Here is a 108,606-nt window from a genome sequence, read left to right as displayed (position 1 = left end):
CATAGGTCTGGACACAGAGAAGGTGACTGTGTTAAAGAAGATGATATCAGATGGGCGTGGTGGCTCACGCCTGTAATCCCAGCACTTTGGGAGGCCAATGTGGGTGGATTGCCTGAGCTCAGGAGTTCGAGATCATCAGGGCTACATGGTGAAACCCCGCCTCTACTAAAAATACAAAAAAAATTAACCAGGTGTGGTGGTGCACGCCTCTAGTCCCAGCTACTTGGGAGGCTGAGGCAGGAGAATTGCTTGAGCCCCAGAGGCGAAGGTTGCAGTGAGCCGAGATCATGCCACTGCACTCCAGCTTGGGCTACAGAGTGAGCCTCCATCTCAAAAAAGAAAAAAAAAAAAGATGATCTGTAAGCCCAGGTACTTAGGTACTTTGGCACTTAGGGAGAGAGGGCCCATTTCAAAACATACTTAGATGGGCAGGGAGCATTTATGCTCCAACTCAGCAGGTTACTGGGACTGGTGGGAGGAACATGGGGTAGGGCACAGTGGCAAGAGTACAGTATCTCGCCGGGAGTGGTGGCTCATGTCTGTAATCCCAGCACTTTGGGAGGCCGAGACGGGTGGATCACGAGGTCCGGAGATCGAGACCATCCTGGCTAACACGGTGAAACCCCGTCTCTACTAAAAATACAAAAAAATTAGCCAGGCGTAGTGGCAGGCACCTCTAGTCCCAGCTACTTGGGAGGCTGAGGCAGGAGAATGGCGTGAACCCAGGAGGCAGAGCTTGCTTGCAGTGAGCCGAGATGGCACCACTGCACTCCAGCCTGGGCGACAGAGAGAGACTCCATCTCAAAAAAAAAAAAAAGTATTTACTGCTTTTTTTTTTGAACAGGGTGTCACTCTATCACCCAGGCTGGGGTGCAGTGGCACAATCATAGCTCACTGTAATCTCAAACCCCTGGGTTCAAGTGATCCTCTCACCTCAGCCTCCCAAGTAACTAGGACTACAAGCATTGCCACCATGCCCAGCTAATTGTTTGTTTGTTTGTTTGTTTTTATAGAGAGCTGTAGTGATGGGGCCTCACTGTGTTGCCCAGGCTGGCCTCCCAAAGTCCTGGAATTACAGATGTGAGCTATCATGCCATGCCCTAGTATTTACGTTTTAAAAAGAGAAAGAGGGCCGGGCATGGTGGCTCATGCCTGTAATACTAACACTTTCGGAGGCTGAGCTGAGAGGAATGTTTCAGCCCAGGAGTTGGAGACCACCCTGGGCAACGTGATGAGACCCCATCTCTACATTTTAACAAATTTAAAAATTAGGCCTGAGGTTAGGAGTTCAAGAGCAGCCTGACCAACATGGAGAAACCCCGTCTCTACTAAAAATACAAAATTAGCTGGGCGTGGTAGTGCATGCCTGTAATCCCAGCTACTACGGAGGCTGAGGGAGGACAGTCGCTTGAACCTGGGAGGCGGAGCTTGCAGTGAGCCGAGATCGCGCCATTGCACTCAAGCCCTGGCAACAAAAGTGAAACTCTGTCTCAAAAAAAAAAAAAAAAATTAAAAATTATCTGGGCATAGTGACATACATCTATCATCCCAGCTACTCAGGAGGCTGAGGGAGGAGGATCCCTTGAGCCCAGGAGTTCAAGCTGCAATGAGCTATGTTTGCACCACTGCACTACAGCCTGGGTGACAGAGTGAGACCCTGTCTTTAAATAAAAAAGAGAGAGAGAGTAAAATAAGAATCTTAAGACAGATGCTTTAATGGTGGGATTTCATGCCCTTTGATACGTCAAAAGCCATCTGTTGGCATCACTCCAGGGAGAAGGTGGCACCCAGAATGCCCTCTAAATCTAACTAGAATTCCAGGAGCTTGAACTCAGACTTCTTCATGCTTTCCACTCCCATCACAAACCTCCATAAGAAAAAAAAAAGTCATTCACCTCCAGGTGAGCACCCAACCACTCATAACTTGGACCCTAGTTTAGTTTGGGTCACTTAAGTCTACATGTGGCACAACTAGAGTGTTCCAGGCAGCTGGCAGGTTGATGCCAGTCATTTCCTTCAGTCCCCAAGCCTCAGGCCCAGGAGAGAAGAGGGTGAGGCAGTGCGCTGCTTCTTGGGTTGTCCTGCCCCGAGTCCTCAAGAACTTCTGGACACTTGCCTGCTCCAAACCCCCAGCCACCAAACCCATTTGTATTCCTGGTGGCTGACAGTTCAGCCCCAGTAAGGGTGGCTGGGTGGAAAGAGAGGAGAAGCAAAGGGGAAAGGCGAGTAAGCCCAGTGAGGTCCCCACCACTCCCATCCTAGGGATGGGGCTCCAGGGTCTTTCCTGCTTCTCACTGCCCTCCATAACCATTAACACACCCCACCCCTGCAGGCACACCCAGGGCTCAGTGAGTCCTGAAGACAGAGGCAGGCATCATTTGGGCAAGAACTCACTCATACAACAGACACGCAGCTCCCCCACACAGCATGTGGGTCCACCATGAACAAGTGTCATTGACCAATGCCAAGAAAGAGGACTTTGGAGGCAGAAGACCTGGTCTCCAGGCCTGGCTCCTCCTCCATTCATTGAGGGCCCTTGGGTAGGTTACTTAACCCAAGTCTCAGTTCTCTCATCTACAAAACGGGTTGTCATGAAGGATGGTGCAGGGTCAGCACGAGACTCCCTTGAGATAATGAATGTGAAGCCTCTGTGAGATGGACAGCATGACGCAAATATTTCTTTTTTTTTTTTTTTTTTGAGACGGAGTCTCGCTCTGTCGCCCAGGCTGGAGTGCAGTGGCACGATCTCTGCTCACTGCAACCTCCGCCTCCCGGGTTCATGCCATTTTCCTGCCTCAGCCTCCCGAGTAGCTGGGACTACAGGCACCCGCCACCACGCCCGGCTAATTTTTTGTATTTTTAGTAGAGATGGGGTTTCATCGTGTTAGCCAAGATTGTCTCGATCTCCTGACCTCGTGATCCATCTGCCTCGGCCTCCCGAAGTGCTGGGATTACAGGCGTGAGCCACCATGCCCGGTGACACAAATATTTCTTAAGCTACATGTTCACTAGCTTGACATGTACCTGGGACCTACCATCCCCTGCCACAGACTCCCTACAGCTGACAGGCATCATGCCAAATGCTTTGAAGGCCCCCTTGCAGGGCACAGTACCAGGTGGCAGATCCACACACATTTACACATTGCATACTGTATAAATATAGGTTTTATTAATAATGGGTGAAATCCCACAAATACAACTGGCATCCCTGTGTGATAGGAAGAATCTGTGGCAGGGTGAGAGGAGGTAGACAGGGATGTGTACAGGAAAAAGGGGGAAAATGAGCCCTGGGGGAGGGGAAATCAGAAGCAGAATGAGCCTGGACCCACCAGGAAAGCCAGACATGCTCTGAGTGTGTCTGCCACCTGGTGCCCAGGGCAGGCTGTTCTGATGCCCAGGGGCCACCTGCTGATAGGAACAGTGGAGGGACATGGACAGAAGTTTGAATGAGCAGCAGTGGCTGGGGAAGGGGTAGGGGAGTGAAGATGCCAGCATGGAGCACAAAAGGAGGGCCGTGGGTGGCAGTGGCCAAGGCCAACTTATGCCCGTGCTTGTGCTTGTGTTGGTTCCTGAACTCCAGGGATCTAGTGCCCTGTGCCACCCCTGGCTTGGGAGGAGGGAAGACTTGGGGGTAGACACCTGCAGTTCCTGTAGACACCCTGGGCAGCACCAGCCTTATCCTTAGAGTCTCCAACATGGGATCCCCAGGAGGAGGTTGGCACTGTCCTCCCACCAGCACCCGCCACCACCAGCATGCCACCATCACTCTTCCTCTGTGCTGTAGGGGATGGCAAGTGTGTAGGGCTGAGACGGCCTGTTCGCATGTATGTGCCTGTCACTCCGGAGAGGGAGGGAGCATCACGAGACCGTGCATGCGTTAGGGGCAGCGACAAAGGAGGGTTGGGTCTTCCCCCACTCACCCCCCGCCCAGAATAAAGTGCATTCTCCAGTTCCAGTGGCAGGTGGGAGAGAAACACAGACATTATTGCACAGGTGCCACCAGGCCCTACCCCCACCAAAGGTGATGGGGAGGGGGATGGGGCATCCCACAGCCCCAGGCCTCTCCAATCCCCAGGATTGGGAGTGGTGACCTAGACAGAAAACCCAGCTTCTGTCCTGGCAGATTGTCCAAGTCAGCCAGGGTCTAGGGGTGGAGAGAAGAGGAGAAGGAGGAAGAGACTTCCAGAGTCCTTCCCTGTCCATTTCAACATCCATAATGGGACTTCCAGTGGACTCCACCAGGGCCCAGCCCTGGAACTCCAACCTTATAGCAGCCCAGTTTACAAACACTTGTGTGGTGGGGACCCCCAGAGGGGGCCACTTTGGTCAGTTGTAAGTGGGGCCCTAGAGAGCCTAGGGCTCCCAGGCAGACAGCAGAGGAGGGTGCCATGGGCAGGAAGGAGGCAGCAGCCTCCCAGTAGTCTTTGCATGCAGGTGTTGGAGAGAGTAGGGAGGAAGCTACAAACCGCATCAACTTGGAAGACTCCTGGGCATAGTGGGGAGGGCTGGAGCCCCCACTCCCACAGCCCAGGCTGGGAGCGCAGTCCGACAGCCAGCCTGTGGAGGAGCCAAGGGAGGAGAGGATAGCCCCGCCAGGAACCAGTGCCCAAGTCTATAAGGTTAAAACAGTCCCAAAGGGCTGGGACTGGGGGCTTCCTGCTGCAGGGGCTGGGGTGCAGGCTGGGGCAAGCCTCTATCTCTCTGACTTGACCCGGTAACGCAGCACAAGGTAGGCCAGCAGCCGCAGGGCTAGGAAGAAGATGCCCAAGACCAGGAAGTCCATGTAGAGCTTGGCATCCTCCACATCCAGCGCTCGGAGGACGCTCTGTGGCTCCCGGAACGGGCAGCGTTCCTCTAAACATGTCAGGTCTCCTCGCTCCATGCCATAGATCGTCAGGATCACACCTTCAAAGCCATACCTAGGCAGGCAGGGATATCAGATGGGATACAGCACACAGGGACCCTGCTCTCTGAGAAAACTACCAGAGCCCAGCTACAATGCTGTCATCCCTGGGGTGCAGCCAGGGTGCCCCTGCCCAAAGGATAATGGGGCAGGCAGCAGACTTGGCACAACCCAGGAAGCCCTGGGTATGGACTCCTCCAGGGAGGAGCAGAGGCCAACGAGGAGGGCAGGGGTACTGACCTGACATAGGAGAGATAGGAGCTCCATTGCAGGTAAGTGGGGATGGTCTTGAAGCTGACAAAGAAGCCGGAGAACAAGAGGACAGGGATGGCGGTAACTGGGCCCACAAAAGTGGCCACCTAGAGGGGAAGGGAGGAGGCCAGGCCATCATAGGGGCGACCAGGACAAACCCAGGTTTCCTAGAGCCCCACCCTAACCCTTGCACCAGGCCTGCTTCCTCCCACAAGACCTCATCCCGCCTTGGGAATTCCCAGCTGCCAGCCCTCCCACCTGCAGGGAGTTGGAAGCAGCTCCGATCAGCAGCCCCAAAGATTGGGCCACCAAGGCGGTGGCGGTGGCCAGGGCTGAGAAGAGCAGGAAGCGGCTGGTCTCAGCGGGCTGGCCCGTCATCCAGTACACAATGCTGCAGTACACCACCGGACACACCACCTGGGGAGTGGGCACGGGCTGGACAGTGGACTTCAAGCCAGGGGCACAGCAGCCAAGACCTCCACTCCACCCAAGGCTGGGCCTCTAGAATACCTATTCCCAGGGTGTCCATCCTGCCTCCACACTCTTGTTCAAGCTGTCCCCCAGATTGACACAAGTCCCCTTCCTCCCTGGCCATATGACCATCACTTATCTCGTCTCACGTCTTCCATTGGGTCCACCCTGACTGCTTCAGGCATGGTGACTTTTCCCTTCCCTGAGCGCCTAAAGTCCTTCCCACCTGGACCAGCTTATTCGTTATATTGTTAAGTAATTAACTCTCCATAGGAGAGCCATTTTGTTCCCCCCATGAGCTACCAACTCCTAGGGGGCAGGGTCTGAGCCTACTAAGTACAGTCATCCACTGCTCAAGGGCATCCAACCAAGAGCTAACCAGGCCAAAGGTCCAGCTTGTGCTCTTCTTATTAAGCCAAGCATCCTGTGATGGTGTCCACCCTGAGGAAGGGGCACCTTTTTCTAACTTGCACAGATGTGCCCTATGGATTACTGGTGGCCCTGATGCTTGGAACAGGGTGGTATTGGCGGTAACAACAACCAGCTAACATTTGCTGGGCACTTCGTATGTGCCAAGCACTATTCTAAGTACTTTATATACATTAACTCATTCAATTCTAACAATCCTGAGGTAGATACTATTGTCATTCCATTTTATAGATGGGTACACTTTAGCAAAGAGAGCGATTTGCCCAAGATCTTGCAGGTAGCAAGTGGCAGTAAGAGCCAGAGAATACACCATTTTCTACTGCCCCTAATAAGAGTTACAGAGTCATTTGTAGGGTTATTGCCCCCAGTAGCTGGGACTACAGGTGCACACCACCACGCCTGGCTAATTTTTGTATTTTAAGTAGAGATGGGATTTCGCCATGTTGCCCAGGCTGGTGTCAAACTCCTGAGCTCAAGTGATCCTCCAGCCTCGGCTTCCCAAAGTGCTGGGATTACTGGCGCAAGCCACTGCGCCTGGCCCTATAGGGTTATTTTCATCATTTTCTGTTTGTTGTCAGTTGTCCTCACTAAAACATAAGTTCCACGTGGTCAAGACTACATCAGTCTAGTTCAATGCTATATCCCTAGGGCCTGGTACAGAGCCTGGGCTATGACAGGTACTCACCATCTATTTGCTAAGTGAGTAGAAGGACAGCAAAGGAAGGAAAGTGACAAGTTTGAGGGAGGCAAGAAAACAAGGATAGAAGGAGCAAGACAAGATGGAGGCAGTGGGCAGGTGGGAGGAAGAGGCCCACCTGAAAGGGCACGTCAGCCATGGTCTTGGCCAGGTAATATGCTTTGAGGCTGTACCAGTAGTTGAGGTGCTCCCTCATGAAGACCGCCATCTCTAAGGGGACTGAGGACACAGGCTGCTTAGGCACACCTGGCCGACACCCTGGCCCCTGCCCCAAGCCCCAGCACCCACACCCTTGCCCCATGCCCAGGGCAGCTCAGCTCACAGGTGAGCACAGTTGGCATGAGGGCGGCGAACATGAGGAACAGCATGGAGAAGAAGAGGCAGCCGGTGTTGTTGAAGACCTTGCTGGCATCGTCGCCAATATGCAGGTAGAGGAGGCCGATGAGCACGCCAATAACCACGTGGGACATGAACCGTAGGTGGGTCAGGACCTTGGGAGGGGTCATCACCAGGAGAGGGATGTGTTACAGGCCAGGGCAAGCCACAGAGTAGACTTGGAGTAGGAACTCGGAGCTGCCTTCACAGGCACAGAGACCCCACAGGCACATTGCAGGGCTGTGAGGGAGGGTCCCCATTCCCAACTCAGCTGCTGGGATCCTACAGCCCAAAAGGTCAGGCCTGTGCCAGCCTCCTCTCCCCCAACCTGACGCCTCACCGTGTCCCTGAGGATGGACAGGAAGGTCCTCTTGAAGAGGATGCAGAACTGTGTGAGGGTGCTGGTGGCAAAGGTGTGGCTTTCAATGGGATCCACTTCCTGGGAAGAAGAAATTGGATCGGGATCAGGTGAGCCTACCCCATTCACCCACAGAACACCCAGCTCAGTGAATGAAAAACCTCAGAGCTCTTCCCCAGGGCAGGGGTCCTCCAGGTCTACAGAGAATCTTCTACCATTAAGTTGTGTACCTGAAAGCTAGGCTTAGGGGTATGAATCAGAGCGAGATTCAGACACAAAAAGGGGGCAAAAATTTGGGAGGGAGGAGATGGAAAGAAAGTAATGGACACCCGTGGTGGCTTATAATAGATTGGTTACTTTTTTAATCCATCAAAACACATGAACTCTAAGGGTATAATTCCTTTTTTGTTTTGTTTTGAGTTTTTTTGTTTTGTTTTGTTTTGTTTTGTTTTTGAGACGGAGTCTCACTCTGTCGCCCAGTCTGGAGTGCAGTGGCGCAATCTCAGCTCACTGCAAGCTCCGCCTCCCTGGTTCACGCCATTCTCCTGCCTCAGCCTCCCGAGTAGCTAGGACTACAGGCGCCTGCCACCACGCCCGGCTAATTTTTGTATTTTTAGTAAAGATGGGGTTTCACCGTGTTAGCCAGGATGGTCTCCATCTCCTGACCCACCCGTCTCAGCCTCCCAAAGTGCTGGGATTACAGGCGTGAGCCACTGTATCCGGCCAGGTATAATTCCTTTATGCCACCAATTTTACAGTAATGTTATTTAATAATGATGATAATGACAACAATAACAACAAAAACTAATCAATCTGGTTTTCAGGGGTTATAGTGTCTCAATTAAGGAAGAGAACTAGCACTGGGCAGATGCCTGCTGTACCAGCTACAGTGCTAAGAGCTTTATGTGATTATCTAATTAGTCCTCCCAGTCACCCTGTGAGGTGAGTATCATCATCTCTAAGTTAGAGAGAACAGTAAGCCACACTGGCCACTAAGCTGGGGACCATGTTGATCTTGCTTATCAGATGGGCACTATGCCAGGACCAAGGACAGCACACTGTAGCTGCCCAACAAGAACTTGCTGAATGAGTAAGTCAATGAGGAAACTGGAGCTCAAGGAGGTTAAATAATGTGCCTAAGGTCACAGTGCTGTTCCTAGTAGGTCGATTCCAAGTCCTAGGTTCTTCCTAGCACCCAATGGTTGCGATGCCTCCGGGGAACAGCCTCTTTGGCAGGGCCACTGTCCATGGTCCAGTCTCCCCTCCCCAACTATGCCTGCTCTGCCCTCTCCACCCCTACTCACCGGAGGACAAGGAGGGCATGGGGCAGGGACCTCGTTCTTCTCAGGGCTGCTCTTCTTCTCAGCCATGGCGCACAGCCCATTCTGCACAGCCCTGAACAACATGGGGTTCAGGTCTCCATACTCGCCAGAGGCCACCTCGATGACTGGGGACACAGAGTGGAGAGCTCAGTTTAGATTCATACTCACTTCCCAAGGGCAAGTCAGTCCCGCCTTGGGTGTGTGGGGAAGGCAGGCGACGGTGAGATCTCTACCCCTAGAAGGCCTGAATGCAAGACCAGAGCCCCCAGGTTCGGCCCACTGCTGTTTCCCAGCCCCTACCAACAGACCCCCACTCACTGAAGTCAGCCGGGTTGTGGTAGGTGGGGCAATGCAAGCCGAGTCCCTTTAGATAGGGGATCAGGTTGGTGACCACGCCTTTGAAGATGCACTGACCCTGGCTCAGGATGTAGAGCTGCAGCAGAAAGAGAAGGGTAAGGAAGGAACAGCGGGCCAGGCACCCCTACTGACCCCCTTCCATCCCTCCATCTCAGGCCAATCCTCCTTGAGGCCTGGAGACACTCACCTTGTCAAACATCTCAAAGAGCTTGGCACTGGGCTGGTGGATGGTGCAGATGATGGTACGGCCCCCCTGTGCCAGGGACTTCATGAGGGACACCACTTGGAAACAAGAGGCGCTATCCAGACCACTGTCCAGAGAGAGGCCACCAGGGGGCCACGTGAGGTGGGTGAGGCCAAAAGAAGGGAGTGTCTGGGGCGGGGCAGCTGCTGTGAAGGGGATGAAGCTGGCAGGAAGAGGGCACTCTGGCCGCATCTGTATCCTTTATGGTTCAGGCTCTTGGAGGGATACCCAGAAGCCAAGAGCACTGTTCAGTTTAATAAGCATATATTGAGGACCTGTTGTATGCCAGGCACTGGGATTACAATGATGCATAAATAAGACATAGACTCTGGTCTGGAAGGAGAGAGAGACAAGCACACAGATGATTTTGGGTAATGTGGAAAGTGCTGTAGCAACACTAGGTGAAAGAGGGGGCGGATTCAGCTCAGCTGTAGCAGGTGTTGGAGGGTAGTCAGAGAAGGTTCCTGAGCGAGCCCAGGAGTAAGAGCTAAGCAGGTGAAGGGGAGAGGGGAGGCACAGTGGTGAAGGGCATTCCAGCAGAAGACACAGCATGGGCAAAGCTTAGAGGCATGAAACATGTGGCTTGACCAGGGAATTACAAGCAACTCAGTAGTATTAGAGCATAAAGTACATGACATGAGGCTGGAGAAGTAGGTTCAGACCAGGCCCTTGTAAGTCACCTGACTTTATTTCGAGGACAAGTCAGAAAGGAAACACTGCATGTTTTAAGCAGGGGAGTGAGCACTGCAGACTTGTCTTTAGAAAGTTCACTCTGGCCGGGCACGGTGGCTCACGCCTGTAATCCCAACACTTTGGGAGGCCAAGGCGGGTGGATCACCTGAGGTCAGAAGTTCAAGACCAGCCTGACCAACATGGTGAAACCCCATCTCTACTAAAAATACAAAAACTAGCTGGGTGTGGTGGTACACGCCTGTAATTCCAGCTACTCAAGAGGCTGAGGCAGGAGAATCGCTTGAACCCGGGCGTCAGAGGTTGCAGTGAGCCGAGATTGTGCCACTGCACTCCAGCCTGGGTGACAGAGCGAGACTCCATCTTAAAAAAATAAAAGAAAGTTCACTGTAGCTGCAGTTTGGAGAAAGGATTGACTGGGAGACACTGGAGACAAGCAGATAAGAATCTGTTGCTGTCCTGAACTTAACATCAACATTAGAGATGGGGTAGGGCAAATCTGAGAGATATCAAAAGGAGGCAGAATCAACAGGACTTGGTGACTGATGGCTGAGGGTGACTGGAGAGGGAGGTGTCAATCAAGGAGGACACCTAGATCTCTGCCCAGGCGAAGGATGGGGCCGCTCACAGCAACAGAATTGGCAAGGGTGGAGATGAGGAAGAAGCCCTTATCTTGGCTCCAGGAGGCTGTGAACAGAGGCTCTGGATCATGGAGAAGATGCAGCCTCCAGCCCTGGCTCAGGGCCGAGAGGAGAGGGGTATCCTGGTGGGAAAGGGTGGAGAGAACTACCTGGTGGGCTCATCAAAGAACATGACAGGCGGGTTGTTGACCAGCTCCAGGGCGATGGCCAGACGCTTCCTCTGCCCGCCAGAGAGCAGGGCTGTCCTCGTGTGGGAGCACGACATCAGGCCCAGTGCCGTCAGGATCTCTGTCACCTGGCCCCACCCCACCCATGCCAGGTCAGCTTCGGAGTCTCTGCTTCCCCCAGGCACCACCCCAGCTTCAAAAAGCATCTCCCTTAAGTGCATTGTCTCGGTCTAGGCCACCACTCTCCCACCCCCAGCTCGGGGCCTTGAGCTCAGCAGCACCACAAAAGGGAGTGGTCCCACTGCCTCCCTTCCCCACTCACCAGCTCCTTCTTCACCTCCTGCTTCTCACTCAGCTTCAGGTTAGCAGAGACCTGGGGCCCAGAGAGTAAGCAAGAAAAGTATGTGTGGGAGGGAGCTCTGCCTTGAACCCTCCGCCAATGGTGAAGGTGGCGACAGCAGACAGAGGGGGTTGCTGGGAGGAGGGGTGACTATCCAGCCCTCACCATCATGGCTTCCAACACCGTGAGGTGCGGCAGCAGCATGTCATCTTGCATGATGTAGCAGGACATCTTGCGGAAGGTCCTCAGCTCCCGTGGCCTTCCATTAACCAGGATCTGCCCCTTCATTCCAGACTCCCTGCAGGGATGTGGGTTGAGGATGGGGGTCAATGCCCTTTCAGAATATCTTCTGTGTTCCCCAAGGGATACTTCTTCCTGAGTCCTGCCTCCATTCCACCCCAGTCTCTTCCTTACCTGTATCCTGCCAAGATGTTCATGAATGTAGACTTGCCAGCCCCTGAGGGGCCCATGATGCCAATCAGCTCCCGGCGGCAGAATTTACCTGAGAGGCACTTGAGAAGGGTCTTATAACCTGCAGTGAGGTAGGGAGGAATTTTTAGTTAGGCTGCAGTGAACAGAAGTACCCCCAAAATTCTTAGGAGCAGCCATGGCTATCAGTGAAATAGGTAGCCCCCTACTCAGTGTGATTGGGTTAGGATGGAGGAACAACCCTTATAGCCCCAGCAGGAACCCATCCCTCTCATCCCGTCCCCCTAGAAATGACCACCACTAATATCAAAGTACCAGAGGCAACAATCCTCTTCTGAAAGGCGTGGGAAAATCCACACATCTCATGGATGGGCGTGGAGAGGGGATCAAAGCTATAGAAGACCCTGGTCCTCTTCTGTAATCACAGTGGCCACTGTCTCGCCCCCTCCAGGAAAACTCCCACTACTACAGCCCAAGCTGGCTGCCTATCCCGTGTTTCCATAGCACCTCTCCTATGCCAGCATGTTTGTTACTTGATGTGCCTGTCACTTGACCAGCTCTCCCAGCCTCTTAGTCAGTGAGCTCCTTGGGGGCAGTTCTCACTCATCTTGGTAATCTCAGCAGACTGTCTGGCCTGTAGTAGATGTTCAGTAAGTGTCTGTTCCACGAGCGTGAGTTCTCAGAGCTTTTCCCTAATTCAGAAAAAGCCTTCTTCTTTGCGCTCTCTCTGCCTACCAGGCTTGTTTCTCTAGCCCCTACATGGCCCAGTAAAATCTCACCTTTCATTCATTCATTGGAAGGCAGCATATGCATTTAGAGCATGGTTTGGAGTCAGGTGGATCTGGGTTCAAATTCTGGCTCCACACTTACCAGCTGTGTGACCTCGGGCAAGTTGCTTAACCTCTCTGAGCTCCAGGTCCCTCATCTGTAAAATGAGGATGATAGTACCTATCTCATAGGGTTGTTGTAAAGATTATAATATATGTAAAACACATGACACAGTGCTTGGCACATAGAATGCATTAAAAAGTGACATTTTACTATTAATTCTACTTGATAAATGCTTATTGATATCTACTATATACCAAGCTCTGTACCAAACACTGGATAAAAATTGAGGAAGACAGTTTTTATATTCAAGAAGGTCATAGTCTAAGTAAGATAGAAAAACAAAAAAAATCTATGAAGAAAAATAAAATTAGGGTTATAACAGAAGTACAAAAAATGTGCTGTGAGAATGGAAAAAATGGAATTGACGTGAGTCGGGGGGAAAGAGGAAAATCAAGACTGGCCTCATGGAAGAGGTGGCGTTTGAGCTAAGCCTTGAAGGATGAGCAGGATTCTAAAAGGCAAAGGGAAAGCAGAGGCCTTCTAGGCTTTGAGAGCAAAAGCTCTGTGATATAAAAGTATGCGTATATACACTCACAATCCAAGGAACAGAGGGCAGAGCCTACATGGAGTGACCTGGTGAGACATGGAAGTGGAGGGGAAGGATGAAGCCACCAAGGAGGGCCCTGCCTGCGATGCTGGCAGACCTGCCTCATAGGTGAGGACGTGCCAATCCCTTACCTAGCACCTTGCTCATTGCTGCCCCCTCTAACCCCCACAGAGCCCAAGTCCCTCCCCACTCCACCTCCTTAGTGTCCTTAGTGGAGACAGTGAAGGGATGGCATATTTAACCCTCCCTCCACGACACCCAGGACTGTGTTCTGGGCCCGGCTGTCCCTCTGGATGTTTCCCGTCAGAAGGGGGAGCAGCTCCTGCCCGCTGCCAGGTCCTGATCACAGCAACTACCTGGATGGTACCCATGGTTTACAAAGCTTCAACTGTTTCTCTAACAACATGGGTGAGGCAACTGGGGCCCAGAGACATCTAGTGACTCACCCAGGGTCACACAGCAAGTTCTTTCCTGGGAGAGGGAAGCCGTGGGCTCTAGCCCTCTGCCTCAGTCCTCCTCGCCATCAATCAGAGACATTTGGTGGCGCACTCCAGCATATGCCTTTCAGAGCCACTCACAGGAAGTGATCTCTTGCAGGAGAAGAAACTGGCAACGACGAACCTTCCCCTCAATTAATTACAGTAGCTGGTTGAACACTGATGCCTAACACAAAAATCATCTTACATTTGCCTCTCACAGATACCGTCTCAGCTGAGCTTCACACAAGTCTGTGTATTCTTATCATCCCTGTTTACAGATGAGAAAAGCAAGGCCAAGAGCGGGTAGGCAGCCTGCCCAAGGTCACACAGCTTATAAGTGACTAGGAACCCATGTCCCACAACTGCTCAGCACAGAAGAGGCCAGCCAGGCCCTTGGGCTGGAGAGACACTGGTATTCTAGTTCTGCCGCCGTCAGTAGCTCTCTTTGCAATTTTGTCAAGTCACTTAATCTTTAAGGCCTCTGACTCCTCATCTATAAGGGAAGGATAGTAATATCTAATCCCAAGGACTTACAGGGTTATTACGAATGTTAAGTGAGATTATTAAAAATAATTAAAAGGAAGCTGTTTTGAAAAAATAAGAAATGCTATACATAATTAGGGGAGATGATAACAAATCCTTACTTGGGAAAGGTAGAACTCTCCCTCTCTCCATCCCCCTTGCTTTCTTTCCTTTCTGCCTACCCTTAATTGCTTTCTGTCCTCTGGAGAAGGGGAGAGGGATTCAATGGAAAACAGAAGTCATCGAGGGGAGGGCAGGGGGCAGAGAAAGGGACAATGGATGAAAGAAATGGCAAAATGGCCAGTACAGCAGAATGAGGCTGGCAAGGTCAAAAGGAGGGAAGGGCCAGGTGAGGGATATCAATCTGTGGCTGGCGCATGGAAGCAACTGGAGAGCTGGCCCGTCTAGACACATTTTTTAAAAAATCTTAGTTTCTTAAAATTATGAGGAAATGAGAGGGCTAAAGAAATAACAACTGCCTCATCATTTTGCCCAGAGCTGGTCTCAGGACCGAAAGAGGTTGCTTAGGGACAGGGCCCACTGGGCAGGAAGCCCAGATGCCTCAGTTTCCATTGGTTCAGCCATGTGACCTTTTGGTCACTCATGGGAGTGAGGGTTTGGAGAGTGCAGAGGCAGATCATGCTCAGCCCTGCTCTGAAGCACCCCAAACCTATTTGTTGAACCTCAGAGAACAATGTCCCAGCCCCACCCCTGGCCCACACCCAGGCTCTGGGAAACAGCCTCAGCTTCCCTACTAGCAGCTAAAGCTGCTCAGGGTAGGGGCTGCAGGGGCTAGTCAGGGTTCAGGGGAACCTGTCCTTATGGGCGGGAAGGGGGAGGTGATGGGACTGCTGTACAGGGAAGAGAGAGAAAGGAACAATGCATGGAGAGCTGGGAAACCAGGCTTCTGGTCTCAGCTCTACCACTTACTAGCTGTGTGACATTGGTCAAGTTACTCAACTTCCCTGGGCCTCAGTTTCCTTATTAGTAACATGGAGATGACATCTATCCTGCCAAACCGCCACCCTCCCTGCTTCTGAGCACTGTGGTAAGAATGGAATAAGATGACAGGAATGAGAACGTCTTTATAATTAGGTCCAAGGGTATGGCTCAACCCTGCAGACACAGCCCCCTACTTTTTCATACCAGCCCTCACAGGTAGGAATCCTCCATAAACAAAAGGAAAACTCATCAAGGACCACTCAAGGACCAGAGGTCACGGGATCTCTTTAGAAGATACAGCTTCAATAACCAATTGCACCTAGTATCCCATGGTGCTCACAGGTGTGGGGGAGCGTAGATCCTGACACCCCAAGAGTGCACAGTGAGCAAGGGGCTGGGGCCCAGATTTTAGTGTTTCCACAGAGCCCACTGGTGCAGGACTTTCCGAACATGGGACACCCAGGCCTCATGCTTCTGGAGAGGCAACTCAGAGAGGGCCCACGGACTCCCCCTACCAGGCTGTTCCCTACCCCTTTTGCGCCAGCAGGGCCCCTCCCGCACGGAATAGGACAGCTCCACGAACTCGATGTCCACGGCTGAGCGCTTGGGTAGGTGGGAGAAGCGCTGGGCTTCAGTGATGTGGTTCTCCACCTTCTTCAGGTGCGTGGTCAGCACAGGGGGTTCCGCCCCGTCCTCCAGCGTCACGGCCATGGCCACAGCCCCCGGCCCTAGTCCACAGCCCACGGCCTCCAGCGCCTTCTCCGCCATCACGCCGCCGACCTGCAGGGGGAGGGCCTGCTCAGTTTGGGGCAGACCACCGAGCCCCGCTCGAAGCTCCCTGGCGTTCTAATGCTTCCCCCGCCCCCACTGCCCGCCTCCTTCTCGGGGCAGATCCGCGACTGTTAGCCCCGCACTCTGCCCCCGCCCCCCACTCCCCGCACGGAGACGCTCAGTCCCGGGCAGCCCAGCTCCAGCCTGACCCCAGCCCGTCCCCTTGAAGCCCTCAATCGCTCCTTCCTCCCGGCGGCTTCTCTAATCTCCTTACCCCGCAGGCCAGCAGCCCCTGGGGACTGAAGGAATAGGGGGCGGGGGAGAAGAGGCAGCCGGCAGAGGCTGCCCGCTAGGAGGTCGGGGTAGCAGGGTGAGTGCAGGGCGGACCAGGGGAAGGCGGAGAGGAGGAGGCTTCAGGCCTCCGGCTGCGTCCCACTCCCCATCCCTTGGCGCGACGCCCAGGCCGGCCCCTCCCGCCGGCACCCCCGGGCCCGCGTGCCCCGGGCTGTCCCCAAAGCCAGGCGCACCACCCGGACTCCAAACTAAGCGCCCCACGGCGGCTCAAGCCCCCGCCCCATCTCCCGCATGCCTAGTCACCTTGACGCGCCCCCGGGCCGGTGCGGGGCCGGGATGCTCAGCGCTGCCACGGACCGGGGACGGAGAGCCGGGGCTCCCCTTACCTGCCTCGGGCTGCGGCACCCGCGTCCCGGCTCCCGGTCCCGGCGGCCCGGGCCGGGGCGGGGCCGGGGCGGGGCAGGCGAGGCAGGAGGGCCGGCCCTCGGCTCGGAGGAGATGGCAAGGATGGTGAGAGGCGGTTGGGGTCGCGCCCTGACTCTGCTGTGCTGTGCACACCCGCTTCCCAGAGCCTGGTCCCGGACGCTGTGTCCTCCGAGCCCGCGGGGCGACTGCGCTCTCCTACCAGCTTCTGCTCGCCGGTCCCGCCGTTCTTAAAGGGCCCGCGCCGCCCGGCAGCCCGCGGGGGGCGAGGACGGCAAAGGAGAGAGCAGCGCTTGCGGCGCGGGGGCCGGAGGAGGTGCAGGGGTGAACTCAGGACTAGGGGTTGATGGCAAAGGGCCGACTTGGAGGCAGTAAGGAAAGGAGAGCTGGAGTCACTCCGTGGGGACAAGTCCCTGGAAGACAGATTAGGCAATGGTGCTGGGGGTGGGGGAAAGTGGAGGGATTGTAAAGGTGTCAGTCTGTCTTCACACACGATACCAGTCCCCCAACAATTTCCCTCAGTTCCAGCCCATGAATGAGCGCAGGCCTCCCTCCAGGAATCCCCAAACTAGGTGCAAAGGCTTTCAAAAACGCAGGAGCCTTGGGACACTGGAACATCCTCCTGTCTCCCCATTCACACTTTCTCTGAGTTAGGACACTAATAAAGAAGGGGAAATGGCAGCAGCTTTGGGAGAGCCTGCAGTAGCTCCAGAGTTAAACTGGAACCCAGTGCTCAGCCTGCTCCGACTGTAGTCACCTAGCCGGATACAGGCCTTCAAGACAGGCACATGCCATATCCTGGAGGGACCTGTGTGCCAGGGCATGCACAGGGCTCGCAGACATGCCCTGGGCATCTCATGCACCTGCACATTCTCTCCTTTGCCCCCAAAGCCTTCAAATGTAGGTCCCCAGAACACACTTGGGGCTTTCCCCTGCTCTGCCCCTTTCTCAGCCAATTCCTCTTTGCCCTTGCCTGTCCCAGCCACTATGTCTTCAAGGGGTAAGTAGGTTAGCTAGCCAAGACACGTGATCTGAGCTTTTAAGTTCCCACCTGTCACACAGCAGAGACGATGGGGAGGGAAGGCTCTGAGGCTGCTGGTGTGACTGCCACCGCTGAGGCTTCTCCTTACTGCAGCAGTTGAGAGGTTACTAGCAGTCAAACCTCTCCCCTGCTGGCCCCCCTCCCAACCACATCTCCACAGCCCTAAAAGCTGGCGATCCCTGGAGGATTTCTCTAGGCCCCGCCCTGTTACTCTGAGGTTTGTGTGGGGTTTGGATCCAGTCTTTCCTATCTTCCCCCAACTCCATGCCCCACATCACCACCATTCCTCAGGACCAACCTCCTGTTCTCCAGACGGACCCTCCATTCTCCAAGTCAACTTCTCATCAGCTACTATAGACCTCCCCATCACCCAACAGTTGCATTTATTAACTACTTTGTACCAGGCATTATCTTATTTAATCTTCACAATATCCCTATGAGACAGGTTTTACAACCCCCCTTTAGAGATGAAAAACTGAGGCATAGGGAGGTTAAGCAATAGTTGGTGGCAAAGCAGGGCTTGAACCCCAAAGTCCCTGATTTTACCCTGCTAATTGGGCCTCTCAGAACCTTATTCCCAAATGGACTGTCTCTCTCTATTTTCTAGACAGGCTCTTCATCCTCCTGAGATAACCTCCATGTCTTAATGCCACCCAGCTTTATTCTTTGGCACACAACTTTCTTCTTTCTTTCTTTCTCTTTCTTTCTTTCTTTCTTTCTTTCTTTCTCTTTCTTTCTCTCTCTCTCTCTTTCTCTCTTTCTTTGCTTCTTTCTTTCTGATATAGTCTCATTCTGTCACCCAGGCTGGAGAGCAGTGGCGAGATCTCAGCTCACTGCAGCCTCTGCCTCCCAGGTTGAAGCGATTCTCCTGCCTCGGCCTCCTGAGTAGCTGGAACTACAGGCACACACCACCACACCCGGCTAATTTTTGTATTTTTTGTAGAGATGGGGTTTCATCATGTTGACCAGGCTGGTCTCGAACTCCTGACCTCAAGTGATCCGCCCACCTCAGCCTCCCAAAGTGCTGGGATTACAGGCATGAGCCACCACACTCAGCAGATTAAGATTTTTTATTCTCAAGAATAGACTATAGGCCAGGCATGGTGGCTCACACCTGTAATCCCAGCACTTTGGGATGCCAAGGTGGGTGGATCACTTTAGATCAGGAGTTCGAGACCAGCCTGGCCAAGATGGCGAGACCCCATCTCTACTAATATTACAAAAATTAGCTGAGCATGATGGCTCATGCCTATAATACTTTGGAGGCTAGGGCACAAGAATCACTTGAACCTGGGAGGCGGAGGTTGTAGTGAGCCAAGATCGTGCCACTGCACTCCAGCCTGGGCGACAGAGCAAGACTCTGTCTCAAAAAATAAAATTAAATAAATAAATAAGCCAGACGTGGTGGTGTGTGCCTGTAGTCCCAGCTACTCGGGAGGCTGAGGCAGGAGGATCACTTGAGCCTGGGATAATAAGGCTGCAGTGAGCCATAATCATGCCATTGCATAGACCATACATTCTTACTTCCCAGGTCACACCACGGTTCAGGCTCATTTCCTTCCTCCAGATGAATCTTCCTTTCCTTAGCAAAGGAGGGGAAACTACATTTATTGAATGCCTACTACCTGCTAGGCACATAGCATAGAGATATGGTTGATCTCTGAGTAAGGGGCTAGGCCAGTCTCTTTCTCCACTATATTCCTAGAACTTGGACACAGAAATTGCAGTCAAAACCGGGTGTGGTGGCTCATGCCTGTAATCCCAGTACTTTGGGAGGCTCAGGCAGGAGGATTGCTTGAGCCCAGGATTTTGAGACCAGCCTAGGCAATGTAAGGAGACCCTCTCTCTACAAAAAAAATTAAAAAATTAAAAATTAAAAAAAGAAAATGCACTCCATAAATACCCATTGACTGAACAGTCTAACCAGTCCTTGTAACAATGTTATGAAGTCAGTATTATTCTTCCATGTTTTAGATAAGGAACTGAAGCTCAGAAATGTTAAGTACAAGTATGAAGTACATAGCTAGTGTGATGGATGTAGGGATTCAAATCCAGGTCTCAGTGATTCTAAACCATGGCTTTATCTACGATGTCAAACTTCCTCATTACCTACTGTCACCTTCTCACTTTATAAAGCAGATTTTCTCAGTTGCCCTGAACAGACCTGTCTCATTCTAGGATATAGAACCTTTCCAGCCTTCCAGAGGTCCTAGCACAGACCTTCTCCATCCTAGAGATACTCCCCACTCCCACCACATATCCCCCAAGATGGACCTTTGATTCCTGAGAACACACACTTCCAACTCCTAGAGTAGACCTTGTAACTCAAGAGCAGTGGTCCTCAAATTTGAGCGCACATCCAAATCATCTAGAGAGCTTGTTAAAACACAGATTAGATTACTGGGCTCCACTCCCAGAGTTTCTGATTCAGTATCTGGGGTGGAGCCAGAGAATTTACATCTCTAATAAGTTCTCAAGTGATGCTGATGCTGCTAGTCCAGGGACCACCTTTTGAGAACCATTGCTTAAAAGAACCTTCTTTCCTTAGTCTAGACCTCCCATCCCCAGAACAAACCCTCTATTTCTCACCAGACTTTCCCTCAACGTCCAGATGGATCCCCCCCTATTCCTCCAAACAGACCGCCTCCCATTCCCTGAGATGGATTCTCCCCTTTCTCTAGGATTCTCCCAACTCCCACCCAAGACCTCCTCACCCCCACCATCAGGACAGAGCCTCCATCCAGGGCATGTTTCCCTAGGCCCAGACATGTAAGGGTTGATGATAACTGGCTTAAGAGGAGCAAGGCAGAAGCAGAAAATTCCCATCTCAGCTTAGTGCCAGGAGCTAATCTAACAGACACAGGCTGCTGTGGGCAGGGATTTGTGGGAGAAGCAGTTGTTAAGCAGCTTTGTGGGCCTATGGAAAAAAAGGAGGGTTAACAGCGTCCTATGGGAGCTGGAAAGGAATTCGACTAGGGGGTTATTGGAACTGACCAGTTCTGCTTCCACCATTCCAGGTCTCTCTTCCACTGTGCCTCCCTTGCCCACCATGACGGTCTGTCACCTCTGGACAGAATGGTTTTAAAGTGTATTTGTTAATGAAGGCCCCTCTGCTGGTCACTTGGAGAGATGCAGCCCAGGACCAGGAAGGAGGGGTGGATAAAGAGGAGACTGACTGCAAACCCCCACCCTGCCCCACCCACTCAGCTGGCTTCAGGGTTCCTGCCGGTATGCAGCAGCAAAGCTCTCCAGTCCTCCTGTGGCTCCCCAAGGCAGAAAGGAAAAATGTGCATAGGCGCTGGAGTGGAGGCCGTGGAGGGGTAACTATTGATTGCCTCTCCCGACCCCTCAGAGACTAGACAGAGTCTCTGCTGTTGCTGTTGCTTTTTTAAAAAATTATAGGCTGGGCGCAGTGGCTCACGCCTATAATCCCAGCACTCTGGGAGGCTGAGGCGGATGGATCACCTGAAATCAGGAGTTCAAGACCAGCCTGGTCAACATGGTGAAACACTGTCTCTACTAAAAATACAAAAATTAGCCAGGTGTGGTGGCACATGCCTGTAATTCCAGCTACTTGGGAGGCTGAGGTAGGAGAATCACTTGAACCTGGGAGGCAGAGGTTGCAGTGAGCAGAGATCGCGCCACTGCACTCCAGCCTGGATGACAAGAGTGAAACTCCATCTCAAAAAAAAAAAATTATAATAACAACGAAACAAAATCAAGCAATTTTGAAGTGAATTTTAAAAGTGCAGTGTTGCCGGGCGCTGTGGCTCACGCCTCTAATCCCAGCACTTCGGGAGGCCAAGACGGGCGGATCACAAGGTCAGGAGGTCGAGACCATCCTGGCTAACATGGTGAAACCCCTTCTCTACTAAAAATACAAAAAATTAGCCGGGCGTGTTGGTGGGCGCCTGTAGTCCCAGCTACTCAGGAGGCTGAGGCAGGAGAATGGCATGAACCCAGGAGGCGGAGCTTGCAGTGAGCCAAGATCGTGCCACTGCACTCCAGCTTGGGCCACAGAGCGAGACTCTGTCTCAAAAAAAAAAAAAATGAAATAAAAATAAAATAAAATAAAAGTGCAGTGTTTGTCTCTCCCTCTCTCTCCTGCTATGTACCACCATTTCCTTTGATAATTATGTACCACCATTTCCTTTGATAAGAAGAAACTGGGGTTCTCCAAAGCTGCAGAATGCCAAGGGTCTCTGCCGAAGTCTCTTATCTCTTTTTCTTCCTTCTCTTAAAACTTGAACTCACACCACACCTCTTGGCTGTATCTTTTGGGTGGAACCAGCCTTACAGATCAGGTGTCTCCCCAGCTTTTCTCTGGGCCCTGTTCTCCTACCCCTAATACTGGGTTGAGAATACACAGAAACAAACTCAGTTTCTCTTACTATACTCTCACAACACACTTCTGATGCCAGATGTGTGGGTGTTTTGCCCCACACTTTAAGCAAGCAATCAATTCTGCAGTGGACGCCAGCTGGTTGTCTAATTCAATTCAATTCCAACACTACCTGCCTGGAGATAGTGTCAGATGCCACAGGTTGAGGGCTCAGTCCCACAGACTACCCCCCACTTCCAATGCTAATCACAAGCCGCAGGTTGTTTCTGTTCATGCTTCTGACCAACTGGCTATAAATCAGGGTTCCCTCAACTCCCTCACTGGGTTTGATTAATTTGCTAGAGTGGCTAATAGAACTTGGGGAAACACTTTACTTACACTTATCAGCTTATTATAAATGATATTACACAGAATACAGACAAAGAGAGGCAATGGGTGAGGCATGTGGGAAGAGGAGAGAAGTGGAGAACTTCCTTTTTTTTTTTTTTTTTTTTTAGACGGAGTCTAGTTCTGTCGCCCAGGGTGGAGTGCAGTGGCGCGATCTTGGCTCACTGCGAGCTCCGCCTCCCAAGTTCACGCCATTCTCCTCCCTCAGCCTCCCGAGCAGCTGGGACTACAGGCGCCTGCCACCATGCCCAGCTAATTTTTTTGTATTTTTAGTAGAGACGGGGTTTCACCATGTTAGCCAGGATGGTCTTGATCTCTTGACCTTTTGATCCGCCCGCCTCGGCCTCCCAAAGTGCTGGGATTACAGGTGTGAGCCACCGCGCCCGGGCTTCTTTTTTTTTTTTTTTTTTTGAGACGAAGTCTTGCTCTGTCGCCCAGGCTAGAGTGCAGTGGTGTGATCTCAGCTCACTGCAACCTCCGCCTCCCGTGTTCAAATGATTCTCCTGTCTCAGCCTCATGAGTAGCTGGGATTACAGGTGCATGCCGCCACGCCCGGCTAATTTTTGTATTTTAGTAGAGACGGGGTTTCACTGTGTTGCTCAGGCTGGTCTCGAACTCCTGAGCTCAGGCAATCCGCCCACCTCAGCCTCCCAAAGTGCTAGGATTACAGGCGTGAGCCACCGCGCCCGGTAAGAGGGTGGAGAACTTCTATGCACTCTCCAAGAACCCTCCAGGAACTCCAGGAACCTCCACATGTTCAGCTATCCAGAAGCTCTCTGAACCTCCTTTGAGTTTTTATGGAGGCTCATTACATAGGCATGGTTGATTAAATCATTGGTCATTGGTGATCAACTCAACCTTCAGCCCCTCTCCCCTTCCTGGTGGTTGTGGGGTGGGGCTGAAAGTCTCACCCTTCTAATTCTGCCTTGGTCTTTCCAATGATCAGCGCCCATCCTGAAGCTACCTAGGTGCTGCCAGCCCTCAATCAACTCATTGGGTCACAAAAAGACACTTACACTGTGAAGAGTCCAAGGATTTTAGAAGTTGTATGCCAGGAAATGAGGAAAAGACCAAATATTGTACATTTGTACAGTCGTCCCTCAGTATCTGTGGGAGATTGGTTCCAGGACTCCCCTTGGATATCAAAGTCCACAGATGTTCAAGTCCCAATATAAAATGGTATAGTATTTCCACATAACCCGTGCACAGCCTCCCATATACTTTATATTTTTTTAATTTCATGTATTAAAGCAGACTTTATAGTAGTTTTGATCTGATCTTTGAAAGCTGGCTTTGAATTCCCTGCACACATACATAAATATTACGTATAATATTTATATATTATATATACTTATATAAAAACATATACTTATATATTTTATATATACTTATATATTATATATACTTATACATACGTAAGTATATACTTACATATTTATATATACTTAAATATATACTTATATATTATATATACTTATATATAATATATATATATTTTTTTTGAGACAGTCTTATTGTGTCACCCAGGCTGGAATGCAATGGTGTGATCTCGGCTCACTGCGATCTCAGCTCACTGTGATCTCTACCTCCTGGGCTCAAGCAATCCTCCTGCCTCAGCCTCCTGAGTAGCTGGGATCACAGGCACGTGCTGCCGTGCCCAGCTAAGTTTTGAATCTTTAGTAGAGACGGGGTTTTGCCATAATGGCCACGCTGGTCTTGAACTCCTCAAGTGATCTGCCCACTTCAGCCTCCCAAAGTGCTAGGATTACAGGCATGAGCCACTGCGCCCGGCCCTTCCCATATACTTTGAATCGTCTCTAGATTAGTTATAATACCTAATACTATGTAAATGCTATGTGAATAGTTGTTATACTATTCTGTATATTTTTAGGGAATAATGACAAGAAAAAAAAGTCTGTACACGTTCAATACAGATGCACCTGCCATTTTTTTTTCTGAATATTTTCAATCCGAAGTTGGTTGAATCCATGGATGTGAAACCCACGGATATGGAGGGCCAACTGATATGTTTCACAGTATCATAAAGATCCACCTCACTGATGGGTGGGTCAGAAAGGTCACTCCTAGTAGGCATTCAAAATGCCTTATTTCTCTTGGTCTATTCTACTCCAATGACCTGTCTCCCTTTAGCAGCCTACTTCCCTGTGGACGTACTCTAGACTCTGAATAGCTCCATTTAAAAATGTCCCCTTTCTGGGAACGCTAGTACACTGTTGGTAGAAATGTAAATTAGTACAACCACTGTAAAAAACAGTATGGGACGGGCACGGTGGCTCACGCTTGTGGTCCCAGCACTTTGGGATGCCGAGGCAGGCAGATCACTTGAGGTGAGGAGTTCAAGACCAGCCTGGCCAACATGGTGAAACTCCGTCTCTACTAAAAATACAAAAAATTAGCCGGGCATGGTGGCACGTGCCTGTAATCCAAGCTACTTGGGAGGCTGAGGCAAGAGAATTGCTTGAGCCCAGGAGATGGAGCTTGCAGCGAGCCAAGATTGTGCCACTGCACCCGGCCTGGGCGACAGAGTGAGAATCCGTCTCAAAAAAAAAAAAAATCAGTATGAAAGTTTCTCAAAAAACTAAAAATAGACCTACCATATGATCCGGCAATCCCACTGCTGGGTATATATCCAAAAGAAAGGAAATCAGTATATCGGGGAGATATCTGCACTCCCATGTTCATTGCAGTACTATTCACAATAGCCAAGAAATGGAATCAACTTCAGTATCCATCAGTGGATGAATGGATAAAGAAAATATAGTACATACACACAGTGGAATATTATTCAGCTATAAAAAAGAATGAAATTTGTCCAGGCACGGCAGCTCACGCCTGTAACCCCAGCACTGTGGGAGGCCGAGGCGGGTGGATCACCTGAGGTCAGGAGTTCGAGACCAGCCTGGCCAACATGGTGAAACCCCATCTCTACTAAAAATACAAAAATTAGCTGGGCGTGGTGGTGCGTGCTTATAGTCCCAGCTCCCTGGGAGGCTGAGGCAGGAGAATTGCTTGAACCTGGGAGGTGGAGGTTGCAGTGAGCCGAGATCGTGCCACTGCACCCTGTCCTGGGCAACAGAGCCAGACTCTTGTCTCAAAAATAAAAATAAAAATAAAAATAGGTAGGGCGCGGTGGCTCATGCCTGTAATCCCAGCACTTTGGGAGGCCAAGGCGGGTGGATCACCTGAGGTCAGGAGTTCGAGACCAGCCTAGCCAACATGGCAAAACCCCGTCTCTATTAAAAATACAAAAAATTAGCTGGGCATGGTAGCAGGTGCCTGTAATCCCAGCTACTTGGGAGGCTGAGGCAGGAGAATTGCTTGAACCTGGGAGATGGAGTTGCAGTGAGCCAAGATCACACCACTGCACTCCAGCCTGGGCTACAGAGCGAGACTCTGTCAAAAAAATAAAAATAAATAAATAAAAATAAAAAGAATGAAAGTCTGTCATTTGCAGCAACATAGATGAAACTGGAGGACATTGTGTTAAGTGAAATAAGCCAGGCACAGAAAGACAAGTATCTCATGTTCTTACTCATATGTGGGAGCTAAAAAAGTTGATCTCATGAAGGTGGAGAGTAGAATGATGGTTACCAGAGGCTAGGAAGGGTAGTGAAGTGAAGGGTGGGGGATGAAGAGATTGGTTAATGACTACAAAAATATAGTTAGATGGAAGGAATAAGTTCTAGCATTCTACAGCACAGTAGGGTGATTCTAGTTAACAGCAGCTTATTGTATATTTCTTTTTCTTTTTCTTTTTTTTGAAATGGAGTCTCGCCCTGTCATCCAGGCTGTAGTGCAATGGTGCAATCTCAGCTCACTGCAACCTCCGCCTCCTGGGTTCAAGCGATTCTCCTGCCTCAGCCTCCTGAGTAGCTGGGATTACAGGCGAGCGCCACCATGCCCAGCTAATTTTTTGTACCTTTAGTAGAGATGGGATTTCACCATGTTGGCCAGGCTAGTCTCGAGCCCCTGACCTCGTGATCGCCCACCTCGATCTCCCAAGGTGCTGGGATTACAGGAGTGAGTCACTCTGCCTGGCCACTTATTGTATATTTCAAAACAGCTAGAAAAGGATTTGAAATGTTCCCAACACGAAGAAATGATAAATGTTTGAGGTGATGGATATCCTAATTACGTTGATTACACATTGTATGCATGTATCAAAATATCACATATTACCCATAAATATGTATACTTATTATGTATCAATTAAACAAAAGTTCCCTTCTTGACCACAAACTTTCCTTTCTGCCCACTAATCTTCAGAAGCCTCACCGGAACCTCCAGTGGTGTGACTGTAACTGCTGTACTACCTCCAGCTTCCTAGGCCCTCACCGTCCAGTCTGGACTTCATGATCCATCTCTAGCTGCTCTAATTGCCTTGCTCCTTGGCCCTGTGCAACCCATGTCCTGGCCACCACGCCATTGCTGTGATACACCCAGTGGTCTGTTTTCTGTTTGTGTTCCAGGGGTGCTCCTGTCTGCTGAAAAAAAAAAAAAAATTCTATGGTTGTATTGAAGTTGCCCCTGCCTGATCTTGGTCTTCCATTTCAGCTGGGTCGTCAGGTCTTCTATCTCATTCTTACATCTGTTAATGGCATTTCTAAAATGTGTCAATTTGTATAAATCCTTAATCCAACAGATTATCTTCAATAACTTTAATTCCTACTTTATCAATGAAATAGAGACCACCAAGCATGAAATCCCCCTTATGCCTATGAACAAAATCCATATCCACTCCCATTCCTACCTTCTTCTCTCTACTTCATTCCTTTCCAAGTTTTATTTATCTACTTGTTCTCTATATTCTTCCCACCCCAAATCTAGGGGCTTTACCCTATCAAATATCCTCTCTCCTGTATTTTTCTTTTTTGTTGTTGTTGTTGTTGTTGTTGTTGCTGTTTGTTTTTTTAGACAGAGTCTGCCTCTGTTGCCCAGGCTAAAATGCAGTGGCACGATCACAATTCACTGTAGCCTGGACCTCCCAGGTTCAAGCCATCCTCCCATCTCAGCTTCCCGAGTAGCTGGGATTATAGGCACGTACCACCATGCCCTGCTTTTTGTAGTTTTTTGTAGTTTGGATTCTGCCACGCTGCCCTGGCTGGTCTCGAACTCGCGGGCTCAAGCAATCCTCTCACCTCTGCCCCTGCCTCTGCCTCTGCCTCCCAAAGTGCTGGGATTACAGGCACGAGCCACCGCACCAGGCTTCTCTTGTATTTTTGAAATCTTCTCTCACTGGCTTCTTCCCCTTGGCCTCTAGTCTCTTCCCCTCAGGAAATTAGCCTTAAGTTCCACGAGGGTGGGGACATCCCCATTCCTTTCCAAGTTTCATCTACTTTCTTGTCCTCCACATTCCCTCCCCAGCCAAGAAATCCAAGCTATTTAGCATGGTATGAAGAAGCTTTCACCATCTCCTCCACCCTTCCCTCTCAGCCTTAAGTCTCTCTGCTACTGTACATGAAATGGATATGTTCCTCATTTGATTCCTGATCTTGAGCAAAATTCATTTATTCATTTAACATGCATTGAGTGTCCAAATTCACTAGGTCATAATCTGACAGTAATTATTTATTCCCCATGACCATTCATCATTCCTCTCTCTTCTCATCTTGGAGAAATCATTTTTCTCTTTTTTTTTTTTTTTTTTTTTTTTTTTTTTGAGACACTGTTCTGTCATCCAGGCTGGAGTGCAGTGGCACAATCACAGCTCACTGCAGCCTCAACTTCCCCAGGCTCAGGCAATTCTCTCACCTCAGCCTCCCAAGTAGCTGGGACTACAGGCATGCATCACCACGCCTGGGCTAAATTTTTGTATTTTTTGTAGAATTGGGGTTTCGTCATGTTGCTCAGGCTAGTCGCGAATTCCTGGGCTCAAGCCATCCACCCACCTCGACCTCCCAAAGTGCTGGGATTATAGGCATGAGCCACTGCACCTGGCCTCTTTTTCAATTTTCCTTTTTAGTTGACACTTTTTTTTTTTTTTTGAGACAGTCTTGGTCTGTCGCCCGGGCTGGAGTACAGTGACGTGATCTCAGCTCACTCCAACCTCTGCCTCCCAGATTCAAGCAATTCTCGTGCCTCAGCCTCCTGAGGAGCTGGACTACAAGCATGTGCCACCATGCCCAACCAACTTTTGTATTTTTAGTAGAGACAGGGTTTCCCCATGTTGGCCAGACTGGTCTCGAACTCCTGACCTCAAGTGATCCGCCCACCTCGGCCTCCCAAAGTGCTAGGATTACAGGCGTGAGCCACCATACCCGGCCATAGTTGACACTTTTTTATATCCACCCAGTTCTTCTAAGTCCTCTGTGGTTGTGGACTTGCCACAAATAAGAGAAAAGAAGTTATCTGCTTCCAACTCCTGGGCCACCTGCCTTCTCTCCTATCCCTAACCCCTTTAAGGAAGACTAAGACAGGGTGTCTCCTTAATCTTCAGACACCATGATGCTGGGACCAGGGTTGACTCTAGGTGAAATTCTAAGGTAACCAAATTAGTATCATCACCCTCCTCCCTCCAGGAGCCCACTGTCACCCACCACAGCCTTTAGTATCCTTCCAGAGGCCTCTGGCTGCCTAGACTACTCAACAATGACCCCTCACTCCTGGTCCAGTACTTTCTAAGCCATGCATACTGAGTCCAGGATCCCAAGTCACCCCTCCTCCTAGGGAATGGAATCACATGGTAACAGACCAGAATCTCTTCTGCTGTCTCCATGGTCCAGATAGAGCAATGCGATTTGGTGTGGGCATGACTGAGAAGACTAGTAGGGAAGGTCCTTTTCATAGAATGCTGGCCTGCTCCCGAAGACACTGCTCATGGAAGAATGGATAGAGTCATTAGTGCTGCATTACTCAAGGGACACCCCACGCCAGTGCTTAGACACCAGCAAAACAGGGGAACTGAAAAATAAAAGAAAAAATTAGAAACAGAATTTGATAGTTAATCTATATACAGTATATGTTTTAAGTATAATCATGTTGAACTTTAAATGTTTCATGGCTTAATATTTTCATTCTGATTACATACGAAAAATGGGACACCACAATCTTTTCAGAGTTTAGAACCTTTAAAGTCTTCATCTAGTCTTGGTTAGGTGGAAGGTCTCTTCCTGGATGAAACCTTTCCTGATCCCTTGCCCAGGTAGTACCATTACTCCTATTTGGAGCCTTCTAAATGTACCCTGATTAACTTCTATCACTCAGCTTACCCAGTCTTTCCTTGCTTCTGCATTGCAAGTCCCTCCAGGGAAGGTCCTGGGTTTTATTCATCTTTGTATCCTTAGCACCTGTGCCTGGACTATAGTAGGAACTCAATAAATGGCTGATGGGATTAATGAAGAGATCTTTTTCTTTCCACAAATAGACACACACAGTTTCTTTTATTTATTTATTTATTTATTTATTTATTTATTTATTTATTTGAGACGGAGTCTCGCTGTGTCGCCAGGCTGGAGTGCAGTGGCATGATCTCGGCTCACTGCAACCTCAGCCTCCCGGGTTCAAGCAATTCTCCTGCCTCAGCCTCCCGAGTAGCTGGGACTACAGATGTGTGCCACCACGCCCAGCTGATTTTTATATTTTTAGTAGAGACGGGGTTTCACCATGTTGGCCAGGATGGTCTCCATCTCTTGACCTTGTGATCCGCCCGCCTCAGCCTCCCAAAGTGTTGGGATTACAGGCGTGAACCACTGCATCCAGCCTTAGTTTTTCTAGTAATAGAATTAGGTCTTACAAAAAAAGGCCCAGAGATCCTTTTTGGGCAGCTTCCTGTCCCCAAGACTATTTCCTTGACCTCTCCAGCATAGCAGTAGACCATAAAAATGGACACAGGGTGCTGAGAAGCAGCTGAACCAGACTAAATGATGATTCTTATTTTGGGAGGTTTCAATCTCTTTGATAATCTAGCAAAAAACAGATCCTTTCCCCAGGAAAATGCACATTCAGACACACAATTTTCTAGTTTGGTTCCTGGACCACTTGATTGCCTCCCTTCCCTGGGAGGCTTCCCAATCCACTCTCCACCCCCCAGCTTCCTTCCCACTCCCAGGTAAAGAACCCCTACCCTAGAGGCACTGGGTTCTAATCAGTATTCAGAGTGAGGCCATGGTCAGCTGCCCTATCCTCCCAGTGAGCCCATTCTTGTTCATTCTATAGCACCACTACTGCCCACTCACAGCCAAACATCTGGGACCTCCATGGAAATGGCATACGCTCTGAGAATAGCGAAGTTTCACCAAGGGGAGGAGGAGAAGACAACAGGACAGTTAAGCAAACAAAAAACAAACCACCTGAGTCACCAGAAAGGGAACAAGCCTAACTATTTAGCTCCTCTTCTGGGTGGCTATATCTCCTCATTACCTAGTAAACTGCCACCAAATGTAAGAAGAAACAAATAAGAGTCCAAGCATTTATTTTATTACCAAAAACAATTTGTTAATAAACACGCTCAATGCCTCCAATCCTGTCCCTGAGGATAATCATGAAAGTCCTTGGGGTTGTAGAGGAAACCTTAAGAGGAAAATGGCTACTTGGTTATCAATGCCTTGGCTGGTGACAAAGAAAGGACCCTTGTAGGGACCAGTCACATGCCATCCTTGGGCCTAAGGAGCCCGAAAGATGGGAATGGATGTGAGCTAAGGATTTAATCACTGTCAAGCAGATCTTGAGGGTTACGGTTAAGCCTGATAACAGCCTCTTTAACAAGAACACACACATCCAGGATCCCCTCAAAGAATCCAAAGTCCTCAGGCTCCCCACAAAATGTAGTCTGGCAGAAAAGGGAAGTCTTTAGAGTCTGCAGAATGATGCAAACCCAGGCCAGAGTGGACCACACTGCTCTCGGCACCACTCCTGAAGGCATCCATTGGCAACGGCTGCCCACTAGGGGCACTGCCACTTGCCTGGCTCAAACTCCAGGACCTGGGGAAGAAATGGTCTGGCTCTGCGGCCTTCAAACCATCTGGATCTCTGGCTCCTCAGCTATTCCTTGAAGCTTTTCCATGATGCCCCCTGAAGGTGGCTCAGGGGCTGGGGGAGGCTCCCCTGGGGCTTCAGACAGCACATAGTAGACAATCTCTTGCTGGCCTTGGGCATTGGTCTGATTCACCACGTGGATGACAGAACTGGGGTTGTCCTGAGAGGCCGAGAGGGCTGTCCCTTCGCTACCCTTGCCCTCCTCTTCCTCTTCCTTACGTCCTGGCTCCCCTGGCACTGTTTCTAGAATAATGCCCTGCAGGCTGCTCTCGTTCAGCGACGTTCCCAGGCCCGATCCCTCTTGTGGTTGCCGCAGCAGTTGCTGTGTCAGCTCTACACTCTCGTAGCGAACCAGCTGCAGCCGCATATAGCCATCTTCATGTTCCTTGTACCTGGTGAGGTAGGAGCATAAAGGGCAGCAAACCCAGGCAGGGGGATACAGAAATGGCCGAGGCTGGCAAAGTAAGGAACAAACATGAGGGATGGAAGAAGTCCTGGATTCCAAGTGACAGGAGTTGAAGACAAAAAAGGTCTTTATTGGAATATGTAGAAGAAAAGGCAAGAGGGAAAGATCATTACTCAAAATGGAAAGTTTTATATAGAAAACCAACCAGAAAAACAGAGACTGACTAACTGTGTTGGAGGGCGAAAGTGTCAAAGGATTTATGAGAAGGCCTTGGAGCTAAGGATCAGAACCCTTAGACTCTAGCTCTAGTTCCAGCTGCAGGACTTTTTGGCACCATTTATTGGGTTTGGCACCATGCCTTACAAGATTCAAAAAACAGAAAAATAAGCTTTGCTCCACCATTATTCTTAGGATTCTTTGAATCTAAATGGAAATGGCAGACATAAAACCACCATCAAATTAAGGTTTTATTTATTTATTTATTTATTTTTTTGAGATGGAGTCTCGCTCTGTCACCCAGGTTGGAGTGCAGTGGCGTGATCTCAGCTCACTACAACCTCCGCCTTCTGGGTTCAAGTGATTCTCCCACCTCAGCCTCCCAAGTAGTTGGGACTACAGGCATGTGCCACCATGCTCAGCTACTTTTTGTATTTTTAGTAGAGACGGGGTTTCACCATGTTGGCCAGGCTGGTCTCGAACTCCTGACCTCATGATCCGCCCACCTTGGCCTCCCAAAGTGCTGGGATTACAGGCGTGAGCCACCGCACCCAACCCAAATTAAGGTTTTTAAAACTGGTTGAAAAGGTATAAAAACAAGTGTGTTAATCTGGGAAGGAGGGTTGAGAGACATACCGAAAACGGGGATGCCCTGAGGGCCACTTGAACTGGTGCTTCTTGCGAAGGTGCACGGTGAGGTTGTTGCCCCGTGTGAAGCATTTGTCACACACATGACATTTGTACCTTGGCTCAGAGTCTCCCTGATGGGGAAGGAAGGGAGAAATGAGACCAGCTCTTCACCCCAGGGTCCCCCATACTTCCACTAGTCCTTCCCAACACCAGCCCCACTCACTTCATGTACTTTGCGGTAATGGGACTTGATAGAGCAGAGGGATCGGGCACTGAAGGTGCAGTTTTCAAAATCACACCTGTAGGCTGGCTCCTCGCTGTGGGTATCCAGGTGCTTCTGGAGGTCAATAAGATTCTTGCAGCTGCCATGAGAAATCAGGAGGGATTGGAGGACATGGGGAACACTGGAACATGAGCTGTTTTCTGGTCCCTGGTCCCCCTTACCTGTAGTCACAACAGTCACATTTAAAGGGCCGGTCCTCACTGTGACGAAAGCGCATGTGGTTGCGGAGGGAGGAAGGCAGCGGGCAGGTCATGTCACACAGAGGGCACTTATAGTGATTCACTGAGAGAAGCAGAGAGGAGGCTGTGATGTGAGAACTTGTGGAACCTTGGAGGGCAGCAGGGAGGCTGTGGGCCGCAGGCCACTCACCATGGTTGCGCATGTGGTCCCGCAATAGCCGCTCTGTGGCAAATCTCTTGGAACAGTGAGAACACTGGAAGTGCTGCTCTGGGGTGGGGCAGGCAGAAGAAAGGACGGCTGTAGGGGTAGTGGAGAGGCACAGAAAGGAGAGGGGAACCATCCCAGGCAGAAGGGAACCACCCAAGGAGAAAAGGAGAGCTTAGGGAGCTATGAATGGACACAGTATCATGGAAAGAGCATGGGACTTAGAGAACCTGAGTTAGAATTCCAGCTTCACCACTTACTAGCTGTGTGATCTCAGGTAAGTGATTTAACCTCTCTGAGCCTCAGTTTCCTCATCTGCAAAAAGGGGGATAAGAAGCCTACCTCATGGGGCTGTTGTGAGGATTCCCTAAGTAACTGATACGAGGTACAGTAAGTACTGAATAACAATGTCTACGAATCTGAATCAGCAAAGAGACTATGGGAGGTGCCTGAGCCCAAAAAGAAGAGGCAGCCAAAAGGCAGGTCTCTTCAGTGGCCACCCCCACTAGAAACATGCCCCTAACCCATTCCAAGCAGGACAGCCTGCATCCACCCCACTTCCTCTGACTACTTACGATCCAATGAGGTCTGGCGACGGATGTGATCTAAGAACTTGGTATTGTTGGCAAACATGCCCCCACAGGTGGGGCAGGCTACCACTTTCTCCTGGGTATGGCTGCGGAGGTGCTCTCGAAGTTTACTGCGGTCCTTGAAGGTGCAGGTACAGCCTGGGAAGGAAGCCCTATCAGTCTCCTGCCACAAAACCCCAGTTTTGCCTAGGATCTGGTACCCCTGAGTCTCTCCAGCCGGCAGTCAACCTTGCCCCTGTAGGACCCCTATCCCTTTCTGTCCCAGCTCTTCAGCAACCCCAGCGTTTCCTCCAGAAGCCACAAGTTAAGAAGCAGCCCTACCTTTCCAGCCACACAGCACCACCGGGTTGTCCTTGCCGACTGCTTCGTATTCACAGCACAGACTGTGTGCTTCCACATGCCGATAAAACCACTCAGGATTGTCGAAGGAATTCTGTGCCAGGGGCAACTTGGGGTGAGGACTGAGGGTGGGTAGAGGGACTCACCCCTATGTGCCCAAAGAATTCTTGGCTCTCTCCCAAATTAACTTGATGGGGATGGGAAATTTTGAGGAAAGGCACTGCACAGAAATGGAGGAGTGGCCGGGTGCGGTTGCTAAACCCTGTAATCCCAGCACTTTGAGAGGCTGAGGCAGGAGAATCACTTGAGGCCAAGAGTTCGAGACCAGCCTGGGCAACATACCCAGACCTTGTCTCTACAAAAAATTTAGAAGTTAGCAGGGCATGGTGGTACATGCCTGTAGTCCTAGCTACTTGGGAGGCTGAGGTGGGAGGATTGCTTGAGCCCAGGAGTTCAAGGTTACAGTGAGCTATGATTGTACCACTGCACTCTAGCCTGGGCTTCAGATCAAGAGCCTGTGTGTAAAAAATAAACAAATTTTAAAAGAGCAAAAGAAATGGAAGAGAGATACTAGCAGGAATCTTGGAAATATAAGGCATCCCTGAAAGGGACAAGGCATCAGAGTTAAGACCCCCAGCTTCCTTCCACCCCAATTACTGGCACTGCCTGCTGACCTCACAGTGCTCCCACAGACACAGGAAGTGGTCAGGGATATCAGGGATGACGTTCCGGCTCTGGAAGTCCAGGATGCAGGGGCCAAGGTCAGCCTGGCTTTGCAAGGCCTGCAGCCCCCACTGTTTCAGCTTGGTGTGGTAGCAGTGGAAGTAGACATGGCGGATGAGGTCAGCAGAACTGTCCAGAGAACAAAAGCCACATTCCTGCCACAAGCAGGAGAATTCTTCCTCTGTAGAAAGGGGTTTAAAAGGAAGAGTCTGACACTTTCCAAGGCTCAGGTCACCTTCCACCTGCAGCACTAAACAGAGAGTGAGGAGGCTGGACTCGTGAGGAGGCTGGACTCTAACCAAATTACCAGGGTTCATTTAGCAAATACCAGTATTTAATGACCATAAATTGTGTGCCAGTTAGAGGGACTATAACAAGTAAAAAGTGTCCCACTCCTTGCCCTCACATAGCTTTCAGTCAGGGAGAAAGCATATTCATCAAATAATCAGATCTATAAATATAAAACTGCAACCAGTGATGAGTGTTACAAAGCGGGGATATACATGGTGCTATAAAAGCATTAAACAGAGGTCATTTGACATGGTGTTCTGAGAAGCGTCCCCATGTTGAACTCTGAAGTACGATGGATGAATATCTGTAAATAGGTGAAGAAGTGTGGTCTAGGCAGAGGTGAGAGTGTGTGCAAGACCTATGCCAGAAACAGACAGCAGAAATGGCCGGCACCCAAGTCCTCTGACTTGAGTTTCTGCAATTCCTGATGAAGATGCTGCCTCTCGATCTGACACCTCCCACTTCTCCTTGTAAAACCACCAGTCCTCCTTCCCCTCATGTTTTGCTCAAGATCTGCCTTCTCCAAGAAGGCCCCATCAACTCTTCCAATCCATTTCCTATCTCTCTAGCATCCCTAAGCACTGTATTTTCAGCGCTTTATATAAGTTAACTTGTTTTGAAACACAGATACTTTAGAAAATATAATCATTCCCCAATTTTGCCTTTGTATAAATATGACTTGAATTTTGAAACTATCAATTATGGTTCATAGTCATCAGACTTAAAACAGAATTTGGGGTGGGAGAAGGAGAGCTGCCTCCATATTTCCTGCAGAATAGAGTTTTTCAGACTGTGTTGTGACCCACTAGTGGGTGAGGAAATCAGTTCAGTGAACTATCAACCACATTTTGGGCCGGGTGCGGTGGCTCACGCCTGTAATCCCAGCACTTTGGGAGGCTAAGGTGGGTAGATCACCTGAGGTCGGGAGTTCGAGATCAGCCTGACCAACATGGAGAAACACTGTCTCTACTAAAAATACAAAATTATGTGGGTGTGGTGGCGCATGCCTGTAATCCCAGTTACTCAGGAGGCTGAGGGAGGAGAATCGCTTGAACCCGGGAGGCAGAGATTGCAGTGACTGGAGACTGCAGTGAGCTGAGATCACGCCATTGCACTCCAGCCTGGGCAAAAAGAGGGAAACTCGGTCTCAAAAAAAAAAAAAAAAAGCCACATTTTCTTTTTAAATAAAAGAGAATAGGATAGAACATTGCAGAAAGCATTCAGTTTAAAAAAAAAAGTATTATTTCAAGTTTTTTTCTTTAACTTTGGTGTACAAGGTTGTGATACAAAATGTATTCCTTCAACACTTGTTCTCAGAACCTCCTGAGGGCTGAGTCACAGGCAAAATAAAAATATAATTAAAAAAGAAAAGGCCAGGCACGGTGACTCACGCCTGTAATTCCAGCACTTTGGGAGGCCGAGGCAGACAGATCACGAGGTCAGGAGATCGAGACCATCCTGGCTAACACAGTCAAACCCCGTCTCTACTAAAAAATACAAAAAAAAATTAGCTGGGCTTGGTGGTGGGCGCCTGTAGTCCCAGCTATTTGGGAGGCTGAGGCAGGAGAGTGGCATGAACCCGGGAGGCGGACCTTGCAGTGAGCGGAGATCGAGCCACTGCACTCCCACAAAAAAAAAAAAAAAAAAAAAGAAAAGAAAAATGTATTCCTGCCAGATGCAGTGGCTTATGCTTATAGTCCCAGCTGCTCAGCATGCTGAGGCAGGAGGATCACTTGAGGCCAAGAGTTTAAGATCAACCTGGTAACATAGCAAGACTCTGTCTCTAAAAAAAAACTTGCTTTGGTCGGGCGCGGTGGCTCACGCCTGTAATCCCAACACTTTGGGAGGCCGAGGCAGGCAGATCACAAGGTCAGGAGTTTGGGACCAGCCTGGCCAATATGGTGAAATCCTGTCTCTACTAAAAATACAAAAATTACCCGGGCGTGGTGGCGGGCACCTGTAATCTCAGCTACTCGGGAGGCTGAAGCACGAGAATCACTTGAACCCGGGAGGCGGAGGTTGCAATTAGCCGAGATCACGCCATTGCACTCTAGCCTGAGCAACTGAGTAAGACTCCATCTTACTCTGAAAAAAAGTTTTTTTTTTCCTTTTTCTTTTAAATCCTGCCACACTTATTAGTACCGTGACTTTGGGCAAGTTATTTTATTCCTCTGTGCCTCCGTTTCCTTATTTGTAAAATGGGTATAATAATAGTGCCTATCCCATCCTGGCTAACACAGTGAAACCCCGTCTCTACTAAAAATACAAAAAAAAAAATTAGCTGGGCATAGTGGCATGTGCCTGTAATCCCAGCTACTCGGGAGGGTGAGGCAGTAGAATTGCTTGAACCTGGGAGGTGGAGGTTGCAGTGAGCTGAGATCGCACCACCACACTCCAGCCTGGCGACAGAGCAAGACTCCATCTAAAAATAATAATAATAAATAATAATAATAATAGTGCCTATCTCATAGGCTCTTTGGGAAATAGTGCTTTAATGTAGGTTTAAAAAAGTACTGGCCGGGCATGGTGGCTCACGTCTATAATCCCAGCACTTTGGGAGGCTGAGGCGGGCGGATCACCTGAGGTCAGGAGTTCAAGACCAGGCTGGCCAACAGGGGCATCCTGGCTAACATGGTGAAAGCCTGTCTCTACCAAAAATACAAAAAAAAAATTAGACGGGCATAGTGGCACGCACCTGTAATCCCAGCTACTCGGGAGGCTGAGGCAGAAGAATCGCTTGAACCGAGGAGGTAGAGGTTGCAGTGAGCTGAGATTGCACCACTGCGCTACAGCCTGGGCAACAAGAACGAGACTCCATCTCAAAAAAAAAAAATAAAGTACCCAGCAATACTTAACACACAGTAGGTACTATAGAATACAGTTCACTATTGTTATTGTTTTCAGATTGGATTTTATTAAAATCCCAGTTATTTGCTATTGGTAAAAGGCATACCTAAAACATAAGTCAGACAAAGGTTAAAAAGTGAGAGATGGGGCCAGGTGCGGTGGCTCACGCCTGTAATCCCAGCACTTTGGGAGGCCGAGGTGGGCGGATCATGAGATCAAGAGATCGAGACCATCCTGGCCAACATGGTGAAACCCCATCTCTACTAAAAGTACAAAAATTAGTTGGGCGTGGTGGCGCGCGCCTGTAGTCCCAGCTACTCAGGAGGCTGAGGCAGGAGAATTGCTTGAACCTGGGAGGCAAAGGCTGCAGTGAGCCGAGATCGAACCATTGCACTCCAACCTGGCAACAGAGCAAGACTCCGTCTCAAAAAAAAAAAAAAAAAAAATTGGAAGGTGGGAGTGGGGTTGGACTTGGTGGCACAAGCCAATAGTCCCAGCTACTCAGGAGGCTAAGGTAGGAGGATTGCTCGAGGCCAGGAGTTTGAGATCAGTGGGCAACATAAGCAAGATCCCGTCTCTAAAAAAAATTTTTTTTTAAATTGGCGTGTGGTGGTGGTACATGCCTGCAGTCCTAACTACTTGGGAGGTTGAGGCAGGAGGATCCCTTGAGTGTTGAAGGCTGCAGTGAGCTATGATCATGACACTGAACTCCAACCTGGGTGACAAGATGAAGCCCTGTCTCTAAAAAGTAAGATGTATTTCTGACTGGTTGCAGTAAAAGAAAAAAAAAATTGGGAATACTAGAAGAGTTAAAAAAAAAAAAAAAAACACAACAACAAAACACAGGTTGCCAACAACTTGTACAGAATGATTAAAAAAAAAAAGCACATTCATCTGTATTTAAATATATGTAAACACATGCAGAGAGATGTCAAAAACAATGTTCACTAAAGTACTGTCAGCAATTACTTCTTGATGGCAGGATGGCAGATTTATTCCTTATATCCTTGTTGACTGTGTTTTCTATAAATGAGTTTACAATGTTTTTATATACAACAAAAACACAATTAGGAAAATAAACCACCATTCTCTTAGGCCGCCTTCTCCCTCTAAGGAAGAGAAAGCCAGATTTTCCACCTTTCCTTGAGCTCCTCCCCTTCCTGTGTCCTGCTCTCTTACCAAGTGGGTCATCCTCCTCTTCCTCTTCCTCCTCCTCCCCAGAGCCATTCAGGTGCTGCTGCAGGTGCTGAGTGACATGCTCAAAGAACTTTTCCATGGTTGAGCACACAAAGGAGCAGGACCCCCACTCACACTGTAGCCACAGATTCTCCTTTCGGGGAACTTTCCCAGGAGGCGGCATGGCCTTCACCCTAGAGGAAGAGGAAGAAATCCACAGCTGCAAGAATTCCACCCAGGTGCTGCTGAGGGCAAAAAGCTGGGCAGGCAGCCTGCCTAGAATCAGCACGTGTTGTTCCAGCGACCCATGAGAAACCCTGCCCTTTTACAGTAAGGATGGAGTAATTCCTTAAATCCCTGGAAGATGTCTGGTGTTTGTGGAAAGGGAAAACAAAAACTAACACTATTGAGTGTGTGCCAGGCACTGAGCTAAACGCTTTAACAGACATTTTCTCATGAAGCTTCAGAGCAACCCACCAAGAAGGAATTATTCCTCTGTGAGGCAGAACAATGCTCAGGTTCAAACAGATGGCTTTTGAGAAGGATCAGGGTTCAAATCCTGGCTCCACTGTCTACCACCTACTAGCTGTATGACCTTTGTCAAGAACTTAACTTCTGAATACTCTCATCTGCAAAATGAAGATAATAAATCTTTTTGTTTTTAATTTCACACTTACTATATGTCAAGCACCACAGTAAGCATTTTATTTGCATTATGTCATTTAATTACCAACACCACCCTTTGCTGTAGGTGCTTTTTTTTTTTTTTTTTTTTTGAGATTGAGTTTCGCTCATCTCCCAGGCTGGAGTGCAATGGCTCGATTTTGGCTCACTGCAACCTCCGCCTCCTGGGTTCAAGCGATTCTCCTGCCTCAGCCTCTTGAGTAGCTGGGATTACAGGCGCCCGCCACCACGCCTGGCTAATTTTTATATTTTTAGTAGAGACAGGGTTTCTTCCCCATGTTGGTCAGGCTGGTCTCAAACTCCTGACCTCAGGTGATCCACCCACCTTGGCTTCCCAAAGTGCTGGGATCATAGGTGTGAGCCACCACGCCCAGCCGGTAGGTGCTATTTTTAACCTCATTTATAGATAAACACCTGAAGTTCCAGAGGTCAACTGACTTGCTCACGGCCACACACTAGTGGTAATGGTAGGGTCATGTTGGGCTGACTCTAGTCCATATACGGTTCTACTCCATAGAGCCTACAGATGAGCCTAGAAGCTCCTTATTTCTTATTGAATCATAAGTCCCCTGCCAGACTTTCACAGTGCCATACAATCTGCCTTTACCTAACCTATCCAATGGTTTACTCCACCACTCTGCTAATACCTTCTGTTAAAATGTAGATTCCATTTGAACATAAAAAGCCGTATCTGTGTAGTTTATACTGCACCTTGGGTGTCTATACACTGCTAGGCATGCTTAGGCATGTAATAAATATTTTTTTTCTTGAGACAGAGTCTCACCCTGTCACCCAGGCTGGAGTACAGTGGCACAATCACAGCTCACTGAAGCTTCGACCTCCCCAGGCTCAGGAGATCCTCCTACCTCAGCCTCCCAAGTAACTGGGACCACAGGCATGCGCCACCACATCTGTCTAATTTTTGCTTTGTTTTGTTTTTGTAGTGACAGGGTTTTGCCATGTTGCCCAGGCTGGTCTCGAATTCTTGGACTCAAGCAATCCATCTGCCTCAGACTCCCAAAGTGTTGGAGTTACAGGCATGAGCCACTGCACCCAGTCTGTAATAAATATTTATTGAAGAAAGATAAACATGAAACTGAAGGTTCTCGGCTGGGCGCAGTGGTGCACACCTCTAATCCCAGCACTCTGGGAGGCCAAGACAGGTGGATCATCTGAAGTCAGGAGTTCGAGACCAGCCTGGCCAACATGGTGAAACCCTGTCTCTACTAAAAATACAAAAATTAGCCAGGCGTGGTGGAACAAGCCTGTAATCCCAGCTACTCGGGAGGCTGAGGCAGGAGAATCGCTTGAACTTGGAAGGCAGAAGCTGCAATGAGCCGAGATCGTGCCACTGTACTCCAGCCTGGGCAACAGAGTAAGACTCTGTCTCAAAAAAAAAAAAAAAAAAAAAAAAACACACACACACACACACACAAACAAAAAACTAAAGGTTCTCAATTTATTTTATTTTATTTTTATTTTTTGAGACAGAGTCTCGCTGTTGCCCAGGCTGGAATGCAGTGGCGCAATCTCAGCTCACTGCAACCTCCACCTGCCGGGTTCAAGAGATTCTCCTGCCTCAGCCTCCTGAGTAGCTGGGATTACAGGTGTGTCACCACACCTGGCTAATTTTTGTATTTTTGCTAGAGACAGAGTTTCACCATGATGGCCAGGCTGGTCTCGAACTCCTGTCCTCAGGTGATCCACCCGCCTCAGCCTCCCAGAGTGCTGGGATTATAGATGTGAGCCACCATGCCCGGGTAGCTCTCAATTTTAGATCTGCACACGAATGTAGTTATCCAGCGCCTGCCTGAGAAGTTCGGATTCAGGAAGGCAGGGGTTAAGCCTAGAAATCTGCCCTTTTAACTCAGCACCCCAGTTGTGATGCAAACAGTTCCAGAAGCATACTTTGAGTAACAATTAAAGAATAAACGAAACACAGAACAGAGGGTGACGTTGCAAGCAAAATTTCTGCTACAGAGAGGACACTAGCCGGCCTTGGCTCTGTCTCCTGAGTGTCACCTTCTCCTCAGGAATTCTCACGGATTCTTGCTGACCCCACCATGTTGCTCTCTCTGGCCTACCTGAGACAGGTGGGAACTCTGAAAAAAGGCCTTTACTGAATACTAAAAGGAAAAAAAACAGAAAATACGAAAAAACAGAAGATCCTTCATGCCTCCAATACAGGCTTTTCTGAACCCACTATACCTACTGTACCTACATAGCCTTTTCTCCTCCTCAGAGAAGAATCCAGTCATCCTTAACACTCTGGGGTGCATATAGGGTTGCTGAGCTGCTCACAGACTACTAGTGAATCCCTATTACAAATATTGACTGCTGGGCCGAGTGCAGTGGCTCACGATCTTAGCACTTTGGGAGGCTGAGGTGAGCAAATGGCTTGAGCTCAGGAGTTTGTGACCAGCCTGGGCAACATGGCAAAATTCTGTCTCTACTAAAAATACAAAAATCAGCCGGGTGCAGTGGCTTATGCCTGTAATCCCAGCACTTTGGGAGGCTGAGGCGGGTGGATCACAAGGTCAGGAGATTGAGACCATCCTGGCCAAATACAAAAAATTAGCTAGGTGTGGTGGCACACGCCTGTAGTCCCAGCTACTATGGAGGCTGAGGCAGGGGAATCACTTGAACCCGGGAGACAGAGGTTGCAGTGAGCCGAGATCGCACCATTGCACTCCAGCCTAGTGACAGAGCAAGATTCAATCTCAAAAAAAAAAAAAAAAAAAAAATCAGCCGATGTGGTAGCATGCACCTGTAGTCCCGCTACTTGGGAGGTTCAGGTGGGAGGATGGCTTGAGCCCAGGAGGCAGAGGTTGCAAAGAGCCAAGATCACACCATTGTACTCCATCCTGGGCGGCAGACCCAGACCCTGTCAAAAAAAAAAAAAAAAAAAAGGAAGAAAGAAATATTGAATATTGACTGCTTTTATAATGTTGTGGTAAGAAAAGTAGAAAAAAGCTTCAAAAGTCATAAAATCCCACACCTCCTCTGACTATTACAGTATGAAATGCAAGGCTCTTCTCAAAGTGGTCTCAATTTTACTTCTCCAGGTCTAGGTAGGGAAACGAACATCTATTGAGAAGCTACAGTGTGTCAGCCCTGTGGTGAGTCCTCTCTACACTTCATCTGATGTAAGAGCACCCTCATTCCAATCCAAAGATCATGCTCTTTCTCCCACATGATGCTGTTCTCTGGCTTCCTCACCCATACTTCATTCCCTCTTCCTCTGATTCAATCATCTTTGTCTCTGAATACTCTACATTCTCCTAAAACTCTCTGCCTACGCAAGTTCTTTTTTTTTTTTTTTTGGAGATGGAGTCTTGCTCTGTCGCCCAGGCTGGAGTGCAGTGCTGTGATCTGGGCTCACTGCAACCTCTGCCTCCCAGGTTCAAGCGATTCTCGTGACTTAGCCTCCGAAGTATTATAGCTGGGACTATAAGCACGCACCACCACGCCCAGCTAATTTTTGTAGTATTAGTAGAGATGAGGTCTTGCCATGTTGGTCAGGCTGGTCTCAAACTCCTGACCTCAAGTGATCCGCCCGCCTCAGCCTCACAAAGTGCTGGGATTACAGGTGTGAGCCACCGCGACAGGCCTGCCTATGCAACTTCTATTCGCCCTTCAAACCCCAAAGTCTTCTCTTCGATGACCCCCTTCCCAATTCATCCGGGTACAGGGGGCATATCCCATCTCTTGCCCACGGCATCCACACACATCTTTGCTATCAATGCAATGAAACTTGTTTCCCCTAGACTAGGAGTTTCTCAGGACAGTGGCCATCACTTATTCACTTCTCATTCTCAGATTCAGCACAGAGCTTTGCACACCCCAGGTACTCAATAAATATCAGGAGATAATCACATTCCGGGAAGCCTTCCTAAACTACCCCATCCCTGAATCTACTCTTGCTCCTTAGTTCTATGGCTGGCACAGCTGACACCATAAAACCTCAACCCTATTTTCATGTTGCCATGGTCGTTTTATGTGTTCTAGTCTCGTTTACCCAATTGGACTATAAGAAGCTTCTGAGCAGAAACCATATCACACCTGCCTGTGTCCCTACACTGTGCCGAGCACAAATATTCTAAACATACACCTGCTGTTAGACTGGTGGGTAAGTCCAAGGAGGCAAGCTAGCTGGCGATACAGAATGATCTGAAACCTAGGCAAAACTCCCTGACGCTCTCTGACTGTCCTCCTGTCTTCTTTAATTTCTCTTTCTGTGTCGCTTGCTTCTACTCTGAGGAGATAGGGGCATGATCTTCACTCTACCCTCTTAACACTTAAGAGGGCATATACTGTAACGCAAGACAATGAATGAACTGTGGTATTCAAGAAAAAAAGGGTCCTAAACGCCTAAGAACTCATAATTTGGCCAAAAAGATAAGACTGATACGTGAAGACAACGACCGAAACAAAGTACCCGATGAGGGAGACCAGGACAGAGAGACACCTCCGCGGTCAGGCGAAAAGGAAGTCTCCCCTAAGCAGTGGGGCCCGCACCACGCCTCGAAGGACAGGTAGAATTTGGACAGAAGGAAGGAGACCGTCCCGTTGGGCAAAACCTCTCCACTCGCAGTCCCGCAGGCTTCCCGGAATCCTTCACGCTAAGGCGTGGCGGCGACCGAGTCTCAGCCGCAGCGAAGCCCCTAGACTAGAAAGCAGGGAGGTTCCAGTCGGGGTGAGGGGACCGGACCAGGGCAGACCAGCGTGGCCAAGCGGCAAGAATACTCGCCGAGGTGGCTCGGGAAGAGCTTGGCCTCCTGCAGCCCCTGCAGAGCACATACCCCAGCTTACCGACTGTCGGCTCCAGGTCTCTTCAGCTCTTCTCCCACCTCAGACCATCTCCGGAGAGGCGCTTGAGGGACGGTGAAGGAAAGCCAATCGTCGTTCTCGGATCCGACTGACAGCCAATGGTAGCTGTGTCTGGCGGAACCCGTGCGTACCAAAACACGGAAGGGGCGGGAACGGTGGGTGGGGCTAGGCGTCCCGGGCGGACAGAGGGGCGACAGGATACGTGCAAAAGGTAGCACGTGACCGCGCCTCGATGCTCAGGGCGACGCAAAGGCGGGGAGCCTATGGGCCTGAGTTCCCCTCACTGCGCAGGCTCGGCCTCCGGGACCCAACGGGCATGCGCAGGGCTCGCGCCTGGTGCCCAGTGGGGTCTCCCTCACGTGGTTCTTCGCTTTAGTTGGCTGGTTGCGTGGGCCTCGCGGAGAAAAAGACGTGGGAGGCTGCCCAGCGCTGTCGGCCCCGCTCGGCTCAGATTGAAGGTTCTACCCTTTCCTTCAGCCTCTTAGTCTTATTATGTTTTAAATGTTGGTATTATATGTTTCTCTTTCCCCCCAAAACTCGGCTTCCCTTCATCCATCCACTCGTTCAGGTCAGAAAGCTGGCAGTCATCACTGATTCCTCTCACTTCTCACATCCAATCCATTGCCAAGTTCTGTAGATTCTACCTCCTTTTAAAACAGGATATTTCAAATTTATCCCCTTTTGTTTATCTTCACCGCCTCCCCCACCTCCCCTGTCCAGTGATGACCTCCAGGCAGGATTTATACATTAGTCTAATGGGTCCCGCTGCGTGCACACTTGCTTCCTTCCAAAGCATTCTCCACTTTGCAAAAAGCAGACCTGATCAAGTTACCATCTGCTTCAGACAATTCAAAGGCATTCTATTGCTTTCAGGGCAAAGCTCCAAAACCATACTGAGGTTTTCTAGACCCTTCAGCATCTGGGCTCTCCCTGTCTACTTTTTTTTTAGTCCTTCTCTACCGTATTTCTTGCTCTCCAGTCGCAAATTTCTTTCACCTTTTCCACCACACCAAGCCACCTTTTACCTCTCAAGCCTTGAACTTGTTTTCTTTACCTGGAATAATCCCTTTCTCCTCCTCCCACATTTATTTGACTGATTCCTACTAATTTTTATGGTCTCAGTGTAGATGCTTCTTTTTCCAAAAAGTCTTCCTGATAGTCCTTTCTTGTATTTAACAATACAGCTCAGTCGCATTGTATTTGTCTGTTTACTGTCAGTCTGCATTCTTCACTAGACTAGTTCTTCACCTTTATAACTCCATCAGTGGGCCGGGTGTCGTGGCTCACGCCTGTGATCCCAGCACTTTGGGAGGCCGAGGTGAGTGGATCACACGAGGTCAGGAGCTCAAGACCAGCCTGGCCAACATGGGGAAACCCCGTCTCTACTAAAAATACAAAAACTAGCTGGGCATCGTGGCGGGCGCCTATAATCTCAGCTACTCGGGAGGCTGAGGCAGGAGAATCGCTTGAACCCAGGAGGCACAGGTTGCAGTGAGCTGAGATGGCACCACTGCACACCAGCCTGGGCAACAGAGCAAGACTCTGTCTCAAAACAAAACAAAAAACAAAACAAAACAAAAAACCCATCACTCAGCCCAGTGGCTGAAACTCAGTAAGGGTTCAAGACATACTTGTTAAATAATATACCTTAATAAAGTTGGTTAAGACTGATATTTTATTGCATTGTAGTTTTCTGTATCTTCTAATCTAAAAATAAACCTATATAATTTGTACAATCAGAAAACACATTAAATGTTCAATATATATAAAATAAAATTTAAAATGCCATTAAGATAGTAAAGTCATACTTGTGCATAAATTTTGGTTTTAACAACAGTGAGTTATAACTTGGTCCCTATTTTAAAATAGGGTTTTGCCGGGCGCGGTGGCTCATGCCTGTAATCCCAGCACTTTGGGAGGCCGAGGCAGGTGGATCATGAGGTCCGGAATTCGAAACCAGCCTGGCCAACATGGTGAAACCCCATCTCTACAAAAAATACAAAGATTAGCCAGGTGTGGTGGTGGGCGCCTGTAGTGCCAGCTACTCAGGAGGCTGAGGCAGGAAAATCGCTTGAACCTGAGAGGCAGAGGTTGCAGTGAGCCAAGATCACTCCACTGCACTCCAGCCTGGGCAACAGAGAGAGACTCTGTCTCAAAAAAAAAAAAAAAAAAAAGCGTTTTAAAAAATGTAATTCAAAAGTAACAAAATATATCTTACCAACTTTATTCATTCAAAAATGCATATAGTAGTACTTCATGAAATGCCATCCTCATTTTAATTCAGATTTACACCACTGAAAATAGCTTTTAGCTTTATTTAGCAATTTTATGAAGAAAAAGTTCATTCACAGAGCTGTGTAAACTCAAACATAGGTTACAGAGCAAAAATTTCAGGATTGCTCTGGGATCCATATATATGTTTCCAAAATTTAAAGCAGTGTCATTCTGTCTAGCATAGTTTACTTCTATCTCAATCTGCTTCTCTTGAAAACAAGCCACAATTTTGGCTGGGTAATTCAGACATATCCTGAGATTTGTTCTTTAAAAGCTGCCACAAAAACTGAAAGCATAATTCATACTCATTAAAAGCTGTGGATCTCTTCTGAAAGTGTGAAATGGATTAAGTTGATGAAAATATGTTTCGTATTTTTTTCATTCATTTAAAAATTCCCTATTTTTGAAACGTGATCAGGCTCTTCTTCACTAAAATATGTGATTCCATGGAACTCTGGGCAGCTCAGTACTGGAAGCTCAATACAGATTCCAGTTACCATCTACTCATTCCCCAGGTCCTGTAGAACTCTGAATACCTGTTCTCCCATCAACAAAAGTTTCTTGTGCAATCACAAGTTCACTGTGTTTGGTTGTCGTGTCATACTGGTAGAAAAACTGTTCCTCTGTGAACCACTAAGAGTTACATTTCTTAGACTGGGGAAACAGCTTGAAAAATCTCTTTGAATTTTCATGACCTAGAATTGAACATTTCACTACATAAAAATCAACCAAATCGATGTGTCCATCAATGGAGGATTGGATAAAGAAAACGTAGTGAATGTAGTGAGTGATAAAGAAAATGCAGTTTATAAACTCCAACTTGACTTTAATAAATTAAATTCCAAGCTGTCACACAGCAATGGACATCATTATCATCGCCCAACACACACACACACACAGTGGAATACTACTCAGCCATAAAAAAGAATGAAATCATGTGTTTTCCAGCAACATGGGTGGAACTGGAGGCCATTATCCTTGGTGAAATAACTCAGAAACAGAAAGTCAAATATGGCATATTCTCATTTATAAGTGGGAGCTAAATAATGGGTATACATGGACATATAGAGTGGAATAAAAGACATCAGAGACTATGAAAGGTGAGAAGGTGGGAGGAGGGTGAGGGTTGAAAAACTACCTATTGGGTATGATGTTCACTATTTGGGCGATGCGTACACTAAAAAAAGCCCAGACTTCACCTCTATGCATGCAATATATGCATGTAAGAAACCTGCACTTGTCCCCCCAAATATATAAAACTATCTAATTGAAAAAAAAAATCTATACCCTCCATTCTTCCCAGATATCTCATATTTGGTGAGTAGTGTGGACAGGAGCATGGGGAATAGTAACAATTTCCACATGCTATCTACCCAAAGGCATGTGCCCTAAACACCCTGAGATATAGGTAGTCATAGAATGTCAAGGCTGGAAGTGACCTGAATGTTTATCCAGGTCACCCTTATTTTAGATATGAGGAAATTGAGGTCCCCAAAGAAGTTGCCTGCTCAAGATCACTTGGTTTGTCTGTGGCAGACTCAGTTTTCTTGCTTCCTGGTCCTGCATTCTGCCCAATATCCTGTAGCAGCTTACCTGGTTCAAGTCCTGTATAAGATCTCAAGCACGGGAACCAGGGACACAGTTTGCTAGGATCTATCAATCCCTGAAATTTGCCCACATTTCAGAATGAGAGAGCTTTTATTATGTTGAAACACTTCTAAGACTTCCCCCTCCCAGTTTCTTCTGAGGCAACAGTTAACACTCAGCACTTCATTTACTTCTCATCCACAACCAAATGATAGCCATGATGATTGAAGTTCCCATTTTACAGATGAGAAAACTGAGGCACTTAGAGGTTACATAACTTGCCTAAGGTCACACAAGTAATTAGAAGAGCTGGGACTCAAACCCAGGCAGGCAGTTTAGTTACAGGGTCCAAGCTTTGATCTCCATTACATCCTAGAAGGAGCAGCCTGTTCCAGAAAGGGGAATGAAGACTAACCTGTACTAGTTGATTGAGTTTTTTGCTACAATTTCATACTCCAGAGCCTCCTGTCTCTTCCATCCTTTCTCTGCACACCCCTTCTTCCCTGCAGGAACTTCTTAGCAGATCCACAATGTGTGTCATCTACCCGACCTCATTATCCGGGCCCCTGTCTCATCCTCCCACACCATCCATGTCACAGCCTGGCTGCCTACTGCCTTTCAAAGGATAACCAGTTGTCCAGTTTATAAACTCCAATTTGACTTTAATAAATTAAATTCCAAGCCATCACACAGCAATGGACATCATCATCGTCTCCCAACACACAGAGGTGCAGCCTTGCGTGGCTCCATCATCACAGTCTTTAAATAAAGCCCCTAAAGCCATCTCTCTGGGGAAGGCTTCCCACCAGGCTCCCGGCTCCCTCCTTCCCACAGAGCCACTGCTCACAGAGAAGGCATCAAGTACAAAAAACGGTAATAAAGGGGGAGGGAGGGATGAGGAGCAGGAGGGGAGGCAGGAAGGTGGGGAGTACCTGCCCCCCATCCCGGGCCGGCCCTGCTCTCTGTGAGCTGCCAACATTCTCAGAGGCAGACACTGGTGCTGGTCTGAGTGGGGACCTGAGGGAGGTGTGGGAGCCCCATCCCAAAGGGAATTACCCACCCTCCTGGGACAGAAAAGAAGGGTCACCTGGGAGAGATGCCCTCTATCATCTGTTCACGGAGGGTCCTAAGCCACACATATAAATAGAAAAGAGAATAAATAAGGGAAGAAGGGTCAGCTGAAGAGCTGAGCACCCTGGGACTCCGCTCAGGGACCAGGCTCAGCAGGAGGCAAATGCTTCTGGGGAATACCCACACATGCCGGACAGGGCCCTCTTCTCCCTCCCAGCCACCAGTCCCTCGTCCATGTCCTCGGCAACGGGTGCCCACCTCTCATGTGCTTCCCGTTCCAAGTATCCTTCCAACCGGCCCCATGGCCCAGGGTGGACAGGGCTTCCCGGAACCCAGAGGGCTTTCCTGGCCCAGGCACTGGAGATCCAGGAAGGGGTATGGAAGGGGAGGTGGGGAATGGGCTGAGAGAACTCGTGCCCTTTCAGAGCTGGGTCCTCAGAGCTGGGGGCTGGGGTTACCATTGGCCTTGGGTTTGGATTTGAAGGAAAAGCGCTTGATAAGGCGGCGAGAAAAGCTGCCGGCCTTCTTTCGGACACTGGGCGTGGCCGTTGCGTTGGAGAGGTCATCGTGTGATTGGCTCAGGCCAGCTTCCTTCTGCCTAGGCCTCCGGCGGAAGATGAGCTTAGTGCCGCTGCGCAGGAAACTCACTGCAGGGGAAGAGGGGAAGCTGAGGCAGAGGGGGGCACGGGGTGGGGTGAGACGGGGGCAGAGACACGATGGAGAATGGAGGGAAAGAGGATGTGGACAGGATCAGTCCCGTGGCCCAGAAGCCAGGCTTCCTCAGGAAAGAAAGCAGAAACATACTTCTCCATAAGGCTTCGTGAAAAAAAGAAAAAAGAAAACGAAAGCAGAAACAAACATGTGCTTTATCCTTCCTGAGGCAAAAATCGTGGTACTTGTGGGGATCTGTGTACAATCTTAACTCTGCCCGCAAAAGAGATATCACGGAGCTGGCTGCTTTGTGAGGACAAACTGGGATTGGGCCTCTTTCCTATGGGAAGACAAAAGCTACCAGAAGGTACTCCCAAAAGTCTATAAATCATGAAGGGAAAGGTAGGTTGACACTGACTTGTTAACCGAATTCCAGGCTGTGAGCAGGAAGTGGTGCATCTAGAAACTTCAAAGAGGTAAATTCAGAACCAGTATAATGAGCAAGGTGCTCACCCAGCAGGCTTTGGAGGTAGAAACCTCATTATCTCAAGAAGTGACGCAGGCTTAAAAAATAGATAGATAGATCCATGGTTGATAGTCTCACTGGTAGAGGAATGAAGATGTTTTAGGGTGAGCCTCTCATCTTTTAAAGTTAGAAGAACTACCACCACTGGTCACTGCCTGTCTTGCTGCCAGATGGATAATCCAAGGGTAGGATTTCTTATACTCATGGGGGAGAGGGTGCAGATTGAAAGGGAAGAATTTTTTTTTTTTTTTTTTTTGAGACAGAGTCTCACTCTGTCACCCAGGCTGGAGTGCAGTGTCATGATCTGGGCTCACTGCAACCTCCAACCGCCCAGTTCCAAGCGATTCTCCTGCCTCAGCCTCCCAAGTAGCTGGGATTACAGGCGCCTGCCACCACGTCTGGCTAATGTATGTATTTTTAGTAGAGATGGGGTTTACCCATGTTGGCCAGGCTGGTCTTGAACTCCTGACCTTGTGATCCACCCGCTTTGGCCTCCCAAAGTGCTAGGATTACAGGCATTAACCACCGTGCCCGGCCATGGAAAAAAAAATTTTTTTTTGAGACAGGGTCTCACTCTGTCACCCAGGCTGGAGTGCAGTGGCACAATCACGGCTCACTGCTTCAACCTCCTTGAACCTCAAACTCCCAGGCTCAAGGAATCCTCCCTCCTCAGCCCCCTGAGTAGCTGAGATTACAGGTGTGTGCCACTATGCCCGGCCAATTTATTGTATTTTTAGTAGAGATGGGGTCTCGCCATGTTGCCCAGGCTAGTCTTGAACTCCTGGACTCAGGTAATCCACCTGCCTTGGCCTCCCAAAGTGCCGGTGTGAGCCACCACACCCTGCCTAGGAATAAATTTTTATAATTTTTTTTTAAAGGGCAGGAAAACTGGCACTTAGACTCAGGAAGAAAGAACAATGGAGGTAAAGGGAAATAATTTGGCATCCCTTCCTATCACAAGCATGTCAGATCTAGGCCAGGAACCAAGGCACCAAGATCCCCCTCTAGGCTAGCTTGGCTGAACTAGGCTGGGAATCCGGCTATCTCTTAGGGGAAGAAGGAGAAGGCACGCTGGCTTGAGGTCCCCCAGGTCATGATATGTGCATAAAAGAAGAGATGAGGGGCACCCTGCCAACGTCCCCCTACCTTTGTGATCCTTGAGGCTGCGGGTCTCCAGGGCACCAGTGGACCCCGTTTCCGACTCAATATCATCCACAGATGGCCTCTCAGAAATATCCGAACGGGTTGTCTCGTCTGCTTCCTGGACACTTGTGGGACTAGAGAGGGCATCTAGCGGTCCTGGAGACATGGCTGGTGGGTCTGAGGGAGGTGAAGAGGGGCCTCCGCTGGTCCCTGCATCATCCTGCACTGAGGCTTCCAGGGATGCCGCATAGCCCAGGGATAGCGCCAACTCGTCCTGAGCAATGGGCACCTGGCAGGAGGGACGGGTTTTAATGGGCAGGAGTGACCGACCCATTAGGGCTTTCTCCCCATCCCAGCTCCTCTCCCCAGAGCCCTGTTACCTTGGAAACACCAGAGATGATGAGAGTGCTGCGCTTGGTGGGTGTCTTCTTGGCCACCCGCCCACTGGGCTCTGTCAGCTGGCGAATCGCTGTCTCTGCTACAGGGTCCAAGCCGTTGGAAAGGTGGCTGTCCCCTGCTAGGGGTGCAGAGAATGAATAACCTGACTTCTCCCTGGCTCTTTCTTGGATTGGAACTCCTCCTATCCCACCCAGAGTACTTTTTGATGCTGGGGCACCAGGGCCAACCCACACTCATGCACCCCATTCCCCACTCACGGCTGCTGCTATGGGAGGTATTGCTGGGGCCACTGCTCTCACTCAGCACAGTTGTCGTCTTCTCGGTCACCTCCACCTTGGACGGGGAGCGGGAGGGGGAGTCTGGTGGGTGGGGGAGGGTCAGTGAGCTGGGAGGTGCTTCAGAGTGGCCCCCACCCCTACTGTCTTTGTTGAGATGCAGACTTTGGGTGACTCAGAGGGCAAGAATGATTAAAGGGTGATTAATCACAAGGGCGATTAAGAAGATGCCGTGGGGACTAAAAGACACCCCAGGAGCTAATGGGAGTGTAGGAAAGTGCCATGGGGCCTGCCGAAGGTGTGGGGAGATGCTATGAAAATATGGAGCGGGGACAGAGCGGGTACTGGGGCTCCCTGAAGTTGGGGCAATTCAATGGGGCCCCTATAATGGCAGAAGTGCCATGGGGGCCCACTGAGTGGGGTAGAAATGCCACAGAGGCCTCTGGGTTTGTTGGAGGACCCCAGGGGGTGCTGGAGGGCTGAGGGTAGCAGGATGGACAATTATAGTCAGCTGGGGCTAAGGACACCTGTGAAAAGCCAGAGGGGAAGCTGGAAGGTAGGAGTGCAACAGTCCTGTGTGAGGAGGGGCAGGAGGATCCAGAAGGGTGGCAGAGTGAGAGGAATTGCTGGGGAAACGGCAGGAGGTAAGGGAAAGTTTGGAAGAGACAAAGATTGGGAGGAAGATGTGGTAGGACTGGAATGGAATGTCTGAAAACGGGGAGTTGGAATTAAGGCTTTCTCTCCTCTTTCACTGTCCTGCCTTGGGTCTGCAGTCCCGGGCCCCTGGCTAGAGCTGGGCTCCCAGGCTCCTTCTCTTTACCTAATTTGCCGTCTATACGGGGCCGGGACTGGACAGTGGTGACTGTGGTGACAATGGTGCCATCGGGCATGATGGTCCGGTCAAGCTCAATCTTCTTGGTAGGTGTGATGCTGGGGCGTGGAGTGGAGGAGGTGGGAGTACCCAGGTTCCGGGGAGAGCCCTCCTCATAGTGAAGCTGCCCAGGGGTGGGAGAGAGAAGAGACAGAGCCTCGGAGACTGCCCATCCCCTGTGTCCTCCCACCTACCCCAGGGGTCAGCTTCTCACCTCCACTGCCATGGTGGCTGCTGGTCCCAGGGCTTTCCCTGGCCCTGGGGTGAGTGGGCACAACTGTCTTCGAGACAGTGGTCTGGAGGGGGAGCCCACAGGCAGTGTGGCCTGGCCTAGGAGTTCGGCTGGGGAAAGGGATGGCACTGTGAGCTGGGCCCATGGCCAGACCCCACTCTGTACCCACCCAGGGGTGCCCCTCCCACCCCTCACTTACTGTCTCCACAGCTGCTGCTCCTCAGCACTTTGAGGGTCAGCTCCCGGCTCTGGGGGCCCAGATCCCTGTGGGACAAGAGGAGATGGGGCAGGAAGGAGAAAATTAGCAAGCTGAACCCACACTTGAGTGGATCACAGGCCAGAGGCAGAGAGCTGTGTACATAAATAAAACGGCACAAATGCTCCAATCAGATTCTCCTGGCCTCCAAATTCTCTCTCGTCCCAAGAGAAAGGGACAGGGCCTGAGTGGAAACCATGCTTCTCAGCTATGCATTCAAATCCTCCCTGGTCCTGCTCTTCCTGTCTTGCCAGTCTCTCAGTTGCAAGCCACCCTCTTTCATTTGCTCCAGCTCTTCCCTCTGCCGAGAATACTTTCACACTCTGATGAAATCCTACTCTTGCTCTAAAGTGTGGTTTAAATGTCATCTCCTCCATGAAGCCTACTCTGATCCTTATTCCCTCATGGGAATTAATCTCCCCCCCACCTAGGCACTCTGACGGCACATTACATAAACCTCAACTGGAGCGGTTTTACCATCTTCTTTATGTACACCTGTCTCTGCCTCAAGCTTGTCATTGACCCAGGGGTGGGGGCTGTATCTTGGTCAAGTCTGTATCCCTAAGACCCACGCCAGGGCCTGGCATACAATAGGGGCTCACGCCAAAGGCTACTGAAAACAGAGCTGATTCCTGCAAGGACTGTGCTGGAAGGGTTTGATCCTCTCTGCTCTGGAGCATGGGGTCGGGGCAGGGTTACTCCTTACAGTGCCAGGTCTTCTCTCCACTCCACCTCGGATCCAGCCCTCGCGGGCTTGGTCCACTTCTGCTGCATGGGGTTGTCGAGTTCAGCTACACAGCACAGTTCCTCGGTGCCTGTGATGAACCAGAAGTTAGAAGATGCTCAGATCAGAGATGGGAAGTCACTGCAGAATAAAGAGGCTGTACCCTTGGCAGAGGGGCAGAGAGCATCTGCAACCAACCACAGCCTTGGCAGTCCCGCAGCCACTTCCAGCTCTCACCTTCCAGCTCATTTCCCAAGTGAGATGCCCGAAGCTGCCGTAGGAATAACCGGTTAGGTCTGGGGATGGCTGGCTGAGCCTGAGGCATCATGGGTGGCTTCTCACTGGGTACCTAAGAGCAGAAGAAAGTCCAAAGAGCAAGAATCCTGACATAGCACCCTAGGAACAAGGTGCATGCAAATCTTTTGCTTTGGGTGCCAACTCACCAGGCCTCCTGGGGCAGAGCAAGCCCTGAGGTTGACCATCATGGCTGGCTGGGTGCTGACTATGGCATCCTTGATCAGTTCCTCAATTGTGGAGAGCTCCACTTGTTCTTCTCCTCTCTGCAGAGAGAAGAAGGGAACAACAAGGAGGTGGATCCCCCACCTCTGCCTCCCTCCCCGTTCTGCCTCTTCTCTGCCAGCTCTGCCTCCTTACCTCCCTGGCCTGAAGCTTGGGAAGCACCGTTAGGCTGAGATCTGGGCGATCAGTGAAGGCCCAGGATATGAGCAGTCCCTCACCAGGGATTTCCTCCAGGTTGACTTCCAACTACAGACAGGAAGAAAGTGACTGGGCTGACTTGCCCCATTTACCCAAGGACTCCTAATTCGAGGACCCTCCCTTCCTGAATTCCATCCCAGAGAGGAAACAAATGGAAGAAGCTGAGCCAATGGAACCGCCCCTGCCCAACTCAGTTTCCCACATCCCCTTCTACCTGTGTTGGTGGCAGTGTCAGAGTGACGTGGTAGGTCTCCATGGAGACGGCAGCGGGGGACTGCTGGGTCACAGAGACTGGGAACCGCACCTCCTCAGCAGAGAGCTGGCAACGCAGCACCTGAGACCGGCGAGGTGGGTCAGATGTGGGGGAAGGGTGCTCACCCTGCTTTGAACTGCCCTGTAATAGTTCAGCAGACCCCTCCCCACTTCCGTTTTCCTAAGGACTTCATGTTTTCAGGATCATAAATCCCTAAAAGAATCAGATAAATGCCAAAGACTCCTCTCCCCAGAAAAATGCATATAAACACACATCCAACATTTTGCACATAACTTCAATGGGATTCTCAGACTTCCTGAAGCCAATCCTTAGATCCATAAGGCATTCACAGACTCCAGGTTAAGAACCTCTGGACTAAAGGGAGCCCAAGGGGTCAGTCCTTCTTGGACCCCAAAGAGGGCAGTGCCCATCAGACCCTTACCATGGTATGCTCAGATTGGTCTACGCAGGTCACATGACTGATGCTGGCTCTGGGTGGGAGTTGGGGCACCTCCTCAAAGGCGATTTGGATGGAGCTCTGAGGGAGTAATGTGGGCATTGGATCAGGTCTCTGGAGCTGCCCCCCACAGGGTTGGCCTGCTCAGTTGCTGGCTGGACTCTGCCACTGCGGAGGCCTCAGCTGCAGGCTGGCTTCTGGCCCCTCCTTGGCTCAGGGCTTTAAGACAGGAGGTAGTCCCCTCAAGGTCTGCCTCTCCAGGGGCCTGTAGCTGCTAGGAGCCACTGAGCAATGGGGAGTTAGTCCACCTCAGAGACTAGATCACCTTAAGCTGAAGACCCTGGCATCCTCCTGGAATACCAAGAGCTTCCTTCTTCTTCTCCCTGCAATCCCTTTTATCCCCTACCCTACCTCCTAAAAAAACAAATAACAAACAAACAAAAAATCCTACATAGAAAAAAGTTAAGGTGCTGGTTGCCACCTATATATAATAGCTGGGCAGAGGGAAAGGGCTAAGCCCCGGTAAAGGTGGTAGAGCCACCTTGTTCAAGATAAGAGCTGCAGAAATGAAGCTAAGCCTTCTTCCAAATAAATAAGATGTGGAGGCTTCAAGAGTATGATGCTTCATATTCTTGGAGATGAAGATGAGCATGGCCTTGGGGATCTGTACCAGGGGGACTGGGAAGAGATACAAGCTCAGAGGACCCAAGAGTCCAGGGGCCTGGCTAATTCCTCAAGGCAGATAGCAGGACGGTATTAGAGAGCAGAAAGCTGCTTAGATCTCAAAAGAGCTGCTCCCTAATTCGTCCACAGTAATGGAAGCAACCTACCGCAGCCCCGCCTGGAGAGCAGTGCGGACACAGAATTGAGGAAGGGGCACAGAATTGGCTGGCAACTCTTCCTTGGGTCTTGAGATGGAGGAAACAAATCCATAGGGTTCATTTGCTTGGCAAACCAGGGGAAGCCAACTCCTTTGCTCTGGTAGCTGTCTCATTCAAAGGCTAGGCCAAGGAAGATGGGGAGATGGATGCTTGAAACCTCAATCTCCCCACCCTCTGCAAGGGAGGCCAATGTCCAGTTGAGTCAGCTATCCTGGGGAGTTGCTTCTGACCGAGGGACAAGGTACAGGGAGAGTTGGATGAAGAGGTGGGTTCAAGGTGTAAACTGACAGATGCCATCTGGCTTTTAGCCAGCCAGCTGGACAGAGTAAATAGAGCAATTTCTTGTGGACGTTTCTGTTTCCGGCATCTGGGGAACTAGTAAGGTAAAGCCTCCAAACTCATAGTGGCTGGAAATAGAGAACCCTCTGAGCAAGGAGCTGATGGACTGTGAGAGCAAGGAGAGATTGCTGGGTCAGGATGGGAGGGAGCTCCAGAAAAGAGAGACTTCTACCTCCCACCTTATCTCCATCTCATGACCACGCTTCCTGCCCCACTTCCTGGGAGGCCAGATGCCCATGGTGCAATGGGAGGAAGTAGGCTGGACTGGTTTGTGACTGACCCTCAAGGGGCAGTTCCAAGCTCATCTACTGGTAGGGGCACTGTCAATCTGCTCTCCACCTGAACACTCCCCAACCCCCAGTGAACCACAGGCCAGCATGGAGGAGAAGGATGTGTTTGACTGTAGCAGTGAAATTACTGTCGGGTAGGGGGGTGATTCAGGCTCCTTGGGGATCTGCCTGACCACACCAGGGATTTGGGGCATGAAATGTTAAATGGGTGTGGTGGCATGAGAAGCAGGCAAATTCCTTCTGCAGGTGCACCTGTCTCCCATGCCCCAACACAATCAGCACCCAGGCAAGGCGGAAGTGCCCTCAGGCACAGGGATTAGCGTTGCTATGAGAACAGCAACTTGTGCTTGGGTTTGGAGCCAGAGTACCTTGCCCACAGAAATGGAAGTCTGGGGACCCAGTTGGATTTCTACAACCCCCAGCCTTAGCGGCACCCTTTTCTCTGATCCGAGAGGGGAAGAGAAGCCATAGGGTTCCCCAGTTTATGCCCACCCTCGTCTGGCCTCCTAGCACGAGCAGTCAGTCCCTCCCCTGGAAGGAAAGGCTGAAGGGACCACCCAAGCGCTTGGTCCAACTCACCCCGTCTCTGCAGGCCTGCTCGTTCAGCGCTCGCACCCAAGCCCGCTGCCAGTTCTCCCGGAAAGACTTGAAGGCGAAGAGTGACGCCAGGAGGCCCCGGACTCCTGGCTCCTCGGCGGCGCCAGCCCGAGTCGCCCGCAGCCGCAGCAGCGAGCGCCACACGCCCAGCTCCCGCAGGGAACCCGCGGGTTCCCCGGCTAAGGCGGGTCCCGGGCCCCGGTCCCCGCGGGCCCGCGCCAGCCACAAGCCCCGGGCATATTGCAGCAGCCAGGCGAACACCGTGAGCAGCGAGGCGGCGAAGAGGATCAGCAAGGCCGCCCAGCCCACGTCCCGCTGCCCCCAGCCCGGATCCATGCTCCGCGCGGGCGCCGGTCCCGGTCCCGGCTGGGGCTCAGCCGCTGCCCCGGGGGAGCATGGCCCGGGCGGGCCGCGGGGCGGAGGTGGGCTCCCCCGGGGCTGGGCGCGCGGGGTCGGGGGCTCTCCGCGGCTGAGTGCCCAGGACTAGTGGGTGCCACAGGGCGAGGAGAGGAGGTCCTCGGGGGTCGCGATGCCGGGGTCTCTGTCTCCGTGGCCCGGGTCTCTCCTAGCTTGGTCAGCAGTCGGACCCCAGTTAGTCGCCGGCCAGTGCCCGACTCCTCCCACCGCGCGGGCCCCGCCGGACCTTGGAGGGGACTGGTCTGCAGAGACGCTGGGGCTCGCGGGCCGGCACCGGCTCCGGGAGGGCTGCGTGCGCAGAGCTGACACTGACAACACCGCCGGCGCCCCGCCCCCACCCGCCCTTAAAGGAGCCGCACCCGCGCCGGGCGGGGCCAGGACAGCCTGGCGCTCCGTCGCTGGAGGAGGGCGGGAGGGCTAGCAGCGAGCGGAGGAGGTTCCGGGGTTGAAAATAGGCGGGATCTTTGATCACCTCGCCCCATCTTGCAATCGCGGTGCTCCCACACTCAGCTCAAGGCAAGAGTAACTTCACTTACCTAAGATGCTGCCTTTGCTTTCCCCTATGCTTGTTAGATTTCCACAGGTCGGACGCCTGTGAGGTTAAGAAGGAGGTGACCCCTGTGGAAATCACCGCCCCCTTCACCCAACACCCCCAGACTCAGCGACTTCTAGCTTCCCATTTCCTGGGGGAAGCTAGGCCCAGGGTAAGGAGACGCAGAGCGTCCCTCCCAGATAGAAGTGTCTGGCAGAGGTCCAGCTGATGTCAACAGAGAGAAAGCAGAACCTGAAGCTGGGAGAGGTTGAGAGTAGAACACCGAATTTGAATTCCCCCCACCATCATCACCCTCCTTCCTCTTGGAGCTTGGACCCAGAAACAGCCCCATTAACCTCCTTGCTCGTGTAGGTTTGTTCTGGAGATTCCCAAGCCCAGGCTGTGTGTCTGTTTTTAAAAATAATGTATTTCCATAGTAACAGCTCCTGCCTATGGAGCACGTGTAGAGGGGGTGGTAATGACAAGGGAGCTGGCAATGTAGCACTGGACTATCAATAGATTCAGCCACAAGACCTTGCCACTCTAAGTATGTGATATCCCAACAAGCTCCCAAGAAATGGTGCTGTAGGTACACTGCCCAACCTCTGGCCTCAGAAGCCATCTTTTCCTAGACTCAAGGAGTTGATTCAACCTCTACAGGACTGGGGCTCATCAATGCTTGCTGAGGACAGGGGAAGGAAATACCTGCAAAAGGATTCAAAGGAATCCTGGGGGAATTCACATTCTCCCAAGAGCCCCTTCTTCATACATGTGGGAAGGTCTTTGGCACACAGTCCCTTTCTTAAAGAGATAGGACGGAAAGGTGTTAAGTATCTTTCTCCCAAACCCAAGTAGTTGTCTGAGGAATGAGCACATGAGAATAAGAGAATAAACAATGCCTTCTGAAGTGTGGGGTTGCAGGGCTAGACAGAAACTGACAGTCAGCAACAGGTTTGTCTGAGCCAGAGGAGGTGGTGGGGTAGCCTGGGCCTCCCTAGATTTCCCTGTAAGGAATGATGGGGAGAGGTGGGGGTGAATGAGGTAACCTCCTGTGGCCCTGCCCATGCATTGTCACTGGACTGCCAAATCAGTGGAGATTCCTAGAGTCTGGGTTTCTAATCTCAAAGGGAGGAGAAGACATGAAATCAAGGGAGGAGAGAACTCAGGGCCAGAACCAGGGATGCAGGAGGAAGCTGTCAGTGGGAAGAGCAGCTAGGGTTTAGGGGAGCAGGTTATGCAGGAAGTTGTCCAGGTAGAAGCTTTCCCTATGAAGACCCTCTTCCCCCAAGAATCCTTCAGGAACCCTCAGACCCCCTAGTGATCTCCATTCTCTGACTTCTTTGATTTATTCCCTCAACTTCTCCACTGAGTGCTTGGTCCTATGCTGCCAGATACTGCTTCACAATTCAGCATCTGAATTGTGAGTCTCCCTAGTTACATGAGTCTCCCTAGTTAGTCCTCCCTCTTTTTTTTTTTTTTTTTTTTCTCTTTTCTTGAGACAGAAAGTCACTGTTGCCCAGGCTGGAGTGCAGTAGCGAGATCTTGGCTCACTGCAACCTCCACCTCCCAGGTTTGAGTGATTCTCCTGCCTCAGCCTACCAAGTAGTTGGGACTATAGGCATGCGCCATCATGCCTGGCTAATTTTTGTTATTTTTAGTAGAGACAGGGTTTCACCATGTTGGCCAGGCTGATCTCGAACTCCTGACCTCAGGTCATCCTCCCGCCTCGGCCTCCCAAAGTGCTGGGATTACAGGTGAGAGCCACTGTGCCCAGCCTAGTCCTCCCTCTTTCTTCCATTACTTAGACCTCTAGCACTTACATTCTGCCTTAGAGTCTAGCTGATTGTTTATATGTCTGCTTTTTCCATGCATCAGGAAGCTGCCTAGGGGTGGGAACCATGTCTTAGTCATCTCTCTTCCCTCAAATTCAACCAAGATGCTCTAAATATGCTGAAGTAGACTCCCTGGGGGCAAGCAACTGCAATTATATTAGTTTGTATCCTCCACAGTACTGAAGAGCTTCCTATGCACATAGTAGGGATTAACAAACTTTGTAATTTTAAGAAGTCTAACAGAAAATACTCAAGTATGCTTTGAGAATTTCTATGCCATTTCTGTCTTTTGAAATATCATTCATGCCATACCAGTGGAATGGGAAATCCTGGGGCTTGCTTTTAATTAACAACTTTTTTCTAGACTAAGAGGGGAGAGGTGGGAGGAAAAGGAAAAAGAGTGATTCAGCTGCCTGGACAGAGCCACAGATAGAGTCCTGCAAGTATCACAGCCCCAGACTATCCAGAGGGGTCTCATTGGCTTTGTGGCACTATGAAACATTTTTGGGACAGGCTTTGTCTAACAATCAGATTCAGTGGATTGTCCTTGCTCATTGGGAGCCACTCACGGCTACTTAGAAGAGATGTGCATCTCAAACACTGTCTGCTCAGTCCAGGGCCACTGACAAGTCAACTGGTCTGTGAATCCTAGGGCCGGCTTCAGCATTCAGGAAAACGCTTTGAACTTTTACCAGGGAAGGCACACAATTTCAAGTGAAGCCAAAAGTCATGTGTTTGTTTCTCCTTCTGATTAGTCTGATCATCAACTGGGACTTTATCATCATGGGAACAAAAATACTCAGATTATCTGACAAGTATCTTAGTAACCATTTTCTGATAGTAACATGTATATGTGGATGATGAATCCTTAGTCTCTCTTGTCTTTGATTATGTCCTCCCACCCTCCCCAGGAGGGTGGTGGTAGGGAGGGCTAATGATCTCTGGAGAAGAAAGAGACAAAGCTTCCCAATACAGGCTGGGAAGGAAGATTTATTAGGATTGGCCTCCTAATAAAAAAGGAAATAGATACAGACTGGCTCTCAGACCTCCCGGGAGTCTCAGTATACTCGTCATCAACAAGATAACTGAATGCTGCCTCCTCTGGGATCCCACAAGCTCCTCCCTTCCACCTGCTTCTGGCGTCTCACTGTCGCTGCCTGTGAAAGGTCCTTCTACTCTTATAATCTACTGAAATGATACTTCTCTTCCTCAAGACCACTTACTCTGGTCACAACTAATTGCTCCCTCCATATGCACCTATTGCCCTCAGTCCTCCTTTCAGCCTCAGCCTCATTATGTGTGATGATGCCTTCCTTGTACACAGATGTCTGTGTTCCTAGCCCCATGGGGACACCCTGTGGAAGAGAAAACACTTGCCTCCCGGGAGTTTCTAGTTTAAAAGGGGCACACGTGCATACACACAACACACACAGAAAAATAATAGCAGTGGGATAAGTACTGAAAATCTGGTGGAATACTAGCAAGTAAATTACGAAAATTTATGTATTTTATACATATCTGGGTTTTTGTTGTTGTTAATTAGAGCCATTTTCAAGTAGAAAAGCCATTTCACATCTGATTTAGTTTGTTTGTTTGTTTGTTTTGAGACAGAGTTTCCCCTCTGTTGCCCAGGCTGGGGTGCAGTGGCATGATCGCGGCTCACTGCAACCTCCTCATCCCAGGTTCAAGCGATCCTCCTGCCTCAGCCTCCTGAGTAGCTGAGATGACAGGCATGTGCCACCACACCCGGCTAATTTTTGTATTTTCAGTAGAGACGGGGTTTCACCGTGTTGGGCCAGGCTGGTCTCGAACTCCTGACCTCAAGTGAGCCACCCACCTTCGCCTACCAAAGTGCTGGGATTACAGACGTTAGCCACTGCGCCCGGCCTACATCTGATTTTGAGGGAAAGAAGAAACTATCTTCGGCTTAAAAACAGTCAACACGACCCTGACTCCTGGAACATGCCATAGAGGGAAGAGTGGACAAAGCGCTAGGCTATTGGAGTCCTTTCCCTAACTCACTGGTGGTGACTTCCTCTCTGACAAATGGAAATCATTTGCCGCCTAAGAGCCGTCGGGGAATGAAAGGTAATAAAGATGCTGGTGAACTGGCTGGGCGTGGTGGCTCACGCCTGTACTCCCAGCATTTTGGGAGGCCAAGGCGGGCAGATCACCTGAGGTCGGGAGTCCCAAACCAGCCTGACCAACATAGGGAAATCCCGTCTCTACTAAAAATACAAAATTAGCCGGGCGTGGTGGCGCATGCCTGTAATTCCAGCTACTGCCTGTAATCCCAGCTACTCGGGAGGCTGAGGCAGGAGAATCGCTTGAACCTGGGAGGTGGAGGTTGCGGTGAGCCGAGATCGCGCCATTGCACTCCAGCCTGGGCAACAAGAGCGAAACTCTGTTTCAAAAAAAAAAAAAAAGCTGGTGAATTGTTGTTTGCAGGGGAACAGGCCAAGCAAAATGCACAGCGACCTGGAGGAGGCCAAGCAAAATGCACAGTGACCTACAGGAAGAAACCTGACTGGGAGTTCCTCAGACTCACAGGAAGTCAGTTGTGGGTCTGATTCCTCTCCCTCCTCAGCTCTTTCCAGAGCCTCAGCCTGGAAATCTCCATCTCCTCCTTGTGGGAGCTAGGTACAATGCAGTGATCCACGGCCAAGCTGAAGTCTCGAGTTAAATCCAAGACCTGAGGGTACTCCCAATCCCTCAGTGAAGTGCTGCGCTGGGTTGCCGGGCAACTAACTGCTACAGCTGGGGCAGAAGGTGGGTGGGATGCTGAGAAAAAAATACCAGAATCGAGGACACGAAAAACAGAGTGGGAGGGGCTTTTCAAGGATCTACGCTTTAGAATTTACACCATCCTTCCAAACCGTAGCTGCGTTTCCGGGAACTGAGTTGTGTTTACCTTGGCTTCCGACTATGTTGGCAACAGGTTTCCTGCAAGAAACAGGCGCGTCTCCACACCCTCGTCCCTCCTCCCCACCCCCTGCCTTTCAATAGCCATCTTCCTGGAGCCGGAGGCATCCCAGATTAAGGGAGAGGTACGGGCCCTTTAAGCTTGACCTATGGAGGCGGACGGAGCTAAAACTGACGTGGAACCGGAATGTGAGCGGTGTCAGACACGTGGTACAAGGAGGCATTCATCTTGGAACCGGGCAATTGGCATTTCCGCTCTGGGTAGTACATCTTTAACATAATGTTAGGGAAGTATCCGTTCTTGGCTGCCTTTCTTTAATTGCGTTTCCAGTACTCTCTCGGTGATTCTACTCTTGAACATAGGATGAAATTTGGAATCACACTTCTCTTGCACTTCCATCCCCACCCTCTAATGCCCATATTAAAAATGGCGGCCGCCGCCTTCCGCAGTAATGGTTGTTCAGCGAACAAGATCCGGGCGGAAACAGTAGATAGGCGGGTGCAGCGGGGCAGAACATAGGTTGCCTTAGAGAGGTTCTCCGGTGTCTCGAGGGCGGCTCAAGTTAGAGTTGTTGGGTTTTGCTCAGATTGGTGTGGGAAGAGCCTGCCTGTGGGGAGCGGCCACTCCATACTGCTGAGGCCTCAGGACTGCTGCTCAGCTTGCCCGTTACCTGAAGAGGCGGCGGAGCCGGGCCCCTGACCGGTCACCATGTGGGCCTTCTCGGAATTGCCCATGCCGCTGCTGATCAATTTGATCGTCTCGCTGCTGGGATTTGTGGCCACAGTCACCCTCATCCCGGCCTTCCGGGGCCACTTCATTGCTGCGCGCCTCTGTGGTCAGGACCTCAACAAAACCAGCCGACAGCAGATGTGAGCAGCGGCACACGGGTCTGGGCAGGGGGCAAGGGCTAAGGAAGGAGTGGCTAGGGCAGGGGCGGGGACCGGGGTGCTTGACCACACGTGAAGACTCAGAACTAACCCAGGCAGCCTGGAACTCGGAGAGGTGATGAGCAGAACTTACTCGCATTGGGGAAAGGATGGGTAGGGACCCTTGGGTATATCTGGGACTCTGGCAGTGGTGCTTTCCTCCCTCCGCCCCCCTCACCACTTACCAGAATAAAAAACCGGGAATGAGAAGACCACTTTGGGTTATTGTAACACCTGCACTAGTGAGTGACCACGCCCCCTTTGCTCTTCCCCCTCGCCCCCTTGCTGCTGGGCCACAGCCCAGAATCCCAGGGAGTGATCAGCGGTGCTGTTTTCCTTATCATCCTCTTCTGCTTCATCCCTTTCCCCTTCCTGAACTGCTTTGTGAAGGAGCAGTGTAAGGCATTCCCCCACCATGAAGTAAGTGGGTTCGTGGGGGTGATTGCCTGTGGCTGGGACCTGGGAGGTACCTGAGAGAATTGGGGTTATTTGGGCTTGTGGGGAGGGGCTAAGAAATTATCAGAAAAGACAGGAATTCTTAAAAGGTGGAATGGGAGCAGGCTTGAGTCATGGACCTGCCCGAGCCTCCCCCAGTTTGTGGCCCTGATAGGTGCCCTCCTTGCCATCTGCTGCATGATCTTCCTGGGCTTTGCGGATGATGTACTGAATCTGCGCTGGCGCCATAAACTGCTGCTACCTACAGCTGCCTCACTACCTCTCCTCATGGTCTATTTCACCAACTTTGGCAACACGACCATTGTGGTGCCCAAGCCCTTCCGCCCGATACTTGGCCTGCATCTGGACTTGGGTAGGTAGTCCTACCACTGCTGCCCCTATGGCACCTACTTCAGGGAACCCTTCCTGGTGCTCCACATTCTCCTCCAAGTGTTCCTTTTCTGTCTCTGTGTCTTCCCAGATCCTTTCTGGTAGCCCTTCATCCTATCGTCCGTCCTCACCACTTTTCTAAAAATTCTTAAATCCTCCTCCCCTAGGTGGCACTACTTCTTTTCCTACCATTTCTCCCCGCAGGAATCCTGTACTATGTCTACATGGGGCTGCTGGCAGTGTTCTGTACCAATGCCATCAATATCCTAGCAGGAATTAACGGCCTAGAGGCTGGCCAGTCACTAGTCATTTCTGCTTCCATCATTGTCTTCAACCTGGTAGAGTTGGAAGGTAGGTGGGATTGGGGGTGGGGAGAGAGAAGTCTGAGCATTAAAGGTGTGGCCTGATATATGACTTTGGGAAATTCAGGGAAAAAAAGCAATATGTGTAGTAATTATAGAAGATAAGGGAAGCTACTTACTTTGCAAATAACAATGCAGATTTATTAAAAGTGAGAAAGAAAAATAGCAGCCCTGTCATTTATAGCTGGATTGGCACTAATACCTAGGCCATGATCTTCTCCCATTGAATATAAACAGTTTCACAGAACCCCAACGTTACACAGGGTCATTCTGTGACCATGATGGAGCAAGACTAAAACTAGACCCCTCCCTCTGTAATCATGTTTGAGCACAGGCAAAACCACAAGAACACTGAGCAACCCACAAAATGGCCAAGATCCCCTCTCTCGGCTAACATGAGCGACTGCTGCTGCTCTCCAATAACAACTCAGTTCCTACCACTTCTTTTTTTTTTTTTTTTTTTTTTTTTGAGACAGGGTCTCCCTCTGTCATGCAGGCTGGAGAGCAGTGGCGTGATCTTAGCTCACTGCATCCTCTGACTCAAACGATCCTCCTGCCCCAGCCTCCCAAGTAGCTGGGGCTACAGGCATGTGCCACCACACCTGGCAAATTTTTGTATTTTTTGTAGAGACAGGGTTTCACCATGTTCCCTAGGCTGGTCTTGAACTCCTGGACTCAAGTGATCTGCCAGGCCTCCCAAAGTGCTGGGATTCACTCTTGAGCCACTGTGCCCAGCCAGTTCCTACCATTTCTTAAATAAACATTAAAATGCTTGATCATAGAATTACTCTTGCTTTCTTTTCTTTTCTTTTTTTTTTTTTTTTGAGACGGAGTTTTGTTCTTGCCCAGGCCGGAGTACAATGGTGCGATCTCGGCTCACCGCAACCTCCGCCTCCCAGGTTCAAGCGATTCTCCTGCCTCAGCCTCCCTAGTAGCTGGGATTACAGGCATGTGCCACCACGCCCAGCTAATTTTGTATTTCTAGTAGAGACGGGGTTTCTCCATGTTGGTCAGGCTGGTTTGGGACTCCCGACCTCAGGTGATCTGCCTGCTTCAGCCTCCCAAAGTGCTGGGATTACAGGCGTGAGTCACCGCACCCGGCCATGAATTACTCCTGCTTTCTAACAGCACCCAGTCCAGAGCAAAACTACTTTCTTTCACCCTCTCCCAAAATACCCAAAACAAACGCTACTACAAGCCCCTCCTAACACCCTCTTACTGAGACATTCCGTGGTTCCCAATGGTGTGTGGTTTCTGAAGTCTCCCTTTTTACAACAAGTCATTAAACCTAGCTTTGAGCTATAGATGTGTTTCTGATGGTCTTGGCTGATGAACATCAACAAGTGTTTATTAAAGCTAAGTACTTTTTAAACACTATCTTATTTAAATCTTGTAATGGTTTTATGTGGCAGATGTTATAATCAGCCCTGTTTTACAGATGAGAAAACAGGCTTAGAGAAGTTAAATGTGTCATGATCAAGATGAAGGTCACAAAGCTAAGAAGTAAAGTTGGTATCCAAACTTACATCAGAATGGGCTAAACCAAATTTAAGATAGTAACTAGTTTGGAAGGCTGCACGAAAGAGGTGGAATATTGGGAATTGCCTTGGGTGACATAAAAGGAGTATTGAGTTCTTAAAAGTGACTTGGGTGAGGTGGATGATAACAGCTGTAAACAGAACTTAGACAAAAATAGGACCAAGGTTTGCAGAGGAAGTGGGTATTAACTTTTCCTTCTTTCTTCCTTGCTTCCAAAGGTGATTGTCGGGATGATCATGTCTTTTCCCTCTACTTCATGATACCCTTTTTTTTCACCACTTTGGGATTGCTCTACCACAACTGGTAAGTAGGCCTGTGGATAAGGGGACAACTACCTGAACACATGGCAAAGATGGCCCTTATCATAACCCACCTTGTGGTGGTGAAGCTAAACCTGCGCATACCTCTATGGAGTTTTCTGCGTCTTCAGTTGGTCGTATTCTGAAATTTCTCTCTACCCAGTAGTAGTTAGGGATGAGTGCGTGGAGGCCCCAGGAATAGATGAATTCAGGGCCTTGGATCCTGCAGAGTTGCTGCACAACTGGAGTCTCCTCTGAGTCAGAACTAGGGTCAGGGCTAGTCCAGTGCCCATAGGGTGTGATGTGAGAGAAGGGATTGGTAATGCCTCTTGCCACTGGCTCGGATCCTCTTCCCCCACACAGGTACCCATCACGGGTGTTTGTGGGAGATACCTTCTGTTACTTTGCTGGCATGACCTTTGCCGTGGTGGGCATCTTGGGACACTTCAGCAAGACCATGCTACTATTCTTCATGCCCCAGGTGTTCAACTTCCTCTACTCACTGCCTCAGCTCCTGCATATCATCCCCTGCCCTCGCCACCGCATACCCAGGTAGCCGCTTTGGGGCTTGAAATGGACATCATAGCCTTTTCACTTGGGATATCTAATGCCAGCCTATACATTTGCTGTGCAAAGGGAGTGGGCCCAAAGAAGGGCTATTTCCATGTGAGTAGCCCTTTATAACTTACAAAGCACATTTATTTGCATAATCTGCTACAGTGGTTCTGATAACAGTAAGCAGCAGAGCCAGAAATAGATCTCAGGTTGACTCCACATTCAATGCTCTTCCTATTAGCCACAGGGAGGAGGGTTCAAATAGTGGCCCAGTCACATGAAGCTATCTTCCCCCCGCAGACTCAATATCAAGACAGGCAAACTGGAGATGAGCTATTCCAAGTTCAAGACCAAGAGCCTCTCTTTCTTGGGCACCTTTATTTTAAAGGTAACAGGGTAACAAGGAGGTAAGGCCCTAGGCTGCCATCCTGACCTTGAGGAATGGGGAACCTAGTCCTACATCAGATCCAAGGGGAACTTGAAAGCATTAAATAGATCCACATTCCTAAAGCATAGGTATTAGCTGAGGTTCTCTTCACCTCTGGTCCCTCCAGGTGGCAGAGAGCCTCCAGCTGGTGACAGTACACCAGAGTGAGACTGAAGATGGTGAATTCACTGAATGTAACAACATGACCCTCATCAACTTGCTACTTAAAATCCTTGGGCCCATACATGAGAGAAACCTCACATTGCTCCTGCTGCTGCTGCAGGTGAGGATGGGAATCGAGTTTATACCTCCGTGTCTCCCTTTCTGCGTGATTCTTACTCCAGTCCATTTCTCCTTGCAGATCCTGGGCAGTGCCATCACCTTCTCCATTCGATATCAGCTCGTTCGACTCTTCTATGATGTCTGAGTCCCTTGATCATTGTCCTTTACCTCACAGTCTCTAGGATTCCTGACTCAGGCTGACCTCTCTCTCTGGTCCCAGACTGCCTCCTTGCCCAGGCCTCTCTCACTCTTCATACTCCTCCAGATTTTGTTCTCAGCATTTTCCTTTCTCTGTGATCATTGGCATCCTGGGCGTTTCTTGCCCTCTACTGACTACTGATTGGATTTTACCTATGGCTTTCTGCGACTTGCTACTCTCTCCCTCTCCATCCCATCTTTGCAGCCTCATAGGGTGGGATACAGCAGCTTTTTTTGCAGTTATCCACACTCACATTTCAGAGTCCTGACTCTCAAGGAACCACTGGTTTTTGGGATAGAACTTGGGCCAGGGCTAGGAACACAGGCTCCACGGTGACATGTCATTTGATTGTAAATTAAGTGTTCTGATTAGTAAGAACTAAGCAGGGGGCCACATGCTCTCAATGGAGACAATAAAGTGTTGTCTTTTTCTTATTGTTTATGTAGGTATATTTCCTATATGGGCATTTTTGGGTAGATTGGGAGGGGTGGTGGGGGTACTTCTTCCAACAGGATGCCTATCTCTCTGCCCCATCAGACCCCGTCTAACAAGAAGTGAACAGAACTGAGACCAAACAGAACATATTGAATAAATATTTAAATCCTGATACTTCAGGTGGCATGGAGGGCCACAAAATTGAAGTTATCCTGTTTCCTGGCATGGGATCAAACTTTCAAAGAGTCACCGGGTGCAGTGGCTCATGCCTGTAATCCCAGCACTTTAGGAGGCTGAGGCAGGAGGATTGCCTGAGCCCAGGAATTCAAGACAGCCTGGGCAACAAAATGAGACTCCGTCTCTACAAAAATAAAATAATTAGCCAAGTGTGGTGGAGCACTTGTAGTACCAGCTACGAGGGAGGTTTAGCAGGGAGGATTCCTTGAGCCCAGGAGTTCGAGGCTGCAGTGAGCTGAGATCACACTACTGCACTCCAGCCTGGGTGACAGAGCCAGTGACACCCGGTCTATTAAAAAAAGAAAGAAAAAAAAAAAAGAAAACTTTTAAGGGGTCTAATTTCTTCCCTTTTCCATTCTCCCTTTGTCAGGTAGGAGAAGGGAGTAGGGAGTGACTGGACCTGGAAAGGAGGGCTGCAGTAGCTATAATATTGACCCCTTTCCTTTAAAAATCCTACGCCAGCACAGATTTCCCAGACGCTCTCTAGGTGGCCTCAGACTCCACCCCTTTGGTCTTCCGGTTCTGGTTTCCGATTGTAGTGTTTAAATCTCGCGCGCTTTACAAGGATTGGCTACATCAGGGGATAGTTGGCAGTCTGCGTGCTACCCCTCCTCCTCGCCTTTTCTCCCCGGGCAAAAGGTTTTCAAATTCGACCAATCAGCGGGCGCGCTCCTTCAGCCGAGCCGCGACACCCAAGGGTTAACCGCAACCAACCGGAGGCGGGGATTGGAGAAAAGAGCCAATCAGGAGGGCGCAGAGGTGTGTCCTGGGGGCTTATAAAGGCGGCCTCGCGGCGCGCGCGCGACAGCAGTTACACTGCGGCGGGCGTCTGTTCTACTGTTTGAGCTGTCGTGCTTCACCGGTCTACCTCGCTAGCATGTCGGGCCGCGGCAAGACTGGCGGCAAGGCCCGCGCCAAGGCCAAGTCGCGCTCGTCGCGCGCCGGCCTCCAGTTCCCAGTGGGCCGCGTACACCGGCTGCTGCGGAAGGGCCACTACGCCGAGCGCGTTGGCGCCGGCGCGCCAGTGTACCTGGCGGCAGTGCTGGAGTACCTCACCGCTGAGATCCTGGAGCTGGCGGGCAATGCGGCCCGCGACAACAAGAAGACGCGAATCATCCCCCGCCACCTGCAGCTGGCCATCCGCAACGACGAGGAGCTCAACAAGCTGCTGGGCGGCGTGACGATCGCCCAGGGAGGCGTCCTGCCCAACATCCAGGCCGTGCTGCTGCCCAAGAAGACCAGCGCCACCGTGGGGCCGAAGGCGCCCTCGGGCGGCAAGAAGGCCACCCAGGCCTCCCAGGAGTACTAAGAGGGCCCGCGCCGCGGCCGGCCGCCAGGCCTCCCCATGCCACCACAAAGGCCCTTTTAAGGGCCACCACCGCCCTCATGGAAAGAGCTGAGCCACTTCAGACTGCGGGGCAAGCGGGCCGCGGCTCCCGGCTCCCTTCCCCTCCCCTCGCCCGCCTTCGCCGCCCGGCCTCGAGTCCCCGCCCGCCCCCGCTCCTGTCCCGCACCGCCTGCCGCGTCGGCCTCGGGCCCTGCCCTGTCCGCCGTCCGCCCTCCGGTAGGGTTCGGGCCTTCCGGATGCGGCTTGGGCGCTCTTCGGGGACCTCCGTGGCGCGGAAGACCCGAGCCTGCCGGGGGGAGGCCGGCGGCGCCGCACCTGCCCGCCTCGGCGTTCGTGACTCAGCCGCCCCATCCCGAGTCGCCGAGGGGCTGCGGGGAGGCCGCAGCACCTTCTGGAAGACTTGGCCTTCCGCTCTGACGCAGGGCCGAGGTGGGCAGTGCAGGCCGAGAGGCCGGCGGCCCTGCAGGTGAGTGAGGCCCTCGGCAGCTGCAGCCGGGGTGTCTGGTACTCCCCCGGCCTGGTGCTCAGCCCGGGACTTGCAGACGCGGCCGCTGGCCTGGAGGCTTTGGTGGGAGAGACGCGATCGCTGATTTCGGTCTGGCGCCCCTTCTGCGGCCGGGACCCAGGCCTTTCACATCGGCTCTCCCTCCATCTTCATTCATAGGTCTGCGCTGGGGCCGGGACGAAGCACTTGGTCACAGGCACATCTTCCTCCCGAGTGACTGCCTCCTAGGAGGACATTGAGGGGAGGGCAGAGGCCCGCAGTTTGGCTTCCCGGCTGGCTGTGTGGACAGCAAGAGTCGTTTTCGCGGAAGCCGACTGGCAGCCAGGCCCGTCGGGCCCCCCGACGCCGCCCCATTTCCCTTCCAGCAAACTCAACTCGGCAATCCAAGCACCTAGATACCAGCACAAGTCGGTTAATCCCTGTCTGGACTGAGCCTCCGTGGGCTTCCGAACTGGAATTTTGCAGCTAACCCTTCCACGACTAGAACCTTAGGCATTGGGGAGTTTTAGATGGACTAATTTTATTAAAGGATTGTTTTTTTTAAAATGGAGCATTTGTTTTCATTTTGCAAGAGAGTTGTAGGATTAGTGACTTTCTATACTTTCCTGATAATAGGGGTGGGAGGGGCCGTGCAATATAAACAGGCTCTACTGTTAACTGAAGGGGCAAACCATAGGAATTTCAGATTGTGGCTCTGTTTCTTGGTGTTTCTGGGAGACAATTTATTCTGTGTGAAATGAAAACTATTGAGGCAGAAGCAGAAAGGATGTACCAGGAGAACTCTGGGCAAAAGTCCCAGCCTCTGAGGTAAGGATGAAAGGGCTTTGTGTTTGTTCCTATCTTCCCGCCAACTCCACACGCGCGCGCACACACACACACACACAACACCTTCAGAACTGGTTTATTAGTAGGGTTGGTTACATTCAAAGGCTGTTGCTTGGACTTCTCTAAAGAGATGAAGCCCCCACATACTGAGGAGGCAAGGCAGTCATCAAGGCCCCAAGGTGAGGCAAATCCCTGGAAGGCTTGAACCCTGCAGTTCAGTCTCCTGGGGTAATCACTCCCCAGATAGCAGTGAGAATGGGGCACTGAGGCCCGGGATGTAGGCACTGGACAGCAGCAACCCAGGCATCTGTGCCCCACAAACCAGTTAATGGGCATCGTTAAGCTGCCGTGCAACATCCAGGATGTTTTTGGCTCCTTTGCTCAGCAACAAGTTGGCCAGGCTGATGCCCAAGTTCTGGGCAGCCAACTGGGGCCCTCGTGGAATGTTACGAGCAGTGATGCCTACCAACTGTGGGTCATCCTCAGGGCCATCTTCATGCTGTATGAGGGAAGGAGGTGGGATTTGGTGAGAACAAAAGAGATTATATGCACTCTTGTTTATTACCCCCTCGCCCTCCAGCTTTGGTACCTGGGCAGGGACATGGATGGTAGCCTGCATGGTCTCTTGTATGCTATCTGAGCCGTCTAGACTCCAGACTCCTCCAGTCAGGTACAACTGGGGAAGAAAACAGTTGCCTCAGCACAGTCTGAGAGGGGACTACTTAGAAACCTGGGATGCACAGGAAGAAATGCCACAGTCCTCCTTTCCCTGGCTTCCTGCCCATTTCCCCCCACTTACTTGCCCATCCTTCATAGCTGTATGCACGGCTACTGGCACACTGCAGCCTCCTTCCTGTAACAAGAAGTTCTTGTGAGCTGCAAGGGCTCTTAACACCACCCTGTGACCACAGACCTGAGGACATCACTGAAAAGGCAACTGTGGGCCCAGACCTGGTCCTATCCATACACAACATTCAACAAGAATGAGTTAGCACTGTATACAGAGCATTCATGTGAGAAATCTTCCCTACCGCCTTTCCCAGCTCTCCAAGTCCCCAGCCCTCCACAGGTGGAGCACAGGCCCTACCAGGTGCCTCAGGAAGGCCCTTTCAGCGATGCAGCGAAGCAGAGTCTCGGGATCGTGCAGCACACCCACCAGATCCAAGATGTCCTGGTCCTTGGCTCGGACTTCCACGCCCAAGGCTCCCTGATGGAAAAACATCCTAGGACATCAGGCCTGATCTTTCCCCAACCAATGGCGCAAAGCATGGGACCACCTCTGTCTACTTGCTCCCCAGCGCCTTTTGGACCGGTAGCATCCCAAGGCCTGCCCCTCCCTGAGAATGCTATTCTGGGGAAGCAGATGCAGAAGGTTGTGAGACAAGCTTCTTGGTTGAGAACAAAGGGAAGGCATATGTCACCATGTGGCTTCCCTGGTCAAGTGTACCTGGCCCACAGCATACATGCATTCCTCAGGGTGCAGGATCTGTGGAGGCGGAACAGGTAGTCAAAAGGGTGGACACGGGGGTGTCTAAAAACACCTGGCAGTGAGATGGGGGTTCCCTATCATCTAGAAAGCCTGGGTAGGCCTAAGTGTGAGTCTGGCCTCATTTTTTTTTTTTTTTTGTAAATTTTCTCCATGAAAGCCTAGAGTCTGGCCTCTGATTCACAATCTTCCCAGCCTATGGTGATAGAGGTGGGGTGGTCAAGAAGTGAAGACAGATGGTCCTTGACTTACAATAGGGTTACATCCTGATAAACCCATTGTTAAGTTGAAAACAAGCTGAAAATGCATTTAATACACCTAGCCTACCTTACATGTGCTCAGAACACTTAAGATTAGCCTATTATAGTTGGACAAAATCATCTAACACCAAGCCTGTTTTACAATAAAGTGAATATCTCATGTAATGAATACTGTACTGAAAGTAAAAAACAGAATGGCTGTATGGGTACTAAGTACAGTTTCTACTGAACGTATATCGCTTTCACACAATCATAAAGTCTAAAAATCCTAAATTGGGGATGACTGTAAGGCAGAAAGGAGATGCAGATGAGCTGGGGAGAGGATAGGGGCAGGCCCTACCTGCCCCACCCGGTTGTGCCAGCCCATGCGCTGTAGGCCAGCTGTTGCCAGGATGATGGCACTGAACTCCTGCTGCTCGTCCAGCTTCCGAAGCCGGGTGTTGAGGTTTCCCCGCTGTGGAGAGTTGCTAAGGACCACAGTGTCGGGCAATCTGGGGCCTCATGCGGTTCCCTCTGCCCGAGTCTGTCTTTCCCTCTCTAGCTGGCTGACTTTCAGTCATCTTCCAGCTCTCAGCTTAATGGTAACAGCTAACAGTTACATCATACTTACTACATGCCAGACACTGCTCTAAAAGTACTTTCCATATGTCAGCTCATTTCATCTTCACAACAACCCTGTGAGGAAGGTAGTATTATTATCCCCACTTTACAGATAAGGAAAATGACAGAGGGAGGCTAAAAAACTTGCCAAGGTTACAAGACCTCTGAGAAACCTTCCCTGACACCCCAGACTTCTGTGTTTAGATGTTCCAACTAGAAGTTTCCAGAAAATTCCCAACTTCACTTATTGGAGCACTTAGCACATACTATTTTTAAATTTAGTTTTATGAAATGTACTACATATTCATTGTAAAAGTCAAGACAATATAGTAGCATATAAAAATGGAAGTACTGACCGGGTGCGGGGCTCAAGCCTGTAATCCCAGCCCTTTGGGAGGCCGAGGCTGGTGGATCACCTGAGGTCAGGAGTTTGAGACCAGCCTGACTAACATGGTGAAACCCAGTCTCTACTAAAAATACAAAAATTAGCCAGGTGTGGTGGCACCTGTAATCCCAACTACTTAGGAGGCTGAGGCAGGAAGATTGCTTGAACTCAGGAGGCAGAAGTTGCAGTGAGCCTAGATTGCGCCACTGCACTCCAACCTGGGCAACAGAGCGAGACTCCGTCTCAAAAAAAAAAAAAAAAAAGGAAGTACTCCCTATCCCTCCAGAAGTAGTCACTATTCAGTTCAGTATAACTGCATTATCCCTAAGTAAGACGTAAACTCTACATATGCAGGGGAATGTTTATCTTGCTCACCATTATCCCCAATGTCTTGCACTCCGAACACTTGTCTGGGGCTAAGAAAACATTAGACTATAAATGAGCGGACGGATGAGTGCATGGAAAGACAGACAGGCCACTGACCCCACGGGCTGCTTGCTGGAAGCCCCTTCCACTCTCCGGACTCCCAGAGCCCTCTAGACCTTGTCTTTTTCCTTGGCTGCTGTCTCTGTCACTCTTCTAAAAGGATCCGTCACTCTTCTAAAAGGATACAATACTCCTGAACTCCAGATGCGGGAACTTTCTCTGCAGCTGGGCTGCTCTTCGCAGGGAGCTGGTTCCCACCACACTGCCCAGAGAGAAGTTACAATGAGATTTTAACACTAGGCTGTCACTGTTCCTTTCCTCCTCCTCCCATCCCTGCATCTTCTGGGCACATCCCACCAAGCTGCCTATCCAGGCCCCACTTACCTCTTCTCTGGCAGGGTTTCTAGGGTCTTCCCAACAAATTTTGGGTGAAAGACAACAGCATCATGAGGGTTTTCCCGCCTGGGGGAGGAGGGAAGGGCACAGAATGAGGGAAGAGATTTAAGTTCAGATCACCTCTATTCTCTCTCGATTGCCAACTCACTGGTATTTCTTGAGTTTTCTGCCACCAGTCAACACTCCTCAGGGCAGAGGAGATAACCCTGAAGCAGAGGGTCAGGTCCCAAAGGGAAAGGCAAAGGTTCACATGATGCCTACCCCTGCCCAAGCCCCTTACTTGCAAGACTCTTACTTGCAGATGGCTCCGATGGTGAAGCCAGGAGGAAGCACAGTGGGCAGGTCCTTCAAGGAGTGAACAACCAGGTCCACTCTATAGAGATGGGAGAGGGGGGCAAAGAGAAAGGGTATGAGCAGCCAGCCTTCACCCCTTCTCCACCCACCCCTGCCTCTACTTCAGTGGTGGAGCCTAGGGCAGTTCAGGAAGCAGGCCTTCTCAAGATCTCAGGAGCATGAAAACTGCTCTCCTCTCACTCTCCCTCCTACTCTCCCTCCTACCCTCCCTCCCCCAGCCATTCTTGCAGTCCAGGCAGCCAGATGGCTCAGAACCAGACACTCTCCTTTTCTGAAGCCTGAAAAAACCCACCTATGAGCTGCCTTCAGCCTCTCTGAGGGTTTAAGCCCAGCAGCCTATCTGACACCCGGGGTCCCAGCAAGAGACCTAGCATACTAGGGTCCCAGCAAGAGACTGGGAGGGCACCACACTCTCCTATCTTTACTTACTCATTCTTCTCCAGGGCATGTTCAAGCTCCTTGGTAAACAGGCTTTTCTCTCCAATCTGCCGGGCAGAAAGAGCCTGAGTGAATCCCTTCAGGGAAGGAAAGAAGAGTGGGGACAAGAACTGGGGAGGAAGATGTTGTTACCTTAGAGAGTGCAGTATCAAGAATCTTGTCCCCTGTGGTGGACATAGCAACTGAGGAGAGAGTCAATCAATCAGGTGCTCATTATTGATCAGCATTTACTGAGCCTAGCACTGTGCTACGATTCATGATGGGGACAGAGGCACATAATCCCTGGTTCCTGCCCTCTGAGTATATACAATCGAGCAGGAAGACCAGAAACACTCATAAAAAGACCCAAAGCTCAAGATGTTAAATGCCAGGCTAATCCAGGTAGTCAGAGCTGGAGGTATTCAGAGGAAAGCACCTTCGGAACTGGGAGCAGCCCAGAAGGAATCTCGGGGCAGCGGGACGGGCTTTAGCTATAGGCAAAGCCAGAAATGTTGTGTTCTCTCCTCTCGGGGTACTGGGCTTCCCATTAGCTTCCACTCCTTTCCAGAAAACTCACTGATTTCAAACTGCAGGCCAGGGTATGAGGCTTTCAATGTTGCCACCACACTGTCCGTCTGTATGCGAGCAAGCTGCGGGTAGAGATTTGGATTAGTCCTGCCCTTCCCAGCCACGGCTCAGACTCTTTAGACTGTCACAGGTTAGGCAGATCCTGAAGGAACTGGAATTTCCATCTGAGAATGAGAAGGGGCTTGGGAGCCCTCTGCACTCCAACAATTTTCCCAGCCTAGGGATGATCTTGCCATAGAATGTAATCTGCCATTCCCCGGGGAACTTAACGCCCAGCCACCCCATCTCCTTCATACTAGGAACTAACCCTCTGAGTCCCCCAATTTGTGATGCTGTGAGCATCATAACTGTTCTGACAAACCTCCTCCACCCCAGCTCCTGCACCCACCTGGCTCTTGCGGGTACCCACGCGAATCACTCTCATCTTTGGGCTGTTTTCTTCCTGCAGAAAAAGTCCCCAGGTCACAGTCCCCTCTGTTTCTAGTGTTCCTCAACACCTTGTCCAAGAACCAGAATCACTGGCTTGGAAGAAAGGAACTTCAGAACCTGGCCTGTGGCCAGCTGAGTCTCAGAGCGGGGAAATACTCCAAGGCTGGTCCCTTTAACCTTCCTCAGTACCTTCTGCCCTCCTCAGGGATCCAGAGAAGCAGAGACTAGAGGGAGGCGGTAGTAGGACCTGCTGTTGCTGCCGCTGCAGGAACCAGGACACTGAGCCCTGAAGCCCACCTTGACCAAGGCAGTTGTCAGTGGGAGTGCTGTGCACAGCCAGGTGGGTAAAGAGATAAGGCCCATCAGCCTGGCCACAGGAAGGGTGGGGCCTGCAGCTGGCAGGGGCAGGGCAGCCAGGACCACACTGGGGAACCTGTGCTGAGTCACTGGAGGATAGATTCATTATCTACAACAGACGAGGCACTTGAGAAAATTTCAGTGCCATCCAGATGCCACATGGAGTAGACTAGAGTCTAAGAGCAGCAAGCTGCCACCTTCTCCAGCAAGAGGCCCAGATGTCTGGCTACAAAAGAAGTCAAGAGGATGAAGATCCCACAGTGGGGAAAGCTGACAGTATTAAGGGTCCCTTAATCTGGCTGGACTGCATGCATTAAGGACTGAGGTAAACAGATCTGACGTACAGTCCTGCTCAGCCTCTTGGCTGGGTGACCTTGGGTATACTGTCCCATCAGGATCTGTTTGTTCATCTATAAAATGAAGAGGTTGGACTCAGGTTTCTTCTGCCTCAGATGTTCCATAAGACTAGGAGGCTGCGCTGCCTAAAGTTTGTTCACCTAGAGTGCTGCCTCTGGTTTCACCAACAGGGAAATATTAACAGGCCAGAGCCCAAGTCAAGAACTCAAGAGGACACGCCTCTTCCTCCTGCCAGAGTACCTTGGACAAAAGTATTCACTGCTAAGCACGTAGAACTGAATTATTCAGTCTAAGACGGAGGTCCCATTTCTCTCTTTTTTTTTTTTTTTTTTTTTTTTTTTAGACAGAGTCTCACTGTTTTGCTCAGGCTGGAGTGCAGTGGCGTGATCTAGGCTCACTACAACCTCCACCCCTGGGTTCAAGCTGGAACTACAGGCATGTTCCACCATGCCCAGCTAATTTTCACATTTTTAATAGAGACGGGGTTTCACTGTGTTGGCCAGGCTGGTCTCGAACTTGTGATCCTCCTGCCCCAGCCTCCCAAAGTGCTGGGATTACAGGCGTGAGCCACCACGCCTAGCCTGATCCCATTTCTTTCTACATCAGACAGTAGCCACTGTAGATACTGATACTGTCGACAGTCAACATTCCCTGATCTGGGATGTTCATCCTATGTAGTTCCTTTTTTATTTTTTTGAGACAGAGTCTCCCTCTGTTGCCCAGGCTGGAGTGCAGTGGCATGTTCTCAGCTAACTACAACCACTGCCTTCCAGGTTCAAGCGATTCTCCTGACTCAGCCTCCCAAGTAGCTGGGACTACTACAGACGCACACCACCATGCCCAGCTAAATTTTATATATATATATATATATATTTTTTTTTTTTTTTGAGGGGGAGTCGCGCTCTGTCACCCAGGCTGGAGTGCAATGGCGCGGTCTCGGCTCAGTGCAACCTCCACCTCCCAGGTTCAAGCGATTCTCCTGTCTTAGCCTCCCAAGTAGCTGGGACTACAGGCGCATGCCACCACATCGGCTAATTTTTTGTATTTTTAGTAGAAACGGGGTTTCACTGTGTTCCCTAGGTGGTCTCGAACTCCTGAGCTCAGGCAATCCACCTGCCTCGGCCTCCCAAAGTGCTAGGATTACAGGCATGAGCCATTGTGCCCGGCCTAATTTTTATATTTTTAGTAGAGACGGGGTTTCACCATGTTGGCCGGGGTGCTATGGAGTTCTTTTGCACCCAGACATCTGGGGCCTCTATTGCCGGAGCAGGTGACAGCTTTCTGCCCTCAGACTCTGGTCTACTCCATGTGATCACTCCAATAAATTAACCCTGGGAGACCCTTTGCAAATTAGGCTAGGCTTGATATTAAACGTGGCCACCAAAATTCTGGGCCACAGGGAGCCCACAGAAAGGACTCTAAGGTCCCAGAACTACTAGGTTCAAACAATTCCTTAAGTTCATTGAATGTGCACAGCATATCCAAGTCAAACCGTTTCATTAAAAAATAAAACACTGAGCACTTCTATGTTGAAGCTATTGCTTTTGCATATTGTTGTCGTCTCAAAAATCCTATCAGGTGGACAAGACAGGCACCTTTGGGACCATGTTACAGAAGCAACGGGTGGCATCAAGGGATGAGGTGACTTGCCTAGGGTCACAGAGCTAATAACCGAAAGAGAGTTGGGGCTACAATTCAGATCTTCCTACTCCTAGTCCAGGGCTCTGGAATGACTGCAAGAGCAAAGATCCCAGCCCTCACCAACAGGCTGGACAGGGGGAGATTAGCAGCTCCCCATCTCTCTCTTATCTCGGCCTGGCAGTGGCCTCCACCAGCTCTGCAGTTTGTCTGTGCACAAGCCCAGGGCTCGGCAAGCAGGCTCGTAATGGAAAGGCCCACGGCGGCCTCCCACCCACGGTAGTAATTCAGTAGGTGTGTCACAGCTGGGGACTTGGAGCGTTGGCTGTGGCTGGGAGACCACTATAACACAAAAAGAAGGCGCACTTCTAAGACGTTTGTGTGCAGTTCGGAGGCTTGGCTGATACTCTCTCCTATGAATCAAAAGTGGAACGTGTCTTCCCAAAGGGGCCGTATCTGCATCCGCCTCAGCCCAGCCTCGAATGAAAGGACCCCGTCTGTGTAGACGAACGTTCTTGGTCTGGGTCACTAAATCTAGAGCCGTGCATCCCAGGCCTGATGGGAATCCCACCCAGATGCCCGCAGGGACCGGAGTTCCGTTCCAAACAATCCTTCCACTCTTAACCCAGCATCACCGCTCTCTGATTTCCCCATTCCTTCCGGAGGGCAACCGAGCTACTGGCCCTTTAAAAGCTACTCGGACCAAAAAAAAAAAAAAAAAAATAGATAGCCGTTCTGACCAATAGACGACTGAGGATGGCAACCTGGGGCCAATCGCTGCACGGCTCGTCCAGAAGCCCAAAGTGTGCTGGTCACCGGCTCAGCACTCACCGCCGTTGCAGCCGCATTGCCGTTACCAGACATGGCTCCGCTTGGAAAGTAGGCTGTGTGTGGGTGCCGCTAAGGTCCCCCGGCCCCGGGAAGCCGGGGGCTCCGGCCGGCGAGTACCGGGGACACGTGGGACCCGAGGTCGTCCTACAGTCTGACTCCTGGTCTCCGCAGAGCCTCGCGTCACTTCCGGCGCCCTCCCTCGAAGGGGAGGTCCCTCCCTCTGGGCGGGAATTGGAACATTGCGACAGTGGACCTCCCCATTCGACCTCCCCATTCCCCCAGCTGTGACATGAGCAAGTAGTGCAGCTTCTATGGCGCTTCCTTTGCTCTGTTCAAACTTAGCTTTGCTACAACCTTGAAATAGGCAGCATTTTTCTTTTTGATACGGGGTCTCACTGTGTCCCCAGACTAGAGTGCAGCGGCATGACCACGGGTCACGGCAGCCTTGACCTCCCGGCTTCAGCGATCCCCCCACCTCAGCCTCCCAAGCAGCTGGGACTACAGGCGCACATCACCACGTGGGACTAATTTCTAGATTTTTTATAGAGACAGCGGGGAGGTGGCCTCACTATGTTGCCCAGGCTAGTCTCGAACTCCTGGACTCAAGCAGTCATCTCGCCTTGGCCTCCCAAAGTGCTGGGATTACAGGCATGAGCCACTGGCCCAGCCAGCATTTCAATTCTTAAAATGAGGAAACTGGTTCAGAGAGATTAAAGGTCATGCCTAAAGACAAGTAACTGAAGTGGGAGCACAAACGCTACATACTTGTAGTGAGAAAAGGACTTGTTAGGAAAAGTGCTTTCCCATGAACATAATTTTTTTTTTTTTTTTTTTTGAGACGGAGTTTTGCTCTTGTTGCCCAGGCTGGAATGCAATGGCACGATCTCAGCTCACTGCAACCTCCGCCTCCCGGGTTCAAGCAATTCTCCTGCCTCAGCCCCCCGAGTAGCTGGGATTACAGGCACGCACCACCACACCCGGCTAATTTTGTATTTTTGGTAGAGATGAGGTTTCTCCATGTTAGTCAGGCAGGTCTTGAACTCCTGACCTCAGGTGATTCGCTCACCTCGGCCTCCCAAAGTGCTGGGAGTACAGGCGTGAGCCACCGCGCCTGTAATCATGAACATAATTAACAATCATGATTATTAATAATCACCCAGCTGGGTGCAGTGGCTCACACCTATATTCCCAGCACTTTAGGAAGCCAAGGCAGGAGGATTGCTTGAGCCCAGGAGTTTGAGACCACCCTGGGCAACATGGTGAAAACCTCATCTCTACAAAAAATACAAAAATAGCCAGGTGTGGCGGCACACACCTGTAGTCCCAGCTATTCAGGAGGCTGAGGTGTGAGGATCGCTTGAGCCCAGGAGGTCGAGGTAGCTGTGAGCTGTGGTGGTGCCACTGCACTCTAGCCTGGATGACAGAGTGAGACGCCCATTTTTTTTTTTTTTTTTGAGATGGAGTTTCACTCTTGTTGCCCAGGCTGGAGTGCAATGGTGCAATCTCAGCTCACCACAACCTCCACCTCCCGGGTTCAAGCAATTCTCCTGCCTCACCCTCCTGAGTAGCTAGGATTACAGGCACCTGCCACCACACCCAGCTGGTTTTTGTATTTTTAGTAGAGACGGAGTTTCACCATGTTGGTCAGGCTGGTCTTGAACTCCTGACCTCAGGTGATCCGCCCACCTCAGCCTCCCAGAGTGCTGGGAATACAGGCATGAGCCACCGCGCCCGGTGAGACCCTGTCTTAAGAAGAAAAAAAAATCACCCATGTGCTCAGCACTGTACAAAGAACTGAACACCTATTTGACCCTTAGGCTTTCATAATAGCCACACAGCGTAGGTGTTATAATCCCTAATGTACAGATGAAGACACAGGTTGAGGGGGAAAGGGTGGGAGTAGGGTGAGGGATAAGAGACTACACATTGGGTACAGTGTACACTGCTTGGGTGATGGGCACCAAATCTCAGAAATCACTACTAAAGAACTTATTCACATAGCCAAATACCAACTGTTCCCCAAAAACCCACTGAAAAAAAATACATCTCAAAAAAAAAAAAAAAAAAAAAACAGGTTGAGAAGGTAAGATGTGCCTTAAGTCAAACAGCACAACTAGGATTCAAACCCAGCTCAGTAGATGCAAAGTCTACTCATAGCATAGCAGCTACAATACTGCCACTGTTTTTTAATTTTTTACTTTTTGAGACAGGGTGTCTGTCACCCAGGCTGGAGTGCAGTGGTGTGATCAAGGCTCACTGCAGCCTCAACTTCCTGGGCTCAAGCAATCCTCCCACCTCAGCCTCCTGAGTAGCTGGGACCACAGGCAAGCGCCACCAGGCTGGGCTAGTTTATTTTTATTTCTTGCACAGACGGGGTCTCACTATGTTGCCTGGGTGGCTGGTCTTGAACTCCTGGACTCAAGCGATCCTCTCACCTCAGCCCCGCAAAGTGTTGGGATTACAGGCATGAACCACCGCGCCCAGCCCATGGCAATCCTAAATACTACCTAAACCACAGTGTCAAACTTACTTCCTCCAATTAAACAACGTAGAAGATGAAATTAGGTGAGGCTGTGGGGAAAACAACAACATAGGAGCAATTTTCAGACAGGCAGCACCACCCACATTACACGGGGACACCTAGCAACATAAACTTTAGCTGACAATTTCAGAGAGGGAAAGGTGTTTCCAGAAAGGACCTTTTATCCTGTTTATCATCTGGTATTAAGTATAGCAAGACACCAACCTACCCATTATTTAAGGTAGGTTAAGCCCAAAGCTCCCTACCAGAATCTGCCTCCTGCTTGAATATTTTGCCCAAACTACAGCCATAGAGACCAGGAAGAGGAAAGAGTAAGAGCTGTTTTGGGGGTCTTGGTCCAGGCTGCTCCTGGAGCTCAGTCATTAGGTCTTTTGCAGAGGTTCTTCAGTAAATTGAACTGTATGCGATGCCACAGGCCCCACCCATTACCAGAACGAGACTGAGTCAACATGGTCTCCAAGAAAACCATAGGAGGGAAGTGGAACGCCAGGAGAGCAGAGGGAAGGAAGTCCATCATGCAGTTAAGAATCACCAGGAAGTCCCCAGAAAAAAATCCTTAAGCTCCCAAATCATTATATTCTTTTATTTATAGACTCTGAGAGCAAGGACCCAAGCACAGCCTGGTGCTCTTGGATAGAGAAGAAAGCAGCTATTGTCCACACTCAGAGGTTGCTGAGGTGCCCTCCCCCACTGATCTGGAATGATCTACACTGCTAGTGAAGAGGAGGGATGGCAAGCTGACTAAATAAGAAGGCAGGGAAAGAAAGTCCGCTTTAGTTCTGAGGGCTGTGACATTAGATGAGAGTGGAGCCCTGGGCATGTCAGCCAGCCTTCTGTGTAACGCCCGCCCAGGTCCCATTGTGTCTGTTCTCTCGGTCCTCCACTGTTGCCCACATCTTCCTCCAGGCTGCTTAAGTGCCCCTCCTGGAGTGCATGAGTAGGTCGCGTTGCAGCCCAGCCTCCAGGCTGGAGGTCAGTCTGGCTGTGGGAGGGTCGGTCAGCAGAGTCAATTTGTTGAAAACACCTCTGCCAAAGTAGTCAGCAATCACAGAAAAGCTGTCATTGGAGCACTTGAGCTGCAGGAGAAGAGGAGGGAAGGAGTACGAATCAGAATCAAAGTGCTTGTTTCTTAAATGAGGAGGTGATAAGGAAACAAGCCCTCCAGTGACTCTGTGACACTAGTGGGAATCCCCTGGCCCAACTAGCCCACTCATCCCCACCTGATGCTGGAATTGATCATGGAGATCTCGTTTCTGTTCCTGGGCCCGGATCATATCCATGACCTTCCGGTTTTCAGGGAGGCAGGTGGGGCAGTCAGCATCACTTTCCGAGTAACTCTCAAAGCAGTGTTGGTGGAAGGAGTGGCCACACAGGAAGTGGACTGAGGGCAACTCCAAGGCACTGTTACAGATGCTGCACTTGGTCTTTTGGAAAATCTTAGGACTACAGGGAAGAAAGACCAGAAGTGAGTGGCAAAAGTGAGGGCAAGGCCAGGAGTCAAGGATGAGAAAGAAGGCAGCTGAAGTGCACAGGGCAAGGTCCCTGGTAAGGCCCCTGAAGGCCCTGCCCTGCTCTTCTTATCGCCTTAAGGGAGTCAAATGATTACAACAGCCCTGGACCTGCAGTGAGTCTTAGCATGCTCCCAACAAGGCCAACTCAGCCTGGGGATTGTTTCCTCTGTCTCCATTTTCACAACTGCCACTAAATTAACTTTCAGGTCTGTACTCAGATGTGACCCTTTCACTGAGGCCTTTCCTGAGCCACCTTCTCTAAACTTGTTAACACACTTCTCCCACTCCCCTTGCTCAATTCATTTGCCACTCAGAACTTATCACCACCTAACATACTACAAAACTTTGTCTATTTGGCTGGGCACAGTGGCTCACACCTGTAATCCCAGCACTTTGGGAGGCCGAGGCAGGTGGATCACCTGACGTCAGGAGTTCTAGACCAGCCTGGCCAATATGGTGAAACCCAGTCTCTACTAAAAATATAAAGATTAGCCGGGCATGATGGCAGGCACCTGTAATCCCAGGTACTCGGGGGGCCGAGGCAGGAGAATTGCTTGAACCCAGGAGGCAGAGGTTGCAGTGAGCCGAGATCGCGCCATCACACTCCAGTGTGGGGGACAAGAGCGAGACTTCGTCTCAAAAAAGAAAAAAAAAAATTTGCCTATTTGGCCGGGTGCGGTGGCTCACGCATGTAATCCCAGCACTTTGGGAGGCCAAGGCAGGCAGATCCCCTGAAGTCAGGAGTTCAAGACCAGCCTGGCCAACATAGTGAAACCCTGTCTCTACAAAAATACAAAAATTAGCCAGGCATGGTGGCAGGCACCTGTAATTCCATCTACTCAGGAGGCTGAGGCAGGAGAATCGCTTGAACCCAGGAGGTAGAGGTTGCTGTGAGCTGAGATCGCGCCATTGCACTCTAGCCTGGGTGACAGAGTGAGACTCTATCTCAAAAGAAAAAAAAAAAAGTTTGCCTATTTAACATGTTTGCTGTCTGTCTCTTCTACAACATAAAGCTCCATGAAGGCTTTTTGCCTGTGCTGTTCAGAATAGTGTCTGGGACACCACAGAGGCTCAATATTTGTAGAATGAAGAAACTGTTGTTCTCTAATAAATATTTTACAGAATGTTAAGGGCAGGTAAGATTTCAGAGTTGGGATTATGGCTGGGCACGGTGGCTCATCCCAGCACTTTGGGAGGTCAAGGCCGGAGGATCACTTGAGGCCAGGAGTTCGAGACCAGCCTGGCCAACATTATGAACCCCATCTCTACTAAAAATCCAAAAATTAGCTGGGCTTGGTGGCACACGCCTGTAATCCCAGCTACTTGGGAGGCTGAGGCGGGAGAATCACTTGAGCCCAGGAGATCAAAGCTGCAGTGAGCCGTGATCACACCCCTCCACTCCAGCCTCAGTGACAAGATCCTGTCTCAAAAAAGAAAAACACCAGAACGGCTTCCAACCACAATACGGATGTGTTTAGAAATGGTAGAATACAGGCATATAAAGAACAAAAAGTACCTGCTACAAAATAATATCATCCAAAGCCCAATAAATAATGATCTATGTAATAAACCATTTTTTGGAATTCCTCAATTAAAACACAACTTGAAGAATCAAAATGCTCAAAAGCACTCCATAGAATCCTCTACGGAAAGTACTTAGTAATGAATACCCTGTGAAGGGCAAGTTATCCCCTGGACTCCTCCACATATCCATGCCCCGGGTACCTGGCCTTGAGCTCTTGGATCTCCTGGCGGATACGGGTGGTCTCCTCTCGGTACCGCCGCACCCGCAGCTCGTCCTGTGCAATCTGCTGGCTCTGTTTCTGTAGTTTTTGGACCAGGTAGTCCCTGATGACGGAGAGTGTGGCTGTGGAGTTGTGGGCCAGGGTCTGCACCACTGAGATTGGGGTCCAAGAGGAAACAAGACAATCAACCACGTGTGGCACTCTCTGGATAAAGGTGAAGGGCCCCTGCCACAGAGCCCAGCTGTCAGCAGCTTGTCACCCACCCATCTGTCTTCCCAAGTACCTAGAAGAGGTGGCATGAGGTTCTTGTTCTCGATATGCTTGAGGACAGCTGCCACATACTCCTTGCAGTCCTCCTCCTTGCGAGCGAAGTAGCTGAGGGCCTGCTCCCACAAGGAGGGGTCCTGCTCCCCATGGCGCTCACACACGCTGATGACCTGCCGGTACTGCTCGTGCTGCATGTGGTAGTGCATGATCTGCTGGAACCTGCGGCCGGGGCAAGGGCACACCTCAGTGGCTGTCTCTGGAAAATGACTTGGATTCTTCCCCTTTCCCTGAAATTCCCCAAACTCTTACAGCTTCCCCTGCTCATAAAGGTAAAGGACACCATCCTGGAAGTCGTGCATCTGGCACAGGACCAGGGCCTTGTCAAAGACGTCGCAGAAGCGACCACTCTTCAGCAGGGAAATGGCCTCTGCGTGAAGCTTCTCTTTGACCTGGAGAGGAAGGAGGGCAGAGCTGCTGGACAAAAGGGGAAAATCACAAGGTCTCTTGGGACAAAGCCAGTCAACTCTTTCCCTCAGTCCATTCCCTCTTCACAGAGGACCACTGAGCCCCGAGGTAAGTTGTTACTGGTCTAAGGAATGCATGAAAGGCAGCCACCAAGACGGAAGAATGGAGACGGCACGAACTGTCTTTTCTCCTGAAGCCCTGGCCAGGCCTCACCTGTGGATCCTTCTCGTGGGCCCAGTTCTGCAGTCGCAGCTCAAGGAGTGTGTCGTAGATCCCCTGGGGTGAGTCTGGCTGCACTTCACTCATGTGCTCTAGGAAGGCTTTCAGCTCTCGCGGGTTATTGGCAAAGATGGGGATGAACTCCTCAGAGTTGGCCTAGGATGGCAAGAGAGGAAAAAGGAGGCTGAATGAGTGGGCGTGATATACAGGAAGCCCTTAAGGTGATCCCCACAGTCTGAAGCTCTTTTCCCTGCAGCCTCACCCTGCAGCCTGGGGCCTCCCTATCGCTGCGGCCTTCGAGGCTGGGCCGATAATCAGTACAAAGTCCCTTCAGCAACTGAGTTGTCTGCTCTGGTATGTGGTGCATGAGGATCTTGCCGTAGCGCTTCATGTTGCTCTCTGCCTGCTCAAAAGGCAGCTTGCCGATGTATCGAAGGGCTTCCTGATAATTCTGTGGAAAAGTAAAGGGCAGAATAGTGTATACTCCTGCCTCAGCCACCAGGAAGCACTTTCGCCATTCTGGAGATGTCTTCAAAAACAGCAGGGCTCTGCCCAAGTTGAGAGTCTCACCTCTACTCAGGAGGATGGGGTGGGAGGATCACCTGAGCCCAGGAATTCAACTCCAGCCTGGGCAACATAGTGAGACCCTGTCTCTTGGGGAAAAAAGACAGTCTCACCTACCTTAATGTCTTCTAGCTGGATCTTCAGGTACCACTCATGATGTGCATGGTTCTCCGCCAGATACAGGGCATGAGAGTAGTAGCCAGCCTGCCGGAGGACCTTGATGGCTGTCTCCACATCAAAGTGGACTTCACTCTCACTCTTTGTCTGCCAGGGAGACATGAGACAAAATCATTTACACAGAGGGAGATAGAGAAGGGAGAGGAAACAGGCACCTGACTTTCAGATTCCTAAGGTGATATCATAACGTTCACGCTTTGAAAATATTATGCTACTCAGCCTGTGGGAGTTTCTGACTAAAGTTTTCCTCTGCCCCTACCATTAGAGGGACACCGCTAGGGACAGGACTTCCCCAGTGCCACCACCCTGGGCTTAGATACCACAGGAATTTCTAGAATCATAAAACAAGAGGGGAGATGGCACAGAACTAACAGGAACAGCCACTCCTCTAAATAAGGTCAGCCCTTTCCTCTCCCTATGTCTTGCTGAAACGAACAAGTCCCGGTGGAGCCACCTCATGCTCAGTGGGGCCTCCAAGACTTCCCCACCAACAACATCCTGCACCTTGATGAACTCCTCCAGCTTCGAGCTGTCCTTGAGCTTGGTATAGCAGTTGAGGAGCAGGGTGGTATGGTCGGCATTGGCCAGGGATTGTCGGTGCAGGGTCTGCAGGTAGGCAGTCAGGTTGTGAATGCGCTGGGCATCCAGAAACTTGCGGATCACGTAGGATGGCTCCAACTTTCCAATGGTTCTAGGGAGACATGTGCACCAGATAGCATCTGAATCAGTGTACTTCTCCAGCTCATGTACACAGGAATCACTTGCAGATCTTCTCAAAATGCAAATTCTATTTCAGTGGATCTGGAGTGGGGCCTGAGATTCTACATTTCTAACAAAGTCCCAGGTAATATCGGTGCTACTAGACTGTGGACCACACTGGGTAACAAGGCTCCAGAGCACTGCTTCTTAAATTTGGCTAAAAATAGGAATTCTAAAGAGAACGGGGAAGAGGCTAAACAGGTTTCTTTTTATATTATTACCATTTTGTTGTTGTTTTATTGTTGTATTTTTGTTTTCTTTTACATTATTTTAAAATTTAATTTTTTTTTTTTTGAGATGGAGGTTCGCTCTTGTTGCCCAGGCTGGAGTGCAGTGGCACGATCTCAGCCCACCGCAACCTCCGCCTCCCAGGATCAAGCGATTCTGCCTCAGCCTCCTGAGTAGCTGGGATTACAGGCATGTGCCACCATGCCCAGCTAGTTTTGTATTTTTAGTAGAGGCAGGGTTTCTCCATGTTGGTCAGGCTAGTTTCGAACTCCCGACCTCAGGTGATCCACTCACCTCAGCCTCCCAAAGTGCTGGGATTACAGGTGTGAGCCACCACACCCGGCCTTTTTTTATTATTATTTTTTTGAGACGAAGTCTCGCTATTTCGCCAGGCTGGAGTGCAGGGCACGATCTTGGCTCACTGCAACCTCTGCCCCCTGGGTTCAAGCTATTCTCCTGCCTCAGCCTCCCGAGTAGCTGGGACTACAGGTGCGTGCCACCACACCCAGCTAATTTTTGTATTTTTAGTAGAAACGGGGTTTCACCATGTTGGCCAGGATGGTCTCAATCTCTTGACCTCGTGATCCGCCCACCTCAGCCTCCCAAAGTGTTTGGATTACAGGCGTGAGTCACTGCCCCTGGCAATTTATTTATTTTTTATTATTATTATTATTATTATCTACTATTATTTTTTTGAGATACAGTCTTGCTCTGTTGCCCAGTCTGGAGTGCAGTGGCACGATCTTGGCTCACTATAGCCTCTGCTTCCCAGGTTCAAGTGAATCTCCTGCCTCAGCTTTGCGAGTGGCTGGGATTACAGGCATATGCCACCACACCCAGCTAATTTTTTTTTTTAAGATGGGATTACAGGCGCCTGCCACCATGCCCAGCTAATTTTTGTATTTTTAGTAGAGATGGGGTTTCACCATGTTGGCCAGGCTGGTCTTGAACTCTTGACCTCAGGTGATCCACCGGCCTCAGCCTCCCAAAGTGCTGAGATTACAGGCGTGAGCCACCACGGCTGGCCTTGTATTTTTTTTTTTTTTTTTTTTTGTGGAGACAGGGTTTCACCATGTTGGCCAGGCTGGTCTCAAACTCCTAACCTCAAGTGATCCACCCGCCTTGGCCTCCCAAAGTGCTGGGATTACAGGAATGAGCCACGGCGCCCAGCCATATTTTTAAATTTTATTTATTTATTTATTGTTAGAAATGGGGTCTTGCTATGTTGCTCAGACTGGGCTCATGCATTCCTCCCACCTCGGTCTCCCAAAGGGATAGGATCACAGGCACATGCCACTGCACCCCAGCCTTAGACAAACTTTTTTTTTTTGAGACAGTCTTGCTCTGATACCCAGGCTGGAGTGCAGTGGTGCGATCTCGGCTCACTGCAAGCTCCGCCTCTGGGGTTCAGGCCATTCTCCTGCCTCAGCCTCCCAAGTAGCTGGGACTACAGGCGCCCGCCACCACGCCCGGCTAACTTTTTGTATTTTTTAGTAGAGACGGGGTTTCACCGTGTTAGCCAGGATGGTCTCGATCTCCTGACCTCGTGATCCACCCGCCTCAGCCTCCCAAAGTGCTGGGATTACATGCGTGAGCTACCGCGCCCGGCCACCTTAGACAGATTTCTAAAACCCCTTCTTAAGGCAGAAAATTCCAAGAATTAGTACTGATGGAAGGAATTATGGAAGCAAGAGATGAATACCTTTTCCCCCTTAAAGAACCAGGTCAAAGTGAATATTTACAAAGGCCAAGCTAAAGGTTAAAATGAGAGGTAATCATCGGCTCAACTGCATACTGGTCATATAATATTTGACCCTAAAATTCCCTTTTCAACAAGGAATCTTGTCCTCTCATTTAAGGCATCATAGTTCTTGTAAAGAAAATTAAAAAGGCCAGGCACTGTGGCTCACACCTGTAATCCTAACACTTTGGGAGGCCGAGGCAGGCAGATTGCCTGAGCTCAGGAATTCGAGACCAGCCTAGAGTACGTGGTGAAACCCCGTCTCTACTAAAAGTACAAAAAATTAGCCAGGCATGGCAGCATGATCCTGTAATCCCAGCTACTTGGGAGGCTGAGACAGGAGAATTGCTTGAACCCGAGGCAGAGGTTGCAGTGAGCCGAGATCACACCATTGCACTCCAGCCTGGGTGAAAGAGCGAGAATCCGTCTCAAAAACAAACAAACAAACAAAAAAAGCAAAGAAAAAAACACCGGGCGCAGTGGCTCATGCCTGTAATCCCAGCACTTTGGGAGGCTGAAGCGGGCAGATCACCTGAGGTCAGGAGTTCATGACCAGCCTGGCTAACATGGTGAAACCCCATTTCTACTAAAAATACAAAAAATTAGCCAGGTGTGGTGGCACGCGCCTGTAATCCCAGCTACTCGGGAGACTGAGGCAGGAGAATCATGTGAACCCAGGAGGGAAGGTTGCAGTAAGTCGAGATCGTGCCATTGCACTCCAGCTTGGACAACAAGAGCGAAACTCCATCTCAAAAAAAAACTAACAAAAACAAACAAAAAACCAAAAACAAAAACAGTTCCTGGTAGAATTCTAGCCCCTACCTGGAGCATGGATGGGCTTTAGCTATCTAGCTGCCTGTCCCTGCATTCACAGCTATATCCCAAAGTGCCTCCAGACTGACCGGATATATTGCTGGACAGCCCCATCGTGGTTGCCCTTGCTGTAGAGATGGTCTCCATACTGCATGAAAATCTGGGCCAGCCCATCACTGTCCAGATGCTGGCTCTTGGCAAGGTTAATCGCCATCTCAAATAGGTTCTTCTTAAACAGCATCTAGAAGGGAAGAGAGATTAGAAAATTGGTAGAAGTGGTCTTGGGAAGACACTTTCCCAAAATGTGCGCACAACACACAAAACAGAAAGTCCTGGATTTCTGATCTGCCTAGATCCTAGACAAACCAAGAGCTACCAGATATCCCCAAGATCAGTATCATCTTATTTCATAAGGTTCTCTGGAAACAAAGTGAACCCTTAGAGTGGGCTCAGGGTCCCAGCCACTACTTCCCTCTAAAGCCCCATCCCAGGCCATTTACCTTATAATCCTACCCTAAGGAAGCTGAGTAAGGCTGTGACCCACAAGGAGGGAAACACCCTGGCCAATATGACTTGGGGAACCTGCTCCTGCAGCTGCTTCTAGGTGCCTGTGGCCAGCTCTGCGAGCCTGGTGGCCTTGCCTCCAGTTTGGTCTGTGTGTCCTTCTCCTGCAGTGCGTGGACCCGCCCATCCCGCGTCAGCACGTACAGGGAGCCCCACTCAGCAAGCACATCCACTACATCCTCAAAGACGGTGCTATAGGCTATGAACTTGTTGCACAGGTCATAGATGTTTAGAATCTGCTTGTCGGAGCTCTGTGAATCCCTGCTGGTAAACTCTGACCTGCATAGGAAAGAAAAAGCACCAGATGTTTGGACATCTCTGTCTTATCTCCCCTATTTCCTTTCCCATGATAACTTTGGTGCACATTTCACCCAGCACAAATCACCTCTCTGGTCCCTCTCATCCCATAACATGCAGCGCTGTGCCGGTAGTTGTACATAGAGAACACATAAACCTGATCTTACCCTTTAGGATCCTACAATTAACCCAAGTAACAGATTAGAAAATTAAGTACACTAACATATCCATTCATTTAGAAAATAATAATCCAATACATGGTATATGTAAAACATTGTGCCTGGAACTGAATGAAAGCAAAACAAACCAGCATCTAACATCGGGAGTACTTTCATCATGCAGAAGACCCCACTTACCCCTTAAAAAAACAAAACCAAAACAAAACAGAAAACTTGCATCCTACGTTTCCCAGCACTTTCTAATTTCTCCACTGCTGAATCCCTTGTTCCTCTGCCCAACTTATTTTGACAAAAGAGTTAAAAAACAAAACAAGGCCGGGCGCAGTGGCTCACGCCTGTAATCCCAGCACTTTGGGAGGACGAGGCGGGTGGATCACGAGGTCAGGAGATCGAGACCATCCTGGCTAACACGGTGAAACCCCGTCTCTAATAAAAATACAAAAAATTAGCCGGGCATGGGGGCGGGCACCTGTAGTCCCAGTTGCTCGGGAGGCTGAGGCAGGAGAATGGCGTGAACCCGGGAGGCGGAGCTTGCAGTGAGCCGAGATCGCGCCACTGCACTCCAGCCTGGGCAACAGAGCGAGACTCCATCTCAAACAAAACAGAACAAAAAAAGCAGGTCCAAATTCCCTGGAGCATTCTAGTATGCTAGGGCTATGTAGCAAACACCTGCAGTAAAAACATCCATTTTTCAGTTAAAAAAAGCATTATAACCAACTCTAGCTATAAGTGTCACCGGCTGGGTGCAGTGGCTCACACCTGTAATCCCAGCACTTTGGGAGGCCGAGGCGGGCAGATCACTTGAGGTCAGGAGTCTGACACCAGCCTGGCCAACATGGTGAAACCTCGTCTCTACTGAAAATACAAAAAGTAGCCGGGCGTGGTGGCACATGCCTGTAATCCCAGCTATTCAGGAGGCTGAGGCAGGAGTATCACTGGAACCTAGGAGGCGAGGCTGCAGTGAGCCAAGATCACGCCACTGCACTCCTGGGTGACAGAGCGAGGCTCCATCTCAAAAAAAGAAAACAGAAATGTTACCTACATAACACTGGAGTAGGAGTAGGAGATTGGCAGGATCCAGGCATTAGGATTTTAAAATCAGGCGGATTCTGGGGAACAAGTCCAGCCCTCTCCCTGTCCCTTCTCACTGAGTCCTTACTTGGGAGAAACCTTCCGGTCACGGGAGACAATGATAAGGTAGCCTCTAAACCAGTGGGCAATGAGCTTATGGCCCTCAAAGGCGAAGCAGGGCCCACGTTCATCAGGCTGGTACAAGTAGACACACTCATCCCCGGCCACAATGAACTGCAGGTCCTGAGAAGGGTCACTTAGGGCTGAGCAGCGCAGGCCACAACCATGGGTGTCCAACTCCACGCGAGGGTAGTCTTTTCCAGAAACTATATAGGACTGCCAGAAGTAACAAAGGGGTTAACAGGCTCCTTTGAGGAGGTAACACTAAGCCTTCACAAAGGTATTCCCATCTCCATACTGGCTCTTTTTTCCCTCTTGGCATTCTAAAGTCTTTCTCTTGGCTGTTGGCCTTCATTAACCATTACCCATCTATTAAATATATAACCAGAGATCACAATTTCTTTCTCTGTATATATTATCACTATCTAGTACAGAAATTCTGCAAGTAAGAGAAATGTAATAATCTACTATTTTATCAAGAGTATTCCTGAGAGAGTAGACTGTTGTAAATCTGGGGCACCAGGAACAAGAAAGGTAAAGATACTTGTCCAATGTCATTTAAAAAGTTAGTTAGAAAATAGGCCAGTGCAGTGGCTCATGCCTGTAATTCCAGCACTTTGGGAGGCTGAGGCAGGTGGATTGCTTGGGCCCAGGAGTTCGAGATCAGCCTGGGCAACATGGTGAAACCCCCATATCTAGAAAAAAAACAAAAATTAGCCAGGCATGGTGACACATGCCTGTAATCCCACGTACTCAGGAGGCTGAGGTGGGAGGATCACTTGAGCCCAGGAGGCAGAAGTTGCAGTGAGCTGAGACCGCACCATTGCACTCTAGCCTGGGTTACACAGCAAGATCCTGTCTCAAAGGAAAAAAAAAAAAAAAGCTAGTTAGAAATAAAATTCAAGGCCAGGTGCGGTGGCTCATGCCTGTAATCTCAGCACTTTGGAAGGCCAAGGTGGGTGGATCACCTGAGGTCAGGAGTTCGAGACCAGACTGGCCAACATGGTGAAACCCTGTCTCTACTAAAAATACAAAAATTAGCTGGACATGCTGGTGTGTGCCTGTAATCCCAGCTACTCAGGAGGCTGAGGCAGGAGAATTGCTTGAACCTGGGAGACAGAGGTTACAGTGAGTCAAGATCTCGCCACTGCACTCCAGCCTGAGCAACACAGTGAGACTCCGTCTCAAAAAAAAAAAAGAAAGAAAATTCACATCTTTTTACTACAAGCCCAGAGTCTAACTCTTTCCAGCTTCCTAGGCAAAAAAAATAAAATACAAAGCTAGGCAAATGATTCGAATTATATGATTAAAACTTTAACACTCCCACCTTTCCTGTCACTTCATTACCCTATCCCCCTGAACAATGGAGAAGCCCTCCCTGCCTGCTCCTAAGAGTGGAGGCCTTGGTCATACCTGGACGTTCTCTGTTGTCACAACAAACAAGTGAGTGGTCTTTCCTGCTTGGCGAAAGGCCAATCCAGTTACAGGATAGTTGCCCTTGTGCAAAATCTGGGTCTTGCTATGCCGGTCCCGGGTGATGTCTCCTTTGTTCAATGTAACACTGCCATCTGTGAAACCTGTAAGAAAACAAGAAAATTACTTCAGTGAGGCTGAAAAGATCAGGAAGTGGAGAGGGGAAAAAAGACCACTTGAGGCACTCAGAAGTGACAAGCTTTCTCCATATACCCAACCTCTCTAATGGTTAACCTGAATATTGGTACTCACTGACACATTTTCAAAGAACAAAATTAAACGCCTTCCCATTCCAAACTTTATTTATTTATTTATTTATTTATTTATTTATTTTGAGACAGAGTTTCGCTCTTGTTGCCCAGGCTACAGTGCAATGGCGCGATCTTGGCTTACTGCAAACTCCGCCTCCCAGGTTCAAGTGATTTTCCTGCCGCAGCCTCCCTAGTAGCTGGGATTACAGGCATGTGCCACTATGCCCAACTAATTTTGTATTTTTAGTAGAGATGGGGTTTCTCCATGTTGGTCAGGCTGATCTCAAACTCCCAATCTCAGGTGATCCGCCCGCCTCAGCCTCCCAAGGTGCTGGGATTACAGGCATGAGCCACCGCGCCTGGCCCCCATTCCAAAATTTAATATCTCAAAGGCCTCAGTTCAGTACAAAGTGGTCTCCTGAAAACAGTAAAGATGAGAGGCAGAAGCAACTCTGAAGAAAATCTATAACAAATCTAGGAGGGTTAGTTTTGCCTTCTGTTTACCAATGGCCATAAAGTTGAGATTTTCATGGACAGTCAAACAAGATACAACAGTTGGCTCTGTTCCTGGAATAGCAGGGAAGATTCGAGTGCAGAGTGGATTGCCACCATCTCTCTTCTCCAGGTTCCAGATCTTAACCTGTGGACAGACCTCAGAAGTGTAAATGCTAGTTATCCTCCAACAAAAAATCATTCCTAGGCTTCTGGATCTTTCCCATTTCCCTGCTGGGACTCACCAAGGGGTTGATGCCCTCTTCATCTTCTCCAACAGATGCCAGAATATTGTGCTGCTTCAGTTGGTACAGGTGTGTCACCCGTAGTTTGTAGGCTTGGAAGCCTGTAAGCTGTAGGGAACGTGGCAAGAACCAGATCTGGCCTTCCATATGTGCAGGGTAGTCAAGGAGCCTCCTTTCCAAGGAGAGATACTTACATTCAGACTAGAACTCAGGTAACAATTAAATGTATATAACTCTAAAATTTTCAAGGATTTTCCCACATACTCCTTATCTTAAAAAGAGTGAGGCCAGGCGCGGTGACTCACACCTGTAATCCCAGCACTTTGGGAGGCCGGTGGGGGGGGGGGGGGGCGGATCACCTGAGGTCAGGGGTTCGAGACCAGCCTGGCCAACATGGTGAAACCCTGTCTCTACTAAAAATACAAAAATTAGCCAGGTATAATGGTGCGTGCCTGTAATCTCAGCTACTCAGGAGGTTGAGGCAGGAGAATTGCTTGAACCCGGGAGGCGGAGGTTGCAGTGTGCCCAGATCATGCCATTGCACTCCAGCCTGTGCGACAAGAGTGAAACTCCGTCTCAAAAAAAAGAAAAAAATTTAGTGCGCCGGGCGCGGTGGCTCACTCCTGTAATCCCAGCACTTTGGGAGGCCGAGGCGGGTGGATCACGAGGTCAGGAGTTCGAGACCAGCCTGGCCAATATGGTGAAACCCCGTCTCTACTGAAAATGTAAAAAATTAGCCGGGTGTGGTGGCAAGCGCCTGTAGTCCCAGCTACTCGGGAGGCTGCGGCAGGAGAATCGCTTGAACTCAAGAGACGGTTACAGTGAGCCCAGATCCCGCCACTGCACTCCAGCCTGGGCAACAGAGTAAGACTCCGTATCAAAAAAAAAAAAAAAAAAGTGAAAAAGGCCAGAATTTAGTAGCAGCAACATGAAGATGAAAGCAACAAACCGCTAGGCTCATTTACCTCCTCGCCAACGATAATATTAGGGCAGGGGAAATCATGTCACTTTACATATTCATCTTTTAAAGCCAACTTGCATTCTTTTTCTTATTGATCTCAAATTAACCTCGTCAAATTGGCATGCACACATCTCTTACAGATAAGGAAATTAAAACCCAGAGAGGTTAAATGACTTGCCCAGGATTGCTCAGTTGATAACAAGTTAGGAAATGGACTTCCTTCTTTCTTCCCGTAGACCACAGAACAACTCTGGATGACCAGCTAAACCAAAGAGGCGCGCGGCACGGACCCCTCCGACAAACAGATTTCATCCTAACTCGATCTCTTCGGGATCCCGGGAGGGAAAAGACAGCTCCAAACGAAGGATATCTCCAAAGACCAGGCTCCCTCGGCCTGAGTCGCAGACAGTGATGCCAGGAGGGAGGCAAAGGAACTTGGAAGCAGCGGATCCAGAAGCAGGTGTGGCCCCGGGAGCGGCCCCATCATTGCTCAGCGGCTCCTTCACCAGCTCCTTGTCGAAGAAAACGAAGCGCCGCCACTGCAGGTAGGCCGCCATTTTGGCCGAGGGCTCCCACCTCCGGGAGCTTTGTCACGTGAGCTGAGGCAGCGAATCACGTGGTCGGCAGCTTCCGGAAGCCCGCGGGCCCAGGAGCTCCGGAGTCGGGGTGACAGCGTCCCGCTGCTGGGAAAGTGGGCGGGGCCGCGCGGGGTAGTCCTAGTTCTGCAGTGTGCGAGTTTGCCGGATGTGACTGCAACTTCGCTAGCTAAAATGCTTGAGAGCGGACCCTTCATCCCTTTGAGCATGTTTCTTCCTAAAATGCGCGGATACTGGGAGATCAAGATGAGGGATGTCATGTGCCTTGTGAACTGTCACCCGCCGTGCGTAAGTGAATGACGTTTTGACCTCACAGGACTGTTTTGGGGCATAAATGAAACAGTGTATGTTAAACCAGGTTTTCGGCTGTATGAGAGGAGAAATAAAATTAGAAGTTTGTGTCTGCCACCACGCAGATTGTGAACCATAGTCAATGTTTTATATTCGTTTTTGTTTCCCCCGTCAGAGCGTATGACACCTAACAGACGCTCAAAACGTTTCTTAAGGAAACGGGCATGAGCGCGATGGCTCATGCCTGTCTGTAATCCCAGCACTTTGGGAGGCCGAGGTGGGGGAATCACTTGAGCCCAGGTGTTCGAGACCAGCCTGGGCAACATGGTGAAACCCCATCTCTACAAAAAATACAAAAATGAGCCTGGCATGGTGGTGGACACCTGTGGTCCCAGCTACTTGGGAGGCTGAAGTGGGAGGATCGATTGAGCCCCGGAGTTGGAAGCTGCAGTGAGCTGTGATCGAGCCGCTGCACTCCAGCATGGGCGACAGAGCAAGACCTTGTCTCAAAAAAAAAAAAGGAAACTCGGAAATACTGGTGGGGCAGGAATTCCCAAGGCCCTGGGCTTTCTCCCTCTTTCCATAGTGGCAGGGTAGGGGACATAGAACTGAGCAAAAACCTGGAAGTGGCAGCTTTGAGAGCTGAGTGTTTTAATGAGAAGTGGCAGGTGTCCAAGATATTACATGGTCATTCTCCACTCCCAACTCTGGCTAAACCATCTTTGAGTCCAAGCAAGATCTATCCTCATGGACAACTACTGTAGGTTTACTGTTTGTGTGCCATGAGAACCTATAGACAGAAGTGACATAGCATCATTTTGAGATGGTAGGGACATATGGAAAAGTGACCCTGTGGTATTTGTGAAGTTTATTTTTTGCACTCCCCCAACTTCCTTTTTTTTCTTTTTTCTTTTTTTTTTTGAGACAGAGTCTCTCTCTATCCCCCAGGCTGAAGCGCAGTGGCACAATCTCAGCTGACTGCAACCTCCGCCTCCCGAGTTCAAGCGATTCTCATGCCTCAGCCTCCTGAGTAGCTGGGATTACAGGCGCCTGCCACCACGCCTGGCTAATTTTTGTATTTTTAGTAGAGATGGGGTTTTGCCATTTTGGCCAGGCTGGTCTCGAATTCCTGACCTTGGGTGATCCACCCGCCTCGGCCTCCCAAGTACTGGAATTACAGGCGTGAGCCACCGCACCCGGCCCTCCCCCAACTTATTTCAGAATATTTGATGCTGTATTTCCACCAGCCAGAGTTCCCTGAGAGCGGGGGCTACATCTTGTACCGTGACTGTGAACGAGGCCTAGCAGAGCCTGGTAGAAGTTCCATGTTTGGTTGAAGGAATGAATGTGGTGTGGTTGCCTCTCCTCTTATCCACTCCTCTCCTCAATCTGGTTGATGGGCAGGTGGCGTCCATTTGTCTGAAGAGGTAAATGATAGGAAGAAACTCTAGCCACCACCATGCACACAGATTTCCTGACTTCCAACTCAAGTTTCTTTCCTCTTCATCACACAGGATATCTCCAATTCATTGCAACTGTTTCAGGATACCAACTGTTGGGCAGAAGCACAAATGGGAGCGGGTTGAACCCACTTTCACCTACTGAGCATATTCCATGCTAGTCATCAGAATGTTTAGATAGTATGTTAATATGTCAGTTGTTAAGCCTATGAAGAATATATGTTAAAAGAAGCAATGTGGCCAGGCAAGCTGGCTCATGCTTGTAATCCCAGCGCTTTAAGAGGCTGAGGCAGGAGGATCCCTTGAGGCCAGGAGTTCAAGATCAGCGTGGGCAACAGGCTTCAAAAAAGAAGAAATGTAAAAGCAGAGATGTGAACAAGAGATAGAGTGCATCTTTGTTGCTTGGGTGCTCCCCCTGTTGTCCAATGGCAGAAGCTCCACGTCTTCCTCTGAGGGCTGAATCTGGTTCTACTTGTGCCCATTGGATCCTCTTATTGATGAGGGTTACAAAGGCTGAGATTGGCCTGCCAGAGAGACCCACAGCACCTCTTCAGACTTACTACCTTCTTTCCTTTCCTTCTTTTGACAAATATGTATTGAGCACTCCTAGTCCAGGAATTGTACCAAATGCCCAGAATATAAATGAACAAGACATGGTCCTCAACCACCACCCTAGAGACAGGCATAAAAAGAACTGACAGTAACAAGCCCCTAATTTCATGTAGTAAATTATATCTAATAAAGTGCCTTCGCTTTTCATGGAATCTTCATAGCAACCATCTGCAGAAGAGGTATCATTATCCCTGATGAGAAATGGAGTCTCAAAGAGTTTAACTTAAAGTGGCTCTCTCTGGGCAAAAACTTCAAAGTTCTTTGGAAACAAAATGAGTAATTCAGTCCCCTACTCTCTAATTAGATAGTTTGATGGGTGTAAAGCTAGATTATGCTTGTCAGAACATACACCAGGGTTTGTCTCTTAGTTACACTGGTCTGAACCCAGGAATTTCAGGATAGTGAGGAATATAACCAAGCAAATTACACAGAAAATGACTGTTCACTTACAGTTAGTTCTGCATACTGAGAACTCGAGTTCTGAATGGACTAAAGATAAAGAAGAAATACAAGTCTTTAGTTTCGAATTAGAGAGGTCATAACTCAGAATCAAGAATGCAACAATTGTCTTGCAGTATTTTATTTTCCCTTTAGCAAACTGCTGCCCATGATATAAAACAGTTACATCCACTGGAACAAAACAGGAACACTTCTTGTCCCAAATGCAAACTTTAATTTATTTTTATCTTATTTTATTTTATTTTTGAGACGGAGTCTCGCTCTGTCGCCAGTCGTCAGGCTTGAGTGCAGTGGCGCGATCTCGGCTCACTGCAACGTCCGCCTCCCAGGTTCAAGTGATTCTCCTGCCTCAGCCACCTGTGTAGTTGCCTCAGCAAACTTTAATTTTCCGTTTTTATCATCTGGCTCTCCAGGTAGATACTACCTTCTTTTCTTTTTGAGATAGAGTCTCCCTCCATTGCCCAGGCTGGAGTGCAGTGGCACGATCTCGACTCACTGCAATGCAACCTCTGTCTCATCTCCCAGGTTCAAGCGATTCTTGTGCCTCAGCCACCCAAGTAGCTGAGACTACAGGCGCACGCCATCATGCCCGGCTAGTTTTTGTATTTTTTATAGAGACATGGTTTTGACATGTTTCCCCGGTTGGTCTCAAACTCCTGGCCTCAAGTGATCCACTCGCCTCTGCCTCCCAAAGTGCTAGGATTACAGGCATGAGCCACCACGCCCGGCCTGTTGTTGTTTTAATGTTCTTCCAGTTTTCCTCAATAACCACATATTTCTTTCGTTCTTTTTTGTTTTGTTTTGTTTTTTGAGACACGGCTAGAGTGCAGTGGCACAATCACGGCTCACCACAGTCTCCACCTCCTAGGCTCACGAGATACTCCCACCTCAGCCTCCCCAGTAGCTGAGACTACAGGCTCATGCCACCATGCCCAGTTAATTTTGTTGTTGTTGTACTTTTAGTAGAGACAGTGTTCCGCCCTGTTGCCCAGGCTAGTCACAAACTGCTAGGCTCAAGCAATCCACACACCTCAGCCTTCCAAAGTGCTAGGATTACAAGTGTGAGCCACCATATTTCTTTCTTTTTTTTGGAGGCGGGGGCCGGGGAGACAGGGTCTCACTCTGTCGCCCAGGCTGGAGTGCAATGGCGCGATCTCGGCTCACCCCAACCTCCACCTCCCAGGTTCAAGTGATTCTCCTGCCTCAGCCTCTCAAGTATCTGGGATTACAGGCACACACCACTACCACCCAGTTAATTTTTGTATTTTTACTAGAGACAGGGTTTCACCATGTTGTCCAGGCTGGTCTCAAACTCCTGACCACAAATGACCCACCCGCCTGGGCCTCCCAAAGTACTGTGAGCCACCGTGCCCGGCCCTAGCCACATATTTCTTTTGTAATTCTAAAAATATTGTTATAGAAGTAGGAAAAAATTTATCTTGGTTTATCTCCTGCTGAAAATGGGCTCTCTCCTGCCTGGGGTTACAGCAAAGTCAAACCTAGAGTCTCTTGAGGCCAGGCAAGGTGGCTTATGCCTATAATCCAGCACTTTGGGGGGCCAAGGTGGGAGGATTACTTGAGGCCTGGAGTTCAAGACCAGCTTGGGCAACATAGGCAGACCTCGTCTCTACTAAAAATAAATAAAGAAATAAGTAGCCAGGTGTGGTGATGTGCACCTGTAGTTCCAGCTACTTGAGAGGCTGAGGAGGGAGAATTGCTTAAGCCCAGGAGATGGAGGCTGCAGTGAGCTGTGATCACACCACTGCACTCCAGCCTGGGCAAGAGAGTGAGCACCCTGTCTCAAAACAACAACAACAACAAACCCTAGAGTTGTTTGTATGACAGACAAAATTATTTTTAAATGTTTTATTGAAGTAACAACATACAAAAAAGTTGTAGAGTAGTACAACCCACTGAAATTCCACAAACTAACTGGACACTCCCATCGTAATCAGCAATGAGAACATGGCTAGCAGCCAGGCACAGTGACTCAGGCATGTAATCCCAGTATTTTGGGAGGCCGAAGCAGGCAGATTACCTGAGGTCAGGAGTTCGAGACCAGCGTGGGCAACATGGTGAAACCCTGTCCCTACTAAAAATACAAAAATTAGCTGGGCATGGTGTTGCACGCCTACAGTCCCAGCTACTTGGGAGGCTGAGGCTGGAGAATGGCTTGAACCCCAGAGGCAGAGGTTGCAGTGAGCTGAGATTGTGCCACTGCACACAAGCCTGGGTGACAGAGTGAGACTCTCTCTCAAAAAAAAGGAGTGGGGGGAACATATCTAGCACCCCCAGAAGCTTGCCTTATGTCCTTTTCTAAACCCTCCAGCTTAGGCAACAGAGCAAGACCCTGTATCTAAAGGATAGCAGCATCCTGACTTCTATCCCTGTAGCTTAGTTTTGCCAGCTTTTAAACTTGATATAAGTTAAATCATACAGTATGTACTTGGGCTTCTTTCACTCAGTATTATGTTTGTAGAATTCATCTAAGTTGTCCTATGTAATAATAGTCCACTGATTCTTATTGTTGTATAGAATTCCACTGTATGAATCTCTGATTCATTTATCTATCCAATTGTTGATGAGCATTTGGATAGTTTTCAGCCCGGGGCTGTTATAAATAAAGCGATTACCAACAGCCTCTGGGTGAACATATGTTTACTTTTTGTTGTTGTTGTGACAGAGTCTCACTGTGTCACCCAGGCTGGAGTGCAGTGGCACGATCTTGGCGCACTACAACCTCCACCTCTCAGGTTCAAGCAATTCTCCTGCCTCAGACTCACCAGTACCTAGGATTACAGGTGCGTGCCACCACGCCGGGCCAATTTTTTTTTTTTTTTTTTTTTTGAGATGGAGTCTGGCTCAGTCGCCCAGACTGGAGTGCAGTGGCGCGATCTCGGCTCACTGCAACCTCCACCTCCTGGGTTCAAGCGATTCTCCTGGCTCAGCCTCCTGAGTAGCTGGGACTACAGGCACATGCCACCACCAATTTTTGTATTTTTAGTGGAGATGGGGTTTCACCGTGTTAGGATGGTCTTGATTTCCTGACCTCATGATCCGCCTGCCTCAGCCTCCCAAAGTGCAGGGATTACAGGCGGGAGCCACCCCCAGCCGACAACTAATTTTTAAAAATTCTTCTGGTGTAGGATATTCTCTCTGATCAACACTGCCCTCAGCCCATCATGTAATTTGCAGGGTTTATGTGCATATATACCCTCACCAATGTGTCTATTTTACACCTCTGTCAGTTTGGCACATGTTCTGCAAGACGGCAACTTTCTTCCCTTGGGTTTCTGCAGTGTTGGGGAAGGGATATAGTCCTCAAATGTTAACAAGTTATTCTGGAGAAGAACCAATGAGTTCACCTGCCTAGGTCAATCTAAATCAGGTGTTTTACATTAAAAATTTCCCATTGTTCTTCAGCTTGTTCTTGTGAAATACTATTCTACCCTCTGGTCCCAGAACAAAACAGCTGACTCCTCAGAGCACTTGCACCTGCTTCACTACCCAGGGGGACAGATACCCAGGCTGAGAACTGTAGCTGTGGCAGAACCATGCTCCCACCAGGGGTATTCATGGTTGGAGCTCTCTTAGGAGCTTCGAGAGCTTTCTTCTTCTTTTTTTTTTTTTTTTTTTGAGACAGGGTCTCACTCTGTCGCCCAGCCCGGAGTACAGTGGTACAATCTCGGCTCACTGCAGCCTCTGCCTCCTGGGTTCAAGCAATTCTCCTGCCTCAGCCTCCTGAGTAGCTGGGATTACAGGCATGCACCACCACATTGGGCTAATTTTTTTGTATTTTAGTAGAGACGGGGTTTCACCATGTTGCCCAGGCTGGTCTTGAACTCCTAAGCTCAGACAATCTGCCTGCCTCGGCCTCCCAAAGTGCTAGGATTACAAGCGTGAGCCACTGTGCCCGGCCCCCCAAATAGATTTTTAATAAGCGCATGAAACGATGAACATATTTGTTTCCCAACACATTATGACTTCTTTGAGGGTAAGGACAAGCTCATACCCATCTCTGGATTAGCAGCACCTAGCCCAGTGCTTGCATATCAGAGTGGCCCAATAAATGTTAAAACGCATACTCTCTGAAATGGATGGAAAGGCTGGGTGTGGTGGCTCACGCTGTAATCCTAGCACTTTGAGAGGCTGAGGCAGGCGGATCACCTGAGGTCAGGAGTTCAAGACCAGCCTGGCCAACATGGTGAAACCCTGACTCTACTAAAAATACAAAAATTAGCCAGGCATGGTGGTGTGTGCCTGTAGTCCCAGCTACTTGGGAGGCTGAGCCAGGAGAATCGCTTGAGCCTGGGAGGTGGAGGTTGCAGTGAGCCAAGACTGCACCACTGCACTCCAGCCTGGATGACACAGACTCTGTTGCAAAAAAAAAAAAAAAAAGAAATGGATGGAAAGACTCTACTGGATAGTTGGCCAAAAGTGGAGTCTATTACTGAGAAACAAAATCTTTCCCTGTGGAATTGAACTGACAGCTTATATGTCTATCATTATGGCAGAACAAACCCCATGCTATGGAATGTTCTACAGCAGTAAACGAGGAAGTGAACCACAGTTACATGGAAAATGCTCCACACTTTATTATTAGTTTAAAAAAATTGCAAACAATGTAATTGTGTAACATTTTATGGTTTTAAAAAAGATAAAAGGCAAACAAGGTGTTGGTTGCAAAAAATAAAAAATGTATATTATGAAAAGATAAAAGCTACGTTTCTAGGATATCTATATGTGTAAAAGGGAAAGACCTGGAAACTTATATACCACACTGACAATAGCAGGTGCCTCCACAAGAGAGAGTGGGGGTTTGGGTTGGCATCAAGGAAATTTACCTTTATGTAGAATGAATTTTTTAAAGATTACATTTGTGTATTATTTGTGTAATTAAATTCTGTTAAAATTTTAAGTGAATTTCTATTTCTACCAATTTGTCTACTGCCTGAATACATAACTGTTCTTAAAAGGAAGAATAGCTCTCCCTCCCCCTCCCCCTCTCCCTCTCCCCATGGTCTCCCTCTCCCTCTCTTTCCACGGTCTCCCTCTGATGCCCAGCCAAAGCTGGACTGTACTGCTGCCATCTCGGCTCACTGCAACCTCCCTGCCTGATTCTCCTGCCTCAGCCTGCCGAGTGCCTGCGATTGCAGGCGCGCGCCGCCACGCCTGACTGTGTTTTTTTGGTGGAGACGGGGTTTCGCTGTGTTGGCCGGGCTGGTCTCCAGCTCCTAACCGCGAGTGATCCGCCAGCCTCGGCCTCCTGAGGTGCCGGGATTGCAGACGGAGTCTCGCTCACTCAGTGCTCAATGTTGCCCAGGCTGGAGTGCAGTGGCGTGATCTCGGCTAGCTACAACCTCCACCTCCCAGCCACCTGCCTTGGCCTCCCAAAGTGCCGAGATTGCAGCCTCTGCCCGGCCGCCACCCCATCTGGGAAGTGAGGAGCGTCTCTGCCTGGCCGCCCATCATCTGGGATGTGAGGAGCCACTCTGCCCGGCTGCCCAGTCTGGGAAGTGAGGAGCGCCTCTTCCCAGCCGCCATCCCGTCTAAGAAGTGAGGAGCGTCTCTGCCCGGCTGCCCATCATCTGAGATGTGGGGAGTGCCTCTGCCCCGCTGTAGCCACCCCGTCCGGGAGGGAGGTGGGGGGCAGCCCCCGCCCGGCCAGCTGCCCGGCCCCGTCCGGGAGGGAGGTGGGGGGTCAGCCCCCGCCCGGCCAGCCGCCCTTTCCGGGAGGTAGGGGGCGCCTCTGCCCGGCCGCCCCTTCTGGGAGGTGAGGAGCCCCTCTGCCTGGCCACCACCCCGTCTGGGAGGTGTACCCAACAGCTCATTGAGAACGGGCCATGATGACGATGGCGGTTTTGTGGAATAGAAAAGGGGGAAATGTGGGGAAAAGATAGAGAGATCGGATTGTTGCTGTGTCTGTGTGGAAAGAAGTAGACATGGGAGACTTCATTTTGTTCTGTACTAAGAAAAATTCTTCTGCCTTGGGATGCTGTTGTTGATCTATGACCTTACCCCCAACCCTGTGCTCTCTGAAACATGTGCTGTGTCCACTCAGGGTTAAATGGATTAAGGGCGGTGCAAGATGTGCTTTGTTAAACAGATGCTTGAAGGCAGCATGCTCGTTAAGAGTCATCACCACTCCCTAATCTCAAGTACCCAGGGACACAAACACTGCAGAAGGCCGCAGGGTCCTCTGCCTAGGAAAGCCAGAGACCTTTGTTCACTTGTTTATCTGCTGACCTTCCCTCCACTATTGTCCTATGACCCTGCCAAATCCCCCTCTGCCAGAAACACCCAAGAATGATCAATTAAAAAAAAAAAAAAAGAAGAAGAATAGACTCTCTCTGGGACTCCCAATAATTTTTCCTTCTAAGCATAGACACCGGACCACTCTCCACCTAAGCATCACGAAAAATGTAGAGAAAGGAAGAGCTAAGAGCTCCTTAAAAAAGTTCAGGCTTGACACAGCCCTGGCCCTGACAGCCAGGGTCTTCAAGTGGGCCTTTCTGTGAAGGGTGGCCAGGCATCAACTTAGTAGGAGAGAAAGCAGATGACTTATTTCCATCCACACTTAAGGAAAATGCAGTCTCCAAGGACTGCGTACATTTCTTTTTCGAGAAGGAGTCTCGCTGTTGTCGCCCAGGCTGGAGTGCAGTGGCGCAGTCTGGGCTCACTGCAACCTCCACCTCCCGGATTCAAGCAATTCTCCTGCCTCAGCCTCGTGAGTAGCTGGGATTACAGGCGCCCGCCACCACGCCTGGCTAATTTTTGTAGTTTTGGTAGAGACGGGGTTTCACCATGTTGGCCAGGCTGGTCTCGAACTCCTGACCTCCAGTGATTCGCCCGCCTCGGCCTCCCAAAATGCTGGGATTACAGGCGTGAGCCACCGCGCCCGGGCGACTGCGCACATTTCTATGGAGCTGTAAGTTAAAAGAGAAGGCAGTGAGGTGCTTCTATCATTCTATGACAGAAACAGCTAAAGAGTAGAGAAATGTTCACAAGATTTAATAGAACAGAAATAGGAGAAGGTGCACACAAGCTCAACCAACTATAGCCTCACAAATAAAAGTGTCTTTTGTGTGTAGCACTTAAGTTTGGAATATTCTTTCTTATACAAATGAGTGGGGCTTAACCTAAGAAATCCAGGCCAGATTCTGCGACGAATGCATCGGTTATCTCTGACCCATCAGCAAACATCTTTTTCTGTGGCTTCAGTTTCCTCAGTAAAACAGAGGGGGTTGCGGCGGACTCAGTC

General features: G+C 50.0%; 7 protein-coding genes across 39 annotated transcripts; 2 read left to right on the top strand and 5 right to left on the bottom strand.

Moving 5' to 3' along the window:
• Window positions 1-3,147: 3,147 nt before the first annotated feature.
• ABCG4 (ATP binding cassette subfamily G member 4) lies at window positions 3,148-16,802 on the bottom strand. Of its 6 annotated transcripts, none has more exons than XM_034933877.3 (15): window positions 16,508-16,795; window positions 15,587-15,836; window positions 11,661-11,778; window positions 11,412-11,544; window positions 11,229-11,279; window positions 10,889-11,034; window positions 9,352-9,475; window positions 9,126-9,240; window positions 8,790-8,932; window positions 7,468-7,566; window positions 7,075-7,243; window positions 6,871-6,971; window positions 5,414-5,572; window positions 5,144-5,262; window positions 3,148-4,919 (listed from the first exon to the last, which is right to left on the bottom strand). In XM_034933877.3, the coding sequence occupies exons 2-15, from the start codon at window positions 15,822-15,824 to the stop codon at window positions 4,694-4,696; spliced, it is 1,941 nt and encodes a 646-aa protein (XP_034789768.1). In that variant the 5' UTR covers window positions 15,825-15,836; window positions 16,508-16,795; the 3' UTR covers window positions 3,148-4,693. The 6 variants fall into 6 exon arrangements, with proteins under 6 accessions (XP_034789768.1, XP_003820052.1, XP_054950956.1 ...); XM_003820004.5 differs by having other exon boundaries at window positions 16,425-16,793; XM_055094981.1 differs by lacking the exon at window positions 16,508-16,795 and adding an exon at window positions 16,102-16,314.
• Window positions 16,803-30,729: 13,927 nt separating this feature from the next.
• On the bottom strand, window positions 30,730-44,842 carry HINFP (histone H4 transcription factor). 15 transcript variants are annotated; one of them, XM_057299265.2, is made up of 12 exons: window positions 44,691-44,751; window positions 44,317-44,547; window positions 42,646-42,762; window positions 39,198-39,388; window positions 34,832-35,061; window positions 34,140-34,251; window positions 33,804-33,956; window positions 33,214-33,291; window positions 33,006-33,126; window positions 32,785-32,923; window positions 32,568-32,692; window positions 30,730-31,701 (listed from the first exon to the last, which is right to left on the bottom strand). In XM_057299265.2, the coding sequence occupies exons 4-12, from the start codon at window positions 39,376-39,378 to the stop codon at window positions 31,287-31,289; spliced, it is 1,554 nt and encodes a 517-aa protein (XP_057155248.2). In that variant the 5' UTR covers window positions 39,379-39,388; window positions 42,646-42,762; window positions 44,317-44,547; window positions 44,691-44,751; the 3' UTR covers window positions 30,730-31,286. The 15 variants fall into 15 exon arrangements, with proteins under 15 accessions (XP_057155248.2, XP_057155249.2, XP_054950953.2 ...); XM_057299266.2 differs by lacking the exon at window positions 44,317-44,547 and having other exon boundaries at window positions 30,730-31,841; XM_055094978.3 differs by lacking the exon at window positions 44,317-44,547.
• A 4,368-nt stretch (window positions 44,843-49,210) lies between these two features.
• C2CD2L (C2CD2 like) lies at window positions 49,211-59,582 on the bottom strand. 4 transcript variants are annotated; one of them, XM_057299263.1, is made up of 15 exons: window positions 59,205-59,582; window positions 58,234-58,956; window positions 56,130-56,225; window positions 55,649-55,768; window positions 55,372-55,482; window positions 55,161-55,277; window positions 54,955-55,066; window positions 54,700-54,808; window positions 53,937-54,001; window positions 53,720-53,847; window positions 53,455-53,629; window positions 52,617-52,718; window positions 52,341-52,474; window positions 51,964-52,249; window positions 49,211-50,287 (listed from the first exon to the last, which is right to left on the bottom strand). In XM_057299263.1, the coding sequence occupies exons 2-15, from the start codon at window positions 58,585-58,587 to the stop codon at window positions 50,076-50,078; spliced, it is 2,121 nt and encodes a 706-aa protein (XP_057155246.1). In that variant the 5' UTR covers window positions 58,588-58,956; window positions 59,205-59,582; the 3' UTR covers window positions 49,211-50,075. The 4 variants fall into 4 exon arrangements, with proteins under 4 accessions (XP_057155246.1, XP_003820058.2, XP_034789751.1 ...); XM_003820010.7 differs by lacking the exon at window positions 59,205-59,582 and having other exon boundaries at window positions 52,341-52,477; window positions 58,234-59,117; XM_034933860.3 differs by lacking the exon at window positions 59,205-59,582 and having other exon boundaries at window positions 58,234-59,113.
• Window positions 59,583-63,145: 3,563 nt separating this feature from the next.
• On the top strand, window positions 63,146-69,808 carry DPAGT1 (dolichyl-phosphate N-acetylglucosaminephosphotransferase 1). Of its 6 annotated transcripts, XM_003820011.6 has the most exons (9): window positions 63,159-64,824; window positions 65,181-65,301; window positions 65,476-65,689; window positions 65,911-66,057; window positions 67,826-67,910; window positions 68,270-68,458; window positions 68,762-68,849; window positions 69,016-69,171; window positions 69,250-69,808. In XM_003820011.6, exons 1-9 carry the CDS (start codon window positions 64,664-64,666, stop codon window positions 69,313-69,315), a joined length of 1,227 nt encoding a protein of 408 aa, XP_003820059.1. In that variant the 5' UTR covers window positions 63,159-64,663; the 3' UTR covers window positions 69,316-69,808. The 6 variants fall into 6 exon arrangements, with proteins under 6 accessions (XP_008971680.1, XP_034789756.1, XP_003820059.1 ...); XM_008973432.6 differs by having other exon boundaries at window positions 63,146-64,824; window positions 69,016-69,808; XM_034933865.3 differs by lacking the exon at window positions 69,250-69,808 and having other exon boundaries at window positions 63,147-64,824; window positions 68,762-68,868; window positions 69,016-69,152.
• A 1,024-nt stretch (window positions 69,809-70,832) lies between these two features.
• LOC100994157 (histone H2AX) lies at window positions 70,833-72,440 on the top strand. 2 transcript variants are annotated; one of them, XM_055094977.2, is made up of 2 exons: window positions 70,833-71,855; window positions 72,054-72,440. In XM_055094977.2, the coding sequence occupies exon 1, from the start codon at window positions 70,919-70,921 to the stop codon at window positions 71,348-71,350; it is 432 nt and encodes a 143-aa protein (XP_054950952.2). In that variant the 5' UTR covers window positions 70,833-70,918; the 3' UTR covers window positions 71,351-71,855; window positions 72,054-72,440. The 2 variants fall into 2 exon arrangements, with proteins under 2 accessions (XP_054950952.2, XP_054950951.1); XM_055094976.2 differs by having other exon boundaries at window positions 71,358-71,855.
• A 339-nt stretch (window positions 72,441-72,779) lies between these two features.
• HMBS (hydroxymethylbilane synthase) lies at window positions 72,780-81,384 on the bottom strand. Of its 4 annotated transcripts, none has more exons than XM_003820013.5 (14): window positions 81,244-81,381; window positions 78,020-78,073; window positions 77,621-77,693; window positions 77,197-77,246; window positions 77,056-77,111; window positions 76,568-76,645; window positions 76,261-76,338; window positions 76,063-76,138; window positions 74,806-74,919; window positions 74,167-74,205; window positions 73,807-73,926; window positions 73,519-73,572; window positions 73,309-73,395; window positions 72,780-73,218 (listed from the first exon to the last, which is right to left on the bottom strand). In XM_003820013.5, the coding sequence occupies exons 1-14, from the start codon at window positions 81,274-81,276 to the stop codon at window positions 73,045-73,047; spliced, it is 1,086 nt and encodes a 361-aa protein (XP_003820061.2). In that variant the 5' UTR covers window positions 81,277-81,381; the 3' UTR covers window positions 72,780-73,044. The 4 variants fall into 4 exon arrangements, with proteins under 4 accessions (XP_003820061.2, XP_034789749.1, XP_008971685.2 ...); XM_034933858.3 differs by having other exon boundaries at window positions 81,177-81,312; XM_008973437.5 differs by having other exon boundaries at window positions 81,153-81,290.
• Window positions 81,243-98,832, bottom strand: VPS11 (VPS11 core subunit of CORVET and HOPS complexes). 2 transcript variants are annotated; one of them, XM_003820017.5, is made up of 16 exons: window positions 98,298-98,832; window positions 96,967-97,115; window positions 96,734-96,869; window positions 95,919-96,082; window positions 94,474-94,721; window positions 92,916-93,117; window positions 92,364-92,515; window positions 89,238-89,424; window positions 88,674-88,820; window positions 88,255-88,443; window positions 87,987-88,148; window positions 87,618-87,757; window positions 87,325-87,527; window positions 87,022-87,193; window positions 85,006-85,228; window positions 81,243-84,861 (listed from the first exon to the last, which is right to left on the bottom strand). In XM_003820017.5, the coding sequence occupies exons 1-16, from the start codon at window positions 98,482-98,484 to the stop codon at window positions 84,697-84,699; spliced, it is 2,826 nt and encodes a 941-aa protein (XP_003820065.1). In that variant the 5' UTR covers window positions 98,485-98,832; the 3' UTR covers window positions 81,243-84,696. The 2 variants fall into 2 exon arrangements, with proteins under 2 accessions (XP_003820065.1, XP_003820066.1); XM_003820018.6 differs by having other exon boundaries at window positions 96,967-97,138; window positions 98,106-98,523.
• Between the last annotated feature and the right edge of the window lie 9,774 nt (window positions 98,833-108,606).

The sequence above is a fragment of the Pan paniscus genome, chromosome 9 (genome assembly GCF_029289425.2).
Source record: "Pan paniscus chromosome 9, NHGRI_mPanPan1-v2.0_pri, whole genome shotgun sequence".
Classification (NCBI taxonomy): Eukaryota; Metazoa; Chordata; class Mammalia; order Primates; family Hominidae; genus Pan; species Pan paniscus.
Note: the sequence above shows the minus strand (reverse complement) of the source record. Positions and strands in the feature narration are given on the sequence as shown.

Bases quoted from the DNA above. Each gene is read 5' to 3' on its own strand.
- ABCG4 (XM_034933877.3), bottom strand. From the start codon at position 15,824: ATGGCGGAGAAGGCGCTGGAGGCCGTGGGCTGTGGACTAGGGCCGGGG. The intron at 7,567-8,789 runs GTGAGTAGGGGT...TCTTCTTCCCAG, and splicing joins CATGCCCTCCTTGTCCTCCG to GAAGTGGATCCCATTGAAAG. The intron at 5,263-5,413 runs GTGGGAGGGCTG...CTTCCCCTCTAG, and splicing joins CTGCTTCCAACTCCCTGCAG to GTGGCCACTTTTGTGGGCCC.
- HINFP (XM_008973429.4), bottom strand. From the start codon at position 39,378: ATGCCGCCTCCTGGGAAAGTTCCCCGAAAGGAGAATCTGTGGCTACAG. The intron at 33,322-33,803 runs GTAAGTAGTCAG...CTACCCCTACAG, and splicing joins TCGCCAGACCTCATTGGATC to CCGTCCTTTCTTCTGCCTGC. The intron at 33,127-33,213 runs GTGAGTGGCCTG...TGCTTCTCTCAG, and splicing joins GGACCACATGCGCAACCATG to TGAATCACTATAAGTGCCCT.
- C2CD2L (XM_003820010.7), bottom strand. From the start codon at position 58,587: ATGGATCCGGGCTGGGGGCAGCGGGACGTGGGCTGGGCGGCCTTGCTG. The intron at 56,226-58,233 runs GTGAGTTGGACC...TTACTCCCTCAG, and splicing joins AGCAGGCCTGCAGAGACGGG to AGCTCCATCCAAATCGCCTT. The intron at 55,769-56,129 runs GTAAGGGTCTGA...CGCCGGTCTCAG, and splicing joins ACCAATCTGAGCATACCATG to GTGCTGCGTTGCCAGCTCTC.
- DPAGT1 (XM_008973432.6), top strand. From the start codon at position 64,664: ATGTGGGCCTTCTCGGAATTGCCCATGCCGCTGCTGATCAATTTGATC. The intron at 65,302-65,475 runs GTAAGTGGGTTC...AGCCTCCCCCAG, and splicing joins AGGCATTCCCCCACCATGAA to TTTGTGGCCCTGATAGGTGC. The intron at 67,911-68,269 runs GTAAGTAGGCCT...TCCCCCACACAG, and splicing joins GGATTGCTCTACCACAACTG to GTACCCATCACGGGTGTTTG.
- LOC100994157 (XM_055094976.2), top strand. From the start codon at position 71,428: ATGGAAAGAGCTGAGCCACTTCAGACTGCGGGGCAAGCGGGCCGCGGC. The intron at 71,856-72,053 runs GTGAGTGAGGCC...CTTCATTCATAG, and splicing joins AGAGGCCGGCGGCCCTGCAG to GTCTGCGCTGGGGCCGGGAC.
- HMBS (XM_003820013.5), bottom strand. From the start codon at position 81,276: ATGTCTGGTAACGGCAATGCGGCTGCAACGGCG. The intron at 76,339-76,567 runs GTAAGAGTCTTG...CTCCTCCCCCAG, and splicing joins ACCATCGGAGCCATCTGCAA to GCGGGAAAACCCTCATGATG. The intron at 74,920-76,062 runs GTATCCTTTTAG...AACTCTCCACAG, and splicing joins ATCTGGAGTTCAGGAGTATT to CGGGGAAACCTCAACACCCG.
- VPS11 (XM_003820017.5), bottom strand. From the start codon at position 98,484: ATGGCGGCCTACCTGCAGTGGCGGCGCTTCGTTTTCTTCGACAAGGAG. The intron at 96,083-96,733 runs GTAAACAGAAGG...GTTTTCTTACAG, and splicing joins TCTCAACTTTATGGCCATTG to GTTTCACAGATGGCAGTGTT. The intron at 84,862-85,005 runs GTGGGGATGAGT...CTTCTCCTGCAG, and splicing joins ATGATCAATTCCAGCATCAG to CTCAAGTGCTCCAATGACAG.